The following is a 144,179-nucleotide window of genomic DNA, read 5'->3' as shown; positions in this document are numbered from 1 at the left end:
TAGTCAGAGTGTTTTTGCCCAGTTGTGTTTATAGTTGTATATCAAAAATGGTTTTGATATACTTAGTTCACTATAAACAATGCTCTGATACCAATCTGTCACACCCCCAAACCTGAACGGCAGAAACGTTCGGGGGCGGAGGACGTCATGTTCAGTATCATAACAATTGAATAGTAAAGAAAGTACACACGACCATCATATACATAATTGAAAAGTTTACATGATTGTAGTATTACATGTTTGCAAAAGTCAATTACAATATGATATCCAAAAGATTAAACTAACGCCTGAGCGTAAGTCTTCAAAAGCAGTTGCTAACCTGGTTTAGCGATTTCCTGAGAATACAAGTTATTTCAAAGAAAAAGTGTCAACATTTAAGTTGGTGAGTTCATAAGTAGTGTTTTGATAAAATGTATGCCATTCGAAAGTTCGTGTATGTTTTCCAGAAAAACCGATATTTTCAAATGAAAAGAGTTATGATTCGTTGTGTTGAAAATGAATGTATTAGATCCAGAAAATCCCATATTTTCCCTAATAGATGAGTTATGATTCGTTGTGTTGAAAATGAATGTATTAGATCCAGAAAATCCCATATTTTCCCTAATAGATGAGTTATGATTCGTTGTGTTGAAAATGAATGTATTAGATCCATAAAATCCCATATTTTCCCTAATAGATGAGATGCAGTCTTAAATGACCAAGACTGTAACCTGTAAGCAAATATGCCATGCTTAGAAATGAAGATGTATAGTTTTATTATTAAGTAAAACTAGTTGTGGAAGTGTTTATCCTGAATTCTGAACATGCTGATAATACCCTATAATATAGTTATTACCCCCCGAGCATGATTGAGTTATGTATTACTACGTGCATGAGTCATTGTTTCCGCTTGTTGTGAGTTCCTCATAACCATACTAGACGCAGTGCCTAATGTTGACATTTGTCACCCCGGGGACTGTAGCTAACAGTCAGGGTGCGGAGTCGTCAGCCCCGTATAGATCTATACACACTTGTCACGCTCTCCCTCCAAGAGACTCTGGTTATAGGTGGGGACTTTCGTTTGGTACAAACAAAGCCATATGACATCACATGATTGCTAACAACAAGTTCACGAGTAATATGATGAAAAATCGTTTGTATCAAATGATTTCCTTTTCTACCGTGTTACAAAGGCGTAATGATGAGTTGAGTTTTCTTGTAAAAGCATCATGTTCTAGTTGAAAATGGTTACCCTTGATATGATGTAGTATGCAAACATATAAATAAAACATATTATATCCCAAGAGGGTAAAGTTGTGTTGTGAGGTGTTTTGCATGATAACAACTTCATATGATAGTTAAAATAACAGTACGAAAAGTATAGCAAAAGATTGGTGTTTCACACGATTTTAACCGTGTGTTTACTTGTATTCCCCCCCCCCCCCCTTAAAGGTGTTTCAAAAGCATTTAAAGTGTGTTTGTAGGGGTATGAACTCACTTGATAAGTGGTGAATCGAGCAGCGTTTCGTTTCTAAGAAGGATCGTTCTTGACGTAACCGCGAGTTTTCTGGTGAAGAAACGAGCTTCACGCGGGCAGCACTTTGACTGGGAAGAAGTTAGTTTCTCGGGAGATTCGAAGCGTCGGGACTCACGTAGTGTGCGAGAGGTGTTACTGGGGCTTCGGGGTGGTTTAGAAGGGCTTAATAGTGTGTAGAAGTAGGAGAGAGGATGGGGTTGAGCAACCAAACTCGAAAGGCTTAGATTTCTATATATAGTCACAATTTTGACTTTCACCTCGTGAGTTTTTCATAACTCATGTCGTGAGTTTGGTCCCGCTTTGCTCATGGCATGCGTCACTTGTTAACTTGCTCCGGAAGGGTCAGTCTGGCAGCTCACCTCGTGAGTTTTTTTGTTCACCTCGTGAGTCACCTGACAGCATGGGGTTTCGTGACCCGAACTTCAGAAATTCATATCTCCTGCATACCAGCTCCGTTTTTGACGTTCTTTATATACACGCGTAGGTGAGATTATGCTATACAACTCTCGTTTAGACTCCGTTGGCTAATTTTGAGTTTATTTTTAATATATTATTAATATATTATTTTTAGTAGGCCGGGACAGGAAAACTCTGTTAGAAATCCATAACTTCTTCGTCCGGTGTCCGTTTTCGTCAGACTTTTTACCGTTGTAATACCATTGATGAGATCTTCGATTCTCGCTTAGGTCATGTTGGCAGAAAGTTGCTCGATCTCGATTTCGAGTTTTTAGCTGTCTACTACTATATCCGAAACTTCGAAAAATCTTAACTTCCTCATATGAAGTCAGATTTGGGCGTTCTTTTTATGTATGTTCACGGTTTTGGGATATCTACGACTTTCATTTAGACACCTAAGGTTGAAAAGTATTTTATTGAAATTTCTTATTTTATGCTTAACAGTGTTTTACCGGTATTGTCGCGTATCTTCGATCAGTCATAACTTCTTCGTTATAACTCGGATTTTAGTGTTCTTTATATTTTTGGAAACCTAGTTACGATATCTACCACTTAGTATACTCAATTATGGTTACTGAACAAATTTATTTTTGACCTAATTTTGCTGGTGTTACAGATAAGATTTTGAAGTTTAACGGATATGGTAATTTGAATTTCAACGGTTAAATTTCTAGTCGTTGGAATAGGTCACATCAACCTTTTACCTCTCTGTGATCCCTGTATAAATGGAACACCCAACCTTTTTGTTCTACCTTACTTTTTTAGCTCTCAGTTCTGACATTTATCGAATACCATTCGAATGTACTTTTCTTGTTTCCTTTTCTTTTCTTCCCTATTCAGTTTCGACCATGGGCAAGAAAACAATTCGATCTCGTGCAAACATCATTGTTATACCCGATGATGCTTTCATGGATCAGAAGATCTTGTCTTATGAGGAAACTTGTAACTTCACCGATGATGATATTGAGATGTTGAAGTCGTCTGGAACTTTTCCCGTTGGCACCGTCTTTAGGGCTTTTGATGCTAGGATTCAGCCTGATTTCATATCTTCTACTTGGGTTTGTTTTCCCGAGTATCCTTTCAACCTAGGGCTCTCTTACCCCTTCTCCGGAATCATTTCTGAATTCTTTGAGATCGCAAAAATCTCATATATTCAAGTTATGCCAACAATTTGGAGGATCCTCTATTAGATTGATCATCTGAATCACTCCAGGGATCTTTCTGTTGGTCTTGTTAGGGTTGAATTGTCTAGTGAGGTGTCAAAGTCTAATTTGGTATGTATAGTGTCGAAGTCGAAGTCAATCACTTCGGTATGTATGTATTATGTAAGGCAATGTTAGATGTCGAAGATTAATGTCTAGTCCTTATGTATTTTTTGTGTGTCTGTATCACCCTATAAATAGCGTTAGTATAGGAGTCGAGAGTAGCTTTTTAGCAGTTCATTCTTTTCTCTCTCGTATACTTGTATACTCATCCAGACGAAATCAACGAGCCAAACAAAACTTATTTATGATTGTGTTCTATACTGTTTTTGTTATTGATTTTGTTCTTAATACTCGATTCAAACACACTACGTTTGGTATTAGAGCAGGATACATTCAGTCATTACAGGTTTTCTCATCTTTTTCAAAAGTTTTTGAATCGCTCTTTCTGATTCAAAAGATTTTTTCACTTTTGATTAAGAAAACTTGTTCTAATTGATTGATTTGTTTCGATTCTGCAATCGGTTTGATAGATTGAGTGTTTTCTGATCATTTTCTAATAGATTCATCTGTTAGATCTCTTTTTCTAAATCTCATCGTCACTTTTATTCGTACAACAATGGCGAATTTCATTGTGAACACAATGTCTAGTTTTTCTCATTTGCTTGGATCTTCAACTGGGATTCCAATGCTCACTCCAGAGTATTACGAGCAGTGGGCGGATCACATGGAAGACGATCTCAATGCGATCGATGAAGATCTATGGCGTTGTGTTACGAGTGTAAATTACCGTCCAGGAAGGCTAGAACAAGTAGGAACAACTGGCTCTTCTACTAATGTTGCCTTGCAAGCTGATAAACAAAAAGCTAATGATAAAAAGTGTCTTTGTGAACTTCGCGGTGCTCTTCCACTGGTTGTTTACAACTTTGTTCGAGGATGCAAGTCTGCAAAAGAGACTTGGGATACTTTGAAAGAAAAGTATCACGGAAGTGAGAAAACGAAGAAGAGCTCTCTGAAGCAATGTATACTTAAACTAGGAGAATTCAAGCAGAAGGAAAGTGAAACCATCAAACTCTACTATGATCGCTTGAATGAATTGATATTCAAGTGCAATCGATATGGTGTTACATGCACAACTCTCGAATACAACCTTACATTTCTGATGGGATTGCATAAGGAATTGAGGAACATCAGCCTTATGATAAAAACTCTGCAAAGCTTCGATGGTTATTCATTGGGAGACTTGTATAATGTGCTCAAAGCTCATGAGAGCGAAATCAATGAAATTGCTGAGGAAGGGAAGATAAGTCTAGGAGGTCCTCTGGCCTTGATGTGGAAGGTTTCAGCAAAAGACTTTGAGATTGAAGTTGCTGAAGAAGTTGGTTCTGAAGATGAAAGATTTCTAATGAATTCATAGGATGAGGCTGTGGCATTTTATTAAAACAATAAAGCGAAAAAGTTCTTTAAGAAGCCTTTTAATCCGAAATACAAAAGCAACAATGAATTCAAGGGTAACACTTCAACTGGCAAAGGAACAAGAGTGGAGTCGAAGGAAGAGAAGAAAGAAAGCAAGAGTGTTGTTGAGAAGAGTGAGAAAAAGCTTAAGGGATATGCAGGGTTCGATTATAACTACTATAATGGTGCAAATCATCTTGCAATAGACTACATGCTGAGGAAAAAAGTGGAGAAGAAGGAAAGAGTTAAAGACGAGGCATACTTTGTCGAAAGGCTGGAAGAGGTAAGAGCGAAGACCAAAGGTTTGTTGTTGGTCGAGAATGGAGGTGATGGAGAGGATGTAACCTACCAGATATGGTCATTTGGTTCAGACGATGAAGATATGAGAAACCCCACCCATGGTGAGATGTTTTCACAATTTGAAGAAGAGCAAAAAGTTATTGGGAGGTGTTTTGTGTCAAGATGAGATGATAAGTCACTGATGACATCGAAGGTACGTTCTCTTCTTGAATCTTTTAATATCCCTTCAAGTTCTTGTCTTACAATTTTAACTGATTTTGATGATACTCTCTCATATGTTAATGATATGCTAATTTATGTTAGTAGCGAAGCTGAGCGTTCGAAAACATTATTGTTTGATGCTCAAAATCGTATGGAGTCTAAGAAGAGTAGAATTAATAGTCTAGAGCTGTAGTTGTGAAATACCACTCTAGATAGGTATTTAGTTAGAGATGATAATATTTTGTTAATGAAACATCGAAACATTTACTGTGATAGCGCTAACAGATTGTATGCCAAATTAACTGACCTTCATCACCCTTCAAACATATGCAAAGAGAAACATAGGAAGTTATTACCTCTCTTAGAGTACAAAAGAGAGAAAATTGATGCTACTTCCTATGATTGCGAAAAGAAAATATCAAAATTCGATAAAGTACCTAATGATTCATATGCTTATGGAATTGTTAAAATTGATGAATGCTTGAATGCTGATGATTTAGTGCATATTGTTAATGAAACTCTTACTAAAACTGAACAAATCAAAAATTTGAACATGACTGAGAATTCAACATTGGACTCTCAACAATATTTTGCTGATATCGAAGATGATTCTAACAATATCAGTGAAATTGAGGAAGAGGAAACTGTTGATTGTTCTCAATTATCTGTCATTAATGTCACTTCGATGGCCAAGGGAAAAGAATTTTGTCATGATTCTATGGAGAAGGTTAACACTGACCAACCCTCTACATCGAAAGTTTATGATTATGATCACGTGGTTGTCGAAGATTGTAATAGTGATAGTGATGAGGACGAAGGTTCGATTCAAACAACTATTCACAGAGTTGTTGTCAAATAGGTTTATGAAGAAATAGAGCAGTCCGAAAAGGTGCTGAAAGACAAGGGTTAGCACTATCTGGAATCAAACTCATTCGTCTATCCGTCTTTCAAATGTACCGATGCAGTTGTGTTCCCAAATTAGGTGTTTACTACAAGAAATGGTGACAAGGTGAATCCTGAGATAAACAAAATTGTTGAAGAATATAACAAAGGTGTGACAAAAGAAGGTTTCTTCTCGAACCAAAGCACGGTTGAAAATATTTTAGACAAAAACTCAACTACTTTTCAAAGACAAAAATCGAAACGAGTTTGGGAAATAAAATCTGAAAAATCAAATGATGATGTTCAAACAAATGAAACTGTTTTGAAAAATCAGAAGACAAAGCCACAAATCTTCATTGAAAGTGTTCAAAAAGTTGCAAAAGAGGAAGGTGTTCGATGTCAAAAGCATGAAACAAAATCTATTGGAAAAATGTCAAGACTTATCAAAAACAAAAAGTTTTTAAGCAAAAACCATCTGAACAAGTTAAGACCTTTTCTCAAAATAAGACATGTGTTCAAAACAAGTCAACTCAAAAGCAAAAGGATTTTCCAACAGGTAAATCTAATGTTCAAAAACAAGTTCGAACTCCAATTGTTCAAAATCAAAGAAATGAATTTTTTGCTCAAAACCAATGTTCAATGAATTTTGTTCCATATTCTCAAAAAGAAAGTTTTTCTCAAAACAAATTGCAAAGAAATTTTTTTCGAAGTAATGAACAAAGAAATTTAAATCAAGCTTAAAGTCAAAGAAGTTTTCCTCAAAGACAAAAGGTTTTTAATCGAACATCGGTTGGTTATAATAAGCAATATCAAAATTGTTTTCATAATTCTCCAAATCCATCTTTTTCAAAACAAAATTTTGAAAAATTGGAAGTAAAATGGAAGAAACATGAACCGTTTAAGCCAACAAAACCTCACTTTCAAAATCCTGAATTAAAGCAGAAAGTCAAAGCTTCTTTTGTGAAAGGGAGAAATGATGTAAAGAATATCAACCATTGGCTCGATGGTAAAGGGAAGCAATATCAATCAGGATAGTACTCAGAAGAGCAAATTAAGTTAAGTATAAAGAAAAAAGGTATTTTTCGGACCGTAAAATTGGGGATGTCACAATGGTTGTCAAAAAATTGTGCCTTTGGTTTAAAAAAGTTTAGACTTCACTAGTAGTCTAATTATGAATCTTTTGGTGATTTTTGTGACATCCCCATTTTTACGGCCAGAAAAAACCGATTTGTTTATGCTTTATTTTGAAAATCAGAGTATCTTTTAAAGAAATATGTTGCGGAATTTGTTCCCAGAAAAACATGATAAATACGTTATCAAAGCATTTTCGAAGAAATGTATTTTATTCATTTTTAAAACTTTGGGATGACATCGTCAATATAGAAACATAAGCATAAACAGAACTAACATTCATTATCACTAGTGATTTACATCTCCTTAATCTCTCAGTGTAATGTAGCTTCATATTGACACATGTAATACAAATAAACTGGGTGGGTCAAGTTGGGAAACCTGGTGAGTACATAGGGTTTTCAACCCACAATAATATAGTTACTATGTTTAAACATTAAACAATCAACCCAATTACCCATCCCCATTATCTTCTTTATTCTTAAGTATCTTCCCTATGAATCATCTATTCCTTGTTATTTATTCCTAAGGATTGTCCTAAGGAATAGGCACAAAGTCCATCGTCGCCAGGGTTTATATAATAGGCACTAATTCCATAGTCATCAGGGCTTATCTCGTTTATTGACAGTATTATTTTTGAGAGTCCACTTGTAATACATGTCAATGGGTTTTTTTTAGAGTACACCGGGTGAACATATCGTTCACAACACCTACAAGTTGCGAGCCTGCTAGTGTTCCACTGGACCGTCTAGAATAGTTTGTGGTTGTCATCCACACTCTGCTAGATGACGGGGGTCAACGCTTGTGTAAAGGCTTTACTCATTTTTCACCTCTCACCCTCATCTCATGATCTATATCACCTTTCATCTCATCATCCAACTCATCTTTCATCTACCCATCTTTACCCATTGTGATTTATAGGTATAAAATATGTATACAGTTTAAATCATTTAAAACATGTATAAAATCGTTCATCCAGCATAGATATCAAGAACACAGATAATATGTACACATAGCACGTAATTTATATTAAATACTTCATATCTATGTGTAAGATGAAAGTAATTATGCACTCACCTGTTAAGGTGGTGATTCCGAACTCAGACAGCGCTTCACTTCTATTAGTTTATTTTCCTTCGACGAAACCTAGTATCATTACCACTAGATTTTAGTCTAATATTCATTGCGACTAATTATTAGTCTAGATTCATCATTAACTCAGATTCTACTTCATGATCTATCAAGTAAGGAACAACCAGGTAGAATCATATTGGAGGTAGGGTCCTTTTGGTATACGAAGTATACTGTTTGGAAATCCCACTTTAAACACCTCACTAAATCACAGCCTAGACATCATCCCCGTAAGTAGATCAATCAGTATAACGACTTTGAATCATTGATAAATCTTATTTATAGGTTCATAATAACGATATTATATTTAAACATAATCTATATTTAAAGTAGTGTAGGCGTATCTCACTTGCAACGGGTTTTGTTAAAAACCAAGCTCTGCGGGGGCAGAACTTCTGAGCCGAAAGCTCTTCTTCTCGGAGCCTTCTGGCACTTCGGGACTCGCCTCTAGCACTTAGAAGTTGCTAGGTAAGGGAAGGGAGAGGTTGGCATTGTTGAGAGAGAAAGAAGGGCTGTGATGTGAAGAAATAGGGTGATTTACGCCTCTATTTATAGGCTGTCAGCGCCGAGTACGCTGAGTGTAATGGGTTTTTAAGGGTTATGCCAAGCGTACTCAAAATTACGTTGGGCGTAATGTACCACGTGTCGCGATCTCATGCAAAGTCGTGGGGAAGAAGGTGTGGCTCAGATTGTTCCACGTGTCACTCGCTGGTTACTCTAAAAACTAATTATCTTCTAAAATCTGTAACTTTTGCATACGAGCTCCGTTTTTGACGTTCTTTGTATCCACGCGTAGGTGGGGCCGTACTCTACAACTTTAGTTTAGACTCCGTTGGCTAATTTTGACTTTATTTTTAAAGTTATATTTTTAACAGGTCGAGACAGGAAAAGTCCGTTAAAAATTCATAACTTCTTCATCCGACGTCCGTTTTCGTCTGTCTTTTTACCGTTGAGCTACTATTAACGAGACCTTCGATTCTCGTTTAGGTTATGTCGGCTAAAAATCGGTCGATCTAATATTCGAACTCCGGGCTACATACTGTTATGTTGAAACTTAGAAAAATCATAACTTCCTCATACGAAGTCAGATTTGGCCGTTCTTTTTATGCATGCTCTCGGTTTAACCTACGCTACGACTTTCGTTTAGATCTCTAACGCTAAAAATCAATTTATCGTAAACTCACTTTTTACGTCACACAGCGTCGTGCCGGTTTTGTCGCGAAACTTCGATAAGTCATAACTTCTTCGTTATAACTCGGATTTCGGCGTTCTTTATATCTCCGCAATCCTTGTCACGACCACTACAACTTTCTTCATAGATATCGGGTTTATCTAACATTTTATTTTTGACGCTTATTTTTATTATATCTTTACAAACAAGTATATAATCACATAATATTCAGCTAATTCATCTTTATTACTTCAAAATATGTTACAATGGTTGACCTTGACTATTACATCATCATACTAATGTTTAGCCCAGAAACACGGGCGTTACAATTTTGGTCCTTGTGGCTAGCATTTCTTTTGGTTTTGGTCCACATACAACCTGAATAGACTAATATCCCCATCAACTATTTTTAAAAATTTCTTTTATTATTCTTTTAATTAAATAAATGAAAACAAATTCCCAACCATCCCGTCTAAAGTCATCACCCCACCCCACTTCACCCCTCTCTATTGTTCTCTATCTATCTATCTATATATCTATATAGCTCTCTTTCCTAGCACCACCATCTATTTCATGCTGATCAGTACCCCACCTAACCACAAATTTAACCACCACCACCACATATGTTGTCGGAACCCCAACTTCACTGATGTTGACTTTGTCGAAACAACCTTTTTCGACGGAGGATATTTTTCTAACAATTATATCTGCCAGATTTCCATCTTTTATACCTTCAAGAAGGTGAGTACCCCAGATCTCCTTCTCCTTCTCCGTGTCTACTGACCTCTGCCCTTCTCCTTCTTTGCATCCATCCATACCACCATCTCCACCCTTCTCCTTCTCCATCGATGTAACATCCCGATGTTAAGGTACTTCTAATTTTGGACTCTATAATTTTAGTATGTTGCATTTTTGGTCCCTAAGTTAAGAAAGAGTAAAAAAATGCCCAAAGTGGCATTTTGTTAAAAGTTAGGAAGGGATGAATACGTCGTGCGAATGTGTGTGTACGCTAAGCGTACTAAGGTGTGTCTTTGTACGATAGGCATACGCTTCGTATGCAGGGCGTACGTGGAATGCATGAAAACACTACTTTTAGGGCTTTGGCTCATATTTATGCAACCGTATGGACTCATATCCTCTTCTTACCCAGCCTCCATCTGTGATATCGACCCACAAGCAACCCTAGACCAAGAAAGAGCAAATTTTAAGCCTTTAAGTGAGTTTTGGAGTGGCTTTGAAGAAAGAAGAAGGTGGTGAGAAGATCTTGGAGTTGAGTGCACCTTGGATCTGGGATTTCTACTTAGTTTGCAACATCTTGAAGGTATAAAGCTTGCATCTTTACCACTCCATCTTGTAGATCTAGGTTTTTGCTCTTTAAAGTCACTTTTTGGTCCTAAAATGATGATTCATGAATATAGCATGTTCTTGACCCATTAAGCTGTCCTTTCAGACTCTTGGAAGGGTCTTGAGTCATAAAAATGGATTCCAAGTGGTTGGTGTTGCTCCATGAATCATTTAGAAGGTCTTAATGGATTAAGAAGTTGATTTAAGCATTTAATGGACATGCAAAGCCATAAAGTTGGAAACTTGATGACTCTTGAGGGTATTTTAGCCATGGATCTGAAAAATGGACGTGAGTACTTAAGCCATTAAGCAATTATTGAGATTTTGAGCTTATGAGAGTACGCCTCGCATACCTAGAGTACGCCCAATGTACCTTCGGAGTACGCCCCGCGTACTCACTCTGTGGTGACTCGGCTGAGTTCACTCGGATGGGTTACGTGGTTGACTCAGTTGGTTTGACCAGTTTGACTTTGACCTTGACCAAGTTTGACCTTCAGGGTATTTTGAGTATTTTGGGATTTTGATTGAGATTGGTCATTTGGTTGGAATAGGTGTCGATTAGAGCTGAGATTCGGAGTCAAGACCTCATCAGCTTTTGTCCAGTTTGTGAGGTGAGTTTTCCTCACTGTACTTGCAGGTTGAAGGCACCAAGGCCAGCCCATTGGATTAGATATCATGTTATGTGATAGTATGTTATCGTGTTGTAGTGATATGTTAGATCGGTATCCTAGTATATATAGGATGATGTTATGCTTAGTGATCTGTAAGATCTGTCTAATTGTTTGTTGACTGGTTATATGTATGTGTATCTGTTATGTATATGTCGACATGTTGTGTGTGGTTTGGTTGAGGCGGACCAGTGTAGACTGAAGGCCAAGAGACTCAGGGCGTCCCAGATAGACTGCAGGCCTGAGAGGCGTACCAGTCAAGCCGAAGGCCCAGAGAACGGTCCACATAGGCTGAAGGCCCGGTGAGTCGTTCCAGCCACGCTGGTGATAAAAAATTTCGATTTTTTTAAAAAAATACAAACTTTTTAATTTTTTTTAGAAATCTGCAACTTTTTCTAAAAACAATAAATTTGTAAAAAACAATAAATTTTAAAAAAAAAAACTGGAATATTTATAAAAAAAATCTATAATTTTTTAACCAAAAAATTAACGTTTTAAATGCATAGATGCATATTTTTTCAAGTACATATATACAAATTTCTTATACTATAATGTTCGTAAGTAAATCATAAAAAACTCATTTTTATTACTAATTTATAAAGACAATAGTAAGTATTTTATTCGATACAAAATAAAATATAAAAACAAAAACACAAAATATGCTACAAAGATTCAAAGTTTTATCATTTCTTTATGTCGAGATTTCCATATTTTCTTCAATTTATCACTTTTCACCTCTTCAATATTTTCCACAAATTCTTCCAAATACACAAATTCTTCCAAATTCACATGGGATTATATAATTTGATATTCACATGTAATTGTATTTTTTTAATATTCAAATGTGAAATTCACAAAAAAAATTAAAAAGATAACAAAATGCATGTATGCATATGGACGTAATTTATATGTGACTAACTTGTGATTTACATGTGAATCACATGTAATTCACATGTGATTCATATGTGATTTACAAGTGAAATAAATGTTATTCATATGTGAATTACATTCACTTGTGATTTACATGTGAATCACATATGATTCATATGTGAATTATATGTGATTTACGTGTGAATCACAATTAATTCACATTTAATTCACCTGTGATTTACATGTAAATCACATGTGTTTCATATGTGATTTACAAGTGAATTAAATGTGATTCATATGTGAATTACATGTGAATCACATGTAATTCATGATTCACTTGTGATTTACATGTGAATCACTACACATTTACAATCTTGCTTACATTAGTAAAATATTATGTCAATTAACACAAATCACATATCATTTATAATTGATTATTGCCATTGGCCAATTAGTTATTACACACTTATAGTTCCGGATGAATCTTGTAGTGGTTGACCATCCACCATGAGTATAGACACCTTATTGTATTAAGACCCTTTGATTTCTTTCTTACTAAATAGATTCACCTCCACAAAATCAAATGAATATCAGCATAAAAGGTCAATAATAAGGCCTGCACAAATTCAACTTTTACCAACAAAACATATTGACTTTTATGGATGTTGTGCACATATTCACCAAAACCACTAAAATTTTATCCCATCCATGCCCTATACAAATTGCTAAAGCACAATGATACACATCATAAGCTATATCTTATAAAAATGATAAAACAACTAGATTTTTCATGACATTAAATAAAGAACACCTACAAACTAAACCTAAATCCATATCACAAAATCCACTGCTAGAAATAAGAATTCAATAAAAAAACATTTCATAAAAATTTGGAATGAGAGGATTTGAGATGAAGATCAAGTCATAAAACATAGTTGAATTCCCGTAGTTAAAAACAAATATGTTAATTTATACTTAAGTTTTTTTTCTTGAATAGTAAACCATTAAACATTATATTATCACATTACAACAATATTACAAATTAAAAGACAACAGATTAAGAGCATTGCACTAATTTAAGCACCCACAAGTTAGGGCATTTACTTATTCTCTTATACTGATAGTAAACAATTAAATATTTACTTATATCATGGTATCACATTTGATTAGTAAAAGGGAGAATAATATATTTAATTGTAAAGGAAAATTGAACAAGATTCCAAAGTCACGAGTATCAAATATCAATAACTCTGTTGACTTTCATAGATAATTCGATTCAACGAGGCCGGAAAATGTTCATCTATACTTATGTGATTAAAAAAGCAATCGAAAACTCAACCTACTTATATTTAAAATACACAAACATAATCGAGATCAATTATTGATTGACTTACCATTAGACACAAAATTGCAGTTGTCAATTTGTCGCTTTCCGATAGAATCTGATATTGCCTTAACGCCATCAATTAATCTTACCGGAGAAGTTGAGGCGAATTGATTGATGAAGGTAAAACGAACGGAGAGATAATCCTACAATTTCGGTTACAAAATGGCGACGTTAGGTTAAATCGATTCCAGATTTTCGAAATTCAATTTCAGAACAAAACTTGATGAATCTCCAATGACGCCGATTTCATATACACAATGAAGTAGACGTGAACAAGAAGAAGATGTCTTTGGCGGCGAGGAATTTATATAGAAGGCGGAGATGTAATCGGTTGCGGACTGTAAGGTGAGTCGATGGTGTAGGTTTTTGGGGGAGTCCCTATATATTTCTATGTATTTACAAAAATGCTACAAGTGATCAAGGTCATCCGTTTTTTTGATCTAACGTTCCACCATTTAAATCCAATAGAAATGCCTGAAAAACTATTTTGAGATATCTTATTTTTTTTTACTTTATAAACATTAAAATTATATATATATATATATATATATATATATATATATATATATATATATATATATGTGATTTTAATGTTTATAAAAAAAAATTAGATATTTTTCAAAGGTAGTTATTTTCAAGAGGTTCTTAACTTCTTATTATTAAGTGTTGTATATATACTTAAAGCTTATATAGAAAGATTTTAAATACTACTTTTTAAGAACATTTTTTATCTTATATGCGATTGAACTTTCAATCTTATAAGAAGATACATCATTTCAATTGTCGTTAGATCAAATTCAAAAGAACCTTTAGTCTAGTCTAGTGGGGTCTACTTGGTGTTTCAGGGTGGCACGGATAATATTTCAAATTTTACCGTCAAGTGCAAAATTTAGTTAAAATTTTTCAAAACATGTCACAGATCTATCACTAATTCGTTGGAAATCCATCAGAAATTCCTAATAAGTTTAAATTTAATATAAATATATGGGTATAACCAATGACAGATTTTGTGAAGGGAACTGGCGTCGAAAAATGAGTTTTTTTTAGTTCAACCTTTAAAAATATTATGTAACGACTGAAATTTTTTTCTACGTCCGTTGTTGCTTGAGTGTATATATACATATCTAGCTACCTATGGCATATTTATCTTAATTTGAAAACATATAATACATACCAGGTGTAAGATCCATGTATTACATGAGTTAATTAAAAAAATTAAATATAAATGTCTAAATATTTAAAAACTTTGGATTTATAAAAAAATAAAAAAATAATAATGAACTATTAAAATTGATTTTATTTTATCTTTCAAACTTAAATAAATAAAGAAAATAAACTAATGAGCTTTAATTTGAGAATTTTGAAATAAGAAGGTAAGTCCATTAATAAAATTGATATTTATTTATTACTATATTTATTTATTGTAATTATTATATTAAAATATTATGTGAAATTTATTAAAATAAAAAACTCATAAAATGACATGTGGAGAAGAAATTAATTCAAAATAACCGCAAAATGACATGTGGCAAATTGAATGAGAGTGTGACATGTGGCAAAAAAATCTTCATTTATTAGAGTAGATACAAGAAATATATACTTATACACACCGCTCACTAAAAGAAAATATAATATTGGAGCACATATTTGACACAATTTGAGATTAAGATAAGACTTTTTGACTTCCACTACCACTGTGGTGGCGATTATCGTCTTTATACTTATTTTATATATATACACACACTAACACACTTGTGAGTTGTGACACTTATTTGACAAATTGACCTCTTACCCTATACCATTTATAAATGATCGCGTGTCGAAACAAATATAAGAAAAAAAAAAATAAGCAATATTCATGGGGCGTTGAGGGGGAGTAGACACTTGTACAGAGTCCAATTTTTTTATTATATATTATATATATATTTATTTAAAAATAAAAAACTTATAATAATGACAGGGGCCATTTATCTCTAACTCGTCATTGGCATTTGAGGATATTTACCCTGACAATATTTCATGTGGTATTTAACAACATAAAAATACTAAACATAAGAAATGAAAATAACGCAATACTTCATTGAAGCTAGGGGTATTAATCGGGTAAATTTTTCGGGTTTCGGGTAATTCGGGTTTGGGTAATTCGGGTAGTGGGTCGAGTTTGGGTAATTCGAGTATTACCCATTTTTTTTTTATTTAAATTTTAAATGGAACCTAAAAATAAATTTAATCAAATAAATATATCGTGTTGAAACTTTGAACATTGATGTTTTTTAGTCGATAATACTTGAAATATCAAGGCTTAACAATTTTAATCTAATCTAATAAGATGTTAAAAAAACAAGTACTTAAAAATCTTAGTTTAAATGTTGAATCTCATAATAGAATAAAAAAAGAGTTTAATATATCGACTAGATTTATTACTCATAGTTTTAGATGGAAGATTTGTAAATTAAAACACTAGAAATAAGCCAAAATCCAAAGATAAAGAAAAGTATACATGAATGCATTTTGATGAAATAATAACAACCAAAGTCAACCATTTAAATTACTTGATAACATCATAACAATGTATATCCATGTATTTTGCATTTACCAAAAAACTCACGTCTTAAATCTGAAAAACATAGAAAACCATTACATATTATGAAAATAATAACATGTCAAGTTCAAAAGACATTCAAAAGTATACTTGTTCTTCTTGCACCTTCACTACATCATCATGCTCAAATCTATATAAAAAAATCAAATAATGTTAGTATTAAAAGGAAAAGATATTAAATTTACAATCATTAAGATAATAAACAATAAACAATTACCTTTGTCAATTTGTTTATTTTCTTCCCAATTTTTTTCATAATCGATTGTGTCACTTATGCTACCCCGAATCCAATCTTGTGTACAACTTAAACTTTCAACAATCTTAGGAGTCAAAGAACTCCTAAACGGATCCAAAACCCTTCCACTAGTGCTAAAAACGGATTCTGAAGCCACCGTTGATACTAGAATGGCAAACACATCTCTTGCCATCAATGATAGAATTGGGAATCTTGGACTATTCACTTTCCACCAATCTAGAATATTAAACATTTCCGAGTCGTCTTCAACACTTTCTTGCAAATACTTTTCTAACTCCCCAATTGATTCAACTATGTTCGTCTTCATCTTTTCTCTTAGTTTATTTCTCAATGGGGGGTTAGGTGCCATAAAATCCGGGTTTTGGTGTTTCCCTAATATCGATGATGAAGTGTTAGACTCGGCAGTACTTGAAGTGGAACTTGGAGAATGAATTCTAATATAATCATTATATAATTCATACATAGAATCCATGATGACCCGGCGAGGCGGCGACCAGCTGATGACCGGCGAGGAGGCGGCGACGATTAGCTGAAGCTGATTGACTGGTGACGAACGATGACGAGTGGACTGCGAACGAGGGTTTTCTTTTGACGAAGAGAAAATAGAACGAGGCGACTTGGATTTGGGACTAAGACTAATTGGGACGGATAAAGGGATTTCATCTGATAAACTCATAAAGGGATTTCATCATATGTTTTGGGCCCGTTATTATTAAAGAAATTTCGGGTAATCGGGTATACCCGAATCCCAACAACCTTACCCTTTACCCGACCTGAAAAAAAATCGGGTTACCCAAATACCCGAAAAAATTATCCTGATACCCGAATTCGGGTAACGGGTATTTTCGACAGGACTAATTGAAGCTATGTTCAGCGTACTAGCTGAAAAGTTAGTTAATGATTGAAAAATTAGCTGATAAAAAATTATGTTATGTAAAACTAAATGATAAGTTAGCTGGAAGTTGAAAAATGACATAAAATACATTATAAAAAGACAAATCCGCAAAAATGGTCCCTGTGATTTGTCAAAAATTGTCACTTTGGTCCCAAACTTTTATTTTATTGCAAGTTTGATTCAATATGTTTTAAAAAAATTTATAATGATGATTTTGCCCTAATTTTTTTCTTTTATCTATTTCTTTTATTAAATTTGAATTTTTCTTATTAATTTTGAATTTTTATAATGATGATTTTGCCCTTATTTTTTTCTTTTCTCTCTCTCTCTCTCTCTCTCTCTATATATATATATATATATATATATATATATATATATATATATATATATATATATATATATATATATATATATATATATATACTAGGTTATAACCCGTGGAAACCACGGTGTGTATGTTTAAAATTATTATATAGACAAAAAAAAGTAATTAGGAAAATGTATCTACTATTTCTTGGTATACATTAAAATTCAAGATATTTAATAGATTTTTGAAAATATAGATATTGTATATTTCGAAAATGTTATTAAGATAATATTTTTATTTTCAAAATTGAATTGAAGTTGAATTGTTACAAAAACAAAAGAAATCATAGAAAAATATCACGTGTCAAAGATGCAAGCTAGAAAAACAACATGTGACACTTTTTGGTTTTGTTATTAGGATAGACTATGTTAAAACGTGTCAAAGATGTAAGCTAGAAAAACGACATGTGATACTTTTTGGTTTTGTTTATTAGGATAGACTATGTTAAAACTTGTGTGATACACGGATTGACAACTTAACATAGAAAAATAATACATAATAAATTACTTGCTATAATTTGATGATAGTTTCAAAGTACGATGTTACACTAAGAAGAAATAAAAGTATAATGCTATAATAAACAAAATATAAATATGTTGCTATTCCTTGTCAATTGTCAGTTCTCTAGACTGCACTTGCCACCTCCCAGTTTAAAAATTATTGGGTAATTTGCTTCTCATTATGATTGAAGTTCAAGAACCATCAAGATAAAGTAAATTTATGGAGAAGGGTAAAATCGTAAATACAAAATAACATCAAGGTCCCATAAAATGCTTAAAGTTTACCTGTCTGCAATTATATAAAGTACATCCAAACTGCAGTTGCATCTTTTGATTAGTAAAATCCTCCAAAATAGCTATGGTTGCAACATGAATGACAACCCTGTGGGATTGGATAAGAATGGCGGCTAGCATAAGGCCAGGGGTACTATGGTAAATTCATACCATGATCCATCCCTTTGGGTCTTGGATTAGTGTGATAGGGGTATGAATCTGTCCATGGGTATGCAGGATACATTCTCATGGGATTTGTTGAGTGAGTATGACCGGTAGATTGAACAATTACAAGAGTAAATAAATAACACCTGAAACCAACAACCAAAGAAAACCACATATCTAATTAGAACTCGAAGAAATCATTAAACACATGAGACTATATAAATGATAATCCATAAAAAATGACCAAAATCAAGTAGTTAATCGAAAAGTACAAGTTTATGTCGCGATATACAAAAATTATGCAGATGAAATCATGAAAATTATAATAAATAAGAAGATATTCCAGAAATAATACCACTAAATAACAATCACAATCTATCTCCATAACATATTAATATTTAATGTGAGATTAGTGTAATAAATTAAAACAAACAGAACAATATAAAACGATCACGACCTCCAATTTCCGAAACAAAATCAAAAAATGAGGTTAAAAACAACAATATATCCCACTAAATCGACTAAAATTCAATTTCCAGAAAGAATATATGCTCAACGAAATCAGAGTAATAGACTATAACAAACATTTCTACAATAGTACGAAATTGGGAATGGAGATCAAAAACAACGTGTATACGGTAAAATAATGATATCACAATTCGATTTGCAGCTACAAAAACCACTACAATGAAATCAAGAAGAAAAGGACAAGTAGACTTACAGCAGATCCAAACGGAACTCCACCAATCAATTCCACAAAACCTAATGACTCCGATTATCAGTTCAATCTTGATCCACCAACCCAATGATTGTTTGAAATATAATACTCTTTGCAAATAAAACCTATTTTAGGAACCGATAATGATTAATATATGCATATGCATTTATTTTGAATCTGATTTTCAGGGATTTACGGTTTATTTGAATTGGAAGATAAAAGAAAATTGAAAATCGTTACATATAATTTTGGTAAGATAATAATTGATATAATCGAAACTGATCAGCATCAATTTCGGCTATTGAATTTAATGGATATAGAATCTTCAATCTTCAATATTGGAATATGGAATTTTCAATTTTCAATATGGATTGACCAAATGTGTATATGGGCGGGAAAATTTTGTGTTAATTGATTCACATATGCCATGTGGCATATTGTTAGCCTAAAAGTTGGACAAGTGGATTCTAGGAGAGGTTTTTATTAGGGGTAGATATATATATATATATATATATATATATATATATATATATATATATATATATATATATATATATATATATAACATCACCCCTAATAACCCTTATCCCACCCTATTATACAAAAACTATATCTCTCTCTTTCTCTCTGCATTCTATCGAAGACAGCAACCATCGTCGTCGGCCGGCCACGGTCTACCGGCCCACCATCGTCGCCCAAAGACCATCATTGTCGCCGTCACCAGACAATCGTTGTCACTGCTGTCTTTCTATTGTCACCGTCACCCTTATCGTCCTTCTTCTTTACAACGTCACCGTCACCGGACCACCAGAGCTGAAAACAACTCATCGAATTTGAAACCCGTTTGAACCCTACTCGTCCCAACCGTCACCCACTTCTTTCTTTGATGAATCCGTAAATAAGAAAACAATCATAACATCATTGGAAACCCCAACCCTTGCGATGTTGAAGACAAAGGACAGTAGTGATGGAGTTGCTGGAGATCTCACAAACGACTTCCAAATCTGCGATGACGAAGATGATGACGTTGTCCACCACCAGATACACCCCCCCTGTCTTCTTATTTGCATAGATCTATAAATACTACCACCATCATCGACTGATTATGGTTTTCTGACAGGGACGGGTGAAGTCAACGAAGGTTTGGTCGGCGACGTTAAAACTGGAGGAAATGAAAGAAACGAAGGCAGTGGCGAGCTAGGGTTTACTGAGGAAGCTATCGTCGAGCTTACAGATATGGACGAGATCAGAGCAAGGGTTTGCACACGTTTACATATCCGTTGTTCCGCTCTCTTTTTCCTTTTCTAGCGATGTCGGCGTCGGATAATGCAAGGGTTCCCGTTTAGAGGTGTGATGTGTATTTTAATGCACTAGTTTTTCATTTATAATTCCTATTCTATCACATCTAAACCACACCTTATAGACAGTGAACCTAATCGAGTATAATATAGTTTTGATAAACAAGGGTGTCAAACTCAAGGGGAACAGTAATGAATTAACATTAGAATATTTGATTATAGGTTATACTACGTAAAAGAAAGCAGTAAAATTGGGGTTTTTATTATTAAATCTCAAACAAATCAAAAACTAAACTAACTAGATAAACTGACTGAAAATGAATCACTTCAGGTACTATGGTTTAGATAAGATTTTATCTCAAAATATTGGTTAATTGCTAAGTGCAATGGACAATTATTCATTATTCACCAATTCCTAAATTGATTCATGTATTTGGTCCATGCAAAAATACTAATGACTCTAAGGACTTTTAATTTCATAGCCATGTCATTAATTATCCTTAAATTCATTATTCAGTTTGTATCATGCAATATTCGATTTTTATTAATCGTAAAGGTATTTAGAATTAAATCATGCTAAGATTAGTCATCTAAAACATGAAGACACATTAAATTTCATAACTTTATTAACCTAACCCTAGGTTTTGATCCAACACCAGTCACAATTATTTTATGGTAATAAAATAACTACGATTCAAGAATATATAACTAGATTGTTCTTTTAATCACAGACTCGGCAATAGGTGATGAAGTACGAGATTTAACACATATGGATCTTCAATCAAACTTGACACAATAATTTAAATAAGAACAAACAATCCAAATAGCAATTTGATCCAAAATCTCATGATTCATCTAATCTTAAACGTAAAGCAAAAGGTATTAACACCTGAATTCAGAAAGTAAAAATGGAAGGAACACAATTTGAATAATAATAGAGATCAGAAAATCAAAGCAAAAGATTCCCATCATGAATCTGTTGTCGAATCCTTCATATCTTTGCTCCATATCAGCTTAACGGCCCTCCGACCGCCTTATAGACTCTCAAAATCGCAGCTCTAGGTTTATCTTCGCAGAAAGAACTAGGTTTTAAGATATCCCATTTGGGTTAATTTTCGGATTTGTTTATAGGTTTTAGCATCGCCACGACGTGGTGAAGGTTTCACCACATCGTGGTGTCAGTTTTCCTTGTTGCAAACGAACACATATACCGTGACATACTTTTTTGCAAATTTTTTATCAACCATGCCGTGGTAATGCCTTTGTCACAACGTGGGAAGTGGAATTCGTATTTGGCACGAACACAAAAGTCGTCCGAAAATATAACAATTTTATTCAAATATATTAAGATAATGGCCTAAAATATATATTTAAATAATATCATATCAAAATACCCATATTATTCTTTTGCTTGTCCCCAAGAAAACTAGATTTATATCATAATTTTCATTTCAATACGACCACATCAAAACCTTGCTCACCAACATCACACAGAATAATCCAACTTAAATTCGCCAATTATGTTTCGCATCAATGCATATATTTGTGTCAAAAATTTCCTAAATACTCCCCAAGTCCTAAATATTCACAATCCTCATAAACGTTCCCCACTCATTTTGAACAACATTCCTTTTTGAATCCCTTCAATCTATACTATTTTATTATCCACTTTCGCTTCAAAAGTTATTGTGAAGCTCCAAGTGACACGACTTAAAAAGAAAATAACATATATAAATATCATAAACATATAACTATATACTAACTCTCTTTTTTGGAATTTTTTCTCTTTTACACTTTTTTTTTTCTTTTTCACAAATTTTTACATTTTTTTTCTTTTTCTCAAAATTTCAACTTCCACAAATAAACAAGCACATAATTCTAACTTTATTTCTACTAATAATATTCTTTCTTGGATTATCCAAAATTGTATTTCGTGATACCCCAAACAATATAATCTAAATCATTGATTTTAAAAAGTATTTTTATATACACGATGCTTGATTTATACAAGTATTTTAATTATTCTTCAAAACCCAAAATATAACATCTTTGTGCTTCCTCCACTTGGTTGAATCCCATTGCACTAGAAGAAGACACTTTCTTTTTTCATTTTATCCACACCTGTCAAGTGGGATATATCTTTTAGTTTAAACTTGTTATCGTCGTTTAAGTCTAACCTGACACGAGTATCCAAGAAATTTGTGAACCTAGTCTCAGATGTTTTCTTTAATTTTTTATGCAATGTATTCAACGTTTATCTTCTCTATCTCTTTCCATTTCAAACTATCGATTATGACTTTCCAAAACTCGACATATTTGAACGACTTTCTGTTATTTTCTAGGCGATGTACTTCTAGCGCCGCCACAATAGTGTCTTCCTTCGCTTGTCTGCTTTTGCATTAATTTGTTAAATTGTTGAACAACACTTTGAACTTTGTAACTATCTTGCTTAAATCTATAACACCCCCTCTGGCACGTATCACAATATTGTCCACTTTGGGCTCCCGGCACGAAAACTTACCAGGGGTTCACCCATCCGTAAATTTCTCTCGCCCGGGCACACTTAATGTAACTTACCTCACAGACAAAAATAAGCAAACTGAATAGCATGCCGCACCGAGATCAACTCTACCATTCACCTTAAAGAATTCAGTGACATAATCTCAGCTTACATATCAAAATACCTAAAATACCCCTAAGTCAAACCCTAGTCAAAATCCAGGTCAAATTCAACCGAGTCAACCGATTTGACTCAGTGAGTACGATGGGCATACGTACAATGAACGCAGGGCATAATACTTGGCTGACCAAAATCGGGGAGCTGACCACGTATGTGCAGCGTACCCCTTGGTACGCCCAACGTACGCGGATGCTCACAACTTAATCCATTAAGTTCTTAATCCTTAAGCACTTATGTCTAAAATCTAGATCTAGACCCTAAAAGGTGATCTTAACATAAAGTTTCCAACTTTATGGTTTTGCATGGATATTAAGACCTTAATAACAAATTCCCCAGCTTCTTGACCCATTAAGACAACCTAGACCATGCATGGGAAGAAACCAATGTCCAAGATCACATTTTATGAAATAATACACCCTAAAACTTCTAAAAGAAAAACTCAAATGTCTTGGAGTATTCCATACTCACAAAGATCAATATTGGGACAAAAAGGTGCCAACTTTAAGCTAAAACTAGATCCAAAAGAAATACTCATCAAGGTTGGATGTGACATCCCCATTTTCAAGGCCAGAGAAGACCAATTTGTTTATGCTTTATTTTGAAAATCAGAGTAACCTTTTAAAGAAAAGTTTTGCGGAATTTGTTCCCAGAAAAACATGATAAATACGTTATCAAGCATTTCCGAAGAAATGTATTTTATTCATTTTTAAAACATTGGGATGTCATCGTCAATACAGAAAAATAAGCATAAACAGAACTTACATTCATTATCACTAGTGATTTACATCTCCTTAATCTCTCAGTGTAATGTAACTTCATATCGACACCTGTGATACAAATAAACTAAGTGGTTCAGGTTGGGAAACCTGGTGAGTACATAGGGTTTTCAACCCACAATAATATAATTATTATGTTTAATCATCAAATAATTAATCCAATTACCCATCCCCATTATCTTCTTTACTCTTAAGGATATACCCTAAGAATCAGCTATTCCTCATTCATTCTTTCCTAAGGATTATCCTAAGGAATCGACACAAAGTCCATCATCGCCACAGTTTATCCAACAGGCACTAAGTCCATAGTCACCAGGGTTTAGGCACTAAGTCTGCATAGTCGCCAGGGTTTGTACAATAGGCACTAAGTCCATAGTCGTCAGGGTTTAGGCACCAAGTCTGCATAGTCGCCAGGGTTTAGGCACTAAGTCTGCATAGTCACCAAGGTTTAGGCACTAAGTCTGCATAGTCGCCAGGGTTTATCTCGTTTATTGACAGTACTATTTTCGAGAGTCCACTCGCAATACATGTCAATGGGTTTTTAGAGTACACCAGGTGAACACATCGTTCACAAAATCTACAGGTTGCGAGCCTGCTAGTGTTCCACTGGACTGTCTAGAAGTCTGTGGTTGTCATCCATACTCTGCTAGATGACGGGGACAACGCTTGGGTAAAAGGTTTCTCTCATTGTTCACCTCTCACCCTTATCTCATGGTCTATATCACCTCTCATCTCATCATCCAACTCATATTTCATCTACCCATGTTTTACCCAACATATTTTGTAGATATAAAATACATATACAGTTTAAATCATTCAAAACATGTATAAAATCGTTCATCCAGCATAGACGGCAAGTATTCAGATAATATGCACACATAGCATGTAATTTATATAAAATACTTCATATCTATGTGTAAGATGAAAGTAACTATGCACTCACTTGTTAAAGTGATGATTCCAAACTCGGACAACGCTTCGCTTCTTAACAATATAATTTCCTTCGACGAAACCTAGTATTATTACCACTAGATTTTAGTCTAATATTTACCGTGACTAATCATTAGTCTAGATTTGTCATTAACTCAGAGTCTACTTCATGATCTATCAAGTAAGGAACAACCAGGTAGGATCATATCGGAGGTAGGGTCCGTTTGGTATACGAAGTATACTGTTTGGAAACTTTAAACACCTCACTAAATCACAGCCTAGACATCATTCCCGTAAGTAGATCAATCAGTATAACGACTTTGAATCACTGATAAATCTTATTTATAGGTTCATAATAATGATATTATATTTAAATATAAGTTATATTTAAAGTACGGTAGGCGTATCTCACTTACAGCGGGTTTTTATTAAAAATCGGGCTTTGCTGGAGCAGCGTTTCCGAGCCGAAAAGCTCTTTTTCTTGGAGCCGTCGGGCGCTCCGGGGCTTCCGCCTCGTGCTAGGGAGATTTCCTAGGCTTTAGGGGGTTAGAGAGAGAGTTTAGAGAGAGAAAGTGAAGTTGGAAGGTGTGAGAAGAATGCTTCACCCGAAACCTCTATTTATAGGCTGGCTGGCAGCCCAACTCGTCGAGTAGGAGGACCTACTCGTCGAGTCCATTGCCAGGTGTCACCATCTGGTGGCTAGCCTTGGGGAGGAAGCAACGGCCAGGATTTCGCCACGTCACACGATTTCGCACAACTCATTCCCGACTTAGAAAAATCATAACTCTCGCATACGATCTCCATTTTTTACGTTCTTTATATCCACGCGTAGGTAAAGACAAGATATACAACTTTCCTTTTGACTATGTCGGCTAATTCTCGACCGATTTTAATTTCAACAGTAAGAGAAAATTATACTGTTAAATGACCGCGTAAAATTCATAACTTCTACTTACGAACTCCGTTTTCGTCTGTATTTTTATTGTTGAGCTCCTAATAATGAGATATTCAATTCTCATTTAGGTCGCGTTGGCCAAAAACCGCTCGATCTAAAATTCGAATTTCGGGTTGTGCACTGCTATGCCAAATCTTAGAAAAATCATAACTTCCTCATAAAAAGTCAGATTTGGGCGTTCTTTTTTTGTATGTTCTCGGTTTAACGTATACTACAACTTTCATTTAGATCTCTAAGGCTAAAAAGTAGTTTATAAAAAAATCATTTTTTACGATTCCCGGTGCCGTGCCGGTTTTTCCGTAAAACTTCGACAGGTCATAACTTCTCCGTTATAACTCGGATTTCGGTGTTCTTTATATGTACGGAACCCTTGTGACATATACTATAACTTGGTTAAGATTATTTATTCTAAATAATCTTCAATTAAAAAGTCATTTTTGACGCTTATCGTCTCTAAATTGACTAGCTCGAATCTACGGGCGTTACATTGGAGCTTTATACCTCCAAAAGATGCGGAAAGGGAAGTAAATGTTATATCCAAGGCCTTGAGTGAAGCACGACTACCTCAAGGTTCTTCTTTCTTCTCCAAAAGCTCCAAAATGACACCAAAAGGCTCTTCAAGCTTCACATGGCACTCATACACTTTAGGGTTTCGAAATGAGGAATGGGGGCTGAAGATAAGAGGATGCATGAGGCCATAAAGATGCTTAAATAGGGTTCAAACCCTAAAATCTAGGGTTTGCACCCTGGCTACATACGCCTAGGGTACGCACACAAGGCTAAAATTACGGAAATGCCATTGGGGACCCATATTGCAAACAATCATAATCCAAGGGACAAAAAAGGAATAACTTGAAAAATTAGATGTTACACTTAACTTCAGAGTTCTTATTGAATCTACAGCCCTCACGGCTTTAAAACGCATTGTGATAAGGAAAGTATCCACACTCCTTATAAGGAATGCTTAGTTCTCCTTCCCAACCGATGTGAGATCAGGTGCAAGTAGTATCCCATCTTAACCCCCATTATAGGGTTCGATGTCCCTGTCGAACACATATACTCGTGCTCTAGCTCTAATACCATTTGTAACATATTGTTCGCTTTGGGATCCCAGCAAGAAAACTTCCCAGAGGGTTACCAATCTCTGAATTGCTCTCGCTCGGGCACGCTTAACTGTAGATTTCGTATGGGATATGCTGACCTCGTGGCTTTAAAACGTGTTGTGATAAGAAAGGTATCTACGCTCCTTATAAGGTGGGTAGCTACTTGTACCTGATCTCACATCTGTTGGGAAGGAGAACCAAGCATTCCTTATATGGATCGTGGATGCATCCCTTATCACAACGTGTTTTAAAGTCGTGATGGCTGAAGTTCCCATAAGAACTTTGCGGTTAAGCATGCCCAGACGAGAGCAATTTAAGGATTGGTGACCCCCTGGGAAGTTTTTGTGTCGGGATCTTAAAGCGGACAATATTGTGATACGTGCCAGATGAGGATGTTACAAATGGTATTAGAGCATCAGTTTAAGCGAACTAAGAATTTTAGGATTTCTAGACTTAAACTTAGAATTCTAAGCAAAGATTGTGAGATGAGTGTCTATTTTATTTTAGGCAGAATATCTGAATTGACACAGGCACTAGAATACTTTAGGGTAGGGGCATTAATTGTTATTATGTGCTAAATTATTTATATGGTAACATGCTTTAGGATAGATGCCTAAATTGCTATAGTCATGAGCACTAGCATACTGTAGGGAGATGCCTTAATTACTAAAATGCTTTATCAACTGCTAAATAAGTAATTATATATGGTAAGTAAAATATTACTATATTAAATACTCAAACCTATGGGTATAGAACGTCATGACGATCACAAGGAGCGTTAGATTCATCAATAACGAAGGACGTATAGCACCTCAGAAAACCAGAGCAGGAGCTGCTCAAAACTCAATTAATGAAGCATGAGCGATGATGCAAGATATGCTCAATTAGCAACTAATTGAGTTTAAGAATCTACTAACTCAGGAGCTAGCGAATGCTAGAGGCGGAGCTCCAGTGGTCAATGAACTGATAGTCGTTGAACGAGTCAACAATGGACCGGTTATTTCTCATTCAACGACAGTCTAGGAAGGACACGATAACTCTGAAAGTCATCAAGGACCACTCCCTCCTCTAGAAGACTCAGAGATCCGAAGGAATGACGAACCTAAAGGTTACTGCAAGTATAAGGACTTCACTACTTGCAAATTGTCATCATTTAAAGGGAAAGAGGATCCAATTAGACTGATGGACTAGATCTCTGAAATGGAACTAACTTTCATCACATGCGGTTACACTAGAAAACTGCAAACCACCTACGTTGTGAGACAATTCAAAGGTGCAGCGATCCATTGGTGGAATATGTTGGGAAATACATTAAGTCCTAACAAGCTGTTGCAAATCACATGGGAAGAGTTCCTGACCCACTTTAAGTGCAAATTCTACTCTGCTGAAGACATGTTGAAGTTGGATAATCAACTCCTAACATTGAAAAAGGGAAGCATGACATTTGACGAGTACACCAGTGCTTTTACTGACAAAATGGAGTTCTCACTAGATCTATGGAAGACGTGATCAAGAGAAGAACCGCCAAGAAGACTTTAGTTGACGAGAAGAGGAAAAAATAAGGACTCCCAAACTCCTATAAGAAGAGTAAATTCTCAAAGTATGACCCTGATAACAAGATATATGGGGGTAACATTGAAGCAAAAGGGTGTGATAAGTGCAGGAAGAAGCACTTTGGAAAATGAAACCTGGAAGTGACCTTCTATAAGTGCGTAAGGGTTGGTCACTATTCCAAAGATTGTACGTTCAAAGGCAAAATATGTTACGAATGTGGAGATATGGGGCATATTTCGAAGGCTTGCTCAAATAAAAATGAAACAGCAAGTCCGAATGCGCCACCAAAAAGAAATGCAAGAGCATTCCATATTATCCTTGATCGAGCAGATGACGCTACAGAAGAACAAGAATATGGAGCTGCTTGTCCGAAGTACAAGATATGAAGAAGATGTCTTATATAGATAGTAATAGGATGTGTAACCTAATATAAGAGGCATAAAGTATAATAGACTTTGAATATGATTGTAATCATTTTAAGAAGTTATAAAAATCCCTAATTATGTTTTACTATCCAACGTGTTAAGTTGCTATGTGATTTTTATTGGATGGTGACTTGGGGACTGTGAGACAATTTTTAGGATGAGTATGATTAGATGTGAAAGATAGTAGAGGCCTATACTACCAGAAGCACATGACTTTCACTTGTGGTGGTTGTCGAGGCCAACAAAATTAATAACCCTAAATCTTTTACACTAAAATAGTGTATAGTGGTAAAAAGGTCGAAACCGCGGAGATTGGTTAAATTTTATAACTCTATGAAAATCTCTTTGTAAAAATACTTGTAAAATGACAATAAAAGTAAAAATGGGGGTTTCGGTCTTTTGAAATATTTTAAATAAAATTAGAATTAAACTAAGATTTAAATTGACAATTCAACAAAAACAAGAGTATGATGTAAAATCAATAAGAGAAAGATGGTTGACTAAAGGTTTCCTCACTTGAATATTTGATGAACATATCATTAGAATCCAATCGTGAAATATTTGTTTTAAATCTTTAATTTGACTATAGTTGTGACAACCCCATTTTCACGGTCATTTTAAAAATTTTATTTATGCTTATTTGAAAATCAGAGTATTCATTTTAAAGAATAATATTGCGGAATTTGTTCCCATAAAACATGATAAATATATTATGAAAGCATTTCTGAAGAAATGTATTTTGTTTATATTAAAACTGTGAGATGTCATTGTATATACAGAAACATAAGCATAAACAGACCTTACATTCATTTACACTAGTGATCTACATCTCTTTTAATCTCTCAGTGTAATGTAGCTTCGTATCGACACCTGTGATACAAACAAGATGAGTGGGTCAGGTTGGGAAACCTGCTGAGTACATAGGGTTTTCAACCCACAATAATATAATTATTATGTTTAATCATCAAACAATTAACCCAATTCCCCATCCCCATTATCTTCTTTAATCTTAAGGATCTAACCTAAGAATCATCTATCATCCACTCATTCATTCCTAAGGATTCTCCTAAGGAATAGGCACGAAGTTCATCGTTGTCAATGGCACAGCTGTCAATGTTATCTATTAGGCACAACTGCCAATATTATCATTTAGGTGCAGCTGCCAGGATATTTAGAGTACATCTGGTGAACACGTAAATCAAAAACACCTACGGGTTATAGCGCAGCTACCAATATTCATATATATCATCTTTCATCCCTCATTATTTATCTACCCATGTTCTACCCAACATATTCGTAGATATAAAATACATATACAGTTTAAATCATTTAAAACATGTATAAAACGTTCATCCAGCATAGATATCACGTAAAGAGATAATATGCACACACAAAGCACGTAATTTATATAAAATACTTCATATATATGTGTAAGATGAAAGTAACTATGCACTCACATTAGTAGCGTGATTTAATAGAATCTAACTAGAAACGGCCAGCGGTTCGTGATCGTCGGGCTCGGGACGCGGAACGTCTTTAGCAAGCGAGAGAGAGGAAAGAAGGTTTGGTGTAAGGAGAGAAAGAGTCTCACTTGCTATTTATAGGATGTTTTTGGCCCATTCACGTCGTGTACTTGATGTTCAGGTTGTGGCGTATGGCTGAATCACTTTGTAGGCTTGCCATATGCGTTCTAGGGTTGACAGTTCCACGTCGTGGCCTTTATGTCCACGTCGTGGGATCTTAACACATAACTCTCGTAGACTTAGCACATATTTTTATAGCCTCGATTAGTGTTCTTGACTAATTTCACATCGTGGACTTAATGTTCATGTCGTGGACTTGAGGCGGCTAGGGTTTCTGCCACATGTCAAGCCCTCAGACAACTACATCTTCGAAGGTCATAACTTTTGCATACGAGCTCCGTTTTTGACGTTCTTTATATCCACGCGTAGGTGGAGACGTACTCTACAACTTTAGTTTATGTCACTAAGGCCAAAAATGTCACACCCCCAAACCAGAACGGCGGAAACATTCAGGGGCGGATGACATCATGTACAGTATCATAACAATGGAGTAATAGTAAAGAAAGCAACACAACCATCATAGATATAATTTAAAAGTTTACATTGTTTCATGAGTTACATGTTTCCAAATAAATTACAATATGATGACAAAATGAGTTTTTAACTGACGCATTAGTGTCCCGTCCTCCAAAGCTGATGGTTACATATTTTAGTGATTTCCTGAGAATATAAGTATTTTGAAAAAGTGTCAACAATTAAGTTGGTGAGTTCATAAGAGTTTGTATGAATGTAAACCTTTACGTGTAAAGTAATCGTGTTTGTTTCCATAAAATCCAATATTTTCCATAAAATGAGTTGTAAGCCGTTTGTTCGAAAAATGATAGTATTTGTTCCAGAAAATCCAATATTTTCTATAAAAATGAATTGTAGTATTAAATGTTCCAAGACCGAAATGTATAAGTTTTCTGTACTTAAAGTTTGTAATAATGTAGTTTTAATTTACATAAAACCATTTAAATGTACGTTAGCCCCGTAAACCAAAATGTATTGTTAATACCCCATGTGAGTTATTATAACCATGCTAGCAAGTAGTTGGCATGTGACGACGTTCTTCAGGCGTCGGAATGTTATGACATTTGTCACCCCATACCTGCCAGTCTAACTGTAGCTAACAGTTTAGGTGCGGGATTGCCAGTCCCGTATAGATCTATACACAAGTATCACACTCTCCCTACAAGAGATTCTGGTTTATAATACAAGACTTAAGTTATGTACTTAAAAGTACTGTGAAGCCAAATGTCTCACAAAATTTGTATTAATAGGTTTATGTATGAAAATCCATTTTTCTTGTGAATGTATGTATTACCCTTTCATAGTGTAAAAATAGCGTGAATATTTCACAAACTATACCTATCATAGTTTGTAAATGTAAGTTTCGTTGAAATGAAAACCTTTGTGTATTAACGACTTTGAATGTAAAAGTTTGTAATTTTGGTAGTAACATTATTTATCTATTTAACATTTTCACGTAAAATGTTTGTATATAAAATGTAAGAAAAACATAAGTAACAGTTTGTATTTTAACATAAGTTTCCTTGTGTTTCACTTTGTATTCCCCCCCCCCCCCTAAAATGTAGAAAATACGTGGAAAATGTAGGGGTATGAACTCACCTCGACTGTGATCGCGGTTTGATAACGAGGTAAAAACGGTGATCTTCGAGTTAGAATACGGGAAGCTAGTCGTATCCTAATAGTTTCAAACACATAATAATGTGTGAATATATAAACTATCACGAGAGTGTTTATAAAAAAAAGACACTACATATTGAGGGAACTTACCAAATCTTCTTTGAATTAGCTTGGAAAATGATTTGGAATGGAGTCTTGAACTTGAGAGAATTTTTGGAGAGAATATGGGAGGAAATTTGTTTACTGTGAAATGGGTTTGGAAAGGATCTCTAAATCGTGTATATATATGAAGGAATGGATAAGGTCATGTGAGATTTTGCATTGGTTTGTGTAATTAATCATCTTGAGAAATTAAATCAGCCAATCAAATCAAGAGTTATCCAATTATCTATTGAGATTTCGGCCAAAGTAATACCAAAATCAAATGAGATTTCGGTCCACACCCACCAAAATCACGTTGTGATTTCGTTCTTAGCACAAACCGAAATCACGTGTGATTTCGGTCTTGGATCAAACCGAAATCACATGTGATTTCGTCCTAGTGCCAACCAAAATCCCATGTTCTTTGTGGTTTGATTCTTTTGACCTTTGACCCATTTAATTCATTGTTGACTTGTTGACTTGGGAAAGTTTGTTACGTCATGGTTTTTTACATATATATATATATATATATATATATATATATATATATATATATATATATATATATATATATATATATATATATATATATATATATATAAACTTATATAAACATGCCCTCTTGGCTTTCAAAGTTTTATTACCACATGGTTTTCAAGGTATATATTTACTTATACAAATGATGCCTTTTGGCTATAGATGATCCATTGCAACAAGTTTAAGATGTGGTTTCACTTATACATGGTTAAAGTTTAGACCTTTTTTGTTCTAGAAATCTTCCAGTCGTCACAAAAAAGTATTTTATCATAAACTCACTTTTTACGATTCCCGATGTCATGCCGGTTTTGTCGCGAAACTTCGACAGGTCATAACTTCTTCGTTATAACTCGGATTTCAGCATTCTTTATATGTACGGAAACCTTGTGACATATAATACAACTTAGTTAATATTATTTATTCTAAATAATCCTCTATAAAAAAGTCATTTTTGACGCTTATCGTCTCTAAATTGACTAGCCCGAATTTGCGGGCGTTAAAATAGTAATCCAAGAAGCTTGAGATTACCTAGACTTTTCTTAGTTGTTAAAATAGTTAGAAAAGCTCATAACAATTTCCTTAGTCAATGTCACAATTTCCATTAAGCATGTAGTTAGTGAAAGTCAACTAGCATTAAGAACCAAAAAGTCACCAAATCTAAGCGGAGTCAAATGCTTTCACTTCCATGTTGGAGAAAATGTTTTTATGAATGTGTGAAGTAAAACCAACACAAGAACCACTTGTTGCTTGCTAATTTGAGGATCCTTTACTTAATCAAGAAATTAGCCAACTAATCACTACACTTACATTTAAACTCATGAATAAAAACATACTCATAAAGATTCAAGAACAAGTTCATGGAGTCTTCAACATTCAAATGATTTCACCAAAGTCAACCAAGTTTAGTCTAGCCTAACATGGCTAAACACAAGAAAATAAAGTAAAGGTATATTGTACCAAACATTTAGCAAGAATCAAGAGTAAAAAGATGATGTTCTTGAGGAGTTATTGGCCTTCCTTTTGCTCCAAAATCTCTAGAGAGGTGATGAATTTTTTTGTTGTGCAAAAGTGTGAAAAAGATGCACATCAACCTTCCTCAAATAGCCTTCCAAATGAAATTCCGAAAATACCCCTGCACTATCGTGCGTTGCCGCGCAGCCTTGCGCTGGTGGTATCTGATTGTGGGCCTCTTTTTTTTTTAGGCCTCCACAGCTTAGTCCACTGGCCCAGTTCGAGTCCGATCAACTTCTAGCCCATTTTTCTTCAAGTTCTCTTCATTTTAAGCCCAATTTTAGCTTCTCCAAATGATCCATAGCTCACGTAATTGCCCGATCAATAATCTATGCACGCTCGAATATTCCTCCGTTTCTTGCAAATTTAAAGTTCCTTTCCTCCAAGTCTTCTAATAATCAACAAGCCCACTCCATGCATTATATCCACTAGCTATCAAGCCCAAAATCCTTGTTGTCCTCCAAGTCCAATTGCTTCCCAAAGATCCCAATCCGCTAGTCTCCTTAAAATTTGCAATTATGTTCACGAAACTAGAAAGTATCCGAAATAGTCATAAAATAACAAAAAGGAAAATATGCATGGAAATTAACTAAATTATGAATGAAATATACTAAAATAAACTATAAAAAAGAAGTAAATAAAATGAAGCTATCAACTTGGATCAGGAAAAGACACAAGGTTATCAAGGCGCTAATAGTTAAATTTGTTTTGTTCATTTCCGTCGTTACCATCGTTTCGATAATAACTAAGAAGATGAATGTTATTCCGACCCTAGTGGTCATAGCAAATCGAGTATGACTTGAGAATAAGTCTGCAAAGTAATTTAATTAGTTTAGAGAACCATGATCGATGTAGTGTCCGACTTTAGTTAAAATATTGAAGGAAAAGATAATTATAGCACTATCACGGCCGTCGTTAAGGCTAAGCAGCCAGTAGCTAGAAACGCTACCTACAACAATATGGTTGTACCACATTAGAACATGAAGGAAGTTTTCTTCCATGCTAGAGTCTGACTCAAAGGGATCTGAGTCTAGCCATTGTATCATGTGATGTAAGGTCATTAGATCATGACCATTCGATCTGTTACGGTAGTTGAAGTAAAGACCTTACTATAGATCGAGTCCGTTTGATAAGGATCGGGAGTCTCCGATGAAGATAGAATAGTAATTGAAGGTTATGACCGAAGGTCCAACAAAAAGTAAGGATGAGTGCAAGTTTGAGCACTGCCAGCAGTCAAGAAGTCCAAAAGTTAGAAGCTCATTTGAAAAGACATAAGAGTTACGGTTACTACCTATGATAGAAAGGTGATGTATGGGATCATTATACAAGCCTTGTTTTATTGATGATTCTGTGATGTAGTCATCCTAAGGGGAGATAATTGTAAAGCCCGCAGATCCGGGCTAGACAATTAAAGCAATAAAATGATATTTTTATAGAAGATTATTTAGGATAAATAGTATTAACCAAATTTATAGTATATGTGACAAGGATTTCGTACATATAAAGAACTCTGCAATCCGACTTCGTATGAAGAAGTTATGCTTCTTCGGAGTTTCACTATTACACCGACACGGCTATGCATATCGTAAAAAGTAAATTTTTTATAGATTTCTTATTATCCTAAATGGTCTAAACAAAAGTCGTAGTAATCGTAAAACCGAACTCGTGCATATAAAGAACGCCTAAATATGACTTTGGGAAAGGAGGTTATGATTTTTCGAAGTTTCAGCATAGCAGTATGCGACTCAGAAACCGAAATTGAATTTGGTCAATTGTTAGGAAAAACAATCTAAACGAGATTTGAAGGTCTTGTCAATACCTATACGTTGATATAAAGACAGTAGAGAACGGATATCGTACGAGAAAGTTATGATTTTTACATAGACTTTAACAGTCTAAGCCTATTAAAAATATCGCTTTAAATATAAAGTGAGAATTAGTCGACGGAGTCTAAATGAAAGTTTTAGTACTCGTCGATAGCTACGCATGGATATAAAAGAATGTTGAAAATGAAGCTTGTATGAAGAAGATATGAATTTTCAAAGAAAATTAGATTTTCGCGCGCAGACAAAGGGAGCGGCATGCACAGACATGTAAATGCGACCCACCGGATTTTTTCCACGTGTCGCCACGCAAAGCAGGCCATGTTGTCTTCTTCCCAAAAAGGGCACGGCACACCCAGAAAAAAGGCACAGCGCGCCTCCCCTTCCATCCTATATATTTGTGCGTTTTCAGCTTATTTCTCCACCTATTTCCATCCAATCTCTCTGGAATTCTTTCCAACCCGTTAGCCCTTTACTCCCTAGTTTCCCGACTACTTTAGTGAGCCCCTACGGCATTAAAGATCCGGAGAATTTGAAGCTTTCGGGTCAGAGTTCTGTCCGCGCAATTTCCCAATTTTTCGTTAAAATCTTTGTAAGTTAAGCTTCGCTCATCTTAATTCAAGTGTAACTTATATTTATAGTCGTAGTCGTTATTATGAACCTATAAATAAGATTTATGAGTGATTCCAATTCATTATACTGATTGATTTACTTATGTGAATGATGTCTAGGCTGGATTTAGTGAGGTGTTTAAAGTGAGATTTTCAAACAGTAAACTCTTTATACCAAAAGGACCCTACCTCTGATATGATCCTACCTAGTTGTTCCTTACTTGATAGATCTTCATGTAGATATTTAGTGAAGAATCTGGACTATCATTAGTCGCCAGGAACATTAGACTAAGACTCGGTATAAATCATATTTAGGTCACGTCAAAAGGAAAAGCTAAGGTGTTAAGCGAAGCTCTACCGAAATCACAATTCCTCCACTCCTAACAAGTGAGTGCATAGTTCCTTTCATCTTGCACATAGATATGAAGTATTTGTTGGATTAGGTGTCTAAGCCCATAAATATAATTGGTATATACTTGAATTGATAGTAGCACAGTCCTTTTGGGTTTGCCTTCATACTAGCAACTAGACAGGATGACCTATTGGGAAAGAGGAAGAATTTATTATTTGATTAAAAAATTGAAATGAATGATTTATTAATGTATTATGGAAATAATATATTAATTGGAAATCATATTATTTAGTTAATAGTTAATCATAAATTAATTAGAATTAATTTTGGGATTAATTGAATTAATTAAAAGTGCAGGGGCTGTTTGGCAATTTATTGATAGTTGAGGAAAGAAGCTCTAGAACCTCCCAAAAGTGGCTTGGACGAAATCTTCTAGGAAGGCCCTAGAATTTTCATCCAAGGGCTATTGGATGGAAGGTTTAAGGTTTGCTTGGTCCTTAAGCAAAGCAGTTAGGCTTTCCAACTTCTAAGCCTAACTTTGGCTCTAAGTCGCCTCACTATATAAGGAGCCTAACCCTTGGTATTTTCGGCCACATGAAACCCTAGAGAGTAATAGCCGAAAATTGAAGCTTCCTCCCCCCCCCCTCTCATATCTCATCTTCTTGCTAATTGTGTTTGTGATTCAATAGAGGTATTATACGTGTGATACTTGCTCTCAAGCTTCAACATCTTCAGGGTTTTGGATTGTTATTACTACATAACAATCAAAGGTATGTATCATAACCCTTATTATATGATTTTTGATTATTTATCATAGATCTAGGGTTTATCAATTGTTGTTCATATTGTATATTCAATTAGAGAACACATAGATCTTATTAGGGTTGCATGAACACATAGGATTGTATGTTTTTCTTTAAACCCATCAGTGCTATCAGATATTAGGTTTAGTTTTCTATTGAATTGATATTAATATGAACTTGAACATGTAAAAGATAAATAGAATTGTCATTCTGTTCATTCAACACGTCGTGGAGTTCTTCCAACACGGCGTGTTGGCCTGCGAAATCGACCCAACACGGCGTGGTGATTGATCACCACGGCGTGTTGAGCTGTCAGATCCTAAAAATTCAATTTTTCCAAATATCTCATGGATTGATTAGGATAATTATCATAATATTGTTTTAATTGGAATAAACTGAATATTTTAAAGAATGTAATTGGATATCCTTTTCTAGAATTCATGATTGGTTTTATTTTAAATTTAATTAATTGAATACTAATTTTGAAATTTTAAAATATGACCTTAGTATTTTTGAAATGTTTAAAAATACACCCTTATATTATATGTAACATTAAAAGGTTTATATATATATATATATATATATATATATATATATGGGAAATCTCCAGAAAAGTCCTAAAATTTTACCTTAATTTACGAAAAAGCCTCAAACTAAAATTTGTTTACGAAAAAGCATGCATTACCGGTAAAAAAATGGCGATTTGACCATATTTTCCCGGTTTACCGGTTTCTTTACTTGAATGTTTCATTAAAGTCTCATTATTTTATACTAATTTACGAATAAGTCTCAAACTAAAATTTAGTGATGATTTGGCCCTTTTCTCCATGTAACATACATTTTACCGGTTACATTGCTGACCTGGACGCCAAATCATTAAATGAGCTGACGAGATGGATATGTTAGGTTATATAATGCTATGTTTACCATAAAACTTGATATCTTGATATATTGTATATTTTTTTGGAATATAAAATGCATCCGGCGAAGACTGCAATAATTACATAAACTAGCAACAACTTCGTCTTTTTTTACGTTTATAAGAAATTTTAAATTGTCTTTATAATCTTATGTAACCCAATATATCCATCACATAAGACATCAGCTCATTTCCTGCCATTTTTTCCTGGAAACACACATTTTATTGGTTTCATTGCTGACCTAGATACATAGTCATAAATGAGCCGACGAGATTGATATCAAATTTTACAGTAAATATAGTATTATATAACCCATTGTATCCATCTTATCAACTAATTTAATGACTACGTGTCTAAATCGGCAATGAAACCGATAAAATGTATGTTTGTTGGAGAAAATGGTTAAATCATCACTAAATTTTAGTTTGGGACTTATTTGTAGGTTAGGGTAAAATAATTGGACTTTAATGAAACAGGTAAGTAATGAAACCGGTAAACAGGGAAAAAGGGGTCAAATCGCCAATTCATGCTTTTTCGTAAACAAATTTTAGTTTGGGACTTTTTTGTAAATTATGGTAAAATTTTAGGACTTTTCTGGAGATTTCCCTATATATATATATATATATATATATATATATATATATATATATATAAGCCAAGTCAGTCGAACCACTAGTACGCCTTGTTCACGAAGCCGATTTATAATGGGAGTTTAAGGAAGCGGCCTGTAAAATGATCGACATCGGGTATCCACTCTTACCCACCGCTCCCTTGATTGGTGGATGGTCGTTAGCTGAACGGGTTTGATAGGATATTTAATTCTCATTAATAAATATAATGAAATTAATAAAGTAACTAAATGTTTTTCATAAATTCTCAATCTTAGTTACTTTAGGAAAAATGTGAAATTGATGCTATTCCATGAAATTGCACATTGCACTTTATATAAGTCATTAGTGGAGCGTACGTGGTTAACCGACACACTAATATGGACTAATAAAGGGTGGCAATGGGTGTCTCGTAAATTATTATTGATTGATGGAGTGTGTGTGGCTAACCAACACATTGATTAGATGATAAATGACATCGAGAGCACCAAGCTAATTTGCATGGTTATTCACATCTTGGTTGTGATCCTCGGTATCCCAGTCACAAATGGAAGAGCATAATCGAGATTAAACATGCCCATGAATAGTTCAATGAATCTCAAAATATCTAGGAATTTCATTTAAAACCTAATTCGTTTAAAATTTCGTTTTCGTGGTGAAATTGGTAAATCGTCATTTGCCTACCTTTATTTATTTCACGAATAGATTACGGCATCTCTTTTCTATCTTGTGAAATATCTAGTTGGATCTTAGCCTTAATATTTCATTTGGGTGTTATATTGAGGAATCTTCTTATCTAACTAAAACTTGTCCTTCTTCTTTTTCAGATGTCAACTCCCAATGATGCTTCTGGTTCCTCCTCCAACAACAACTCCTCCAACAACTTCTCACTCTTGAACATCTGCTCGAGGGTTACCTTTGATGGCACCAATTATAATGATTGGATGCGAAACATCAAGATGACTCTACGTAGTGTTGCAAAACTCAGCCTACTCGGCCGAGTACTCGGAATCGGCCCTCCACCGAGGCGAGTTATGTGAACTAGGGATGTCAAAAACCCACGCGGGGCCCCGTTCCCGTGGGTCCCCGATACCGTACAGGACTAATTTTTAAAAAAATTTGGGAGCGGGGGCGATATTAACTCCCGTTTATTTTCGGGACCGGGGCCGGGAGTGAGTATTTCTGTCCCGTACTCCCGCGGGGGCCCCGTTTATATTTATATAAAATATATATATATATATATATATATATATATATATATATATATATATATATATATATATATATATATATATATAATTTAAAATACAAATGGGAAATTAGGGCTTTAGCTTTCCGTATTCCGTCTCGTTCACTCTCATTCTCGGTCAGCCCCTTCACAAATCACAAATCACAATTGACAATACGATTATACACGATAATACGAATGACGCCTAGGTTACGACTTTAGCTTCCTCCTTCCTTCGCGTAGGAGTCCTTCCTTCCCATTATACACGATTATACACGGTAGGACCTGTAGACTGTAGTGTACTCCGACTGCGACAGGCGAGTAGGCAGGCGACCGGCGACAAGCGAGGTTTATTAAGGTTTATTCAGTGTTTCCGACTTCAGCTTCCTCCTTCCTTCCCGTCACCGCCGCCGACCCCTTATGCATTCCACGGTAATGTCTTTCCTTCTCCATTTGCGTTTCTGTCTTTCCTTCTCCGATTCAATTGACGGTCGATTCTACCACTTGACTGATTTCGATTTCTCAATTAAGGTTTATTCAGTGTTGTTGATTTTGATTTCTTAAACATTAGTGTGGATTAAGGTTGCTTGCTGCTATCAATTTCTCAATTAAGGTTTATTTTGTCTTTCCTTCTCCGATTCAATTCACAGTATTAATTTAATTTTGCTTGCTGCTATCAATTTCACAGTCTTTATTTCAGTGAGCACTGAACAGATTTCGGTCTTGACAGTTCACACTTCACAGTCTTAATTTGTTGCTTGCTGCTATCAATTTCACAAACTAGAAGTCTAGAAGTATAATAGAAGTTTAGAACTGTAATAGAATCTAGAAGTCAATTGTGTTTATCAAGGGCTTACATGTTTGTTTATATACAGGTATTTTTATCACTTCTTGGAACTGTAATAGAAGTTTTGGATCAATTCATGATTTTTAATTTTATAATTTTCATCACTTCAATCATACATGTATTTTTTAGCTAGATAAGTCATATACACGATTTCTCACCGATTGTTTGTGTGAACCATTTTCAGATTTTTGTAATCATGTCTTCAGCAGAACCAAATAAACCCAATGATTCAAACACGGTTAATGATACCGCCAATTCTGCAGTTAACTGTAACGAGAAACAAATTAAATTCACATCTCCAATGTGGCGTCATTTCACCTATGAAGAAGTTAATGGAACCAAAAAGGTTGCTTGTAAGTATTGTAGAAAGTAAATTACTTATACAACCAAAAATGGAACCAAGTGGATGCATTCTCACCATAATTCATGCAAAATACGAATTGGGCAAAAGAAAATTGATGATTTTCAGAGTCAGTTAACCGGAAAAAATCTAAGACGGATGAAAGTGGGAGATCAATTTTAGCAACACATCGGTTTAATTATGACGATTCGCGAACCGATCTTGCTAAAATGATCACAAAACATGATTACCCACTTAGAATTGTTGAACACGAAGGCTTTAGAGATTTTTGTCAGGGGATCCAACCACTTTTTAGGCCTATTTGTAGAAACACAGCTAAATCTGATGTCATGAAGTTGTACGGTGAGGAAAAGGCAAGGATGATGCATTTTTTGGAGAGTATTCAAGGTAGGATTGCAATAACTACCGACATGTGGACTGCCAACTACCAAAAAAAAGGATACATGACAGTGACAGCCCATTCATTGATGATTCTTGGCAATTACAAAGTCGTCTTTTGAGGTAATACTTAATTTATATTAATTTCTTTAATCTATCAGTATGCATTCTTTAATTAAATTGAATTTATTTTGTTAACAGGTAGGTTTATATATGTGCCATGTCCCCATACTGCTGAGAAACTAACTAATGTATTGATGAATAGTTTGTTGGACTGGAACATAGATAAAAAATTATCAACTTTAACTGTTGATAATTGTTCAACAAATAATTGCATGATAGATTTGATGGTAGAAAAACTACCTTTTGATAGCTTGATTTTGGGTAGAAGCTTGTTTCATATGCGATGTGATGCGCATATTTTGAATTTAATTGTGAGGAGTGGGTTGGATGTTTTTGCACATGTGATTGAGAAAGTGCGTAACAGTTGTAGTTTTTGGACAGCTACACCAAAAAGACTTGATACATTTCAAAAAAATGCAAAGTGTGAGAATGTTTCTTGTGAAAAAAACCTATTTGTTGATTGTAAAACACGATGGAATTCTACGTATTTAATGCTTTCCACGGCTTTGAAATACAAGAAGGTGTTTTATCGGTTACAACAACGTGAGCCCCAATATAAGAATGCACCTGATGAGAAAGAGTGGGCTTTGGCAAGTGAGCTTTGTGATAGACTAAAAATCTTTTATAATGTCACAGAATTATTTTCGGGAACAAAATATCCAACAACCAACATTTTTTTCCCCAAAATATGTGAAATAAAGATTGGTCTAAAGAAATGGGATACATCTAGTTTCATTGAAATAAGCGAAATGTCCGAAAATATGATTACAAAGTTTGATGAGTATTGGAAAGAAAGTCACGGGGTGTTGGCTATGGAGACAATATTGGATCCAAGGTTTAAGATGAAGCTCCTAGAGTATTTTTTTCCTGTTATCTATGAAGTAGATAATGCAAAAGATGAAATTCAGAAAGTGCGTCAAATTTGTGAAGATATATATATATATATATATATATATATATATATATATATATATATATATATATATATATATATATATATATCTGCGATATGAGTCAAGTATTATGAGTCAAGCAAGTAATTATGATATTACTAGTAAGCCCACTTCTAGTCGAGATGCAGCTCTTGCAAGTGACATGGACTCATTAGATGCTTTCTTTTCATGGAATTCTTCTACTAGTGAAGTTTTTGTAAAAAATGAATTAGAAAGGTACTTAGAGGAAGGCACTTTACCCCGGATTCATGAGTTTGATGTGTTAGGTTGGTGGAAGTTAAATGGGGTTAAGTATCCTACATTGTGTTTGATTGCAAAAGACATATTAGTCATTCCTATCTCCACTGTTGCTTCAGAGTCTTCTTTTTCTACAAGTGGTAGAATCGTTGGTCCACATAGGAGTAGACTTCTTCTGTCAACAATTGAAGCTATCATATGCACTCAAAATTGGCTATGGACGGGTAAAAAAGGTATGTATGAATTTGCTTGAACCATTGTTTTTTAATTCATTTTAATATATTATGCTTATTACCTTTATTTATTTTTTTCTTTGTTAGGTTGTGTTATTGATGGTGATGATGTACATTCAGATGAAGACGACGAGGGACTCGAGGTAAGATTGTTCAATTTGTCGTTTTGTATTGAATAAACTAATATAATAATTTATTTTATTATTATTTTTGTTATTTATTTAGGGAGGATATTCGAATGTCAGTGAATGAAGAGTTGAAGGAAATTAATGGATACTGAAGATGTAGTGAATTGGTGTTTTATATTTGTAATTTTGGATTTGTCGTATTTTGCCTTTGTAATTTTGGATTTGTCTTCGTAAGATTTTTGGATTTGTCTTTGTAAGATTGTAAGATTGTTGGAATTATTGGATTTTTAATTTTTTAGTTTCTAAAAGATTAGGTTTTAAGCTTTTAAATTTATTAAAAATAGTATTTTTGCCAAAAACAAAGCAGTTTTTTAGCAAAAAAAAATCCAATTTTAAGTCGGGGGAACGGGGGCGGGACCGGGGGCGATGGAGGTAACCGGGGGCTGTGTGAACGGGGGAACCGGGGGCAACAACTGATTTTGGGGGAGGGGGCAGGGGCACCTATTTCCGCTCCCGTTTTCCCCCGTTGACATCCCTAATGTGAACTCGGATTAAGTCAAAATCGGTCAACCTCGATCAAAATCTCTCTAACTCGGGCCTACTCGGTATTACTCGTTCTTACTCGGGTCTACTCGGTCAACAAAGTCAAACTCGGTCAACTATGTAAAAGGTCAAAATTGTCATAAAAAGAGAAAAAAAAAATCAAGAATTTCAAGATTAATATGTATAATACACTTAATGATTTATTATTTAACACACACATGTGATTATTACTACATATATATCTTAAATTTTCAGTAATTATTCACGAAGTGAGACAATTGTGTGTATTTCAGTTTTTATGTATTCACATGTATCTAATTTTGTTATATATTTCAATCAAATAATGATTTTAACTTATGATTTTGACATATATAATTTTTCTAAAAATATTTCTACATGAATTACCGAATTTGAGTACTCCCCGAGTACTCGCTACTCGACAGTCGGCCGAGCAAGTACCGAGTAGCGAGTTCTACAACCTTGGCTCTACGTTTCGAGCACAAAGAGTATGTACTCAAAAAGGAACTTCTCGATATTGATGAAACAAAAGCTACTCCTGAAGAACAAGCTGAGTATAAGAGACACTACAATGATGCTACCAAAGTAGCATGCATCATGGTGGCTACTATGACTCCTGAGCTGCAAAGGTTCTGTGAGGATTACTGGCCATACGAGATGAACAAGGACTTGGTGGAAAAGTACCACCAACGAGATCGTCAAGAAAAGTATGAAGTAATAAAGTCCCTCATCACCAACAAAATGCCAAAATGAAAGACGGAGAGTCTGTCAGTAGCCACTTGCAACGAATGCAAAGATATGTAGAACGACTGGTGAAGCTAAATGTGAACTTTGAAGAGGAATTAGCTATTGATATAGTCTTGAACTCATTGCCTATTTGTTATGATCAATTCGTCATGACTTAGCATTTGAACAACCAAGAGACCACATTGGCTCAACTTTAGAACCTGCTACAAACTGTTGAGAGTGGAATGAAGGGAAAAGGTGTTGTCTCCACTCCTACTGCTACTACTCCTGTTTTAGCCATAGGGCAAGGAAAGGGAAAGAATAGGAAAGGTCCTCCTAAACAGAATTGGAAGGGAAAGTCTCAAGCTGGATCCGCAAGCAATGGATCCAAAGGAAAGGCCAGTTCTGAAGCTCCCCCCCGCCTCTGATCCTAAGGAGGTTACTTGCTTTTATTGCCATGAAAAAGTACATTAGAAACTAAGCTGGCCTAAGTACTTGCAATAGATAAAGGATGGCAAAGTGAAGCCAATATCGGCAGGTATTTACACTATCTTATCTAAAAACTCATCATATTCTCATTCTTGGGTCTGATACAGGATGTGGTTTTCACATTTGTTCTGATTTGCAGGGGCTAAGAAGAAGTGGGGATGTGGAGCATGGGAGAATAAACCTGATCATGGGCAATAGAAGATCGTCACCTATTACCAAGATTGGTGTTTATAACTTAGTGCTTAGTAATGGGTTATGTTTATATTTGAACAATTGTTGCTATTCGTCAGAAATGACGAGAAACATCATTTCATTTCATGTTTTATATAAACAAGGTTTTAGATATTCTTTTGACAATGAGAATGGATCTATTTATGCTTATAAAAATGATGTATTTTATTCTGAAACTTTACCTTGTGATGGTGTGTATGAAACTGTGATGGTTGTAGACAATTTAGGTAATAGTGTTATTCAAATTGATTCGCCTAATGGTATAGACAAAGCATGCTTGTGGCATTGACTTCTTAGACATGTCAACAAGAAACGCATTGCCCAACTTCAAAAGGATGGAGTGTTGGAATCATTTGACTTAAGGTCAGATGATACATACGAATCTTGTTTACTTGGAAAGATGACTAAATCACCTTTCACTGGTTCTTGTGAAAGAGGTGAAGGATTGTTGGATCTCATACACATAGATGTGTATGGGCCCTTCAGATCTACTACAAGGAATGAAAATCGATTCTATATGAATTTTACTGATGATTATAGCAGATATGGATATATCTACTTAATCAAGCATAAGTCAGAAACCTTTGAAAAGTTCAAAGAGTTCAAACAAGAAGTCGAGAATCAATTGGGAAAGAAGATCAAGATGCTCAGATTTAATAGAGGTGGTGAGTATCTTAGTATCGAATTCCACGAATACCTCAAGGAATTTGGAATAGTTTCACAACTAACACCTCCTAGGACACTACAAATTAATGGTGTGGCTGAGAGGAGTAATCGAACCTTGGACATGGTTCGTTCCATGATGAGTTGAGCTTCACTTCCAATCTCTTTCTGGGGGTATGCCTTAGAGACTGCCGCCCATATTCTTAATCTTGTCCCAACAAAGAAGGTTGCCAAAACACCTGACAAGATGTGGACAGGGAAGGTTCCCTCGTTGGCACATAAGGTTTAGGGTTGTGAAAATATGGTCTTCATAGCATGAAGGGGAGTCTTTCGCGATAGAGAGCTCATATCCAAAGAGGATTGTGGGAGTATAATTGATCTTGAAGAAATTCAAGAGTCAAACGATGAAGGAACCTCTAAACCTGTTATTGCTCAACCTGAGGAATAAAGTCCAATTGAACCAATTGACGAGTTATTACCACTTAGACGTTCCAGTGGAATTAGAATGCCACCTGATTTTTATCGTTTCTATATTACTACAGATGGTGATACGTTTATCAGTGATAATACACTGGTAAATTTGGATGAACCTTCTAGCTACAAGGAAGCTATGGCGAGCCCTGAGTCTGCTAAATGGAAAGAAGCAATGGACAGCGAGATCAAGTCCATGTATGACAATCAAGTTTGGAATTAGGTGGAAAATGTACCAGGTCGTAAGACAGTTGAGTGTAAATGGATCTTCAAGAAGAATATCGACATGGATGGAAAGGTGCACACTTTCAAGGCTCGACTGCTTGGAAGGGCTTTACTCAAACCCCAGGGGTTGACTACGATGAGACCTTCTCTCCAGTAGCTAAGATTAAATCTATTAGGGTAATGTTAGCTATAGCTAAGATGGTGATACGTTTATCAGTGATAATACACTGGTAAATTTGGATGAACCTTCTAGCTACAAGGAAGCTATGGCGAGCTCTGAGTCTGCTAAATGGAAAGAAGCAATGGACAGCGAGATCAAGTCCATGTATGACAATCAAGTTTGGAATTAGGTGGAAAATGTACCAGGTCGTAAGACAGTTGGGTGTAAATGGATCTTCAAGAAGAATATCGACATGGATGGAAAGGTGCACACTTTCAAGGCTCTACTGGTTGGAAGGGCTTTACTCAAACCCCAGGGGTTGACTACGATGAGACCTTCTCTCCAGTAGCTAAGATTAAATCTATTAGGGTAATGTTAGCTATAGCTGCGTTTGATGACAATGAAATTTGGTAGATGGATGTCAAAACCGCTTTCCTTAGTGGGAAGTTGGCTGAGGATGTTTACATGAATCAGTCAGAGGGTTTTGTGGATGCTAAGTACCCCAATAGAGTGTGTAAGCTTGAAAAATCAATCTATGAATTGAAACAAGCTTCTCGCAGATGGAATATTTGATTTGACGATAAAGTTAAAGAATTTGGCTTCTCTATAAGTAAGGATCAATCTTGTGTATATGTCAAAGCTAGTGAGAGTATAGTAACCTTCCTCGTGTTGTATGTTGATGACATACTCCTTATAGGAAACGACATTCCAACTTTGCAAGAAGTTAAGTCTTGGCTTAGAAAGTGTTTTGCTATGAAGGATCTGGGAGAGGCTGCCTATATCCTATGGATAAGGATTTTGAGAAATAGGAGTAAAAGACTAATTGGACTTAGTCAAAGTACATATTTGGATAAAGTGTTAAAACGTTTTAGCATAGAGAATTCCAAGAAAGGAGAGTTACCTATCCAGAGCAATACCAAACTGAGTAAAATTCAGAGTCCAAGTACTGATGTTGATATAGCATAAATGAATCGAGTTCCATATGCTTCCGCCATTGGACCGATCATGTATGCTATGACATGTACTCTCCCTGACGTGGCTTTTGCCTTGAGCATGGTTAGTCGATATCAGGGAAATCCGGGTAAACCTCATTGGATAGCAGTCAAGAATATTCTTAAGTATATGCGAAGAACTAAGGACTGGGTCCTTGTGCTTGGTGGCAGTGATGACTTAAGAGTAACTGGGTATAGTGACACCAGTTTTCAGACAGACAGAGACAACTTCTGTTCTCAATCTGGCTGGGTGTTTACCCTTAATGGAGGAGAGATAACTTGGAAAAGTTCCAAACAGGAGACCGTGGCTGATTCAACCTGTGAATCAGAGTATATAGCTGCAAGCAAAGCATCAAAGGAGGCTATATGGTTGAAGAACCTCATCGAAGACCTTGGAGTTGTGCCAGCCATAAAGGAGCCAATGGAGATTTTTTGTGATAATGAAGGAGCGGTTGCCTTAACAAAGGAACCAAGAGATCATGGTAGATCAAGACATATCGACAGAAAATACCACTTTATCAGACATAGAGTAAAAAAAGGACACCTCGTCATGAAGAGGGTATCATAAGAAGAGAATCATGCAGATGCCCTCACAAAGGGTCTAAGTAGGGTTAAGCGCGTTCAGCATGCAAGGAGCATTGGTCTGAAGGATAATATTAGTTTTAGTAGTTAGATAGATATTTAGAAACTTGTAACAAAGTAAATTTAATTGACTTTTGATGATTAAATAATAGTGAATTATTTATGAGTATTGTTTACTATCTTTTGTCAATTTTTTATTATTGTGTTTCATTTTGCATGTTTTACTTCCCGAATAATTAGATTATTCAAACATCCACAGTCGATCATACTTTTGGAAGTAAGTAATGAATCAAGACTGTCATGAATTGGATTGTAGATTGTCTAAAGAGTTTTAGATATAGCAATGGTTTTGCTACAACATTCATGAGTACTTTTGAAATGGGGATTTAAGTATTGGATTAACCCACGCTCATAGAATTACTTCATGGAATTTATCACGAGTAATTCTGAGACGATAATATCTTATAATCTTGAAAGGAGATATATGAGTTGTTGTTTACGAGTTGGTTGTGCATTGATAATACGTAAACGCATCAGTAACTTGATGTTAAAAAATGTCTTGTTGTGCATGATTTGAAAAGTAAATAGTACAAGCATATAAGACAAAGTTTATCTGTTCCTTTTTCCCTAACGGGAAAAGCAAATTCTTGGGCGCCTCGATGATTTGGTGTTGAGTTATAGTGTCGAGCCCGTCCAGGACTAAATTGATGTGTTCGATTAGTAATTCTTTGTCATTACAAATCAGAAATCGGGAAACAAAGTATTGGACAATAAGATTGATTCAGTTCCATGTCGTTTTTCCACATGATATATTGCAGAACGGAGGATTATATGATCATTTATCTTAGGACTCATATCTGACTAGGTCAGAGTTCGTCAGCGGCTTTGAGAGCTACAATTTGCTAATAAAAATTTGAAGTTATACTGGCAACTAAATTTATTAGACTTATCCAAGTGGGAGACTGTTGGATTAGGTGTCTAAACTCATAACTATAATTGGTATATACTTGAATTGATAGTAGCACATTCCTTTTGGGTTGCCTTCATACGAACAACTAAATAGGATGACCTATTGGGAAAGAGGAAGAATTTATTATTTGATTAATAAATTGAAATGAATGATTTATTAAGTATTATGGAAATAATATATTAATTAGAAATCATATTATTTAGTTAATAGTTAATCAAAAATTAATTGGAATTAATTTTGGGATTAATTGAATTAATTAAAAGTGCAGGGGCTGTTTGGCAATTTATTGATAATTGAGAAAAGAAGCTCTATAACCTCCCTAAAGAGGCTTGGACAAAATCTTCTAGGAAGGCCCTAGAATTTTCGTCCAAGGGCTATTGGATGGAAGGTTTAGGGTATGCTTGGTCCTTAAGCAAAGCAATTAGGGTTTCTTACTTCTAACCCTAACTTTGGCTCTAAGTCACCTCACTATATAAGGAGCCTAACCTTTGGTATTTTTGGCCACATGAAACCCTAGAGAGTAATAGCCGAAAATTAAAGCTTCCTCCTCCCCTCTCATATCTCATCTTCTTGCTAAGTGTGTTTATGATTCATTAGAGGTATTACACTTGTGATACTTGCTCTCAAGCTTCAACATCTTCAAGGTTTTGGATTGTTATTACTACATAACAATCAAAGGTATGTATCATAACCATTATTATGTGATTTTCGATTATTTATCATAGATCTAGGGTTTATCAATTGTTGTTCATATTGTATGTTCAATTAGAGAAGACATAGATCTTATTAGGGTTGCATGCACACATAGGATTGTATGTTTTGCTTTAAACCCATCAGTATTTAGATAATTGAATGATATATTTGATTATGTGCAAAGATGTTATATGTTAGATAAAATGTTATAAAGATAAATTTATATGATTTATATCGTATATGTATTTTATGAATATAATACATTGGGTACTGAAAGGTAATGTAAGGTTAAAGTGATAATATGTAATAGTACGATGAAAGATGAAAATCATGATAGGATATCGCGACTTTAATAGTACTATTGTACTAATTATGTAAGAACTAGTACTATTATATTAACGATGTAGGAACTAATACTATTGTACTGACGATGTAGGACTAGTACTATTGTACTAACGATGTAGTCATCTAAATAGAATATAGCTGGCACCCACGAAAATTAAAATGATGGTCCTTAAGATAGGTCTCTATAGATAAAGAATATATTGGAGATGGGTAATTGGGTTAATTGTTTGATATGAAATGGATAATTAAACAAATTAACTACATTATTGTGGGTTGCAAACCCTATATACTCACCAGTTTCTCAACCTAGCCCACTCAGTTTCTTTGTATCATAAGTAGCAGTACAAAGATAATGATGTATGGATCCGATGAGAGATTCGAGGAAATATAGGTCATAGATGTTGTAATGCCAGTAATGATTGCGTTTATGCTTATGTTTCTTGTATCAGTTATGACATCCCAAGTTTTTAATAATCAATGAAAAACATTTATTCGGAAATACTTTTTATGGGACTAATTCTGCAATTATAAATAAACTCTATTTTAAAATAATCATAAATAAGAAAAGCCTTTTTCTGACCATGAAAATGGGTATGTCACAAAATCTCGATAAATGGTCGTCAGTTGGTATTTTTTATAGTAGTCATCACGACCCATTTCAATGTGAAAACATTTTGTATTGCATTTCTATAAATGCTCACTCGCTTGTGCATTTCTGGTCTTCAGGTCCTTTGATATGTTAACCCACGACCGAGCCAACACGGATTCTTCACTCGAAGTCCACAATTGAGGGGCTTCCTTTCCTTTTACTTTGAGTTGAGAGGTTTGGAGATGGGTTGGAGTTGAGTTTCAGGGATGTCTTCGGGTGGTGATTTCATATACGTAATGAGCTCGACTTCTGGTTTGGAGGGTGTTGGGTTTCCAGAGCATATTCGGGAAGAGATGAGAAGTTGTTGAATAGGTTTGGGTGAGTGTTGGAATATAATAAAATTGTTGCATATTTTGAAATTAAATTTAGGTGTCAATAATCAAGGGCTTCTATTTTTGGTCGGTGAAATGGTATTGATGGATCGAAAGCAAAAACATTTCTAGTAGGTATTCTTGAACTAGTATCACAACATTTCTTTCAACCGGAGCTTGGGGTGATGTTATCAGAAGAATTGTTTGAATCTATTTTGTAAAAAATTGAATAAAGGATAGAAGGATAATAAAAGATTGTGTGAAATTAAAGGTTAAAAGGTTAGTATTTATAGAGTGGTAAGAAATTATATATATATATATATATATATATATATATATATATATATATATATATATATATATATATATATATATATATTGTGAGACGGTGACGCAATCCTAATCATTCATTTTGGAGATCAAAAAAATATTTTTAAAATGCAAAATAAATGAAAATTTTCAAAAAAAAAATTAATATTATTTTCGTCATTTTTTTATCCAAAAAAAATTAAATAAATAAATAAAATAAATTACCGTTTTTTTCAAAATATACATGAAATATTCTAATAGAATATTATAGTGTAATTATTCAAATCGAATTTTAGAATGTTAGAACATTCTACTAGAATATTAATCTATAAATATTCAAAACAAAAATCTAATAGAATATTAGAATATTCTAATAAATCTAAAAATTCAAATAGAATATTAGAATATTTTAACATATCTACCAATTTTAGTAGAATATAAGAATATTCTAACATTTTAAAAATTCAATTTGATTATTTACAGTGTAATATTCTATTAGAATATTTCACTCATATTTCAAAAAAATTATGATTTTTTTATTTTTTTATTTTTTATTTTTTTTTATTTTTTTGGATAAATTAAATAACGAAAATAATACTTTTTTAAAAAAAAAATTTGGATTTTCTTTTTATTTTGCATTTTATAATTTTTTTTATAATTTTTTTGATCTCCAAGATGAGTGGCTATGATCGCGTCCTCATATCTCACAAAATTAGAATGGTCTCAAATTAACATTGTCTTTTATGTAATTTTATATATTTCTAAAGCTTTCGACTATTTTTGCCAAAAACACATAACAAATAAAATTACACCTTCCAACTATGAGCTACTACTCTTCTACCTTCTAATAACTACTTTTGTGATGCACGCTGATATTTAGAATCATCCATGTGAATAAGTTAAACAATAATAATAAGTAATAAGTAATGATTACAAAGTACAAACAATAAACAGGAAAAGAAGTAAATGTAAGTTTTTAGATATATGAAAATATTGTATTATTATGAGAGGAAAGGGTTAAAATTAGTTGCTGATTGGACAAATACACCTACATGTGGTGTGTATTTAGGTGTGTTAGTGTTATTCAGCAAAGTACAGCAGCATTATCTGGCTACAAATACTCCCTCCCAACCCGATCTCAAGTCTCAACCCACCAATCCATTGCCTCCTGCATCATCGTCTCTCTCTCTACTCTAGATTCGAACCACTCTCTCTCTCTCTCTCTCTCTCTCTCTCTCTCTCTCTCTACAACAATGAGCAGCGATCTGAAGTCCAAATTCCTGCAAGTTTATGAGGTTCTGAAATCGGAGCTAATTCATGATCCTTCATTTGAGTTCGACGACGATTCTCGTCAGTGGGTCGAACGGGTACGATTAATTGTTAATTTCATATATTTACAGTTCTTCACCACCTCATCTCTGAATGTCCAATTGTTCGATTTATTTCTGCATGTATTATTTTTGTATGCATTAATGCCTTGACTGTGGACGTTCGTTTGTCCTGTCGCTGACTTGGATATCTGTTTTTAAAATATTTTATAAATTTCGAGAAGATTTGCGCGAGATTAGGATTTAATTTTCTGCTAATCACTATTGAAATTCTTTTGCTACATTAATTAGGAGATGATTACACTGAGTGCATAGTTTAAACGTTTCATGTTCTAACTTCTAAATCTATATCTATCTATTCGGCTCAAATATATTAATATATATAAACTTTTGAGTTTTTGATGAAAATTTGATTATTCAAATACAGAAATTAGATAGAATTCATGTATCTCTGTTTTCTTTTACAAAACCTAATAGCTGATCAACTATGGGGCCTAAACATTAGTTTTCTTTCTTTGAAACTATCGTAATGTTTTTTGTTGGCTATATATTATGATATACTATACATGCTCATTGTTTAACTTTAAGCCGTGGTATTAAATAGTATATACCTTCATGTGTCGTATTTATTTGGAGGGACATGTTACTATGTAAGCTCTTGTGTTTGTCATTTCTGTAGCTATGTATTTGAGCTCCACCTTTTAATGTTTGAATTCTATTATGTGATCTTCATAGCAAGAAACTAATAGACATATCCTACAACTTTAACAATTGTTTTTCTTACTTTCTGCAGATGCTTGACTACAATGTACCTGGAGGTAAAAACTGTAAAATCAGTTTTTCCATAATTTTTATTCAATAAATTTAACCTTTTGCAAATTGATTGTCTATCTTACAACAAAATATGGTTTATGCAGGAAAGTTAAATAGAGGCCTTTCTGTTGTGGACAGCTACAAGCTTCTAAAAGGAGAAGAACTAACAGAAGATGAAGTTTTTCTTGCATGTGCCCTTGGTTGGTGCATTGAATGGGTAATTACATATAAATACCAAAAACTATTTGTGCCTATGCATATGAATTTTCTTTTCCAAATAACTATTAAGGGGCTGTATGTTTTTTTTTTTCCAACTAAGTTACATATGGGTAAAGTGATTGAATGGGTAATGATAATAGTCTGTTTGGATAAACGCTTACATTCTATTTTTTCCACAATTTTCATCAATTGAAACGTGAGAGTGGTTGGTAGGAAAAAAGAAGTGAAGATAGGTAAAGGGGTCATGTCTTCATACATTAAGTCATGTTTTTTTTATTTAACCCATTAAATTGTCCTGTCCAGACTAAGTCAAAAAGAAAGAGTCATGTATACTTGTTCAGAGTAAGTGCTTAATGCATTAATTAGCTCATTAAGTCAAAAAGAAAGAATCAACGTATTCGTGTGTGTTACATGATAGCATTCGTTGTATCTTGTGATTGCAGCTTCAAGCATATTTTCTTGTACTTGATGACATCATGGATGAATCCCATACACGCAGAGGTCAACCCTGTTGGTTTAGATTACCCAAAGTCGGTATGATTGCTGTAAATGATGGAGTTGTTCTTCGTAACCATATTTCCAGAATCTTAAAGAAACATTTCAGATCAAAAACTTATTATGTGGATCTACTCGATCTGTTCAATGAGGTTTGTTTATGTTACATAGTCATTTTATTAACAACTTAATTTGATTTTTAGTTCCCGTGTTTTGAAATTTGAACAGGTGGAATTCCAAACAGCATCTGGACAGATGATTGATTTGATTACTACACTTGTTGGAGAGAAAGATCTGTCAAAATATTCTTTATCTATGTAAGTGACAATCTTATGTCTCTCTTCATAAACTCCACTTGATCTATGTAAGTCACAATTTTCATGTGGTGTTGCAGTCACCGCCGGATTGTTCAGTACAAAACAGCCTATTACTCGTTTTATATTCCTGTCAGTAGACTTTTGTGCTTATTTTGCTTTCTTTATATTTCTATTTTTCCAAAAAAAAAAAAAATTGATTTATTGTGTGGTTGAAGGTTGCATGTGCACTCCTTATGTTTGGAGAGAATCTAGATGATCATGTTCAAGTGAAAGATGTCCTTGTTGAAATGGGTACCTATTTTCAAGTGCAGGTAATTAGCTTGAAAGATTAGTCTCTCTGATTGTACGTAACATTTTTTTATTGGGAATTTTTAAGGTCATTTTTCTGACAACAGTTATACACAAATGTTGAAATGAATATAATTTTTGATTGTTAAATAAAAATGTTGTAGGATGATTACTTGGACTGTTTTGGTGCTCCTGAGGTGATTGGAAAGGTTAGTCCACCAGAAATATATCATCATTTATTTATTTTGGTCTTGATTAAAGAAGCACAAGTACTCATGCTCTCGATTGTAACAAACAGATTGGAACAGACATCCAAGACTTCAAGTGTTCATGGTTGGTTGTGAAAGCATTGGAACTTTCTGACGAGGAGCAGAAGAAACTTCTCAACGTAAGCATCAACCACCACTTCTCTTAATTTTTACGTAGTTTTTGATATAAAAAGTGATTCATTCCAACTCATGAAACCATCTGTAACAAAGAAAAAAAAATTTCTTTTATGCATATATTTTTCTAACCTATATTGATTTTCAATGGTACCGTTCTTTACAAATTTAACTCGCATTTTCTGTATTAAAATAACTCTATCAAATGAACTTTTGAACAATTATAAGCAAAATAAATCTATTCATATTAATTTCGAATTAATTATATACTACTAAAAAACATTTTAATCATTTATCATAGACAATAACAATTAAATTTAATGTACAATATAAATTAATACATAATAATTTAATTTATAATTTAACATTAGAATTACAGATAAATATAAAAATATGATAGAAGCCGTAGGTGGTATGCAACCATAAATGAAAAGAAATACTATAGTAATATACAACGGAGAAACAATAATTCATTCAAACCTTGTTTAAGCCAAACTGAAATTACTTCTTCATAATGAGCTAAATTAAAAGAATGAAGTTAACAAAGTTTGTGTAAAAAATTGCATTTGTTTATTCAGGAGAACTACGGGAGGAAGGATCCGGGCAGCGTGGCAAGAGTAAAGGAACTATACAATTCTCTCAACCTTCAGGTTTCATTTTTTCTCCGTTCGCTATTTAATTCTTTACTTTTCCTAAATACAATTCTTACCCCTTCGACTACTTCTTTTTTATGGCATATAAATTTTAGGGCGTGTTTGAAGATTACGAGAATAAGACTTACGAAAAATTGGTGAAATCAATCGAAACTCACCCAAGCAAACCCGTACAGGCCGTGTTGAAATCTTTCTTGGCAAAAATATACAAGAGACAAAAATAGGAATAACTGATTCCGTTCCAATGTAATGTAATGTTGTTTGTACTTTCTACTTTCTAGTACCTTTCGCTTTGTATACTTGCATTCTGATTTCTGCACAATAAACTGGTAATCCAAAATTGGAGTTGTTTAGGGGGTGTTTGGCTTATCTTTTTTATAGGCAAAAGTTTTTTTTGGAAAAGTCACAAAAAGTTAGGTTTTCCTGACTTTTCCAAAAAGTCAGTTTTTCTTATATCAAAAATCCAAAAGTAGGTTTTAAAATCCTTTTACCAAACATCTTTTACATTTTATCTTTTTCAAAAAGGACTTTTGCCTCTCAAAAAGATAAGCCAAACACCCCCTTACTTTACGAATAATTACGCAATTACACTTTACAAAGTAATATAGATTAAAAAAGGAATCGAGCTTTCCATGAGCATTGCTGAGGAGACTAGTTTTGGTCGTCGAGGTCCAAAGATGATTAAATGAAGCGTCACGGGTGTCGAGGGAACTGCTTCTTTGGTAACGACAGCGGAAAGATCCGACGTGGGTGATCGGAGAGCAAATGCAGTTAGGTTTTGCGTCGGAAGGTGCTCTCGGTGTCGCCAAATGTGCGATTTCTGCATAGCAAATAGTTGTTGCGCCGCCGCCGTGCACAGTGGTCGGGATTTGTTGCTTTTTGGTTTGTTCCATGTTTATGTGGGACTGGGGCCTTTGTTGTTTTCCCTCCATGTTTTTTTTCTCTTCCTCTCCTCTTCCTCTTCCTCCTCCTATATAAGTTTGCAATTTCAATCCAAAGTCGTTGATAGCTGATAATACAATATTTATAGAGCCTAACAAACTAAAACATACTAAGACCATCTCCAACCCATCTCCATTTTTCCCCCATAAATGGAGTAAATAGTGTTTCATCTCCAACCCTACTCCATTTTTTACCCCATTTTTTACCCCAAAAAGTATATTCCTAGAATATTCCATTTTTATAACTTATATATATTGTCAAATACATCCCTCTACTAATTAAACTTTATATTTATGATTAATTAATATAAATTAGTATATAACATGATATTATAAATATTAAATATTGCATTTAAACTATAATTAGTAGATAAAATAAACTAGAAATGTATAAAATAAAAATGAGAGGGACTAAAATTGGCAACCAAACTTCACCTCCATTTTTGGAGATATGAATAGTATTCCCCCATATATGGGGGAATACTATTCATATCTCCAAAAATGGAGGTGAAAATGGGATAGGGTTGGAGAAGAATGGGGGAATAAATGGGGGAAGAAATGGAGTTTGGGGGTGGGTTGGAGATGCCCTAAACTATTTACAATCTCCCTATCTAATAAACAAAACCAACACTCCACGTGTCAATTCAAAACAGCAGAATTATTCCAAAGTTAAATACCGATTATACCATTACTTTGTTTCAACTACAAATCAAAATATATAGAACGCTCTGTTTTCTTTCCATTTACTCGGTGATAACAGCTGTACATATTAACTCAAAAATTCATTACATACCCGATTCATAGCATGTTATTATGGTATCCAATTTCTTATATAAGGTATGATATCAATTGCATTCAATTTGATCGTATTCTGCTCAATATATAATTCAAACATATGATATCAATCGTTTCTTTAGAGCATCGTGTTTCCAAGGTTTACAATCATCACAGTCGAAAATCGTCCACTCAATCACAGACTTCAATCCTTTCGGTAACTTTATAAAAAACCTACTTTCAGATTGTTTGTTTATCTTTTGTTTCTTCTTGTGTTTTTTTTAATGTTTGTGTTGTTTTTTTCACATCAGTTTCTGTTTCTCAATGTGTATGCGTGTGTTAATCATAATCGAAAATTGTTTCTGCTTCTTAATGTGTATGCGTGTGTGTGACTGCTTAACTGTTGCTATTTCTCTTTATGAACTAAATTGTTTTTTTAAGCCCCTGTTTCCCAGTCATGGACAGAACATGGCGACCTTTATTTGCTCCCTTGATGTTGCTATTTCTGTTTAATATTAACCATCATCATCTTAACATTAACGAAGTATTACTTTTAACATGAAACTTTTAGTAAGTTTTTTTGTTTAAACACAAAACTGAGAAATCAAACGTAAAAAATGTTGATTGGAGTAAAGTTATTGAGTGATTGGATATATATCGACCTGTTGACGAACACCGAGTGGATAGATATCGCCATATGTGACATCCCATTCGAAGAATCTGTATGGATCTCGAGCGCCGTGCCACTCTGTAAAACGACCTGATACACCAAAAATATGATGGCCGACACCTAAGTTCCTCACTTGCCATTTGAACAACTAACCTAAAAAACCTATGCCACATAAAGCAAAATAAGTCTTAATCGGTTCATAAATTTGATACTATTAATTTAAAAACAAAAACCAGTACATAGATATTAAATCAAAATTACTTATAGAAGCATATATATTCAAGTTTTTTCATAATACCCGAAAAAGGAAATCTAATCCAAGCATATATATTCAAGTTTTTTCCATAATTGACAATTTTGCCCTTTAATTGCAAATTTTCTGTACATGGACATAATGGTAATTTTCGGTACAGGGATATAATGGTAATTTTCTTTACAGGGATATAATGGTAATTGAAAATTTTGCCCTTTAATCGCAAATTTTATGTACAGGGACATAATGGTAGTTTGTGTTTGTATGTGTGTTTCTGTATTATTTTCTTTGTTTGGTAAGTCCATGGAATTTTTCTCTCTTCAATATTTGTTTCTCTTTTTGTGACTTTTAAATCCAATTGGTGCATTTTTGGGAAGTCTTCCACCCGTATAATATGTTAACCTCATTCACGACCACAATAAACTTTGTATTACACAAAGGGTAAAAAATTATGAAGCAAAAAAATGATTATTTAGTTTTATAACAATTTATTTCTGCATTTTTAACCCTTAATAGCAGCATACTTTCATTTTATGCAAAAAATAGCAACATACTTTCAAGTTATTAGGATATATTTGTTGTTTCTGCATATTTTGTTATAAATTCCTTTTTAACAATAAAACTTTACAAATAATCCACAAAATAAAAAGGCAACCTTCTATAATTAAATTGTTTTAATTTTTTTCTACATTTTTATCCCTTAATAGTAGCATACTTTCATTCCATGCAGAATATAACATTGTACTTTATAAGATTTGTGTTTTTAACAACTTTTTCATAAGAACATATACTATTTCCATATGTGTTTTTTTGTGTGTATTTGTTGTAACACAATAGAAAATTAGCATCACGATTAATTTATATTATTCATTGTGTTTCTCTTTAACATCTATTCAAATTTATATACTTTTTTACAAATATATATTAATATTAATTTTAAATAATCAATAGAAAAAGTGTTAAACAAACTTAACTCTTATTAATAATATAATTTTTTTTATAAATTTTTTACCCGTGGTTCCCACGGGTTGTAACCTAGTATAATATATATATATATATATATATATATATATATATATATATATATATATATATATATATATATATATATATATATATATATAAGGAGGGGTTCAATAGAGAACCAATATGGGTGAAGGAACCAATGAACCTATTAAGATGGTTGGATCAAAAAATTAACAGTCATTGGATTTGAGTTGTAAAAGTATGAGAAACAATAGTGTGCAGTTGATTATAACCAAACACGGAACTTAAGGGGGCATTTTCGTCAACCTAAAACTTATTGACTCAACGACGTTAGTTCATCTGTATCACATATCAGTGAAATCGATTTTACCCTCTCATTGAAAGCGATCTTTTACTTCACCGACGAACATCGATTTCAAAATCTTGCCGAAAAGTTCGTAAAAATGAATCTAGAAGGTATATTTGACTGCTATTCATTTCCGATTATCTCATGTAATGCATTTTAAACGTTAAATTTTCTGATTGATAAATTTCAAAACCAAAAATCGAAACTATCTGTTACATTATGTATTCGATGAATCTGCGAATACGATTTTATTAACAAAATCGTTTTAGGCTGATTTGAAACCCTCGGATGATGAACTTTTAAGAACTTGTATATATAATGAAAACCTAATGATTTAAATTTTTTCAAATCGATACAGAAATCATGAATATCTATATTACAAACCGTAGTTTCCTAAAACTTTGTGAATCTAACTCGAATATGAGTTTATTAACTAAATCGAAACCCTAACTTCATGAACTTTTGTGAATTTGTATAATTACCAAAAACTTAATGATTTAAATTTCTTCAAATCGATACAGAAATCATGAATATCTAAATTACAAACCGTAATTTCCTAAAACTTTGTGAATCTAAGTGGTTTCTGAGTTTATTCATTAAACTGAAAAACTAATTTCACATTTTGAATTCACGGTGTTCTTTGTGATTTACATTTGATTATTTCAAACAAATTCAATGTTTCTGAGTATTACATTATTTGACAATTGACAAAGTGAATCATGATTACATATCATTGATTCAAATTGTGAATTCACATGGTGCTTTATCATTTACATTTGATTTTTTCATCTTGTGCAAATTCACATTATGCATCTGTGTTTAATTGATATTGTATCTCATATTGTGCTTCTCATTGTAAATTTATAAAGTGTTGCATTGGTAATGTTTTGATTCATACTGAATTCACAATGTGAATAAATGTTATGTTAAATTCATCTGTAATCCTGATTCACATTGTGAATTATATGAATAAATCATAACTTCCATACCATGAAACTGATGTTTGAATTAATTTGTTAATCAAAAACAGGAAATGAAGAAAAGATCAACGAAAAAAAGGATAATAAGAAAAGAATGAAATTGACAAGAAATCTAAAAGATGTTCTACCTTCAACTACAAGTGAAAAAATTGAAGATATTCAAGATAAATAAAGGTTAGAACATTCACATTCAGATTAAAATAACTAATTATCTAATCATATACTACACACTTATTAAAAAAAACTAATTCACAATGTGAATCTTTGATGTAACTCATATCCTCACAGATTCACAATGTGAATCTCTTAAAAAAATTGCAAGTTGATTACCACTTTCGCTTGTTTTCACTATGCACACAATACGTGAAAATATTCACCATGTGTATGTGTACATCACTTGGTGAACCTCAAACTATTTTGGTATGAAATGTAGAGATTCAGATTGAGAATCTTCGATGTACACTCATATTCTCAAAGATTTACAATGTGAATCTCTTAAAGAATTTTCTCCCGGTGTCGTGCCGGTTTTGCCGTAAAACTTCGACGGGCCATAACTTCTTCGTTATAACTCGGATTTAGGCGTTCTTTATATGTACGGAACCCTTGTAACATATACTACAACTTGGTTAAGATTAATCCGTCTAAATAATCTTCCATCAAAAACTCATTTTTGATGTTCATCGTCTCTAAATTGACTAGTCCGGATCTGCGGGCGTTACAATTATCTCCCCCTTAGGATGATTACGTCCCAGAATCATCAATGAAACAGGGCTGTATAATGACTCCGTACGTTATCTCTTTATCCTAGGTAATAATCGTAACTTCTATGTTCCTTCGAATCAGTATCTAATTCTTGGACTTTTCGACTGCAGGCGGTGCTCGATCTTGCACTTGCTCCCTATCTCACGTTAGACTCCAAATTATGACCTTCAAGTCACAATCTCGATCCTCACTGGATACGAACTTAAGATAAGTTTTTTTTTACTACAATGGAACGATGTGTCATATTCTAATGACCTATCATCGTATGTTGCAACGCTTAGACTCAGGTCTCTTAGAGTCTTCCAGAATAGACTATACTTTCGTTCATGTTCTAATCTCATCTTAAAAGGTAGCATTTCTAGCTACAAGCAACTTTTCGTAATACCTCTACTGATCGCTTTTTATTTCAATCTTCTGTCTTAAGTCAGATACTACATCGAACTTGATTCTCTGAACCACATAACATACTCAGCGTAGTCGGACTCAATTTGATATGACCACTAGGGTCGGAATAACAATCATCTTCTTAGTCATTACCGAAACGATGGTAACGACATACTTGAATAAAACGAAATCAATTACTAGCTCCTTGGTAACCTTGTGACTTTCCCTGATCCAAGCGTGATGTAACGCCCGTAGATCCGGGCTAGTCAATTTAGAGACGATAAGCATAAAAAAATGACTTTTTGATGGAAGATTAATTAGAAGGATTAATCTTAACCAAGTTGTAGTATATGTCTCGAGGTTTCCGAAAATATAAAGAACGCCGAAATCCGAGTTATAACGAAGAAGTTATGACCTGTCGAAGTTTCGCGACAAACCGGCACGGGGCCGAATGTCGTAAAAAGTGAGTTTTTGATAAACCACTTTTTGGCCTTAGTGATCTAAACGAAACTTGTAGTGTTCGCTAAACCGAGAGTAGGTATAAAAAGAACGCCCAAATCTGACTTCGTATGAGGAAGTTATGATTTTTCGAAGTTTCAGCTTAGCAGTAGACAGCGAAAAACTCGAATTTTAGATCGAGTGATTTTTAGCCGACACGAACTAAACGAGAATCGAAGGTCTCGTCATTAGTAGCATAACGGTAAAAAGTCTGACGAAAACGAACGTCGGATGAAGAAGTTATGAATTTTTAACGGATTTCCTGTCCTAGTCTGTTAAAAATAATAATATAAAAATTAAAGTCAAAATTAGCCGACGAAGTCTAAACGAAAGTTGTAGAGCGTAATTTTACCTACGCGTGCATATAAAGAACGTCAAAAACGGAGCTCGTATGCGAAAGTTATGGATTTTAGAAGTTTTGGCGCGAAAACCGAGAAATTTCGCATAGGTGGCTTCGGCCACGTCACATTCGCTTAGATTGTGCCACGTGTCCGAAATTGGTGAGTCATGCGAGCCACGTGTCCGAGCTGCTGATTCATCCGATCTCGTGGGCTGATCCGAAGGGGTCCACTAGGAGTCTGACGCGTGTCCTATTCCTCGTGTCCGAGCCTTCGCGAGAGTGCCACGAACCCTCTACTTCGGACCCTAGGCCGCGGTCCAATCAGGAGGCGACACCGAGGCTTCGCATGCGCAGATCACGTGCGAGCACATGCGCACCCTCGCCCAGCTGCTGCCGCGTGGCCTTCGCTCCTGATGCCACCTGCCTTCGCATGCTGACTCCTCCCCTTCTAACCGACTTCGGACCCTATAAATAGAAGGGGTATGCGAGCCTTCCCGGTTACTTTTGGAGTTTTGCCATTTTAAGCCCCTTTCTTCATATTTTCTTCATCTTAACATCCCCCAAAGCCTCGGTATCGATTATAACCCCCGGAATACGCCACGAAGAGCCCGAGAAGCCCGAAAAAATTATCTTTTCGGTTTCGAAGCTCGACCCTCGCAGAGCCCGGTTTCTGAATAAAACTCCCGGTTTTATTAGAAACGAACGTTTTAGGAAACGAATTGCTGCCCGATTTTCATCAAAACAAGTGAGTGTGTAGTTACTTTCACCTTACACATATATATGAAGTATTTTCTTTAAAATACGTGCTATGTGTAAATATATTAATTGTTTATTTGAGGTGACTGTTGAATTGATGTTTTATACAAGTTTTAAACTGTATATATATTTTTATCTACAAATATGTTGGGTAGAACATGGGTAGATAGTTGGTGTGTGATAAAATAAAGTGATGAGAGGTTTCGACGTGATTTGAGATTCAGTCATCTAGCGGAGTTTGGATGACGACCACGGACTTTCTAGACAGTCCAGTGGGAAACATTAGCAGGTCCGCAACCTGTAGGTGTTAATGAACTTGGGTGTTCATTCAATGTACTCCATCCCCCTCATGGTTGCCTTTAGGACATGTATGCTTGAGGAAACCCCTTAGCAGTAGTGTCCATCCCGATGATATTCTTTAGGCTAGGTCCCTTGTGAAAAGTGTTTAGGGACGTAAAGTGAGGATAACGGGAACGGGTAATCAGGGTTATTGTTGATTGGTGAACTTAATAAGTTTATTATTATTGTGGTTTGAAAACCCTATATGCTCACCAGGCTCCCAAGCCTGACCCACTCAGTTTTTTTATGATTACAGGTAGTGGACCCCGAGCATAGTCGGAGGATGACGTGAGATTTTGGATTATAGGCCAGTAGTTGTAAATAACTGTAGTAAGGCTTATAATGTCTTGTTTATGCTTTTGATCTGTATCGGAACATGACATCCCGAGGTTTTGATATATATGGAAAATATATACCTTCTAAATGAAGGGTTTTGATAAACTTTTATCATATGTTGTTTGGGGACCAATTCCGCAACATCTTTTGAAAAGATTTCTCTGATTTTATTTTAAAAAGCATAAATTAAATCGGTCTTTTCTGGCCGAGAAATTAGGGGATGTCACACGTGAGTCCTGTGCTTCCGGTAGTATAGGCCTCTACTACCATTCACACCTACTCATACTCATCCCAAGTATTGTCTCGCAGCTTTCCAAGTTACTATCACAAAAACAATTTTAACACGTATAAATGTGTCCAATCAATCATAAAATTTTCCCTAGACTCTACTAGGACTTCTTCCATGCGTATCTTCAATCATCAATTCTACTTCAACTCGGTTGGTGATGGAAATGTCAGACGATGGGATAACTTCATGGATTGTACCAAAAATCTTTCTTTATGCAAATCTAAAGTTTACTTCTCCCGTACTAGACGTATTATTTATTAGATGCATTCTAAAGGCAAGATATCACTCTTATGATATCTTCCGATAAGTATCATTCAGTATCGTAAGCCTTCTCATTTCCTCCATTTACTCAATTCACTACAAGTCTTCACCATGATGTTCTGTACACCAAAGCAATCGTTTGGTGTATTAAGACGAGAATAAAGATAGAGGAAGGTTTAGACGCGTATTCCTCCTTATTACCTCGAAAAATTATATGCCCGTTCTAATATCGTAATTAAACGTTTAGAAATCTGAACACATAAAATTTCCAGATCCGGTAGGCAACAGACCATAGATCCGATCATATAATGCATATCATAAACCATTTAGCACATAAAAGCATGTTAGGAAATTTCCTAAATAAGCTAGTGCTTGTGTCTATTCAGGTGTATTACCTAAAATTTATTAGACACGCTCCTCACCATCATTTCCTAGCATTATAAGTTTAAGTCTAGAAATAAATTCTTATTCCTAGTTCGCTTAAACTAATGCTCTGATACCAACTGTGACATCCTCATTTTCACGGCCAGAAAAGACCGGTTTTCTTTATGCTTTATAAAAATCAGAGTACCTCTTTTAATAAAAATGTTGTGGAATTTGTTCCCAGTAAAACATGATAAATACGTTATCAAAGCATTTCCGAAGAGAAGTATTTTTATTCATTTTAAAACATTTGGGATGTCATCGTCAATACAGAAACATAAGCATAAACAGAACTTACATTCATTACCACTAGTGATTTATATCTCCTTAATCTCTCAGTGTAATGTGACTTCATATCAACACATGTGATATAAATAAACTGAGTGGGTCAAGTTGGGAAACCTGGTGAGTACATAGGGTTTTCAACCCACAATAATATAATTATTATGTTTAAACATCAAACAATCAACCCAATTACCCATCCCCATTATCTTCTTAAGGATTTACCCTAAGAATCAGCTACTCCTCGTTCATTCATTCCTAAGGATCATCCTAAGGAAACGGCACGAAATCCATCGTTGCCAATGACACAGTTGTCAAGCACAGCTGCTAATTGTGACATTCTCTATGAGGCGCTTCTGCCGGTATTGTCCTTTAAACGCTACTGTCATGGTTATAATGTTCTCTATTAGGCGCAACTGCCGATACTATCCTTAGAGCGCAGCTGCTGGGATGTTTACCGTAGATCAACAACATCTACAGGTTGTGGCGCAGCTGCCAATGCTCATCTATAGGGTACTAGGTCCATTGCTGCCAATGTTCACCTATAGGGCACTATGTCCATACTGCCAATGTTCCTCTATATCAGCTTTCATCCCTCATCATTCATCTACCCATGTTTTACCCAACATATTTTGTAGATATAAAATACATATACAGTTTAAATCATTTAAAACATGTATAAAATCGTTCATCCAACATAGATAACAAGTATACAGATAATATGCACACATAGCACGTAATTTATATAAAATACTTCATAACTATGTGTAAGATGAAAGTAACTATGCACTCACTTGATAAGGTGGTGACTCGGTACTCGGACAGCGCTTCGTTTACTTTAAAATAATTTCCTTCGACGAAACCTAGTATTATTACCACTAGATTTTAGTCTAATATTTACCGTGAATAATCATTAGTCTTATTATTATTATTATTATTATTATTATTATTATTATTATTATTATTATTATTATTATATAAGCGTTTAAACAATATTTTCCAACCACTATGTACAGACAGGGGTCAGACATAAAACACTGGAGGGCAGGACCATTTTGGCGTATAGCACTTCTGAAATCCAACAACCCTATGCGGCCCTTTAAACCAGATTCCCCGTACCGCGAGTAGTTAAAAAGATATTATAACGACACTTAGATAAGTCATAATAATAGCCCAAATATTTATTATAAGTTCATAATAACAATACTAATTTTAAATATAAGCTATATTAAAATAGGGTAAGCATAACTTACTTACAATGGGGTTTTAGCTAGGAGTCGGGCTCTGCAGGGGCAGAACTTCGTCGCTGAATCTTTCTAGGAAAGATTCGTGCAGCGCTTCAGTGCTCACCTTACTATACTAAAACTACAGAAAGAGAAGTCGAATCACGAGGGACCGAAATGCCCGGGAGATAAGAAGAGAAAGACTCTTGAATCAAGAGAATGGTGCAAGAAATATGAGAGCCCAAGCCTCTTATTTATAGTAATTGAATTTACAAAAACTACCCTCCATAATTACTTAATGATCTTATAGTTATATAAACGACTAAACACCCCTTCATAATACTATTTTAAATAGATTTAACGATATTTGTACTAAACTAATATCGAAAGTAATCAACACTAGTCTTATAATAACCGCATTGTCGATACCTTTCTAATGATATATACATTTGTATATATATATATATATATATATATATATATATATATATATATATATATATATATATGTGTGTGTGTGTGTGTACGTATATATGATTTATACTTTATTTTAATACGTAAATATGCTATTATAATTTGTAACTCGTTCATACGAACTCCATTTTTGACGTTCTTTATATCCACGCGTTGGTATTTACGAGTACTACAACTTTCATTTAAACTCCGTCGGCTAATTCTCGACCGATCTTAAATTTAACAGTAAGAGGAGATTATACTGTTAAATGTCCGCGTAAAATTCATAACTTATACATACGGACTCCGTTTTCGTCTGTCTTTTTACCGTTGAGTTCCTATTAATGAGATCTTCAACTCTCATTTAGGTCGCGTAGGCCAAAAACCGCTCGAACTAAATTTCGAGTTTCGGGTCGTGCACTGCTATGCCAAATCTTAGAAAATTCATAATTTCCTCATACGAAGTCAGATTTGGGCGTTTTTTTTGTATGTTCTCGGTTTAACGTATACTACAAATTTTGTTTAGATCACTAAGGCTAAAAAGTCTTCTACCATAAATTCACTATTTACGTCTCCCGGTGTCGTGTCGGTTTTGCCGTAAAACTTCGACGGGCCATAACTTCTTCGTTATAACTCGGATTTCGGCGTTCTTTATATGTATGGAACCCTTGTAACACATACTACAACCTGGTTAAGATTAATCCTTTTTGGCCGCATTGCATCAATATGGATCAAATTCTAAATAATCGTCCATCAAAAACTCATTTTTGATGCTCATCGTTTCTAAATTGACTAGCCCGGATCTGTGCGCGTTACATATTGTTAGTTATTTTATAGTATATATGTTATAGTATGAGATGCTTACGAAAATTATTGACTAATAGGAAAAAGAAAAACAAAAACAAATGAAGTAGAGATAAAAATTAAGATTCTCAAGATAAAGACTCTAGAAGTAGTCAAAGAAAAAAAAGGCAAAAGTGTCAATAAATCCAAATGACAAAGTATCTTTGAGAACAAGAATGAGCCCAAAGAAGTTTTATGATATCGTTAAATCTTTAAACAAAGAACAGAAAAAAGTTGTTAGAGAAATGGGATTGGGATCTTTGCTGAGAATTGCAACCAATGGAATTTCTGGGAAATTGGCACGTTTTATTGTGAATTCATTCAATCCATCAGATATGAAAATGCATCTACCTAATGCAAAGATAGACATAACGCCAGCTCTTGTTCATGATTTGCTTGGAATTCCTCTAGGTGGAAAAGATATATATAACACTGATCAATGTGAAGGAAAAGAATTAATGGATTGGAAGCAACAGTACAATTTCAAGGCTATGAGACCATCGGATGTTGAAGAGAGAATTGATGAATCATCAGATTCAGGGATTATTTTCAAAACAAACTTTCTATTACTATTTGTTAATACCATCTGTGAAGAGAATAAGCCTGGAACTTGTAAAACAACAGTATTGCCACATTTGTTAGGCAAAACACCTATGAGAGAAATTGATTGGTGTGGTTTTATAACCAATTGCTTGAAAATGTCAAAGACGACGTGGGATGAAACCGATAGAGGAAACTACTATTGTGGGTCACTTCTTGTATTATTGGTAAGGAAAATTCTTATAATTAACACTTTTATTTATATTATTATAAGAAAACTAATTAATCATAATTTTGTTTACATAAACAGCTAGCTTATTTGGAGTTTATGAGAAATGATAAGAATGAAAAAAGACAAATACATGCACTACATTTTTGGGATTATGACATGATGGTGAAAAGGGAAAAAGTTGAGTTAAAGAGTGGTGACTTTGGAACTTTCGAATGGAATGATGATGTTATAGAGAATGATGAAGAATCCGACACCGATGAAAATGAAGATATGAAACTCGATGTAAGTTAATAATCTATATAATTAAAAAAAATTGTGAAGTTGTATTACAGATATATGTTATAAAATTGTAGTTAAGATGAAATTCATAAAGCGATTCACATTGTGAATATAAAAGAGTATTTTAGTACTTTTGTCCAAAAAGAAAAAAAAAGTTGGTTTATAGTAGTAGTTCATGATACCTCTAATTCCCATGTTCCAGCTTGCATTATGCCAACAAGTCCCACCCCCAACTCTAGCTGAGAAGTTGAGTCACCCTTCTTTTTTATAAAGTTATTGTAATATAATTTCTAAAGTTATTGTAACAAAAAATAGGTGTCAAGTTTGTAAAAAGCTAATAAATATAAGGGTTGCTATCAAACCATTTTTATCCATTTGGTGTAAAGTAATTATAAAGAAAAGGGTATTGAAACAGCAAGGCGTTGACGCCTACAAAATTCCAAATAATTTGCTATATGAGATGCATAATTAGATATAGTGTATGATTAAGTAAAAAATAAAAACAATAATAATAATAAACCTATAATAGTAAATAGTAAATACCTTTCTACAGCTTCATTGCCTTGTGAAGCTGCAAGTTTTGCAAGTTGATAAACTACAGTGAAGTTTCTTTGAGCCATTGCCTCTTTCTCAAAAATAGCATCAGATAGAACAACAGCTGATGCTCCCTCACCAATATATTCACCAACTAAATCTATATAATAAAAAAAATGTTATGTTATGTCATGTCATGTCATATCATGTCATGTCATGTGTAACAAACACAGTATATATAATTATAACCCACCAGTTGTTATTCCTTGAGATGCAATTAAAGGAATATGAGGAAAAGGCTTCTTCAAAGTTGCTATGTATCCAAAACCACCAAGTGCAGAAACAGGGTAGACCTTTAAAGATATACAATCATTATATATTTTGCTTTTTTTTTATTAATTTCAAATGAGTAGATAACATAAAAATGTAATAGAAAGAAACATGAATGTAAAAGCACCTAACCTTCACCATTTTGGCACCAGCATTATATGATGAAAGTATCTGTAAAATAATTTTACGGATAATAATAATATATAACTCTACAAATGCCTTAGTTTTTATTAACAAGAAGCCAAAAAAATTGATTGTATACTTACTTCTGTTGGGGTCATTACACCAGGTATATATAGCAAATCATCATTGTCTTCATCCAGAATACCCTGCAAACAATTTACATTATTAACAGAATATTTAACAATCATAAACAATGTTATATTGTTGTAATAATTTCTGACATGCCTTTACAATTGCAGGACTCATGATGAATTTTGCACCAACTTTTTTTGCATTTTCAGCATCCTCAATATTTAAAACAGTGCCAATCTGGAACATGTTAGAGCATTAAGAATTTAAGATATGTTAAGAATTCATCCTTGACAAAATAGTTCACTAAAAATGATCATACAATTGATGAATATGAAACACTTACCCCTAGAGTTGTGGTTGGAAAATCTTGCACCAGTTGATTTAAAACCTATCAAATAAAAAAATGTGGAAAATTATAAGCTTTCAAGATCAACAACCAGAAATGTATGAAATGCATGTAAATCATACAAGTGGATTTATGTTAAACAACCTCAAAAACACCTGGGGTAGAAACCACAATCTCTAGCTGCAAATCAACAAACATTGCTTCTATGTTAAAACATTAGAATTACATCCAATAAGGCCTTGTTTACTCGTAAATTAAACTAATAATTGTAATTTGTCATTGCATACTTATTCTAGCTTAATCTTGTGAGTTAAAGGAATTGAAGAGTGAAAAGTACAAATGTTACATTAATTCAGTTTTCTTTACTTTCGTTTTGGCTACTTCATCTTATATGCAAGTTATCACAATTGACAGGGGCAATACTCAAGAACACTGTGAGCTACAAGGTGAAATCACCCCAGCAAGTTCAATTGGATGCTAATTACAAAATATGTTTTCATATGTTTTTTGTTTCAGAACTAATAACCTAATAATTCAAGTAAATTATTAATAAGAATATGAAATGCCTCATAAGGGAGCTTTAAATCTGGAACAATGAATTGAGAAGTTAGTTTGTATATGAATCTTAGGTTCAAGTACGAATGTTATCAGTTCGTTTGGGAGCCGAGCTCGGGTGGAACTTTGCAAGAAGAAAACATACACCAATTTCAAATTTTCAGCCCTTAATTCTACTAACAATACGACAGCAGCATACTTACAACTGATATTCCACCTGTAATTGCAGCTTTTGCAGCTTCCAATGCCACATCCGCGCTAAACACCATCAACATACGCATGAATAGATAGAATTACATGATAATTGGAATTATTCATATAGCGAGGAAACAACAATCACCTGAAATCGAAAATTCATTTCACGGGAATTGATTAGAGAGTGTTGGATGATGAGGATGATACCTTTTGGCGCGAAGACAAGCAATGACGCCAGAATTTACTATGTTGCTTAAGGTTGTTGCACTGGTGGAGGTGGATGGCCGAGTATGGAAACAACGGATCGGAAGGAACCGAGTGGTGGGCGTAGGCGGTGGTAGAAAGGTTAAAGAAGAAAGCGAGGAGAATTGGGCAAGTGACATAGTAGTATCCTGGTTCCCTAATAACAGCAGTGGTGTAACTATAACTACTTATGAACGATTGAAGGTGAATTAAGGGGTGTTTGGGATTGCGTGATTTGAACCCATATCATCTTTAGACTTATGGAGTTCCCAAATCAAATTGGAACTTATTTTTTATAAGGAATGGTCCCATATCGGAGTTGGAAGATAAGTGGTAAGTTGGGGAGTAGTTATAAAACGAGATTAAATGGAAGATTAAAGACATGATCCTTCAAAGCAAGTTTTAATGGGAGGTGATGAGTGGTCATTACTCACATTTAAGTACGCGAGATGGGGTGTCTGCCTAAAGCTTTACGACAATTAGGCACCTCAAATCTTATAACCATCTGATCCCTATATTATTATTTTGAGTTTATATAATTTTTAGCCAAAGCTAAATAGTAGAAGCTGGCTTATGAATTTCTTTGTTTATAAGTTGGGCGGGTTTTGTTTATAAAATTACAAAAATATTTTTAAAAGTTTTTGTTTATAAAACTACAATATTTTTTGTGAAAATGTTTTTTGAAGACTTATAGAAAAAAATTCAAAAAGGTTTTGTTCATTCATACCTCCTCTATATGGATGTTTAGCACGATAGTCCAAAAAATAGAACCAAAGAAAATACATCATCTACATTAATAGTCTCATAAAGTTAGTCGAATTAAATAAAAACATATTAATATAAAATTCTTAAAAACTAAAATTGTAAAAAGAAGTTGTCCAATTTGAAAAAATAATAATAAATAACAAAAAAATAAGTTATAAATTTTTTTTGAAAAATTTTGTAAACAATTTTTTAGATGGATAAAGAAGATATGACATTTTTTAGAAAACTGTAATCAAATCTATAAAAATAATATTATAGAAAACTGTAAAAATAATTAAATATAAAACAATTAGGTTGTAGAAAAAATTGGTAAAAAGTTTGTAATAAAAAAGATAGATAAAATGATATATAAGAAAATTCAACCAAATTTATAAAAGAAAGAAAGTATAGACCAAATTTGTATAAAAAAATAAAATAAAAATAAAATTGAGAGGAATTGTAAATAAGGATACCTTTTAAGGACCAAAAATGTAATATTATTTAGTATTGGACACGTGTCTATTAAGAAGAAAACCATAGGTTTTCTTTTATATATATATATATATATATATATATATATATATATATATATATATATAGGGCTTAATGAATATATGGCTGTTATGTACCTAAGCTTATATATAGAATCCTCCAAACTATGTAGTTTTGATCAGTTATATCCAAACTAATCATGATATCTCGCTTACTATTCTTCTTTAATCATGTGACTTGCTAAACCAATCGAATTTATATTCTTTTTCTTCATTGTTTCTAAGAACTTAAAGCATTAAAAATCATGAGCATTTAATCAACCTTATTAAATTTTAAATAAAAACTAATACAATAAAAGATAAAAGAAGAACATGCAATAACTCAATCAAGGTTTTTCACAAATAATTGGATATAGTTTTTCAATTGAAGGACAAAATGTTTGAGTTATATTCGTTAAAAATATATTTGTTTTTTACTTTCCCAATAAACTTCAATGATTATTTTTGCAATAAAAAGATTTATAATTGATCTTTTTCATTTCATAATTTAACTCAATTCAATGGTATTATATGAAAGCAAAATTAAGCAAAAATGAAATTGGATTTGTTTTGCTTAAAACTATGTCGTTTAAAAGGTTCTATACCTAAGCTTAGGTACATAACAACATATTCACTTTTCCTATATATATATATATATATATATATATATATATATATATATATATATATATATAATTTGAATTTACCAAAGGATATGCACTACAACATATTTAATTATTTACGATGATGATCATAAAATCCAATAATTTTGATTATTTATGACAAATCTTCAAAGATATATGCATTGATGTTCATCATAAATAATTCTTATAATTATTTATGATGTTCATCATAACATTATATATGATGTTCATCATAAATAATCAATCAATTGATTGATTATTTATGCCAATATTTGCATGAATAGGGTTTTAGATGAAATAAGAGCGTTGATGAGAAATAAGTCTTAGAATTACCTGCCTTTATTTGGTATCAAAGTTTTGCTAATAAGAGAGAGGGCAGTGTAGACATGAAGGAATTGAAGAAAAATAAAAAATAAAAAGAGGAATGGAAAAAAGAAAGAGAGCAGATAGTGAGATTGAGATTGAGGTGATGATCGAAAACCAATAGTATTTACTAAATTTGGGATGCTGTTTTTGTGACCATTAATTAGTTATCCATCTCCCCACCACCTATCTACATTTTAGTCCGCCCATTTTCTATATACAACAAATGAAATATATCATGGTGATAACTTAACTTATTAGCCGTTTTCTTTCTTATATATATGCAATAAATAAATTGAATATTTGGAACACCGAAGATTTACCTACCTTTTTAAAGTTGCAGCATTCTCATTTTTTTTATTGATAGTAAAAAACTATATGTTACCACTTATATATTGCTTCACTGTACAATAAATTGAGGTTCAAAATTGACTTCTTTGGTTCTATTTGGAACCCATCTATTGCCTAATATCACGAGTATTATAGTATTTTTTTTTAATTTTAAATCCACCCATTATTAAATGGTCGGTAATTAACACCGAGTTATGATAACAAATAATGATAAACACCTTTTTTTTCAACTTTTGAAGTGAGACTCAGAAAAAAATGAGTTAACTAAGATGACACAAAAATTAAATTAAACTGTTTTTCCTCTCAATGACAAAGCCATAAGACATGAAAATAAACATTATTTAAAATTCTGTATATTTTTCCAAGTTTAAATAAACAAACAAGAAAAAAGGTTATTACCCATTTCTTTTTCTGTTGTAATAATATTAGTATGAGATCATCCATCACATAAATTATAAAAGTAAGTAAAAGGAAAGGGAAATAGAAAACGCAATGTCAACCAAACCAACCACCTAGCTGCTTTTCCAGGGCAAGAAGGGGCAAAAAGAGAAAACCCCTCCAGCAGTCAAACTTGGAAAAAAAAAATACAAAATTTACAAATCGGCTTTCCAAGTAAATAGAAAGACAAAGTAAGTGCAGTGCATAATAATAGTATTGTTAGCTGCTGCGTGAAAAATGAAAAATGAAAAATGAAAAATTAAGTTTAGGAATTAGGGTTGAGGTTTGGTCCATGAAGTCTCTGATGTTTTTGAGTTCCCATAATAAACTTGCTTCGATGCTTCATCCCAATATGCCTGCCATATGCACAATCAACAGTCAAAACCACACAGTATAATAATAACTTGTTCTTCTTCAGTTTTTTTATTTTAATTTCATAAACAGTTATATTAATATACTAAATATCATCATCACAACCAAACCTTTACTAACATATGATTAGAAACTGTTTGACCAACATGACTTTATATATATATATATATATATATAGAATATTATATATTATTAAGAATAGGAAGATTTAGCACCTGCCAAGGGGATGGAAGTTGTTTTGTAAGTTGAAGAAGATCAGGTTTTTGGTTTGTATCAACAGTGCCCGTGCCCTTGGCTTCCTTATCTTCAGCTTCCATCGACTTTTTAGCTCTCTTCCTTCTAACTCTCTCTCGCCTAAAAAAAAAAAAAAAATTATAACAAAATAGAAAAGAAATAGAATTGTCAAATGAAAACAGGTTATTAGCTTACCAGTCACCACCAAGAGGCTGAAAGTTAGCATTGTCTTTGGCTTCTCCAGTTGCAATCTGCTGTGCACGCCATTGCTGAAACACATTCAACAAATTCAGCAAATCAAATAAATTTATTTTCACCACATTAAAACTATTTAAAAAAACAATCAGCAAACCTCAATCCCTCGTTGCTTTTTCTTCTCTAAAGCTTCTAAAGCATTTTCAGGTTCCTCCTCTTCGTGTAATTCCTCTTTAACAGCTTTCCACTGCAATCATATAAATAATTATATAATATTATGCAAAAAAAATTAATGTCATTAAATAGTATTCAAATTTCACGTTTGTCTAACCTAGGGACATCTTTTTTTTAAAAACCGTTTTACCACTCAAGTTCCACTTATATGAAAAAGTAAAAAGGCAACTACTTTTCCCTTTTTTAGGGTGTTAGAACAACTTCAACAAATAGTAACCAACTTTCAGTTTTCTTCCACCAGGCAGCCTCAAATTTTTTATACGACTTTAACCAGTAATCAATAAAACTAAAAATTCTTTAAATAAGGATAATGTAATAAATATAATTATGCTTTTTTAATGAAAACAACAAGGTTTTCTGCAAAGTCTTTGCTACTACTTAAAATTATTAAATATAATATCTGTTTGTAATTGTATGATACAATTAATAAAGAATGACATTTCTAGATCTTATATATTAGAAAAATAGAAAAAAGGAAGTTTTATATGTAATTGATACGAAATTTTATTTTACTAGATTTATAAAACTCGTAAGATATATTTAACATTTGATTGCTACTAAATCTTATATGTTTTTTTATAAAACACATAAAAAATCAAAAAATAAAAATGATGTAAGTAAGCGTGTGGTAGAATGAGGTAGCAGATAAAGCATGAGTTTCTTGTTAAAAAAAAAAAAAAAAAAAAAAAAAAAAAAAAGTTTTGAGGTAGCTACCTTTACCTTTAGGTAAGAAGAAACCAAAAACTTGGTTACTATTTAGTGACATTAAAATATAGTTTACCTTATCCACCAAACCTGAAACTTTCTTATTGGATCTTAAACCAGGGACTGCAGCAACCGTTCGTTTTTTATTTCGCACAACTGTAAAGTTGAAAACAAAATCATCATCTACTTAATAAACAAGACAGAAACCAGAAAAAGTTAATATTGTTAGATGAATCATTTCATCTATATAATTCTACATTTACCTACCTTTAGGTTGAACCTTAGGAACTGATGGTTCTGTTGGAGCAGATACAGCAGAAGTTGCTGGATCACTGCCAATCACTGGCTGAATTGGTACAGACCCTTCTTGTATGGTGTAATATGCCACATGTTCTCCAGGGTCAGTGCCACCTCCACCTGGATATGGGGGGTTAGCCACTGGTGCATAATAAAGGGTTGTGAGGGGTGCTCCATTCGCATCTACATAATAATCATGATTTGCCACAACTTGTTGACCATAGTATTCAAAAGTGGGACCGGGACCCCCATATGCAAAATGTGCATATTGTTCCCCTTCTCCTCCGTATGAGTAAGCTTGTGGTGTAGGGAATGTGGCTTCGGGTTGTTCATCTGGCGGTGGTGGAGGTAACGGTTCATCATCCGGTGGTGGAGGCGGGACCCATTCGTCATTCGGTGGTGGTGGAATCTCAGATTCTTCTTCAGATTGGGGCCTGTTTTGGACGACTGGTTCATCTTCAACCTCCATTTCAACATCCATGTCGTCATCTGTATCTGCTTGAGGAATTGCATTTTCATTTTCATTTTCATTTTCTTCTTCTTTTTCACTTGCAGTTGCTTCATTCATGTTCTCTTCTACCTTCTTTTCTGCCTCATTTGGTGATTGAGAATGTTCTAGAATCTCATTGTTGATGGCGGATTCTAGTTTTCTCAAATGATTTTCAGAATGAAGCCAAAAAGGAAGCAATGATGATCCGTAAGGTACTAATGACTTAATGTCTGCAAGCCTTACATCAAGTTCAATCATCAACTTTGATATCTCTTCCCTTTCCCCTTCCAAGGATTTTAATCTCTCCGATAAACTTTCACCAAGTTGCAAAAGACGTAAAGAATCAGTATGGTGGGCTTCCCCGTTATTCAAACCATCTATTGCATTGACATAATTACCCTCGGCCACATCATTTGACATGGTCATGATATCTGTATGGTTTTCATTCTGCACTTGTAATTCTGGCCTACAACTGTCATTGTCAGTGGCCTCAAAAACCAAAGATTTTGTGGGCCCATCATTTGGTTGTGTATCATCAGAAGTTACATTCATCTCTTCAACTTCTGTAACAGATTGAGGATCATAGGCTGGTTCATTCCCTTGAACCAGGTCAACAGGGACTTCCCAAGAAGTTTGACCAGTCGCAATGTTCCAGTAATAATATGAATTACTCTCCTCATGCAACACCATTTTCCATCCTGAATCCGTATTTTCTGTTTGTGTGTCGGATGTCCATGACACAGTTGTCTGCTCCACTTCATCCATGTCTTTGTGTGATGGCAAAACCATATCATCTTCAACAACACCATTTTCTTCCACATCCAATGAAGAAGAGTGCTCTTTGTTCTCTTGATCAGGTTTTTCAGAAGTAATATTTTCATCTTTATCTACTTCTGTACCCTCATGACTGTCTGCCTTTACCTGCCATAAGATAAGCATGATTGGTACTTAAATATATTTACCACAACCAATTGAAAACTAGACATTCCAAAACACACCTGTTCATCAAGCTCGGCTGGTGAATTCTCTCTAGTATCATGGCTGATTTCTTTACCAGATTCTTCCTCCAATTCCTCATCGCTATATTGTCCAAGCAACAAAAGAGGATTTTCTGGCTTTTGACCTGAAAAAAAAAAAGATGCTAATATGTCAAACATCAGAACAACAAAAATATGTGGGAGTGTGACTGTGGTTAGTTACAACTAATCTTCTAATAGATACTTCATATTGGCCTAAACTAAGAACAAAAACAAGTGTGAAAAAGATGTGATTAATTTTGGCGAATGAACTTTGTAATTGCCACCTGCAACATTGAAAATGAGTTAGTAATTTAGAATAAAAACAAAAAGGTAAGAAACATACGAACCACAAGTCTTGTTGAAATGTCGTAGTAACATGTGAGGAATTTCAATCAAAGAAACACTGTGGCAAAGTTGAACAGGCTCAGATGACCAATTGAGTTCCCAATACCACAGCCACCTAACATTCTGAAAGGAATATCTTGGGAGAGCAAACATGGCTTGCTTAAAGTAAACATCAACCAATACAATGACGCCCTCTACAAAGATCAGTCCGTGGAGAAAAATTGATGGAACCCACCTGAAGAAGATGGTGAATTGGGTGAACCAGCATGATTTTTTGAATTGCCGCCACCTTCAACGTCTTCTTTGTTGGACGAATCACCAAAATCTCCTATAAAAATCAGTAAAGACAATGAAAATTAAAGCCAACTTTGATATAAACAGGCCCTGGCATTAAATCATCAATCTTTTAAGCTTAAATTTTCATGATCTTTGATGAATCTAAATTTGAATTTCCAAACAAGATTGGGGCGGGAGCTAAAACCGTCGGAATATATTCGAATAAATCGCTAACTCGGTCTCAAAGATTAGCTCCAATTGCATAACAATAAGAAATTAACTAATCGTCTTCGCAATCTCAACAACTAAATTGTACGCTACGTCATTTAACTATATAGATAATCAACTACAGAAATCGAAATATTCAAACAGGTAGAAGGAGCATACGACACGATTACCAGAGGGTTCCGCTATAAGATCGAGTTTTACTCTTCTATTAACTGCAGTCTTCGCCGCCAGTCTACGCTCCTTTCTCTTTCCCATGAAGAATTAAAAAGTTCCACTGGCAAACTTTCTGAATATGATGAAATCTCGTTGTCCAATTTTAACCTAGGGCTAGTTTGTTCGCAGAGGAGATCGTGTACTTTATCAAGTGCATAAGACGATACTCTCTGTTTTCTTTGCGTTGGCTTATATTTATAGTCCATACACTATAAAGATTTCTCTTTTGGCTTTTATTGGAGTTTCTATGGGCTATCGAAGCCCCAAGGCCCAAAGAGATATTGGTCTTAACGTCATTTGGCCCATAAAATAGTGTACACCACTACACCGGCTTATATTATTGCTATTTTATTGTTAAAAAGTTTATTAAGGCCTTGTTTGGTTTTAAGAGGTTAAGAGGGTGTTTGGGATTGTTTTAAAAACAATTTTTCAAAAGGTCAAAAATATTGAAAAGCTGTTTGGAAAGTAAAAAAGATCTTTTGAAAACAATTTTTCGCTAAAGGAAAAATAAGGTAATTCAAAAAGTCACAAAATCTGACTTTTGGAACTTTTGTCTTTTCAAAAGCAACTTTTGCATTTTTTACATCCAAACACATTTTAATCATTTACTTTTGGAAAAAAAAAATTTACAAAAAGTTCTTTTCTAAAAAGACTTTAAGGCTAGAAAAGATATCTCAAACACCCCCTGAATATATACAATCTACCGATTATATTTACCGATATCTTAAAAGAAGAGGGGACCTAAATGGCAAGAAGAATATTGTTTTTAAAGTCTGCACTATTAAAATAACCGAAATTTAAATAAACTTGTTTCTTAAATTTAAATAATTTTAATTTTTACAACTTAAATATAATTCATACAGCAAGACTAATAAATTTTTTTGAAAACAATCATTGCATATTTTGCATAACTTAACGTCGTATTAATTTGAGTAATTGCTTATATCTATTTAGATTTATTTGATTATTTATATATTTTTGTATATTTCATATACAATAATTTTTCTCGATACATAATAAATTATGTTTTAAAATATTCTATTTTATAATTTTATAAAGTGTAATTATTATGTATAGAGAAAAAATTTTGTGTACCAACATGTCCATTTGTCTAAAAGCCCACATTAATCATTGTCCTAAAAAAAACACAAAAAAATATTGGAAACAAATGTCAATGTTACACTTTATGACACCATAACCAAAGTTGAAACTTAGAACAACCAGAAAATTGTATTTTATTTTTTATTTTCTAATACGATATATAACTTGCCAATAATATTAGTACAAAAAATAACTTCACAGAGAAAGGTCTTTTAACTACATAAGCAAAAACCTCATCACATTTATTATCCATGACAAAGAAAAAGAAACAACTTAAGCATTTGTCACCAAAAAGTTGTCTTCTTTCTTACAAAACAACATATCACGAATTGATACAGTTTTAGGAAATAGTCAAAAGAAAAAGAAATAAAACAAAGTTTATTGAAAGAAAACATACGCATGTGTTGCTATGTGACACGTAAAAGAAATAAAACAAAGTATGATTGATTAGTAAATAATTCTCTATTGTTGATTGTCTACTTTGCTAACTTTTTTTTTTGAAACGGCAAATATACTAAACTACACCTAAATTATTTCATCTATGTCCATTGTTGTACTTGAACCCTCAACCACACGGAGGGAGGACAACACCGGACACCGCTAAGCTAGAAGCCCTTTGGTCTAACTTCTTCATTAATTTGCTAACTTCTTCATTGATTGCATTAAGGACTGATGTTTGTTTGTAAACGTTCCAATGTTAATGTGAATAACAAATTTACCTTCAATTTGCTATAGAGAACTCCATGTTTTATATCAAGGAGGGAGTGTGTATCGGTCACACTCCCGGCTGGCGGCGGAAAAGTCGGACGGTGCGAACGTGGGGAAGATTGGGTCGAGGCATACAAATTATCTTCCTTCTTAACACAACTATCATCATCTTCCTTTACACGACTATCCTCGTTCTCACTCATCTCCCTGAGAATACATGTGATTTTGAAAACGTCAACATAATGTTGATGAGTGCACAGGTTTTCAGAGTTTCAGCTTTTATTTGGTTGTATTAGCTTAAGAATCTTTTTTCTTTCGGAAAAATTTTTCCTAAAGTATTTTATCAACCCTAACTTACTACCTTTTAGGATATCTAACCATCCTATCTTATATTTTACTATAATGTATTTTATTTATCCTAATTTACTATCTTTGTAGGATATCTAACGATCATAACGTATTTTATCTACCATTATAAGGTGTCCCTAATAGTAGTAATACCCTAAGGTGATCTAATGTATTAACATGAGCCCCCATAATCGACGTCGTTTGACTAAAATTTGTGCCCCGCCATGACGCTTCATCTGTAACGCCTGGTTTCCTGGTATGCATTTAACTCATTTGTTTATTTATTTTGCAAGAGGAACTCGACGAGTTTGTGGCCCTAACTCGTCGAGTAGAGGGCTAATTATGCGCGGGGTTTGAGCTATCTACTCGACGAGTCAAGAGCCCTTGACTCGACGAGTAGATTAGCCAGAGTGAAACCCTAATTTCGGGGTTTTGCACCCTATTTAAGCTCTTTAACCCCCACCCATTGGCCTCATTTCTAGCCTCCAAGCCCTAAACCCTAATCCACAAAGCCCTAGAGCATTTTGTGAGTGTGTAAGCCATTCTTGAGTGATTTTGTGTGTTCTTGAAGCTAGAAGAAGAAGAAGGAGCTAGAAGGTTCAAGGAGAAGATAGTAGATCCAGGGATTTCCTTCCATCCTCATCACTTTCTGGTAATCAAGTCTCTAACTTGATCATTCATTCATTAGATCTACTTACTTCCATTCTTATGAGGGTTTTAGTTCAAGAACCTTGATCTTTGGGATTTGGACGTCCCAATTGACTTACATTTCAGATATGGGATCTAGAAGGGGTTCCATGGCATAAAGGTGCAAACTTTATGACCATGGAAGCCCCATGCAAGCTTAAAAGCGTTATTATGGTCTTTTTAGCCCTAAAAGGCCATACATGGAAGGAAGCTTGGAACTTTACGTGTCCAACTGATGTCTAAGGCCTAGATCTATTATAGTGTGCTTTGGTTTAGAATATTATGGCTTGTGGTCCAAGATCTAAGTTCTAGAGAGTTAGGGTTTGAGCCAAACCCATTAAGAAAGACTAAAAACGGGTAAAGTTGGAAACTTTACCCTTAAGAGTGTATTCCCAGTGTGTAGGTGAAGTATGGAGTTTAGATCTTAAGGGTAGGAGCTTAATCCTTTGAGATGGCTCAATCAGACAGAGGAACTCGGGGAGTCCATAGAGGGACTCGACGAGTTGAGTTAGTTTGTCCCTTTTTAGCTTAAGGTAGAACTCGAGTACTCGACGAGTCGGTGAAAGGACTCGACGAGTTAAATCGGTAGATCGTGACTGTGAGTAGCCTGGGAACTCGACGAGTCAAGGGAGAGACTCGACGAGTTAGATCGTGATTTCAGGTTCTAGGACTCGATGAGTTGATGGAGCAACTCGACGAGTTGGGTCAACCAGAAGGTTGACTTTGACCAGGGGTAAAATGGTCATTTTACCCTAAGAAGGATTATCAGATTTTGATTAAGTGTTATTATGAAATTGATAGTCGGGGAGTCGTCGGAGCAGCAGTCAGAGATTCCTCACACGAGATTTCACAGCTAGCATACGAGGTGAGTTTCCTTCAGTAGGAACTGGTCTACGGCACCAAGGTCGGCCCGTATATGTGATACGTTAGTAGTTGAGTGTGGGCGGGGCCCGAATCTCATAGTAGCCGAGTGTGGACGAGGCCCGAATTTCGTAGTATTATTTGAGTATAGATATGTGACTGCTTGATAGGAATAGATATACTTGTTGTATGTGTGATACTTGTATGCATGTTAGACAGCGGAGTGTGGGCGGGGCCCGAATCTCCTAGACAGTGGAGCGTGGGCGGGGCCCGAATCTCCTAGACAGCGGAGTGTGGGCGGGGCCCGAATTGTTGGGTTTTAGTATACTACAACATCCTATGGTGCACATACAACCCTAAATACCTTAGATCTATGTTTTCTCTATTATACATGCAAATATGAAGTTTCCAAGATATTACCCTATACTAGCATACAAATATCATATACTTGGGTAATAAAAGAGATAGAATACATACCTTTTTATGTAACTTGTCTTCATGAAGCTTGAGTGCCTAGTGCCCCAAGTGTGACACCTCAAATGGTTCACACAACACCATGAACACTTGGAATAACCTTGAGAATAAGGATACTTTGGTTCTCTCTAGTGAAATCGGCCTTGCCCTTTAGTGTACACACACTAGTGCCAATTTCACCAACCAAGGACATCTTTATATAGTGTGGAGATTAGGGTTAAACCCTAATACCCATGACCTTTCATTTCATATGATCCATGGGTTAAACACTTCATGGACTATCCATGAAAGCTTAGCCCAACCTAAATGAACTTGGCCCATCACACACATATATCTTAGAGTCCATATTTAATTAGTTCCTTTTGATCACTTAATTAATTATAAATTAATTCTTGATCAATACTAATTAAATAATATGATTATATATTAATATATTAGAACTTATAATATATTAATATAAATCACTAGTATCCTTTTTCCTCATCTTGTCTATCCAATTGTCCCGATGCCATGCAACCCAAATGGACCATGTCGGGTCGGGTCAAGTCTTACTAATTATAGTTATGGACTTAGACATTAATCCAACAGTCTCCCACTTAGATAAGTCTAAAACTATTATTGAGTATGACTTCAAACCCCGACTAGCAATCGTAGCTCTCAAAAGCTTTTGTCGAACTCTGACCTTGCCGATGAACTCTGACCTTTGTCAATGACTTGTCCATTAGATAAGGGATCATATATTCCTCCATTCTAGATATCATATGGACTGAGACATAGATTATAAATCATTCTATATGTCCATTTGTTGTTTCCCGATTTCCGATTCATGACGACTGACTGATTGAACAGATCAAATCAGTCCTGGCTTGGCCAAGCACTCACATGTGTCATCATTAAATCATCGAGGGGCCCACAGATATCGCTTTTATCCCGAAGGTAAAAGGAATGGATAAACTTCGACTCATAAGGCTTGTTCTACTACTTGTTGAATCATACACAAAAGCACGTTTTATAACATCGAGTTACCAATGCGGTTTCATGCAATCAATGTACAACCAACTCATAGTAACAACTCATATCTGTAGGTTTGAAGAATATAAGATATTATCGTCTCATGATCACTCGTGATAAAATCCATGAAGTGATTCAAATGAGCGCGGGTTGAATCCAATACTCATAACTTATGAGCACTCATGAGTGTTGTAGCACCACTTTGTCCAACATCTTAGACCTTTACAAGACAACCCATGACAGTCTTGATTCATATCTACTTCCAACATATGACCGACTGTGGATGGTTTTGAATAACTTAGTCATTCCGGAAGAATAACCTAGTTATTATGGAAATCAAAACATGCAAAGTGAAACACAAGAACAAATGAATCTAATATGGTATCAAAACCTATGAATATAAATAAAACACTTTCTATTTATCACCATACTGATTACTCATTATTCATTGTTTCGGTTTTATCAACTTTATACTTGAATTAAAACACTAGGTGTCCCATGCTCCAAGCATGTACACTATGTTTTCTAAACAATAGCTTTGCCATACACCAAGTATGCACTCTATGTTTGTCTATGATCCTTACTTTTGTGAAATAAACCAATTGACCAAACTTTCAATGATTCTAATTTCACACTCCCAAATCGAAATTTGTTAGATTTTAAACTTAAATGCACTACCCTCTTGCAATGAATGTGTACAAAGTCACAAAGGCTTGTCAACAACCATTACAGGGTATTCCAATGAAGACCTACTCCATGGACACAAAGCCTTATGTTCAAAGTATGCATTGCTTTGAACATGCTTCTTGCACTAAGTTTTTTCTAATCTTACACATATTGCTTCCATCTATGGAGACAACTCTATATTCCCATTTTGACTACCACTTCTGAACAAGAATTGCCTCTTTTCAGACTATGTCAATATGGTCCTTCCAATATTAACAGTATACTTCCAACTGTCCTTGAGCAACCAATCTTTGGTAAACCTTAGATTGTCCTCGACAATTGCTTAATCACTTTAGTCATATCCAATTCTAGACATTGTTCCCCTTAATGCCCCAAGGCATTTGGAAAATTCAGAAAGGATAAATATTATAGCACATGTAATCGATCTTGTACCCAAAGTAAATGAGACACGATTCATGATGTTTCACATAAAGACATGGTTCTAGACCAGTCTTTTGCCATAATAATTTTTTGTTTGCCATATTCTCAAATTTTGACTATGAAAAGGGATGTCGTAATCATAATCAAATTTTGAGAACGCAATTATAGAATTTTCTTAATTTGAACCAATCCAACATGAAATTCATATATATTCTTGACTAAAGGTGATTAAAATCTCAATATAAGCCTTTAGAACTGAAATGAAGTATATCCTCTCCCTTAATTATAGCAAAACAACTTTTTCAACCCCTGCAACTTCACGAATTGAAACTTTTGTTTTCTATAATTAACATTGCTAACTTGCAACACTAACAATAATTATCATGCTCCCACTAACATGATGATTATTAGCATAACACTTATGCTCCCACTAGCTTTGACACATATTCAGAAATCAGCTGGACTTCTAGAAGTCAATACTTTGCTGACTTTTTTACCAAAGTTCAGATTTCTAAGACGAGATTGCCTTGATAAGACTTTATCAAAATCATACACCTTTCCTTAGATAGCATGCATGTGTGTCTAAACAATTTCAGAACTATGAAAAGGGATGCCGTAATCATAGTCTCAATTGTTTAGACCTTTTGTCATCTGCTTCAAATCTACTTGGTGGAAGTGTTTCCTCACCATCATTTTCATGAATCGGATAGAAACCTTATGACCCTTAGATTTTATGGTGTATGTGTTCTTATCCATGTGAATCGTCAAAACCATAGTCACAAGACAAGGATAATGACAAATCCAAACACATATGGACTGAACTCAATCTTAATTTCTTACCACCTGGCAGCTCAAGGGTCTGCCATTGCTTCCAAGTTGTTATGCAACCAATTGAGAACTCTAAGAACTCATATGCAAAGACAACTTTAACTGGAATGGGCACAGAAATAGAAATATGTCAACACAATAGGTTATAAACCTCAAGTCGTGTGCTAGTGAAGAACCTCAAGTTTTATTCTTGATTAGTTCTTAAGACTTTCAAGACCTTTAAGACTCCCACTGTCCTCTTGACATATAAGACTCTCTTGTCAAATATTCAAGGAATAGTGCGGATTCTTTATCAAGACAAACACTTCACACAATTGGCCTAAGTTGGTCTTTGTTTTATTCAAAACATCACAACTTACCAATTTCAAATGTACAAGAGTAGGACACTTTTACTCTTACATTTGACAAGTGTTAATAATCCTTCTTTAAGATGTGTCACTCAAATTACAATCTTGGAGCATGACTCTAAGAATTGTTTTGGAACGAGGTATGACTCATCTTCTTGATTTAACCATTTCAACAATTCATGACTCCTCTTCTTAGCCATAAAAATGCACTAAGATGTCCTTAGAAGACCAATTGTGATATGGTTCTTTAATCATTAAGATGATCACAAAACTTGATACTAAAGTACTCTCCCATCTTTTCAGATTTGAGAAACTTTTATCTTTCTGCCTAAGTTGATTATTCCCATTCGTTCTGTCATACATTGAGACTTTTCCAATGTTTTAGAATTATACTTAAACTTGTAAGTATAACCATATTTACTAAACTTTAGTAAATCATGACGAATAATCTTATCGATCTTTGTGGTGGACATGACCAGTGCACAAGAATGTGTACTCGATCCCTTTAGTCCTTCACTTGATTCACACATCCATGTGAACAAGTCTTAATTTTCCAATGCTTGAAAGTTCTCATTCATCATACTATTCAACTTGCATGATTCCAAGTTTCTATCCAACTGAAGCCTTGGGAATGAGAATCTTTCTTTATTTGGTAAATTATGACACTACCACAAACGAAAGAATCAAGTCCATTTTTTTTCAAATATTGCTATCAATGGAATCATATAAACAACCATTTTTCACAAATGCCACTTGTAAGGATATTTAAAATAAATAAAACAAAATTTTCTTTTATTTAAAACTTGCGGAGAAACTTATCCTTACAATGCAAATGCATATGAAAAACTTGTTGTTATCTATTCCTAAGCAATATATCACAACTCTTAAGAAGTAGCTCAAAAATTCTAATCACCAAACCATGCGATCGAAATCTATCTTCGCGATCAGAATCAGCATATACTTCCTTTAAGTTTCTTCACATTTCTTTGATTCTTAAAACATCAACATGTGACCCAGTCACATCATGCAACAAGAATCTCAGAATAGAAACTTAACAAAGTTAGATAGTGGACTTTACCTAAAGTAGAGTCAAACTTCTTGACTTGATCAACCTTATGATCTTTCAGGTAAATAGGCAGCTTCGCAATCAATGCCCCTTCCTTTGGCAAGAGAAACATATGGACTCTTTGGGAATGGTGTACTGTACTATCATAGACTTGCCTTTCTCTTTACCATTTGGTCAACCGAGTTAACTATGACCAATCCCTTTCCATTGGGAAGCGAAAGCTTTTCTGGATATCCAATGTTACCATTTTCAAAGTCCATGGAAGTTTGGAAAGTTGATCTTCTAATCAAATTTGCTTTACTAGTCCTCCAAATCATTGCTGATTCAGTAGCACCAAGCAAATAGATATGATCATTATGGTACATGTCATAGTCTGTTTCATAGTAGTCCCAAAGGAACTCACTATGTGACTTAGAAAGTGATTGAACATCCAACTTTCTCAAGACTTTGACACCCAACTCTCCCGGCTTGTCAATATGTGACTTCATCTCCAAGATGTGATCACACCTAGACCTTGCCTTGCCAATAGGGTTTGAGTGACCTTGAACTTGTGGGTTAGGGAGAATAATTAGAGGAGGTGGAGGAAGTAAAGTTCCAAGAGATTTGGGAAGATCATAGATGTCTGAGCTAGACATCTTTTGGGAGATATTCAAGATAGTTGATTCAAAGTCCTTAATATAACACCCAATATGAAATATTAAGGCTAGGATCCAACGACCTATTTATAACTGGAAGAGGGATGCCGTAATCCGAGTTATAAAATAGTTGAAGGTAGGTAAATGACGATTTACGAATTTCCACCATGAAAAACGAAATATAATTAAGTTTTAATTGGATTTGAAACTCCTAGATCTTTTGAGATTCATTGAACTTTTCAATGGCATGTTTCAATCTCGAGTGTGCCCTTCAGGTTTTGTGACTGGGATGCCGAGGATCACAAAACAAGGTGTGAAGTAACCATGCAAATTTACTTGGTACCCTTTAATATTTACCCCTCAATCGATGTGCCGGTTAACCACACGAGCTCCACCGATACTATGATAAATATTAAGTTACCCTTTGCCTACCTTGTTAAATCCAGGTTAGTGTGCCGGTTAACCACACACGCTCCACTAACGGTTTAAACAAAGTGCAAAGTGTAATTTCATGGATTAGCACCTTATTCACATTTTGCTAAATAACTAAGATTGTAAATTTATAAGTGTTTAGTTACTTAGTATTTATCATTATACTTTTAATGAAGGGAGAATTATAGTCCTTGTCCTACCCGTTCGGCTAACGACCCTCCACCAGTCAAGGAAGCGGTGGGTGAGAGTGGACACCCATTAAGGTGTCATTTTATAGGCAACAACCTTATACCCCCCTTATAGACCGACTTCGTGAATGAGGCCTACTAATGGTAAGACGACTTGCTCTTATACATATATATAAATATTATTAACTTATAATATTATAAAGTATAAGGGTTGAATTTTATCTTTTAAAATTCTAAGGGCTTAACTTGGAATTAAAGTATTCATTAGAGAAAACTTTTCAAATTCCAAAACTTGAGGGCAAGTTTTGAAACTATTCAAAACTCTTGGATTTTCATAACTTATGAGTTTTAAGTAAAGCTTTAAAACTTTTAATGAAGAGACTCTTGGACATCCATAACTTGAGAACAAGTTATGGAGCCATAAAAACTATTTATAAGAAAAGACTCTTCATTTTTTTTTTGTAACCTAAGGCATATTTATGAGTTTTTAAGATTCATAAATGTGACTTTTCATATAACTTGAGGACAAGTTACAAAAAAACATATTTTATGAACAACTTTTAGATTAATTAGGATTGAAAACAACTAAAACACAAATTTTTTTCCATTAATCTAAACTAACTCATAAATCAAGGAAACATAGAACTTTTGGTAATCCATAACTTATGGAGTTAAATGCTTGTTTTATGATGAAACTTTTCATGTTCCATAACTTAAGAATAAGTTATGGAATTCTTTAAAACATTAACACTTGTAACTCCATAAAAAACTTTGAATCAATTTTTTTTAAAACCTTTTCATATTCATAACTTATGGAGGTTTCAAAACACATAAGATCACAACTTTAAAAAAAACTTTTTGAGCTCCAAAATTTTATGATAAAATTTGTAACTCCTTAAAACATTTAGATCAAACTTTTAAAACTAATAAAATAATCATATCATTTTATCTTTTACTAAATTTGACCTAATTCAACTCATATAGCAAATGATTCAAATTTTACAAATAATTAGTTTTTCACAAAACAAGTAATTATCTTAAAATTTGACAAACTTCATGTTTTTTTTTCTTTTTTTCTTTTTTTTTTCCAACTTTGAAAATCAAAGTTGGGTTTTAGTATACTACAACATCCTATGGTGCACATATAACCCTAAATACCTTGGATCTATGTTTTCTCTATTATACATGCAAATATGAAGTTTCCAAGATATTACCCTATACTAGCATACAAATATCATATACTTGGGTAATAAAATAGATAGAAGACATACCTTTTTGATGTAACTTGTCTTCATGAAGCTTGAGTGCCTAGTGCCCCAAGTGTGACACCTCAAATGGTTCACACAACACCATGAACACTTGGAATAACCTTGAGAATAAGGATACTTTGGTTCTCTCTAGTGAAATCGGCCTTGCCCTTTAGTGTACACACACTAGTGCCAATTTCACCAACCAAGGACATCTTTATATTGTGTGGAGATTAGGGTTAAACCCTAATACCCATGACCTTTCATTTCATATGATCCATGGGTTAAACACTTCATGGACTATCCATGAAAGCTTAGCCCAACCTAAATGAACTTGGCTCATCACACACATATATCTTAGAGTCCATATTTAATTAGTTCCTTTTGATCACTTGATTAATTATAAATTAATTCTTGATCAATACTAATTAAATAATATGATTATATATTAATATATTAGAACTTATAATATATTAATATAAATCACTAGTATCATTTTTCCTCATCTTGTCTATCCAATTGTCCCGATGCCATGCAACCCAAATGGATCATGTCGGGTCGGGTCAAGTCTTACTAATTATAGTTATGGACTTAGACACTAATCCAACACGAATCTCCTAGATAGCGGAGTGTGGGCGGGGCCCGAATCACCATGAGAGTGGGCGGGGCCCGTATCTCCTAGTTGCATGTTATGTGTATGGTATGTGGTAGTTTGGGGAGAATCACTAAGCTTTGTGCTTACAGTTTTCAGTTTTGGTTTCAGGTACTTCCGGTAGCAAAGGGAAGAGCTCGGGATGATTGCAGTGCACACACCATTTGTTTCAGCCTGGGATGTCTTAGACTATGATATTTTGACATATGATTTTGATGCAATATTTTATGGTGATGATTTGAGATACATTACTTATGTTTTTATTAGATGATGGATGGTATTTATGGTTTTATGAATAATTAAAAACGAAATTTTCGGAAAGTATTTTTGGGATGTTTCAAGTTGGTATCAGAGCCTTGGTTTGAGGGATTCAGATACGCTCACGGGTGTGTCTGAACTCAAACTAAGGAATCGGTATGAAATTTTTTCTAAAGAAAATCATTTATAAAAGAGATTTGAAAAGAGAAAAGAATTTTGAAAAGAGAAAAGGGTATGGTGCATGCAATCAGCCGAGCTCAAGTAAGTAGTCCCACATTACCCATACAAGTTTATGTTATGATATGTTTATGAGAACTGCATACTAGATTAGGACTAAGGATCTAGGAAGGATGCCTTATGTGCCTATCATATGTGTATCAACTTTATGAGAATTGCAAGCTTGATTAGGACTAAGGATCTAGGAATGATGCCTTATGTGCCTGTTATATGTATCCCAACTTTATGAACCACATGCTAGTACACATTACTCTGAATGAGATATGTTTGATTATGCTTACTCGATGCTTGAATGCTGCTTGCTTTGTGCTTTTAGGAGTTCTAGTTATATTTTACTAACTAGTAAATGAATATGTTAAGTTACATATTGCGAGGACTAAATAATTTCAGAAGGTTGGGTCTAGCTCTATTGCGCAGCTCTTGTTTGAGTCCAACCGTTGTAGGGTAGGGCCCCTCATTCGAAGAATTATCTAGTCTTAGTGATATGTAATAGTATTCACGAGCTAGTTAGGAGGAGATAACAGGGACTTCTTATGCATCTGATGGAGGAGAGTGGGTTGGTGATTAGCCTAGGGCAAGCCTAGGATGAGTTTAGCATGAGATCAGCAGTAGTAGTAGTAGAAGGGACTTGGTGGAGTCGAGGCGGTTCTTGAGGAAAGTATAGATAGATGGGGAAGGTAGTATGGGCCCGTACTACTGAAAGCATAGGATTCGTACTCGAATTAAGGAAGGTCGAGATAAATCCATGAAACTTGTAGAATGTGAGATCCCTCGAGTTATGATAAGTATATTGATGTTTGTCATGGTGTATTTTCAGTATGGTGACGCTACGCACTAGACAAGTTGGCACTTCAGGCACTGGTGAGGGATCAGGCTAGGGCTCTGGAGCCGGGCAGCTTGACGAGCAGACGAGGGAGTTCATCTCGTCTGAGATCACACGTACCATTCTAGACCAGACTTATGTAATCTTTAGTTCGGTCAATGAGGGTATTTTGGAGCTTCTGGATGAGAAGCGGAGCGTATTCCGCACCGAGGTGGCGGCCATGATCGGGGCGCGCACACTGACTTTCAGGGAGTTCAGGTCTTGTGGAGCTCCCGATTACCATAGGGCTCGAGACCCTATTTGCGAGTACTAGATGGTTTGGGCCATTCATTGGACTTGGCTACTTTGGGCCTTAGTGGGCCATCTGGAATTGAACATTTGGACTAGAGAAGCATTAGTGGGCCTTTGGTTGAGGCCCATGTGAAGGGATTGGGCCCAATTGGAAATTGGGCCTTGTAAGAGTGTTTACCTTTTTGGGCCAAGGTTGAGTAGAGTTCATCTTTGGACAAGAGTATGTGAGGGGTAGAATGGTATTTTACCCCAGTGAGGACTTATGGTTAAGTTATGAGAATCCCGAACTTAATTAGTTTATATGATGACTAGCAGCTAGGGGAGCCGAAGGATCAGCAGTTCGGGGATTTGCCAGCTAGCAGCCAGGGGATTATCCGTGAGATTCAGCTTTGCGAGGTGAGTCTCCTCATGTAGGGACGGGTCGAAGGCACCAATTTCGGCCTGTATGTATGATTGTATGTTTTCCGGACCAAGGTCTGATGCCGGGCGGTGCCCGAGGAATGTTTATATGTGTGCTTCCGGACTACGGTTCGATGTTGGGTGGTACCCGATGATTATGTGCATGTTGATTATACTTGTTGTCTGTGTGATACTTGTATGTGCCTGGTAGGGAGGTGAGTGTGGGCGGGGTCCCATATCTCATCACTAGCTGAGTATGGACGGGGCTCCATATCTCATCATTAGCAGAGCAGGGGCGAGGCCTAAGATAGGCGAGGCCTTAGGACTGGAGCATATAGTATTGTGTATGATTCTTTATGTGCTAGTATGATTATATGATATAGTTTATATGTGTATAGCGGGCGAGGCCCAGAGACAGGCGGGCCCTGGAAGAAACATATCTGTATACCGAGTGGGGCTTGATGCTAGGCGGGGCCCGAGGAATGGGCGGGGGCTAGTATATGTGTTATATGTATGGTATGTGGTAGTATGGGGAACTCACTAAGTTTCGTGCTTATGATTTTCAGTTTTGGTTTCAGGTACTTCTAGTTGCAGAAAGAAGAGCTCGGGATGACTGCATTGCACCCACCATGATGTTTAGCCTGGGATGTTTACTCTGATGTACAGATTTGGAACTCTGATAATAATGTTTGAAATACTTGACTCATGTTTTGATGGAATGGTTTGATAACTATGGTTTTATTTAATGGTTTAAAACGAAATTTTTGGTCATGATTTTTGGGATGTGACAAAAGGTAAAAGACCCGTTTACCCTTCATACCCTAGGCCCAACAAGCCATGACCCAAAATGGCCCAAACTAACCCAAGGCCCAAAGTGTCCCAAATGGACTTCAGGTGAGTACGTCGTGCGTACCACCTTTATGCCCAATGTACAAGACTACGATCGAGAGGGAATTTGGGTGAAGCATGTTACGCCTCACATACTTAGAAGGTACGCTCGACGTACGCCTCAGAAGCCCAAAATCGATTTTAAGAACTTAATGCTTTAAGACCAAATGTACAACTCATATATCTTGTTATTAGGAATGACTTAAATGATAAAGTCATCAACTTGATGCCTTTGCATGGCTCAGAGAAGTCCAAAGCCAAAATCTAACCTTCTAACTCCATATTAAGAACATCAACTCATGCATGGTTGAGTTAAATCCATCAAGATGCTATTTTTATGCATTAGGGACCTCAAAAACATCAAGATCTACTATCCTAAACTTCTGGAGTAACTTATACTCACATGAATCAACCCAAGGGATCAAAATATGCTAAAAACCCTAACTAATTAGATATAAGAGATGAACCAACAATTTGAGACTTTATAACTCCAGAATGATGATCAAGATGAGCAAGGTCTGGATCTACAAGCTTCAAACCACCCAATGCTTCTCCAAAGAATTCTTCTTTCTTCAAAATGAAACAAAAACACACCAACTCACTCAAATAGGTTCAATACTCTCTCAAAAGGGGCTATAGTTTCGAGGGGACTGTTTTGGGACATTGGAGGTTGGTGATGGGAAAGGCCTTGAGGTTATAAGGTGTTTAAATAGGGTCCAAACCCCAAAATTTAGGGGTTGTCCCTGACTCGAGTACGCCTAGCGTACTCTAGGTACACCCAACGTACTAGGGAGAAAACCCTGTGTCCAAGTCTCGACGAGGTACACCCCACATACACTTAATTACGACCAACGTAATGACTATTTATGCAAAAATAATTAAAAACTAAGAACTTAAAGAATTTACCAGGGAACCGGACGTTACAAATTTTAAACGAAGTTTAACAGTCTAAGTCTGTTAAAAATATAGATTTACAAATAAATTGAGAATTAGCCAACAGAGTCTAAACGAAAGTTGTAGATATCGTTAATAGCTACGTGTGGATATAAAGAACGTAAAAAATGGAGCTCGTATGACGAATTTATGAATTTTTGAAAATTTTCTAAATCGCACGCGCAGGTGCACACATAAATAAGGCGTGCGACGCGCGTCTAACACTCCACCGTGAAAGTAACACGTGGCACCCTCCAACACCACCCAAGTGCGTTGCATGCCTGGTAGGTGTGAACGGCGTGCATCCTCGAAAAATTGCCTATAAATAGTTTATGAAGCCCCATTTCGTTCCTCACACCCTCCAAACATTTCCTCTCGAATTTCCATTCATTGAACCGAAATTTTCTTAGTGTGTAGGGTTATCTGACTAAGCCTTGAAGTCCCGGAGATCCCGGAAAATAGAATCTTTCGGTTTCGAAGTTCTGCCTGCGAAATTCCCATTTTTTGCTAAAATCTCTGTAAGTTAAGTTGTACTTATCTCAATTCAAGTGTAACTTGAGTTTATAGTCATAGTCGTTATTATGAACCTATAAATAAGATTTATCAACAATTCCAGTTATAATACTGATTAATCTACTTATGGGAGAGGTGTCTAGAATGGTCACGTTGACTTGGTTATTGGGTTTCAGAAAAACTATATGCCGAAATGGTCCTACCTCCCAACTGTCCGGCCTGACCGATCCTTATTTGATAGAACTCTCGGTATTCGTTAGGATTAGTGAAAGATCTAGCTTTCATTACCAGATTGTCATAATGATTAATAAGTAATAATATTAAAGGTTAATACTTGTTAGTCGCGTTACCCGTCAGTGGGATCGCTAGAAAGCTGTTAATCTTCCGTGAAATCGTCCAGGTGAGTTAGCTCACTATACCATATGTTATAATATATATTCATGTATGTTAAGACATAGAAGTTAGTAGAGTAGACCCGATAGTAAAGCTTCTATGTGCATGTATCAGTGGAGCTAAGATGTAGTCTCTATGTATGGTTTTGTATGTCGGGCAGGGTCCGTCACACAGTTTGGGCGAGGCCTGTTATGTATGTTGGGCGGGGCTCATTAGGTAGTTTGGGTGGGGCCCGTTTGTATGGATGTATATGTATTGTGGTATATGGTATATTGAGGAACTCACTAAGCCTCGCGCTTACCTAGTTGAATAAAAATGTTTTTCAGGTCCTTTAGTGATTCGTAGGAATGACAAGGTTCGACTGTACACATGCGCATTCGCAATATGTTTCGACACAATGTAATCATACTATGATATATTGAATAAATAAAAATGAAAAATTTAGGTTGAAAAATCTTATTTCCAAAACAAATTGAATATTTTTAGAGTGCACACAATTCGAAGGCCGACTTACACCATCGTCAGACGTAAAAAGAAAAAATTTGGATGAACAAACGGTTGAACGACAGTCAAACTAGGAATCAATCATAGACCAATTCAACTACAACACTGATTTTTAGAACATTGAATGTGTGAAGATGAATGTCGGCGATAATAAAGTTTGTAAGGGTATTTTCAGGCGATAATAAAGTTTGTAAGGGTATTTTAACATTGAAGATGCGAGTGTAAGTTGCAATGTTTTAAACAAAATGAACTGGTGTCTTTTTTTTTTGGAATTGTATTTACGAAAAAAAAAAAAATTTAATGATACACAGATGAAAATAATTAAACATATATGAAAATTAGTTAATATTAAATCGTATACGAAAATATAAGTTGAATGTATTTATTGAACAACTAGATCGCAATAATAATTTTTATTGATAAATTATATAAAAAGTAATGTAATATGTATATAAAAATAATATCTATAAAGTTATTTTTTAATATCTTTGACTCTTTGTAATTATCTCAAGAAATTAACGGTAGTAAAAACTAGAAAGACGAAAAAGGTTCGATTCGAGTCTATCTGTTTGGTGGTCACGTGATCTACCTCACTGGTCTCCGCCGGGGCTACGGATATGTACCCTATCACCATCACAGGTTATCACCCCCATCAACCATCTTCGTGTCATCTCTCCCATCATTGCATTTAAGGGTAAAATGCTTTCTGGTTTTTTCTATTAATTTATTTTCTTCCATTTTTTATCCTCTGATTTGGGCCTGTGTGAAATCAAATCTGTTCGAATCATTCATAAATCAATCAATAGGGTTCAAGATTTCATCTCGTCTCCATTGGAGCAAAATCAAGACAATCAATCTTCCCTAAGGTTAGTTTATGTTATCCTTCTGTATTTTAATTCTTGATTCCTGCTTCCCTTGTTCGAAATCGAGATTATGTTTGACAGTTGCAAGATCTGCAATTGTTCTAGTGGGATCGAATTGCTGATTCGTTTGAATTTATGTGTTGAATTATGATCGAATTGTTGAATTGGATCACGCGGCGATGTTCCTGGTATATTCCAATTGGTGTCATTTACAGATCTGAGATGTATATCAACTTTGATTGCTTCGTGTTGTACTTCTATGTTGAATAAGTATACAGATTTAAATTGATGTGTTGAATAAGTATATAGATTTGAATCGTCATATATGGATTTCGATGATTGTAATTTTTTTTCCTGTTTACTTTTAACAGAGACAGAGTGGTTGCCCCGAATAAAAAAAAATCAAATATTTATTTTAGCAAGCAACACGAAATGGTCGAAAGGTTATTCCTATCTGTTCATCTATCGCTCTTCTGTCTGCTTGTTTGTATATATGCAGGTCAAACCTCTGACTTTTCTTTTGGTCTTGTTTCCAGTAACGATCATGGAGCATTTTGATGTGCGACAAGTACCATGTCTCAGTGCTTAGAGGGGGTCAAGCATTTATTTGCTTCCCTGCTCCATTGCTGTGATCTTGAAGCATACAGACAATTAACAGCCCTTGAAGATCCTGAAATTCTAGCCAGAGAGACAGTGTGTATGCCCTTTTGATCCATATTTCACTGTTAAGATTGCAGAATTGTTGTTTTTGGCATGAAAACAGTCGCATATTATACTAACAAAAGTTGTGTATGGTGTAATGCAGTTAGTGTAAGCGAAATAGAAGCACTTTATGAGTTATTTAAGAAGATTAGCAGTGCTGTGATTGATGACGGATTAATCAATAAGGTTTGTACAAACATTGTTTACAGTTTCTATGCTGTTTTTATTTCTTAATATAACCAAACTTTGATATGTATCACAGGAAGAGTTCCAATTGGCATTATTTAAGACAAATAAGAAGGAAAGCCTGTTTGCTGATCGGGTACGTTTATTTAGTAGTATTTACAAGTAAATAAAGTATTTTGATTTTTGGACAATGTTATGGAAGGCTCTTGTTGATACTTTGACTTTTCAGGTGTTTGACTTATTTGACACAAAGCATAATGGAATCCTTGGTTTTGAAGAGTTTGCTCGTGCACTATCAGTATTTCACCCAAATGCCCCCATTGATGATAAGATCGAGTGTGAGTTTTCCAATAATAGAAATATGATTCATAAGTGTGTATCTTTATATGTGATATGATTTATATGTTGTTCTCCATTTGCAGTTTCCTTTCAACTTTATGATCTCAAGCAGCAAGGTTTCATAGAGAGGCAGGAGGTGAAGCAAATGGTGGTGGCTACTCTTGCTGAATCCGGCATGAATCTTTCCGATGATGTCATTGAGAGTATCATTGACAAGGTACTTCAACTAATTTTATATTTTAAGCATACAAGGATAAAGGATAAATGCATTTTTGGGATATTATTACTTTATCCATGAAGGATAGGCGAACAAGTAGTTCAAACTCGCATATATTTTACCTAATTGTTGTTTTTTTCCGTATAATGTCCTATATGGGTAAAATGGCTTAATCTGTCTGGATAAATCGTTGTATAACATAAAAACTATTCCTTTTCTAGATTGAATAAACAGTCTGAATGAGACTAAATGACCATTTTATCCTTTCATTCCACAATATTCATCAATTTTAACGTGGGATGAGTTGGGAGGAAAAGTGTTAGTGTCTTAATAAATTAATCCCGGTTTATGGCTTAACACATTAAGTCATGATTCTATAGAGGTTAAGTAAAAAACAGAAACAACCATGTATAGTAATAGTTGTCCAGATTAAGTGATTTAAGTCAAAAAAGAAAAGAAAAGAAAGAGCAGGTAAGTGAAGTGAATGTATCTTTCTTTGTTTTAGACTTTTGAGGAAGCCGATACAAAACATGATGGGAAGATAGACAAGGAAGAATGGAGAAGCCTTGTGCTACGACATCCATCCCTCTTGAAGAATATGACCCTTCAATACCTCAAGTAAGTTTTTGCATCTTTTCTTTTTGTTTTTGTTTATGATGGATGGAATTTGAGTTTAGGGTTTTGATTTTGATTTTGATAGGGACATCACAACAACATTCCCGAGCTTTGTTTTTCACTCAAGAGTTGAGGATACCTGATGAAGGAAGCCATGCCAGACTGCCAGTACCTGAATTTCTTCAGCTTCATGTTCATGTTTATGCTTATGCTTATGCTTATGTTTTATGTTTTATGTTTATGTTTCCAATTTGTTTTGATAAGTTTTGCTCTGGTTGAATTAAGCAAACATGATTATCTGTTTGTGGACATGAATTATTATTATGATTTCAAAAGTTTGCCTTATTTGTTGAATATTGGAATTGATTGATTGGTATTAAAAAAGCCATTGCCACATTTGTTGTGTTTTCTATTTGGATTTTGACTCTACTTATATTTGTGTAACTTCTAGGGTTGATTAACAGCCATGATATAGATAAGGGAGAGAAGGAAAATGGTTCTTTTTCCGTTTTTAGGTCCCCAAAGATTGTTGATATTTGGACAATAGCTTCATAGCATACGCATATTGGCCGACGTTTTCAATTGTTGAATTATGTTTTGGAGATCCAGAGGTTGCTCATTTACAATTTCTTATTTGTTAGCTTATTCAAGTTAACTGGTTTTCCCCGTCATATTTGTTAAATTACCGTTGTGGCTGTTTTTCCCAACATATATATATATATATATATATATATATATATATATATATATATATATATATATATATATATATATATATATATAGGGCTTAGGGAATATGTGGCTGTTATGTATCTAATATTAGGTATAGAACCATCAAAAACTACGTTGATTTAACAAAATGCAATCAAATCTATCTACCATCTTTCTTATATCCTCTATTAGACTAGATGATAGGCTTTGTACATATTTTTATTAAGTTTTAAATATTTAATTTTGCACCACAAACCATGTATAAGAATACATTATCAACTACCGATAAGTCTTTATATTCAAATTTAATATAGAAAACTATAGTGAAAGATTGAAATTGTTCATTAAAAACCCAATAAACTTCTTCCCATAACACATCAAAAAAGAATCATGCAAGTATACATATGGTAGGTGTCAAAGAAAGTTATGAAGCCTACTGGAGGTCTAATATAAACAACACATTCGAAATAGATAGATGTTGGGGATAAATTATGAAATCAATAATTTATATGATCTTAAAAGCAATAGGAAGAAGCTAACAATGAAAAAAATGTGATTTTTAATCAAAATGAAGTCAAATTTGATGGTTCTATACCTAATATTACATATATGACAGCCACATATTCACTTTTCCCATATATATATATATATATATATATATATATATATATATATATATATATATATATATGAAAGACTATTGTTTGTTTGTGGGTATAGTCGGCAATGATGTTTTGAACCATATTAGTATAGAGATTCAATCAATGACTGCAATTATATAGATTTAGATTTAGAGTCAACAAGAATAGGATTTCTGGGAGTATTCCATCTAGATAGAAAACTTAAAGATGAAATAACTCAGCTTGAACCATCTACACATCATCAATTTTTACTCTTAAGGAGGATGCTCGGATTGTAACTTGTTTAAAATAAAGTTAATAACGCCCCAATTAAAGCCACGGTATTGAAGCCAATTGATGATTCTTGATTTTTGTTTTTCAGTCGGTAGGTCTTTAGCACGAAGCCATTGCTTTGAAACTTGGGCAAACAGATGATCCATTGATGGCTTTGATAACCCAAATCTTGAAACAGATTCCCCATCTTCTAACACCACTTTTATTGCTTTCTGTGCATCCACATCATTAACTCCCTTTTTGGCCAATGCCTGAAACAGAATGAATTTCCAGCTTCTTTTTCTTTCATTATATTAAGATGTAGAAAAAATCATCAGAAAGAACGGCTTACCTGCTTGATCCTATGTGGACCCCAACTTGATGAAGACCATCTTGATCGAGAAAATGATTCAGCATACAAGAAATCATTGATAAATCCTCTGTAACAAACTTGAAAAATCAACAACTTCTAAAGGATCATCTCTAAAGAGAATCCATGGTATTTGATTATGCACCTGTTTTGGAAGTCAGAAATCACAGCATTCACAACTTCATGGGAGAATTTCTTTCCTATCAGTTTCTTCTTCAGTTCAAGTGCTGTATATGCTCTGGATACAAAATACTAAAAAATGTTGGGATCTCCATTACAAATGACACAAGAAGCATTATCAGAGTTTAATTTCATATGCAAGGATTTTAACCTTGCACCAAGCAATCTAATTGCCGTCTTCTCAGCTTCTTCTTTAGTTTTACTTGTGAGATTTTTGATTTCGTATTCTCCATTAAGAGAATCATGTTCATCTAAATCCTCATCGGGACCTTCCATGACATCAAATTCATCAGCTTCTTCCATAACCTTTAAATCCGCAGATCTCCATTTGTAATCAGGTTCTCCCACCTCTAATCTCCCATTTGAATTACAAGTTTTCTTTTCTTTTGATATAACATGGCCTGCATACACATAGACCAAATCTACTTCAGTCATCATTTTTCTCGGCGTTTCTTGTAGAAAATAATCCAGAATTAGAAACATATTTGCCAAGATAAAGGACTTAAAGTTCTTAAACCCTAGAAATAGAGAGATGTACCTTCCTTAAAATCGTTATCCAGTGATTTCTCGTGCACAGAAAATCCTATACTGGATCTTTCTCCAGCATTTGAAAACTCAACATACAATGAATCGGGGTTTGTGAATCGACGCACTTCGAAATTCTTGGATTCCTTTGAAGCCGGAATATAATCATTAACTTTATTGTATTTTAAAGATTTCTTAGGAGTGTACCTAACTGGGAAATTCATGGAACTTTCATCCGAATTCGAACAGCATCGGACTATAATCATCGTCGCCCTACTGAACCAAAAAATCAACTTATTCATCAACAGATTAACCAACAAAACATCGAATTTTCTACACAAATTATACGAATTATCAGCAAATAGACGACTAATTAACAATAATTCACCATGGCTTCACGAAAACTCTGGACTGAAGCTCAAACGCAGCGCCATAAATGCATTTTCCCGCGAATATCGCCATTTCTTTGAAATCTCTTCGAATTTGAAGGAACGAAGTATAAAAGCCCTAAACAGTCGGTAATTTTAGAAATGGCCCAAACTTGTTTGACGTTCTCATTTCCCCTTGTCAGTTACTTTTTAGACAAAAATAGCCCTTTTAGTTTCGGGATTTGACAATACAGACCCCAACCCTCCCGTTCATCCAATTTTAGAGCTACATTCTTCACAGGCTAAACGTGCAACTTTTTATTACATTATTAATAAACTATCATATAATATGTCGATATAAACTTGATAGTTGATACTAATCTAACGAAATAAATGGCGACTACTTTTAAATTATCTACATTTTTGTCTCAATCAATTTTCCAAACATGAAGAAAATGACAAAATTCATCAGTACAATCATCATCTTCCTTTGTTTTTTCATTACTACATGAAAGACTGGTGGGTCGAAGCCCATTCGTGTTCTGTCTAAAAATAAATATACCACCCGACCCTGAATTTGACCTCATGTACAACCAATCATGCACATCCCATAATACTTGTACTGGCATACCATCCACCAAAAAATCCTCGTACCCACGAAATCTCCAATGCAAATTGTCAATTCGGATCGAAGCAACATCTACACCAATCCACATTTCAGGTTCTTCATTATTCTCACATGATATAGCCGTTTCAATGACAATGTGGTGCTCATTTCCTTCTTTTCCCAACACCGTTTTTGAAGTAAAAAGATTCTTACCAAAAATGTTCTCTTCTTTGAGAACTAATAATGGTTTTTCCACACATGTCGTTGACTTGCTTCTCCTACAGGCTTCTTCTTCTTGATCTCCAAGTAACAAAATCATGTCTTCATCATATACTAATGCCACGTGATAATCCGAGCAAGGCTCTGGGATAGTCGAGAAATTGGCATCTCTTAGGTTCCAATAAACGTCTACACGTTCTTCATCAACTTTGAAGGATTTCAAACCTTTTTTGCCCCAAAATTGCCATGTGTTCACATCAATCCTACATACGTAAGGATCTTCCTCTTTTGAGAGGCTTTCTATGGTGAGTTGGAGGGAAACGGTGATGAGATTCTTTGACCATGTTGTCGTGACATTACGTGACATGCCAGCAATCTTGGTTTTGTATACGGAACTAACAAAGTTCCATGAAGGGTCGTTGGTTATGACCTCCTCTACAAGTTTTTGGAGGGATTGATCTATAGAACTTGCAATATTATTGGACATCGATCTTGAAACTCTTTGGGTTTCTATCCACAAAAAGTTATGCATCACATATATGAACCCTTGTGTTGCATGTAGATCAGACGATAAAATGTATAAAGCTTGAAAATTCAAAGAATGATAACACAAAATAATGGAATCGGTATGGAAGACATGTTAGATGATAAGAACGTTTTTAGGATAAAGTTAATAGTGGAATAAGATAATTCTTTCAATGGTCGTTCTTTTGGTTGTTTCAACAACAATTTTAGAATATTTCTAAATACAGAAGTTTCCCGGATTTCCAACATATCTTCTAAGAAACAAGAGTAAAAATAGAAACATTGTATGATTTCTATCAGTCATTCTAGGAAACTTGTGGAAGGATCTTTACTTAGATACACAATCTTATAATTACTACCATTTAAATTAGAGAAATCAAATTGCATCCTATTTTTTTTCTTTCTATCATCTTTCTACATTAGGTTATAGCCCATAACAACTACGGTTACAAAAATAAACAAATTTTTATAGTAAAACTCATAATTATTAATCAATTATTTTCAATAAATTATTAATTAAGAGATTTATGTTTTTTTATTTATGTAAAATTATAATAGTTGATTTAAATAAATATGTGAAATTATTTTTCAGGATATATGTGATAGTTTTTGTGAATTAAAGAAAAAAATAATGATACTATAATCATTAATCATAAATTTACAAACCATTACTTTTATACAATATTGGATGGTTTCAAAACATATCAATTTTTTGGTTCACGGTTAATGATAAAATCATCATGTTGTATAATGAAATATTAAATTTAGTAGATTGAAAAAAAACAAAAACAAAACAAACATACATGATAATACACGAAGATGATTAAAAAAATATTAAATAGTAAATAAACATTAAACGGGAAATTTAAGTTGGAAAACGGAAATGTGGCAGGTGTCCTTGAAATCCCTTTCATATAGCTACTAGCCATCTTTATTAAGGCTATGTTTGGTGTACTAGCTGAAAAGCTAGCTGTTAAATAAAAAGCTAGTTGATAGCTGAAAAGCTAGCTGATAGCTGAAAAGCTAGCTGATAAAAAATAACGTTTGGTAAAACTAGCTGAAAAGCTAGCTGAAATATATAAAATTACATAAAAGGACATGTAAGAGTATGTGTTTCTATAATTAATTAAGGGGCGTATTTGGAAATTTTTAAAAAAGTTCCTAAAAAACTAATCTAAGTAGCTTTTCAAAAAGCTAATTTATAAGCTAGCTTATAAGCTACTTTTTGGCTTATCAAACACAACAATATAAAAAAGCTCGAAAAATAAGCTAGCTGTGGCACGCCAAATACAGCCTAAATGTATAGTGTAACACTCATAAAAATTTGCACCAATTTAAAACATTTTAATTCATTCAAAAGCCATTAAGTTATTACAACTTGTTTTCAAAAGAGTTTAAACATCAGAGTATCCCCAGAACCAGATCACAAAATCATGAAGTATGAGGAGCGGTACGATCACGCCTTCGCCTTGCCACGATCTCCTGGAGTACTTGAAACAATACACTGAAACTGTAAGCCCGAAAGCTTAGTGAGTTACCCCCAAAATACCAACCACATAACCATACACATATCAAATCATATCATAATACATAATAACCATGCATATCGAGTCTACAGCGTGACTGGTCCGCCCGCACCGGGCCTTCAGTCGACCTGGTCCACTCTCCGAGTCTAACCATGTATATCGAGTCTACAGTGTGATTGGTCCGCCCGCACCAGGCCTTCAATCCACCTGGTCCACTCTCTGAGTCTACAGTATGACTGGTCCGCCCGCACCGGGCCTTCAGCCGGCCTGGTCCACTCTCCGAGCCTCGGCACGTCTGGAACGCCCTCTTGGGCCTTCAGCCTATCCGGACCGCTCGCTGGGCCTTCGGTCTTTCCGGTCCGCCCTGGGTATGTTGGCCTACAGCACAAAGCAGGACCGGCCTCAACCCAACCCCAGTCAAACAACCACGTGCACATAAACAGTTAACCACATAACAATCCTCAGTCAAACAAACTGTTGAGTCTAATTGTGTTGCGTCTTGGGCTTTTTGTTTGTATCCGGATTGGGCCTGTCCATCCATGTTTATCTGATAGGGTTATACTATAGATATGCATGCATGTATGCATTAGACCGTGTTGATAATTACGATTCATTGTTTTGTAACCCTAAACACCTCTACAGTTGAAGTTCTTAATCGAGCTCTTCTGAGGTGTTGAAGTATTAATCATACGACATATTCAAAGCCATTCTTGTGTTCTTGATTACATTCTTAACTGTTTGGTTGCATAGAATCTAACGATCCTAATAGAACTTTGTTCTAACAATTGGTATCAGGGCAGGAGACTGTGTGATCAATACACATTCCTTCTGTATTCAGAATTCTTTAGGGTTTCCGCTTTTATCATATAAATAGAAGCCGTCTTCTTCGTATCGACGACAACTCTGTTTCAGATAAAACCCTAATATCAAGTTTACAGGTTTGATTCTAGCAGCTCACCATGTCTCACGGAGATTCGCAAACAAATCCCATCAACATCTCAAACAACATTGGATCAACAACCAGGATACCCATTCTCTACACTCAAGACTATGAAGTATGGGCGCATCACTTTGAAGACTACGTGGTTGGATCTGAAGATAATGGCTATCTCATCTGGGAAGCTATCACACTTGGGCCGTTTGTTCATTCAGGAACGAACACGACAGTTAAGTCCCAAAAGGAATATAACAAGCTGGTGGCGGATGTAGAGAAGATGCCACAGGATGAGAAAGACAAGTTGCTGTGTAACGTAAAGGCCATGAGAATGATCAGATTCGCCTTGCAATCTGACACTTTTCGATTGGTTGGATCATGCACGACGGCCAAAGAAATCTGGGATAGGTTGAAAGAACTTTATTTAACTGATGAAGATCTGGAACACTCCATTCAAACCTTGCTGCTGTCAGAATTTGGAGTTTTCGAACAGAAACCAGAAGAAAAACTCATACAAACCTTCAATCGGTTCAATCATCTCCTAAGTAAGATGATCTAGCATGGAATAGAAAGAAAGTTGATCGAGCAGAAGGTGACCTTCATGAACGGTCTGAGACCAGAATGGATGGGTGTGGTTTCAACCGTGAAAGCGCATGAACAGTTTAAATCTTACTCACTGGCGAAACTTGTGGGAATACTTAAGTCCCATGAAAGTGTAGTAACCAAAGAAGCGAAAGTAGTTTCGGGTGTGGGATCGCTGGCCCTTGTCTCAAAAGCAAAAAGCATTGCAGAAGAAGAAGAAGAGTCTGATATGTCTGAGTGTGACCTTACAAGCGAGGAGTATGCTATGATGGTCACCAATCCAAAGAAGTTTGCAAGAAGAAAATTTCCTGTCAACAAGAACCAAAACTGGCAGGGAAGTTACAGTTCTGAGAAGGTGAAGGACGAAGCAAAAGTCTCTTCTCAAAAGGATGAAGACAAGAAGGAGAGCAAACTTGCAGGAGACTCTGGGTTCAACTGCAACTACTGTCACGGCAAGAACCACTTTGCCAAAGACTGCATGCTAAGGAAAACGGTTGAGAAAAGAGATGGTGAAGATGATGAGACGTACTACATGCGCAAGTTGGAAGAGATCAAGAAAAAGAAGGCAACTAACAGCTCTATGAATGCCCTGATTGTGCAGGAGAATGCAGGTGAAGATGAGTTCGGTGGCGTCGAAGTTTGGTCAACCGATTCTGAAGATGAAGAGGTGAGAAAGCCCACTCATGGAAAGGCTTATGTGGCAAAGGAAGTAGGTTCGGCTGGAAAGTGTTTAATTGTCACAGCTGGTTCATCAACCGAAAGTGCAAATGAGGAACCGAACCTGACTGAGGACAAGTGTTTTGCGGCCAAGCCTGTAAGTGAGAAGATCAACGACTGCGATCGGTTGATCAAAAAGGTACAATCCATCCTTGAATCACTTAAAGTTCCAATAACAGATTACGAAGAAGAATTAAATGAATTAAAAATTAAAATTTCTAACTTAAGTGGTAGTCTCATGCAAACTCGCTTAGCGAATTCTAACCTAACTGACCAACTCAGCAAGGTGTCTTCAAAAAGTGAGGAGAGAAGGATGTGGATTGAGCTGAAGGAGGCGGAGTTAATTAGGGCTAGGGATGAAAGTATTTATTTACAAAGAGACAATTTAAAGTTTTTAAAACAAAGGAATGTTTTTTGTTTAATTGCTAAGCGTTTATACTTTAATATTGCTTAATTGCATTTAAGTTGTGAGATAGGAAAGAAGATTCATAAGATGATGTTACCCTTCCTTAAATTTAAGGAGGATGAGGTCATAGCAGAATGTGAATCAGTAGTGTCCTCAGAAGAAACGTCAATTCTTTACAAAATCGGACTGGACAAAATAGAAACCTTCATTGACTCTAAGGAACATAAATGTATGCTCAAAGATCTTTTAGATGAAAATGATAGGTTAAAAATAAAGTCCGAAACTATTAAATCATTTGACTCGTCTAACGCAAAATTGATTTCAGAAAATAAAATGAACTTAGAAAATACGTCTGAATTTGATGAGGAAAGTGAGATGAGCGAAATCTCAGTCGAAGACGAAGTTGATTGCTCTGAGTTCATGAAGAGAGAAACCGAGAATGAGAAACCCCTCATTTCAGAAAATTCGGTTGAATTCGCTCGCTTGTTGAAAGAAAAGCCACAGAAACTCAAGGAAAAAGCTATGGTCTATCAAAAGGTTCAAACTGTGCCGAATCAGGTGTATGCAGTTACAGGGGTCACTGCTAAACAAACGGCAGAATTAAAGATCTTGGTTGACAAAGACAATGCTGAAGGATGTGACGATTATTTCTGGTCTGCCCCTATTGACAACGCAGACGAAACCGTAGGCTTATCTGAGCAAACTTCATGGAGGGTTAAAGGAAGATATGTTGTTGAACCCATCAACAAACCCTCAAGTTTTGACAAACCAAGCACAAGTGGAACTAAAGAAATCCCTGAAGAACTGATGACAGAACCAACTGTTCCAGCAAATACAACCGAAAGTCAAAAGGAGAAGCCAAAGGCCAGCTTCAATATCCACAAATCACAGAAGGAGTTAGCTGAACAGAAACGCTTAAGAAATCAAAGATACGCAAAAAATCTGAATGAGCGAAAACATCACTGGGAATACCAAAATCCCAACTACGTACCTCCTAAGAAAGAATCAACGGATAGAGGAAAGGAAAAACTGAAAGGAAAAGAAAACTTCAGCCCAAATTCCTACTATTCCAAATCTCAGAACCGAAAGACAAGTTTCGGTCCCCACATGGACTCACAGAACCGACAGACAAGTTTTGGTCCAACCGCCAAGGCTAACAACCAAAAGCATACTTTCGGTCCCAGCAACAGCACTCAGAACCGAAAGTCGAGTCTCGGTCCTAAGTCTAGTTTCGGTCCTTCTCACTCCCAAAGAAAATTAACTTCAATGAAGGATATCAAAGGCAAGGGAAAGCTTGATTCTGAGTTCAATAATAAGAAAAAGTCAGCTAACCCTAGGATTCAAAAGAATATTCCTAAACCATCTAACAACACACAAACTTATACACCAAAACCGAAACAAGATAAAACTAAAATCAAGGTGTACACCATTAAAAGAAAAGATCAAACCACTCTCGTAAAAAGAACATATTTGGTTGATATTTCTACTGTAATTCCTTTTTCTGTGAAAAACTCACCAGGACCCAAGAAACTTTGGGTTCCTAAATCTGCTTAAATTTGCAGGTAATCAGTGACGAGCAGTTCGATGATGAATGGTATATAGACAGTGGCTGCTCGCGTCACATGACAGGGAGGAAGGAAGAGCTGAGGGAGTTTCGGTCCCTAAAAGATGGTGGGTGTGTAAAGTATGGAAATAACTCCTATGGAACAATCAAGGGATATGGTATGATTACCAATGAAGATTTCTCGATTCGAAAAGTGGCGTATGTGGAAGGATTGCAGCATAACCTCATCAGCGTGTCACAATTAGTTGTGGGAACAGGTCTGAAAGTATCATTTGATGATGAGGGGTCTGAGATAATAGAAAAGCAAATGAAAAAGGTTCTGCTAAAGTCTGAACGCAAAGGAGAAATGTATCCTTTAAATCTCAACCCAATACGAGGAAAACCATCAATATGTCTGCTGTCAAAGGCGAACACTGATGAAAGCTGGTTGTGGCATCGACGACTATCGCACCTGAACTTCAAAGACATTAATAAGTTGATGCTTGGTGATCACGTTCGAGGCCTCCCTCTTCTCAAGTTTGACAAGGATCATCTGTGTGCAGCGTGTGAGATGGGCAAACAAAGCAGAAAGAGCCACCCTACACGAATTAATACAAAGATTGTTGAAGCTCTTGAACTATTGCACATTGACTTATGTGGACCTTCGGCTATCGAGAGCATCGGTGGTAGTAAGTACACACTTGTGATTGTAGATGATTTTTCACGCTTCACCTGGGTTTTCTTTCTTAAACAGAAATCAGATGCAACTCCCAAGTTGAAGACATTTATCAAACAAGTGGAAGTGCAGCTGAGAAAGATGGTGAGGAATATCAGAAGTGACAACGGTCTGGAATTCAAGAATAACGATTTTGAGGACTTTCTGGCTGACAAGGGGATAACTCACAATTTTTCAGCTCCTTATACACCGCAACAGAATGAGATTGTTGAAAGACGAAACCGTTCTTTGTGTGAAGCAGCCAGAACCATGCTCAGTTTCGCTTATCTTCCGTTATACTTCTGGGCTGATGCAGTTGCAGCCGCGTGCTACACTCAGAACCGATATTTGCTCAACAAGAGATTCTCGATCACTCCATACGAGATAATAAACAATCGGAAGCCGAACGTCAAATTTTTCCATGTGTTCGGTTCAAGGTGCTTGATCTTTAATTCAAAGGAGAACCGAAACAAGTTTGACGTCAAAGCAGATGAAGGAATTTTTCTAGGATATTCACTCTCTTCTAAAGCTTACAGAGTGTTGAACAAACGCTCCAAACGAATTGAAGAAACATATTACGTCACCTTTGACGATAATTATATGAAGAAAGTGCAAAGGAGTGCAAATGACTTAAGTGAAATATTCCTGAATCTGGACAGGTCTCGGTTCCAATATCCAACCTGTTTGAAGAGTACATTCGGTTATTTGATGAACCAGAGAAAGCGGCACACTCAGAGGCAAAAGCAGCAGATAACAAAATTGATAATCTCAAGAAGGTCATAGATGAAGCTGCCAAAGGAATGGAAAGTGAACCTCCTAAAACTATAGGTGTTCAATCCTCAACTGACTCTCCCATCAACGGCTCAATATTCAAGGGGGAGAGTTCTTCAGTACCAAAGACAACCGAAATGTCTTTCGAGGGGGAGAGTCCTATTCTATCCCCAATTCCTAAAGGTCCAAGCGAGGGTGAACATATTGCTCCAAACCCACTCCATAGTTGTCCAATCAAGGGGGAGAATCCTACTCCCACAGAGGATGTAAATTCTGATGATGCCACAGGTTACACTTCGCCAGTCGAGGGGGAGAAAGAGAATGCAACTGACGAAGGCGAGGGTGATCAATCAGAACTTGAAGAGGAAGTGAATGCTGAATTGGATCCAACATATGACCCAAATTATCCTCCGTTAGTCAAATGGACCAAGGACCATCCCAAAGCTCAAATTATTGGAGAATCATCTGAAAAGTACTCACTCGCTCACAGTTGAAAGCGAAACAAACTGCATTATTCTCTAAAGTTGAATTCTGTATGTTTAATTCATTCATATCCAAGGTCGAGCCGAAAACAGTTAATGTTGCACTTGATCATTCTGACTGGGTTCAAGCAATGCAAAATGAGCTCCATGAGTTTGAACGCAACCGTGTTTGGAGGCTGATTCCTACCCCAAAGGATGCTTGAGTGGTGGGCTTAAAATGGGTCTTCAGAAATAAATTAGATAAAGAAGGGAATGTCATTCGCAACAAGGCTCGGTTGGTGGTGAAAGGTTATTGCCAAGAGGAAGGGATAGATTATGAGGAAACCTTCGCTCCAGTAGCTAGGTTGGAACCAGTGAGAATCTTCCTGGCATATGCTGCTCATAAAAACTTCGAAGTTTTCCAAATGGATATCAAATGCGCTTTCTTGAATGGGGAACTAGAAGAAACAGGGTATGTTGAGCAACCTCCCGGGTTTGTGAATGAGAAATTCCCTGATCATTGCTAGGTGCTGGATAAAGCGGTATATGGTTTGAAGCAAGCACCGAGAGCATGGTATGAAACTTTAACTCGCTTTCTGAAAATGTCGAAATTTAAGCAAGGTTCGGTCGACCCAACCTTCTTCCGAAAGAAAGAAGGCGAACATCTAATGATAGTTCAAATTTATGTCGATGACATCATCTTCGGCTCCACGAATCCTAGTTTAACAGCTGAATTCAGGAAGTTGATGGAGACTAAATTTGAAATGAGCGCAATGTGTCCGATTAATTTTTTCCTTGGTTTGAATATTAGACAGGGACCAGAAGGTATATTTATCAACCAGGAGGCGTACACAAAGACCTTGCTAACAAAATTTGGCATGACAGGAGACTCGAAAGTGAAGGTTCCTATGGCATTTGGCACCAAGTTAACACCTTCTCTGGAAAAACCTGCTGTTGATATAACACTTTATCGACAAATGATAGGGTCCCTTATGTATCTAACAGCTAGTAGACCGGACATTATGTTTTCTTTTTGTTATTGTGCCAGGTTTCAAGCTAATCCAAGAGAACCTCACATGGTGGCGGTGAAAAATATTTTCCGTTACCTGAAGCGAACCTCATCTCTTGGTCTCTGGTATCCTGCTAGATCTGGTTTCTTCATTCAAGCCTTTTCTGATGCTGATCTTGGAGGATGTGGTCTGGACCGAAAGAGCACTACAGGTGGATGCCAATTTCTTGATGGAAAACTGGTTAGCTGGCAGTCCAAGAAGCAAACCTGCGTGTCACTTTCAACAGCCGAAGCTGAGTATATTGCTGCAGCATCTTGTACTTCTCAAGTCATTTGGATTCAAAGTCAACTAAGAGATTACGGGCTAAGTATGAAGAAGATTCCTCTCTATTGTGACTTAGAAAGTGCAATAAGGATATGTCACAATCCAGTACAACACTCAAAAACTAAGCACATCGCACTTAGATATCATTTCATCAAGGATTACGTAGAAGACGGGAACGTGGAAGTGCATTTTGTTCGATCCTCTGATCAATTGGCCGACATATTCACTAAAGCCTTACCTGAAGCGAGTTTCAATAAAATTCTGCAAGGCTTGGGAATGATGGAAGCAGATTCGGTACCGAATCCTTAATTCAACACCTAAAAAAATTAGACAAGCGAAATGGAGCGAACGTTCGGTCTATTTCGGCTCCATAATTTTCGGGAACCGAAATGAACCGACCGCTCGGTCTATTTCGGCTCTAGAATTTTAAGGAACCGAAATGAACCGACCGCTCGGTCTATTTCGGCTTCATAATTTTCGAGAACCGAAATGAACCGACCGCTCGGTCTATTTCGGCTCTGGAATTGTAATGAACCGAAATGAACCGACCGCTCGGTCTATTTCGCTTCATTCCTTTAAGATAAGGTTTCGGGTGTAAATTTTGTTCAAAGTGTGTTTTATGCAACATTATTTTCTTTTTCTGTTTTTATTATTTTTCAAAAATCTTCAAAAATCCAAAAATATTTTCTTTTTCTGTTTTTATTATTTTTCAGAAATCTTCAAAAATCCAAAAATATTTTCTTTTTCTGTTTTTATTATTTTTCAGAAAAACTCAACCCTTAAATTTTTTTTTCTTGTTTGTTTGTTTTGGTTTTGTGGTGTGTTTATTTGCTTGTTCTTTTACATAGGTCCCAAGTATACCAGTATAACAGATTTTGGAGCTAAGGAAGGTATAATCATTTAAATAAGAACTAGTTAAGGGTCCCTAGAAGCATGCTGCTGCATGTTGACCAATGCCTCTACGAGTTTAAGCTGGGCCTTAATGATTCGATCTCTACCTATCGTTTCTTCCCAATCAGGCTCTTAAAATCAACTCAGTCTAGAGCTACCTTACTCTTCTCATATGAGTTAAGAGTTTTTCTGCTTTGTCACGTCTATATAGCAGAAGGTACTTTCGGTTCTTTAGCCACCCTCCTTACTTTCTCCATCAACTTTCGGTTCATCACTGTAACCCTTGAGACTCTCAGTATTTACCACTGAGGTTTATGGTTGCACAAAATCTGTGTTCATGATCTTAGATACGAATACCACGTACTGAGTGAAACCCACAATCCAACACCAACAGCGAATTGACGGTGAATTTTAATATTCAAGATCTTACTGGTTACCTAATGAAATCTCATTTTTATTTTTGAGTGATCTTTTATGAATTTGTCTAACACCAAGGCTTTTTCTTCCCATAAAGATCCAGTTTCTTTTTGTTTTTGAGATTTCTACATCTTCTTTAGTCACTATAAAATATATCCTACCTACTTGTTCAACAGACCACATCGGTCTCACAAGTACTTCTTCCAATGTTCGGTCTTATGTTAAGAGTCGACGTTCGGTTGAAGATAAGCCACCTTAAGCCTATGACTTAAAAAGAAGCCTTTCAATGTTTCTCTACAAACATTTGATCGTTATTTCACGGGAACCTACACAAGCACTTCAAGTCTCTCTTGACTTTGAAGGAAGCGATTCTTGCCCGGAATCCCCTGATTTATGTCTTCTAATAGACATCACTCACATCCAATACACATTTGCTTTATTTCTTTATCTTTTGTCACTCTATTGCATGAAAATTTTAATTTTCCAACATTCTGGTTGCTGTTGGTTCGATTTGTGTTTATTTTTTTTTGGCGAAACAGGGGCAATTCTACATCGTGGAGCGAAACTGAATTTCAAACGACGATTGAGGATAAGGATTTGGGCGCGTCAATTTAAACGGTCGAGCTACCCACGCGTGCTGACGTATACCTGGGAGTAACCACCCTGTCACATCGCGCTTTTTCAGGCGACGTTTTAGTGACCGCGTCATTATCATGATGATTTTTCTCTCTCCTGGCAACGGTATATAAAGGGTTTCTACGTTTGTTTGTCTTTTACCAGCACCAAATTATCTCACTTACAAAGGAAGTTCAAACTGTTCATCTTCTTCCTACGATCAACAATGGCGACTTCTTCATCAATTCACGATCAGACTGCTTCGTCTACATTGCTTTCGATCAAGCCTAATCAGAACTTGATTATTGAACTCAATCCGTTTCTATACGACGCTTATATGCTACACGTGGTTGAATGTTTGAAGTATTCACCATTGGTTATAGCCCTAACCCAGGTGGAAGCTGTTCCGATGTCCCTTTTATCGCAGGTTTACTCTACTGTTTCTTAAGACAAGAACAAGGAACACATGTACTTCCAAATCCACTCTCATAAAGTTTCTATGTCAAAAGGGAGATTTTGTTCCCTTTTGCACCTGGCTGTGGATTCATCTGTAATTTCCCCTAACTTCATCACCACAAATCAACTTTTCTCAATGCTATATGAGATGGGTTACACCGACGTGCTTACCACGATAGCAAAGGTTAAGAAGTCGTGCCTACCGTCTCCATGGAATGGAATGCTTACTCTTCTTATCAAGAGTTTGGCAGAGCGAAGTGCTGGATCTGATGGCACCAGCAAGGGTTTTCTAACCCTTCTCTACGGTCTTTACAATGGTCTCAATCTTGATTACGGGAGTATTATCTGGTCTCAAGTGGTTCAAAGCCTCAACACGTCCACGAGGCATTCTGAAATTTCATGTGCACGATTCTGGACCCTTATTACACGACGGGCGATTAATCAGTTGGAAATTCCGATAATGAAGGATGCCATGGTTGCGTCTATTGCTACCTTTCACACCAAGAAGATTATAATTTCTGATCGAAAGAAGTTCCCTCACATTGGCTCTATCCCAGAGACAATGTACAGGTGTGTTACAACCGCGAGCAATCTCTTCGCTGAATATCGAAAGATTCCTCCTAAGGAACCGAGAGTCCTTTCTGCTGAACATCAGGCTGCCCTAGATGCTCTGGACAAGCCTAGTAACCGAGGGAAAAGGACTACTACTAAGAAAGAGCCAACAGAGGAGGATAAGTCTATGCCTATCAAGACCAAGAAGCGAAAGTCTGATAAAGGAGATTCTTCTAAACCGAAGAAGATTAAAAAGATGGCAAAAAGGTCCAAGAGTCCTACTCCTCCTGGCTCAGACAATGACAATGAAGGTGAAGAAGAGGAAATTCGTCATGCATCACCGAGAGGTAACACTCCTCCCAGATCTCCTACTCCAACCGAATCTCCTCATAACAAACTCCCAACCCCACCTCCATCACCGAAACAGACAGTTCCAGTTTCGGTTCCTCCTATTCCCCCATCTACCACATCTCAAACAACTACTTTACCACCAGTTTCGTTTATTCCTATTTCTACAACTCCAATCCCAACTCCTATTATTTCCCAATCCACTACCACCACTATTCCTGACCTGACAGTAGTAGTCAACGTATCTGATACGGGGGCGACTACTGAAACAGAACCCCCTGTTACTTCTACACCCCTTTCACCCTCACCTTCAACCGAATCCGGTGCCACTCTCGGTGGTGCTAATGATGAGTATGATTCTACATACTTCAGTCCCTATAGACTTCCTACTGATGAGGATGATGATGCTCCAGTCACAAGACAACACCTACAGAGCATTCATGAGAAGCTTGATAAGTTGGTTGAAGACAGCAAGTCCTATAGTGGTGTTGTGCTTAAAGCATTTTTGGATACAGCTCTAGAGCAATACACCGATTCAATTGACAAATCCACCAAAGCTGTTAATGCGTCTACCTCCTCTTGCCAAAAGGCCACCTCTGATGTTACTGAAATTGTACATAGTACTCAGATTTTTCTTGAGTCACTTAAAGCGCATGCTGATACAAATGCAGCAACAGTAAATGCTTCTGTTGATTCTTTGTCCAAGTCTCTTCAGGAAGAACAAACTAAGTTTGAGGCTGTGCGTTCCTCTATCCGAGCCGAGAACTCTTCACTTATCAGTTCAGTGAATTCTAGACTTGAATCTCTTCACGCTGATCTGGCCAAAGAAAGTGCTTTAAAAGAAGAACTGGCTCGACAAACATCCGTAGTTGAAGTACAGAAAGTGCAGCTCGCCCAAGCAGAAAAAGAAAATTCTTTATTGAAGACCGAAAGAGCTGTTTTCCGTAGCTGTGCAGGGGATGTAAAGGATATGCTTACCAACATACTTGGTGCTCATGATCCTATCCTCACTTTGACCATTCGGAATCATCTTACAACAAAACTTCTTCCCGCCCTTGCATTGTTACACGAGATGAAGGGTGTTTCGGAGAGATTTATTGCTCCAAAACAAGGGGGAGAGGGTGCTCATCAACCGAAGGTTAAGACTGAAACCGAAACTGCTCAACCGAAGGTCAAAGTTACAACCGAACTGAAGGATAATGTAGCTTCAAGTTCTGGTCCACAAGAAAAACAAAAGGAGATTGATGATGATAGCAATGATGAATCTGATGAAACTATTGCTGAGGCTCTCAAGCGAAAGAAGAGAGATAAAAAGCTTGATGAAACCTTGAAGGTTGCAAGGGAAGCAGAGGAGAGGGAAAGGAGAAACAAGGAAGAAGAAGAAGCCTTGAATTGCAAGAAGGCCTTGTTTCCCTTATGGACTAAAGAGGCACTTATCAATCAAGCGATAGAGTTTCCAAGTATTTATTGGTTGGAACCTGTTGCTTCGTTTGACTGTGATAACTCTAAGGACTCGCAGTTCGATATGCCAATCACACGAAAAGCGTTCACGTTTCACTGTTTTGATTCGACTGCTGAGGTTCCTTTTCCTCATCCAAAGGTTGACCGAGAGCTTATTGATTTCTATATGAAGTATGGACAACCTCAGTACTTGACATGGAGCGCACAGAAAATAATCACTGTCAAGGTACTGAAACCTACATCTGCTGGGAGATTTGTAAATGTCAATTTCAAAATTACACGAGGTTCTGCAAACTCGGTGTCGATTATATCTATAGCAGATCTTCCGAATCTAAACCCTCATGATTGGATTTTATTGTTCAATATTCTGCTTACAAATCCGAGAGAATATGAACCTATTTTGGAGCACTTGAAGAGGATGTTGGCTTCTTACATCCATGAGGTAGCAGCTATGGATCAAGAGATAGCGAAAGTAATGAACAAGAAACCGACCATCAAGCCAACATCAAAACCAGGAGATGTGAATAAGATGAAGATGGGCCAAATAGATTCAAAACATCTCACTGTGATGTTTACAAAAGGCGAAGCTCACAAATTTTTGTTTGCTCTTGTTGATAAGCATTTATTTTCAACTGACTGCTTGGAGCACATCATCAACATTATACATGGGTGCAAGCACCACTCAGAGGCTGACAAGAAGAATTTTACTGACATGCTTCGGTGGTACATAAGTTTCGTCATCATTTGCTGGCTATCATTCCGAAGGTGTTCAAAACAATAAAGAAGACTTTTGCAGCTCAACCGAAGTGAGCTTTCGGTCCCATTGATGCAAAGGGGGAGATTGTTGAGTCTAATTGTGTTGTGTCTTGGGCTTTTTGTTTGTATCCGGATTGGGCCTGTCCATCCGTGTTTATCTGATAGGGTTATACTATAAATATGCATGCATGTATGCATTAGACCGTGTTGATAATTACGATTCATTGTTTTGTAACCCTAAACACCTCTACAGTTGAAGTTCTTAATCGAGATCTTCTAAGGTGTTGAAGTATTAATCATACGACATATTCAAAGCCATTCTTGTGTTCTTGATTAAATTCTTAACTTTTTGGTTGCATAGAATCTAACGATCCTAATAGAACTTTGTTCTAACACAAACGTATCTATCAGATCATGCAGCATAACAACATCCTAACCAGGATACCGACCTAACTGGTCACTAACATAACATTGCCCCACATACCAGGACACCGACCTTAACCAGGTCACTAACATAACACCATCCTAAAACCAGGATGCAGATCTAACAACTCAAAACATATCAAACAAATACCCGGATTCCCATCCGATAAAGGGCCGACCTTGGTGCCGTAGACCCTGTTGATATAGTGAGGATAACTCACCTCGCAACTGCCGAACCGAACCACGAAAGCACTGGCCCGAAGCACTGCTCCAAACTCCAACACCTGATGCCATCAATAGATCACGACATAAATATCCAAAGTACCATAACACCCCTGACGGTCAAACAGGTCAAAGACCAAGTCCTTGCCAAAGTCAACCTTCCTGATTGACTCTACTCGCCGAGTCAACCGTCCACTCGTCGAGTTCTTATACTCAGAAAACTCTCATAACACGACTCAACTCGCCGAGTCGCCCCAAGACTCGTCGAGTTCAACGATCTCTGAATTCCATCCTGTCCAACTCACTGAGTCGCCAACCGACTCACTGATCCAAAGCTTAACCAAAAGAGGTTGGGGTTATGCGACCTGACTCGCCGAGTCCAAGAACAGACTCGCCGAGTCCAAGGCAATCTTCAACACACTCTCTGAGTTGTTCTTCCACTCGTCGAGTCCAAGCTCATCATCATATGACTCGCCGAGTGCACCCATGCGACTCGCCGAGTCACTACGCGACTCAATGCCTGAAACCCTAGCCCAACTCGTCGAGTCATCTCCCAGACTCGCCGAGTTGATACGGGTATTCCCATACTCGAAAGATACAGAGCTACTCCTTTTCTCCAAACAATAGATCTGGGTCCCTAGAGTGCCTTAGCAACATAAAGTTGCTACCTTTACGTGCTTCATGTCCCATAATTCCAAAAACCAAGCTAGAAAGGAACTTAACTCATGGGGAATGGCTTTTGCATAGCAATTAGAAGGGCTTTCTGCATATTTGATCCAAATAGAACTCAGATCTGGAGTTTCAGCTCCAGATCTAACCCATGCACCAAGATCTCATCATATCATCTCCAAACAAACCCTAAAACTCTATGAAAGATGGATCTAGAAAGGAGAAGGCCAAGGATAACGATTCATTACCTCCAAAACGACCTCCCACTGAAGAATAAGCCGAATCTCCACAAGTCTCCTTGATCCAAGCTCCTTGATCTTCAAGATCTCTTCACAAAATCACTTATCTAAGCTCCAAATTGCTTCCAAGGACTCTCACTCACGACTTTAGGGTTTCTGGATCTCACAGGGTAGCAAGGGGGCTGAGGGGAGGACTTAATGTTCTTTATATAGGGTGCAAACCCTAAGATTAGGGTTTTCCTCTTTCAGCACTGACTCGTCGAGTCCAGCCTCCGACTCGGCGAGTCAGGCCACTTATCACGTGCTCTTCACACGCCCCGACTCGACGAGTCATAGCTCCAACTCGCCGAGTCCATCCTTCTAATTACACTTTACATCCCTGAACTCTTGCTTCTGAACTTGGGGTGTTACAATTCTCCCCCACTTAAATTAGGCTTCGTCCTCGAAGCCTACTGCAGTATACGCTTCAGAACAAACCCCTTGCGCTGGAGACTCTGATTTCTCAATTAACTCAGGTTCTTGCAAACCCTACTACTGCATCTCTCTTATAACGACTTCTTCTCGTGTGGCATCCTCGCCACTATTCCAAGCCGACCATCGGCCTTTCAACTTAATAACACCACATATCACCCACGTTGATGGGTTTTCAGCATTCTAACACTCCTATGGTGTACATGCAACCCTAGAAACCTTGGATCTATGTTTGACTAAGATACATGCAAATAATTATTTTTCCAAGGTTCTTATCCTAACTAGCATGGCATGGGGTACTTGAATCAAATAAAACTAGTAGAATTACTTACCTTGTAGTAGTAGTTGATTGCTTGGAGTTTGAGAGCCTAGCACCAATAATGTGGATTACAAATCACCACAAACTTGGAAACTTGAGAGAATAGTCACAAACTTCTTGAAATCGGCCCTCTTAGTTTACACACATCAACTTGTGCAATTTCAAGAACCAAAGCCTCCTTTATATAGTGTGGTGGATTAGGGTTACATCCATGTAAACCCTAATACCCATGTCTTTTCATTTCTATGAGATCCATGGGTTAAAGTTCCATGGAGTATCCATGGACTTTCCATGCAAGCCTAGCCCATTCCAAATAAGCATTAGCCCACACTATATAAATACAAGAGCCCATATTTAATTAGTCATACTTTTGATCTCTAAATTAATTCTAAATTAATTATAGATCAACACTAATTAAATAATATGATTTTATATTAATATATTAGAACTTATAATATATTAATAAATCATAACTTATACTATTCTCAAAAGATTATCCGTAAATTGTTCGGGTGAAGTGCAACCCAAATGGACCATGCCGGGTCGGGTCAAGTACATACCAAATATAGTTATGGACTTAGACACTATCTCCAACAGTCTCCCACTTGGATAAGTCTAATAACTATAGTTGCAAGTATGACTTCAGGAACCGATCAGCAATCGTAGCTCTTAAAACTCTGTTGAACTATGAAGCGCCATTTTAGATAAGTGATCGTATAATCCTCTGTTCTAGATATCAGCCGGACAGATACATGGAACATGGTCTTGCTTATCGTCGAGCATTTGTTTCCCGATTTCTGATTTGTTTGACATAGAACTTAACTGAACACATCAATTTAGTTGTGACCGGGCCCGGTACATAGGTCAAAACAAAATCATCGAGGGGCCCAGATATCGCTTCTAATCCTAGAAGGAACAAATAAACTTCGACTCATATGTTTGCTCTACTACTTGTTGAACTACACATAAAGGCACGGTTTATAACATCGAGTTACCAATGCGTTTTCGTGCAATCAATGCATAACCAACTCATAGGCAACAAATCATATCTCTAGGTTTGAAGACTTATATGATATTACCGTCTCACGATCACTCGAGATAAATTCCATGAAGTGATACAAGTGAGCGTGGGTTGAATCCAATACTCAGAACTTATGAGCACTCATGAGTGCTGTAGCCCCGCTTTGTCTAATATCTTAGACCTCTACAAGCCAACCCATGACAGTCTTGATTCATATCTACTTCCAACATATGACCGACTGTGGAGAGTTTGAATAATATGATATAAACCATAACATAATTATTCTGGAAGTCAAAACATGCAAAAAGAAATAATAGTAAACGATTGACAAGAGATAACAACACTTTACTCATAAATAACAGCTTTTATTTATCATCAAATGTCAATTACATTTTACAAATTTCAAGATTATCTAACTACTAAAACTAATATCATCCTTCAGCCCTATGCTCCGAGCATGCTGGAGATGCTTAGCCCGAGTCAGTCCCTTCGTGAGGGGATCTGCTGGGTTCTCATCCGATGATACCCTCTTTGCCACGAGGATTCCTTCTTCTATTCAATGTCTGATGAAGTGATATTTTCTGTCAATGTGTCTGGATCTCCCATGATCCCTTGGTTCCTTGGCTAAGGCAACCGCACTATTGCTGTCACAGAAAATCTCCATTGGCTCCTTTATAGCTGGTACAACTCCAAGGTCTTCGATGAAGTTCTTTAGCCATATAGCCTCCTTTGCTGCCTCGCTTGCTGCTATATACTCTGATTCACAAGTGGAATTAGCCACTGTCTCCTGCTTGGAACTTTTCCAAGTAATTGCCCCTCCGTTTAGAGTAAAGACCCAGCCCGACTGAGAGCAGAAATTATCCCTGTCAGTCTGAAAGCTAGCATCACTGTACCCTACAACTCTCAAGTCCTCACTGCCACCGAGGGTAAGGACCCAGTCCTTAGTCCTCCGTAGGTACTTGAGGATATTCTTTACCGCAGTCCAGTGTGCCTTGCTAGGGTTCCCCTGATACCTGCTAACCATGCTCAAAGCAAAGGCTACATCAGGTCGAGTACACGTCATAGCATACATGATCGATCCTACAGCTGAAGCATAAGGTATTCGACTCATTTCTGCTATCTCAGCCTCAGTACTAGGGCTTTGTGTCTTACTCAATCTGGCGTTACTCTGGATGGGTAACTCTCCTTTCTTGGAGTTATGCATGTTGAACCTTTTCAACACTTTGTCCACATAGGTGCTTTGACTAAGTCCAATTAGTCTTTTACTCCTGTTTCTCAAAATCCTTATCCTTAGGATATAGGCAGCTTCTCCAAGGTCCTTCATAGCGAAACACTTCCCAAGCCAGGACTTTACTTCCTGCAGGGTTGGGATGTCATTTCCTATGAGTAGTATGTCATCCACATACAGTACCAAAAAAAGCTGACTATACTCCCACTAGCCTTGATATAGACACAAGATTCATCTTCACTCCTTGAAAAGCCAAATTCTTTGATTTTCTCATCAAAGCAAAGATTCCATCTGCGAGGTGCCTGTTTTAATCCATAAACGGATTTCTCGAGCTTACACACTCTACTGGGGTACTCTGTACTGACAAAACCCTCTGGCTGAACCATGTAAACATCTTCAGCCAACTTTCCATTAAGGAAAGCGGTTTTGACATCCATTTGCCATATTTTATAATCATGAAATGCAGCAATGGCTAACAGAACCCTAATAGACTTAATCTTGGCTACTGGTGAAAAGGTCTCATCATAATCAACTCCCGGAGTTTGAGAATAACCCTTTGCAACCAGTCGTGCCTTATAAGTGTGTACATTACCATCCATGTCGGTCTTCTTCTTGAAGATCCATTTGCACCCAACTATCTTACGATCAGGTACATTGTCAACCAAGTTCCAAACTTGATTGTCATACATGGATTGTATCTCGCTATCCATAGCCTCTTTCCATTTAGCAGCCTCAGGGCCTGCCATGGCTTCCGTGTAGCTGTTAGGCTCATCCAGATTTATCAGTGTGTTATCACTGATAAGTGTCTCACCTTCTGCAGTAATATGAAAACCATAATAATGCTCAGGTGCATTCCTAACTCTGGTGGAACGCCTCAGAGGTATAGATTCTTCAGTCGGCTCAACAGGAGTTTTCTCCTCAGGTTGAGGGCTAGGGTTTGAGGTTCCTTCACCACTTGACTCTTGAATTTCCTCAAGGTCAATTTGCCTCCCACTGTCTCCTTGACTCATGAATTCTCTCTCTCGAAAGAATCCTCTTCTTGCTACAAAGACCACATTATCACTGGGTCTGTAGAAGATGTAACCAAAGGATTTATGTGGGTAGCCGATGAAAATACACCTTTCGCTTCGGGGTTCGAGCTTATCGTGAGTCTCGCGTCTCACGAAAGCCTCGCAACCCCAAATCTTGATGTGGTCTAGATTGGGAAATTTTCCAGTCCACACCTCGTGAGGTGTTTTGGCAACCTTCTTTGTAGGGACTAGATTAAGGATATGGGCGGCAGTCTCTAAGGCATACCCCCAAAATGAGATTGGTAGCGAGACTCATCATGGAACGAACCATGTCCAACAAGGCCCGATTGCGCCTCTCAGCTACACCATTCAAATGTGGTGTCCTAGGAGGTGTCAATTGTGAGACAATCCCACATTCCTTAAGATAGTCAAGGAATTCAGTACTAAGATACTCACCACCACGATCGAATCGAAGCATCTTAATGTTCCTGCCCAACTGATTCTCCACTTCTTGCTTAAACTCTTTGAATTTCTCAAAGGTTTCTGACTTATGCTTGATTAGGTAGACATATCCATATCTACTAAAATCATCAGTAAAAGTCACATAGAACCGATTAGCATCTCTTGTGGCGGTTATGAAGGGTCCACACACATCCGTGTGTATGAGGTCCAACAAACCTTCACCCCTAGCACAAGTGCCAGTAAAAGGTGACTTTGTCATTTTACCAAGCAAACAAGATTCACAACTATCATCTGACTTTAGGTCAAATGACTCCAAGACTCCATCCTTTTGGAGTTGGCCTATGCGTTTCTTGCTTACATGTCCAAGACGACAATGCCATAAGGATGCTTTATCTAAGCTAGTGGAAGAGTTAATACGCAATACATTATTTCCTAGATTATCTACAACAGATACAGTTTCATACACGCCATCACAAGGTAATGCTTTAAAATAAAGAACATTATTAAAGAAAGCATCAATACTACCATTATTATTATCAAAATAAAAGGTAAAACCTTGTTTATACAATGCATGAAAGAAAATAACATTTCTTGCCATTTCTGGCGAATAATAACATTTATTCAAATCTAATGTAAACCCACTATTTAGCACTAAGGAATAAACTCTTATCTTGGTGACAGGTGAAGCTTTCCTGTTTCCCATGATCAAGTTTATCATTCCCTGCTCCACATTCTCACTTCTTTTTAGTCCCTGCAAATCACAACATATGTGAATATCACAACCTGTATCAAGGACCCAAGACTTAGAATGAGGTGAGTTATTAGACAATATAGTGTATATACCTGCATGGTTGGGTTTTACTTTCCCATCCTTCAAATCTTGCTGGTACTTTGGGCAGTTTCGCTTCCAGTGCGACTTTTCATGGCAATAGAAGCATTCAGCCTCATTAGGGTTAGCAGAAGGAGTGACAAAACCTTTCTTGGTTTTGCTTGAGAGGAGCCTTCAAGGGTCTTACCCTTGGTACCCTTAGAAGGGTTCTTTCTCTTCTTCCCTTTGCCATGCCCGATTGCCAAGACATTGGCCGCAGTTGGAGTAGGAGTAGGAGTAGTAACATCGACTTACCCTTTAGACCACTTTCGGCGGTCTTCAAGAGTCCTTGAAGTTTCCTGAGGGTGACTTCTTCCTTGTTCATGTGATATGTCATGCGGAATTGATCATAACACGATGGCAAGGAGTGCAAAATGATGTCTATTGCTAACTCCTCAGGGAAGTTCACATTCAGCTTCAGTAAACGGTCCACATACCTTTGCATTTTCTGCATGTGGCCCATGATGGGTTCACCATGCTTCATTCGGGTTGTTATCATGGAGGAGATTATTTCATATCGCTCTTGACGAGCACTTTGATGGTAGCAGTCCATCAAGTCCTGGTGCATCTCAAAAGGATAATAGTCCTCATAGGACTTTTGGAGCTCGGCTGTCATGGTGGCCATCATGATGCATGCCACTTTTGTAGCATCTCTTTCATGTACCTCATATTCAGCAAGCTCTTCAGGAGTAGCAGTTGGCTCGGGTACCTTCAGCTCCTTGTCGAGAACATATTCTTTGTTCTCATACCGAGTGACCATCCTGATGTTTCTGATCCAATCTGTAAAGTTGGACCCATCAAAGATGACTCTCCCACAAAGATTCATGAGAGAGAAGGAGCTAGTAGGGTTTGAGCCAGAAGCATTGTTATTGGAAGACATCTGAAAAGAAGAGGGAATAGATTAGATTAGATATAGAGATAGTCCTTAACAAAACACCCAAATGTAATATTAAGGCTAGGACCCAACACAATATTTTATAACTTAGAAGAGGGATGCCGTAATCTAAGCTATAAGATATTTGAAGGTAGGTGAATGACGATTCACCAATTTCCACCATGAAAAACGAAATATTTAATTAGGTTTTAATTGGTTTAGAAACTCCTAGATTCTTTGAGATTCATTGAACTTTCTTCAATGGCATGTTTCAATCTCGAGTATGCCCTTCAAGTTTTGTGACTGGGATGCCGAGGATCACAAAACAAGGTGTGAAGTAACCATGCAAATTACTTGGTACCCTTAATGTATTACCCCTCAATCGATGTGCCGGTTAACCACACACGCTCCATCGATACTATGATAAACATTAAGTCACCCTTTACCTACCTTGTTAAGTTCAAGTTAGTGTGCCGGTTAACCACACACGCTCCACTAACGACTTAAACAAAGTGTAAAGTGTAATTTCATGGATTAGCACCTTATTCACATTTTCCTAAAATAACTAAGATTGGGAATTCAATAAAGTTTAGTTACTTTAGTATTATCATTATACTTTTAATGAGAATTTATAAGTCCTTGTCCTACCCGTTCGGCTAACGACCCTCCACCGATCAAGGAGGCGGTGGGTGAGAGTGGACACCCATTAAGTTGCCATTTTATAGGCAACAACCTTATACCCCCCTTATAGACCGGCTTCGTGAATGAGGCGTACTAGCGGTAAGACGACTTGATCTTATACATATATAAATATTATTAAACTTATAATATTATAAAGTATAAGGGTTGAATTTTAACTTTTAAAATTCTAGGGGTTGGAACTAAAGTTTTTAATATGACTTTACATGTTCCAAAACTTGAGGGCAAGTTTTGTAAACTTTCAAAACTTTTCATTTCTCATAACTTATGAGTTAATGGTTATTAAAAATGAAGACTCTTCATTTTTTGTAACCTATGTGTTCTTTTAATGGTTATTTATAAATGTGACTTTTGGTTATCCATAACTTAAGAACTAGTTATGGACTACATTAAAACACATAAAGATCAAGAATTAATCTAATCAATTATTAGCACATAATTTTTATGATCTTCTAAACTCATATGTTTATGAATGTTCATATCAAAAATTTCAAGAATCGTAAGTACATATACAAAACTTGAAATTTTGATACGAGCTTTTGAACAAAACTTCGATTTTCAAGCGTTTTTTTTTTTTTTGCATCAAGTATCAAATAAACAAACCAGGCTCTGATACCACTGATGGGTTTTCAGCATTCTAACACTCCTATGGTGTACATGCAACCCTAGAAACCTTGGATCTATGTTTGACTAAGATACATGCAAATAATTATTTTTCCAAGGTTCTTATCCTAACTAGCATGGCATGGGGTACTTGAATCAAATAAAACTAGTAGAATTACTTACCTTGTAGTAGTAGTTGATTGCTTGGAGTTTGAGAGCCTAGCACCAATAATGTGGATGCCTCAAATGGAAGTCACAAATCTCCACAAACTTGGAAACTTGAGAGAATAGTCACAAACTTCTTGAAATCGGCCCTCTTAGTTTACACACATCAACTTGTGCAATTTCAAGAACCAAAGCCTCCTTTATATAGTGTGGTGGATTAGGGTTACATCCATGTAAACCCTAATACCCATGTCTTTTCATTTCCATGAGATCCATGGGTTAAAGCTCCATGGAGTATCTATGGACTTTCCATGCAAGCCTAGCCCATTCCAAATAAGCATTAGCCCACACTATATAAATACAAGAGCCCATATTTAATTAATCATACTTTTGATCTCTAAATTAATTCTAAACTAATTATAGATCAACACTAATTAAATAATATGATTTTATATTAATATATTAGAACTTATAATATATTAATAAATCATAACTTATACTATTCTCAAAAGATTATCCGTAAATTGTTCGGGTGAAGTGCAACCCAAATGGACCATGCCGGGTCGGGTCAAGTACATACCAAATATAGTTATGGACTTAGACACTATCTCCAACACACGTATCACCCGATGATACTATCCCTTCATATCAGGGACGCACCTCCGGCGCTCTGCTAACACTAGATACCACAATCACCCACTGAGCTCTGCTGAGACACTAACCCATCTTCCTTCGCCCAAAATTGACGATAACCCGAATATCTTGCAACCTGGAACGAATCCTGTTTCCCCTATGAATCTGTCCCTTACGTGCTGACAGGATACTACATCCTTCCGCTCCCAAAATCAACTAACTATAACGCGTAACCACTCGTACCTGGCCCAATCAGCCTCGGGCTGGAATACCAGGCACGCCTATAACGGGTCCAGACATCCCTGGGATGGTATACCCTCGCATACATAACTCATGACTACAACCATACTTGGATCCCAAGGATCTACCCTTGCATCACTTCCGAACTCCTCTGATTCGACATTAGCTTTAATCATTTCACAACATCACGGACACCCAACCCGGAAGTGCTTCCATACAACTGGTACAATCTCAGTGCTCACTATCAACAACTGAAATACTTCCGATCATCCATTTACACTATTGCTTTCCCTTCAGATGACCAACACTCCTTCCCGGAGCCACATACTTTTCCCTTCCATTCCTCAAGGAAGTCTACTCACGACCTTCACCCTATCAGCAAGTGCCATGGTGCAAAGACTCCACTTTACACCACCCATGCGGAGCAACTGCTACTCCCTAACTCTCATATACTCCGAATCTGATCACACAGCTAACGAAGCCCATACTCAGCCTTTAGCTAACTCCCTCATCATGATCAATACATGGGGCCAGACCTTATCGATTTCTATTTCACGGCAATATACTCACTCATTCTCCGCATACCGGTATACTAACACATACCGAGTCTTCAGCATGAATGGACCGCCTTACCAGGCCTTCAGCCTATCTGGACCACTCTCAGAACCTTCAGCATGTCTGGACCGCCCTTCTGGGCCTTCAGCCTGTCTGGACCGTTCCCCGAGCCTTCGGCCTGACTGGTACGCCCACCGGCCTTCAGTCTATCCGGACCGCTCAAAAACGGTCGCACATCACCTTGAACCATTCTCTCCGGGAATCTCTCCCCTGCAGTCTGTTCTAGCCCTCTTGGGGTTCCGAACTCCAGATCCGTTCTATGAATTTTTACCCCGGCCTAATCCCAGGCCTCACATCGATCAACTACCTTACATGAAACCATGGTCTGTTCCCTGCCCCATGCGTCTATCACCTGTTCTAACCATACCACACTCTCGGCTAATGACACTCGCTGAATCCAACAGCTAACCATCCTTGGATGCTTGCTGTTTCACCTGAGAATTTTCCTATTCTCCCCACTTAGTGCACCAACTACTAATTACCAATGGCAAAACCGGCATGACTCGACCGACCCCATCTGGTATCGACCCCTTCTCCATGAGCTGATTCCCTCTGGAGTGAGCAACCTCCACAGAACAACTGTCCCGTCATCGTACATCCCGAACTCAAAGGAAATTCGAATCTCAACTGAACACTTCTCACATCGCAGTTGCTATTCCTAGCAACGAGATCTTATATCTTATCTTCCGACCATGAATCCTCCTGAACGCTAACCAACTACAATTCCTACTACTAAGATACTCAATCGTACTACGAATCATGCGGAAAAAGGCAGACAGATTTACAATACCACACAAATAACAAGATAACAAGATGGAAACATACCCGCAACTGCATCTGGCTCTGCCCTAACCTCCTCTGCTATAAGCTGGAAAGCGCATCCCTAAGTCCTCGGAGGCTCCGCTCCACCCTGACCCCCGCCAGTAATCCTCAAAGTGGCCGGTGCTGGAGCCTGCACCGGTCTTGCAACAAGCTGTGGACAGTTGGCCCTCAAGTTCCCAACCTGATGGCAATGATAACAAATCCTCATATCCTGAACCGGGGCCGACTGACGGCAATCCCTCGCATAATGCCCCTCTCTCCCGCACTTGCGGCACGTACCACCGGACCTACAAATCCGGTATGACCCTTCCCACACTTCTCACAAGTGCGGTTGCTCTGCTCTCAAATCCTAGAGTCAACGGTCTTGGATCGTTTCGGCGCCGGCTGCGACTGCACCGGGGCCTGTCTCTGCTCTCGCAACTGTAACTCAATCTCCAACTCACGCCGCCTGGCGCCCTCCTGCAACTCTAACAAGGTGTCACATCTTTGCGTGGACACAAAATGTCTGATATCCCTCTTGAGCATAATCAGATATCGGGACATCTGAGCCTGCTCCGAAGCAAACTCTGGGCAAAACATCGCCCTCTCAGTGAACATCCTGGTGATCTCCGTCACCGACTCTGAATCCTGCTTTAGCTCCAAGAACTCCTGAGCCAACCTCTCTCTCTCAACCCGCGGAACATAACGAGTACTGAACATTTCCCAGAACTGATCCCACGTAACCGCAGCCCGCTGCGCATCAGAATAAGATCACGTAGTCAACCTCCACCAGTCCTTCGCTCCGAGCCTCAAAAGGTTCAGAGCACACCTCACCCTCTGATCCGCAGGGCATGAACACGTGAAGAAACAACCCTCCACGTCTGACAACCATCTCATAGAAATGATAGGATCCTGAACTCCATCAAAGGTAGGGGGCTTCGTATTATCGAAGTCCCGATACTGAAAACCTCGACCGGTTCCTCCCCCTGCTGCAGCTACAGCCGCTGTAGCTGCCGCAGCAGCCACCTCCGCAAGAGATGCATAGCGCTCATCAAAGTACTCAACCATGGCGGTCTTGATCGACCCAAACATCTCCGGTAACTCAGCCCGAAACATAGCAGCAACCTCATCATGCAGGATCTCACGAATCCTGGCATCCAGCTCATCCGTACTCATCTGACCAATGACCTAGGGTGGTACTGCTCCATCCTGACCACCCTCTCCTGATCCCGATCCCGAACCGGATCCTGCCCCGAAACGTCTCGTAATCGCCATACTGCAATACACCAATAAGACCCTTAGACACATCACATACCCGCCCGGGGAACTAACTCATAACCGACACCCCAGAGAGTTGTGACTTCCTTGATACGCGTATGGGTCCTGTGCTTTCAGTAGTACGGGCCCATACTACCTTCCACACCTACCCATATTTGTCTCAAGTATCGTCACAACACCCTAACCATATATACACGCACGACGAGCGCTCAATCCTCACTCCTAGAGGAAAGCTGAATATCTCATATAAGGAAACCCTAGGCTAGTAGGCATCATATAATCGGGCAACTCTATCATGCAATTCCTGAAGATCCCTACCCTAGTACTAGCATGCTGTTCTAACATATCACATAATCAAATAACTTGTATGGTATTTTAGGGTCTACTTACTGGCTCTGGCTGATCGTACCCTCTGCATCCTCCTTTACTTATTTTGAAAACCTTTTGAAAACCATTTTCAAAATCCCTCCTTGATTTGAGACTGGATTCACACGAATGTTCCTCCAATTCACTCAAACCAAGGCTCTGATACCAACTTGTAACACTCATAAAAATTTGCACCAATTTAAAACATTTTAATTCATTCAAAAGCCATTAATTTATTACAACTTGTTTTCAAAAGAGTTTAAACATCAGAGTATCCCCAGAACCAGATCACAAAATCATGAAGTATGAGGAGCGGTACGATCACGCCTTCGCCTTGCCACGATCTCCTGGAGTACCTGAAACAATACACTGAAACTGTAAGCCCGAAAGCTTAGTGAGTTACCCCCAAAATACCAACCACATAACCATACACATATCAAATCATATCATAATACAGAACAACCATGCATATCGAGTCTACAACATGACTCGTCCGCCCGCACCGGGCCTTCAGTCGACCTGGTCCACTCTCCGAGTCTAACCATGTATATCGAGTCTACAGTGTGATTGGTCCGCCCACACCAAGCCTTCAATCCACCTGGTCCACTCTCTGAGTATACAGTATGATTGGTCTGCCCGCACCGGGCCTTCAGCCGGCCCGGTCCACTCTCCGAGCCTCGGCACGTCTGGACCGCCCTCTTGGGCCTTCAGCCTATCCGGACCGCTCGCTGGGCCTTCGGTCTTTCCGGTCCGCCCTGGGTATGTTGGCCTACAGCACAAAGCAGGACCCGCCTCAACCCAACCCCAGGCAAACAACCACGTGCAGATAAACAGTTAACCACATAACAATCCTCAGTCAAACAAACGTATCTATCAGATCATGCAGCATAACAACATCCTAACCAGGATACCGACCTAACCGGTCACTAACATAACATTGCCCTACATACCAGGACACCGACCTTAACCAGGTCACTAACATAACACCATCCTAAAACCAGGATGCAGATCTAACAACTCAAAACATATCAAACAAATACCCGGATTCCCATCCGATAAAGGGTCGGCCTTGGTGCCGTAGACCCTGTTGATATAGTGAGGATAACTCACCTCGCAACTGCCGAACCGAACCACGAAAGCACTGGCCCGAAGCACTGCTCCAAACTCCAACACCTGATGCCATCAATGGATCACGACATAAATATCTAAAGTACCATAACACCCCTGACGGTCAAACAGGTCAAAGACCAAGTCCTTGCCAAAGTCAACCTTCCTGATTGACTCTACTCGCCGATTCAACCGTCCACTCGTCGAGTTCTTATACTCAGAAAACTCTCATAACATGACTCAATTCACCGAGTCGCCCCAAGACTCGTCGAGTTCAACGATCTCTGAATTCCATCCTGTCCAACTCACTGACTCGCCAACCGACTCACTGATCCGAAGCTTAACCAAAAGAGGTTGGGGTTATGCGACCTGACTCGCCGAGTCCAAGAACAGACTCGCCGAGTCCAAGGCAATCTTCAACAGACTCTCCGAGTTGTTCTTCCACTCGTCGAGTCCAAGCTCATCATCATATGACTCGCCGAGTGCACCCATGCGACTCGCCGAGTCACTACGCGACTCAATGCCTGAAACCCTAGCCCAACTCGTCGAGTCATCTCCCAAACTCGCCGAGTTGATACGGGTATTCCCATACTCGAAAGATACAGAGCTACTCCTTTGCTCCAAACAATAGATCTGGGTCCCTAGAGTGCCTTAGCAACATAAAGTTGCTACCTTTACGTGCTTCATGTCCCATAATTCCAAAAACCAAGCTAGAAAGGAACTTAACTCATGGGGAATGGCTTTTGCATAGCAATTAGAAGGGCTTTCTGCATATTTGATCCAAATAGAACTCAGATCTGGAGTTTCAGCTCCAGATCTAACCCATGCACCAAGATCTCATCATATCATCTCCAAACAAACCCTAAAACTCTATGAAAGATGGAGCTAGAAAGGAGAAGGCCAAGGATAACGATTCATTACCTCCAAAACGACCTCCCACTGAAGAATAAGCCGAATCTCCACAAGTCTCCTTGATCCAAGCTCCTTGATCTTCAAGATCTCTTCACAAAATCACTTATCTAAGCTCCAAATTGCTTCCAAGGACTCTCACTCACGACTTTAGGGTTTTTGGATCTCACAGGATAGCAAGGGGGCTGAGGGGAGGATATAATGTTCTTTATATAGGGTGCAAACCCTAAGATTAGGGTTTTCCTCTTTCAGCACTGACTCGTCGAGTCCAGCCTCCGACTCGGCGAGTCAGGCCACTTATCACGTGCTCTTCACACGCCCCGACTCGACGAGTCTTAACTCCAACTCGCCGAGTCCATCCTTCTAATTACACTTTACATCCCTGAACTCTTGCTTCTGAACTTGGGGTGTTACATATAGACTTTATATGTCATTTTTTACATATATTTCATATGATTCTTTGATCCGTCGAGTTTTTCCCCCAAAATCACCAACCTATAATCCTTCTTGTCCCTAACAATGCTTTTTGAACAAATAAACATATACCAATAACAAAAGCAAGTTGTTATAACGCACAAAAAAAATGTTAATGAAAAACTACATTCACATATGCGCATGCCTATTTATTTCGCCCCAAGAATTCTAAAAAAAATAGAAGAATATCTACAACGACAACTCCATACTTACAAAAAAAATAAAAATAAAAGCTGAGTATCTTTTAGGATGAGTAAAATAGTCGCACCACATTTAAATATGATGGTAAATGGGACTGTTCATGACACCTACAGAAAGAAAACATGTCATTTACTAAAATAAAGATGAAATGCAAAGAGAGGCCACTTATGTAATGGCGATACTAATGAACATAATGACATAAATGAGGATACATGCTTGCGTAAAGGCCACTTTACATTTTTGGCAATGGAAAGGTGATTGAAGGGTGTCATCTATACATGTAGCAAAAATTCTTACGGATAGCAGGTCATTGGATGTTACTACCAAAGCTGAAAAATGCTCTTCTGGAATAGTAGAGGCATCAGAAAAAGTACATTGTTAGGGATGATTCTAGATTGTTTAATGTACAAATTTATTCCAATTTTGTATTGAACTCGATTTTGATTAAAATGTGAAAAATCTATAAATAACTATGTATTAAATTCAAAAATAGCAACTAACTTTGGGTTAAACTCAAATTTTTACAATTTCTCTAGATTTTTCAAGTTTGTTAACTCGAAATAGGATCTATTTTTGGATTAAACCCGAAAATAGAATGCTTTTTTACAACATTGGATTTAAGCAAAAAAAAAGCAACAAACTATGGATTAAAGTCTTACTAATTACTATTTATCTTTTTGAACTCAGTTATGCAGTTGATACATAACACATTCAAGATTTATTTTGAAAACTCATGCCTTTAAACATCATTTTATAAGAATTCCACTATGAAACATATCTCGTGATCAGAAATCGTAGGCATCATTCACAAAATTCACTATCACCGTCAATCGTAACTCGTAAAGTTTCATTTTTTTTAAATAGAGACTGAATATTTATATACTAACCCGAGTAGTATATGTCACCTCCAGGTTTGCATTGCATATATACCTTGAGCATCCAAGGAAATCTTTTCTAACAAAGTTTTCAATATCCATGATACTTCTAATTCCCTTGTTAACCTATAAAGTTCAAAATAAATCATATAAAGAAACAATCAATATCTTGTAATTTTGACATATATATACAAAAGCATAAAAAAATCTTACAATTTTCATGTGTAAAGGAGGTTCTAGAGGACAAAATGATTATGGCCAGAAGGATTGCCATCCTTGTGAATTAACTTCATTGTTGGTAAACTTGAGAGTTCCTAAAAAGTTAGGAAAATGGATAAAATTAAAAAATAGAAAGATATATAAATCAACTATATTGATTGTACCTTCTTGAACCTCTTCTCATACAACACGTTTCGCCACCATCTCCATCAATCCGAAGATGAAAACCAAAGGCTGTAGATTATGCTCATATAAATAATATTTATATTTAAACCATATAAAGTCAATCGGCTGAATAAGAGAGGATTACCGAATAAAATGAGATGGAGGAAAGGAATTACCTAGCTACAAAATCAGAAATCGATCATTTATCTGATAGTTGTCAATGGACTAATCAAATGCAATTTCCCTCATTGTGGCTCCCTTCATTATCTGCAATATTATGGCATCGTCACATAAAAATTAAATCAATACGGAGGAAGGAAAGAGTCAGTAGTTGAAAACATAAATCAAATAGGAGTCCAATTGAATATCAAGTCCAAAATATGCCCATCTTCAGTTTTCTTACACTTTTCCTATCTTCAATCTTCTTGAGATCATGCATCATCAGTTTCATACAATCAATCGATTTCCATTGATTCTCAATGTAGTCATGTAGACCTTATCGAGAATCAATCGACGGGGCATTGGTTTGTGGTGAAATATGCCAAGCAGTTAATCGTCAAAGTAGATGGTGCCGAGATTTCAGAAATTTGGATTTAAAAGCTTAATTAATTTGAATCCCTAATCTCCTCAATTGGGAATTTAAACAGAATCCCGTAATATCCTCAATAAAGATACATATATTAATTAAGAATTTTGAAATCCAATTAAAAATTTAGTAGATTTTATGGGATTTGAGAAATGGATTGGAAAAGATTGAGCAGGAAACAAAGGGAGAGAAGCTCCAGAAAAAACGACATGTGGCAAAAGCTCTAGAAAAACGACACATGACATAAACAACTACTTTTTATTAGTATAGGTAGATATTTAAGATTGTGACACTTGTCATGAATTAAATTAATAAACTTTTATTACACTTATCATCATCTAAAATAGTAAGGAATAAGTATGAAGAATAAGTAAGAGGATATTTAATTTCTTTATAAATTATATTCTAAATATACGGTTGTTAATCAGTCAAACAAACTGAGTAAAAGGAATTTTGGCTAGATACAAGCTCATTGAATTTTGCAAACTTTTCTCACTGTTCAAGCTTCCAACCTCATGTCTCATGTATAAATTTAGTGTTCAAGCTTCCAACCTCATGTGTCACACCCCCAAACCAAGGATGGCGGAAACGTCCGGGGGTGGAGGACTTCATGTATAGTATCACAACAACGAATATAATAGTGCTCAAAGTAAATACAACCATCATAAATATAATTGAAAAGGTTACACCATAGAATAAGTTTACATGTTTCAAAATCAATTACATTATGATGACAAAATGAACTGTTTGACGATTTATCGTCCCATCCTCAAAATGTTGTTGGTTTTCCTGTTTCACTGATTTCCTGAGAATACAAGTAGTTTTGAAAAAGTGTCAACAATTAAGTTGGTGAGTTCATAAGAGTTTTGTTTGAGAAAGAAACCGTTTTCCTTGTAAAAGCGACAGAGTATGTTTCCAGAAAATCCAATATTTTCTTTATTAAGTGTGAAATGAATGCTTCTATGTTATACGATAATGTACCCTAGAAGGACCCATAGATTCCTTCTATAATCGCCCAGCATATATAAGTTATATAAAATTTAAATTAAATAAACCGTTGAATATAATTGGTTTGCCCTAGGTCCAAAACCAAACAAGGAACATGAGATAAGGCGGGCCTACCAATTATAAGTCGATTGTGACTAGATTCTTAGATAGCTCTAGCATATACACTTAGAAATTATAGCTGAAGTCTAACAATTCTAGACGAAATGTAATTTTAATAGAAATATGTTTCCAAAGAAAATCCAATATTTTCCTTATAAAAGTGATGTGTTGTCTTTAATTCCAAGACCGAAAGTGTACAGTACTATCCATACTTATTGATATAAAAAGTGATTTTAAATCGACATAAAATCCTTTTTGATTTGAGAAAAATCCCCGTAAACTTTATGTGTTGTTAACTCCCTATGTGAGTCGCTATAACCATACTATGACTAATGAACCTATCACGACGTTTCTCAGGCGTCGAAAAAGATAATGACACTTGTCACCTCAGACCTGCCGGTCTAGCTGTTGCATGCAGCTCAGGTGTGGTTTGTCAAACCCAATATAGATCTATACACAATTATCACGTTCTCCCTACAAGAGACTCTGGTTATAACTACCAGGAATTTTAACCCGTACTCTAGGAGTACTAAGAGGAATGTCTCACAATTTACGTTAACAAGTTTACGTGTGGTGTGTGTGAGTGTAAAACCTTTTTCTGTGGTAATAAAACCTTCCGAACTATGCTTATTGTGTTAATGGAATCATAAACTATACCTATTATAGTTTATCATGTAATATATGAAAAACTCATTTGTTTTGAGAGTAATACCTTTTTCATGTAGTAAAAATCCATAAACTATGCTTATTGTAGTTTATTATATGTGTTCGAAATGAATGAAGAAACCTTATCATGAATGACTAAATTTCAGTTTATGATGATAAACTAACAAGAAAATACATTCAATATTTAGAACTTATGGTTATACACTTTGCTCAACATACTACAAAGTGTTATGAAAGTTGTAAGCTGTTAACTAGTTTTTAACCTTTCTACACTGTTTTAGAAAAATCATAGAAAAATCATACGAAGTCGAAAACTAAATACGTAAATTCTGAGAGTTCCCAAAATGTGTCTAGTTTATTCATAATTTTTATTATGATTTTTAGAAGTCTTTAACTTGTGTTAAAATGTTCATATTCACAGACTGGTCCGAATTCGTTTCTGAAATGATAGGCAGTTTTGTAAAAATCACCATAAATCGTAGAAAAATCGTATGGAGGTGTGCAAGTAGTCCTTTTAAAGGTATGAACCTGAAATATTTTCATATTAAACAGTTTTGAAAGATATTAAGTTTAAGATATTCAAAACAGTCCGTGAATAAGACTCAACTTTTCTGATGAAGGCTGTTGTTTGAGTTTAGTTAAGTTTTTGGTGTTTTAAGTTGTATTCCCCCCCTAAAACTTGAAGAAAACATGAAAATGTAGGGGTATGAACTCACCTTGAGTGGTTTCAGTAGATGGATGATGGAGAAAAGAAGTGTTCAACTCAAGAACACTTGGGAGATGCTTGAAGATTCGAAGATCTAACAACAAATATGACGATATTTGTGTAAGCAATCTATGATTTGGATGAAGGATAGTAGAATATCTAAGTGTTGGAGGAAGATACTTACCAAATGTGGAGGAAAAACCCAAGACCAGCCTTTAAATCTCGAATTTTTAGAGAGAGAAAGTGGAAGAGAGGTGTTTGTTCTTCTTGGGAAAGAGTGAATAAAGTGGGAGGAGAGATAAGGATATCTCCAGCTTTTGTTCAAAATTATGGCTGAAAAAGAGTGGGAAAAGGACAATGATTGACTAGGTATTGGTGAATAGCGACTAGGGGTTGTACGATGAAGGTATGGGGAGGTTGCTTGTGTCCTTGTCCAAAGGATAAGTCAACACTCCACCTAAATATCTCACCAAATAGATTTTATTCTTAGGCAAGGATTTTCCCCAAAATATAGTTAAAATATGAATATTTAGAGTTTATTATGTTAAAATACGAGTTTGGGTGAAAATCCCGCGTTAAAATCTCGAAAAACGGGCTTAAAACGAAGTTTGGGTCAAAAACCGGGAAGAAAATGCTAATTTCCGAAGTTTGGCCGAAGGTTGGGTCTTGAGAGGGTTAGAACCGAAGGTAAGGTTCGGTTGGTGTATTGGAACCGAGAGTAGAGGGAACTGAAAGTGGAGTAGGAGCCGAAAGTCAAGATCTCGGACCGAAGGTCAAGTTCTCGGACCGAAGGTGAAGTTCGGTTCCTTAGCATGTTCAGTTCAGGAGGTGGTTTCGGTTCTCAGGAGGTTTCGGTTCCTTAAGGGAGGTTCGGCTCCTTGAGAGGGTTCGGCTCCTTAAGAGGGTTCGGTTCCTTAAGAGGGTTCGGTTCCTTAGGAGGGTTCGGCTCCTTAAGAGGTTTCAGCTCCTTAAGGCTGTTTTTCGCGTAGACTTCCGTTTTCGAGCGGTTTTCGACTAAATCGAGGGTTGGGATGCCCCGAGTGATTATAAGAAGTTGAGAGAGATTTCGAGAGAGATTTGGGAGAGATTTGACATACTTGGAGAGATTTGACATACTTGGAGAGATTTGGGAGAGATTTCACATACTTGGAGAGATTTCACATACTTGGAGAGATTTCTCGTACAGAGAGAGATTTGGGAGAGATTTCACACACTTGGAGAGATTTCACACACTTGGAGAGATTTCTCATTCAGAGAGAGATTTGGGAGAGATTTCACATTCTTGGAGAGATTTCTCATATAGAGAGATTTGGGAGAGATTTCACACACTTGTAGAGATTTCTCATTTAGAGAGAGATTTGGGAGAGATTTCACATACTTGGAGAGATTTGGGAGAGATTTCACACACTTGGAGAGATTTGGGAGAGATTTCACACACTTGGAGAGATTTCTCCTACTTAGAGAGTTTTGGGAGAGTTAGAGTGAAAGAGATTGGGAGAGACTTCTTTTGTGACCTTTTTGAGTGTTTGGCTTCGCAACACAAGGTTCTTACACTCTGTTAAGCCTTGTTATGAATGTTATACGCTCTCGAGGGGTATGGAATAATGTTTTATCGAGTAGATTCATCACTTACCCTGATTAGGGTTTAGAATTTCCGAACATGTGAAAACTCTTAGTGATACTTTATATTAAGATTGCGAGTAGTACAATAAGAATCATAATGGAAACCCTAATATACAAGGGTTAGATGAGTTGACCGGTTTGACTTGTTGACTTTAGTTGACTTTGACTTGGCCAAAAATTGACGGTTGTCACATCATGTCCCGTGTATAAATTTAGGATCAATCATCCTAGTATATGAGCTCATCGAAGTTGAATGACTTGAAAACAATAAACAAACTTACAAATGATTCAAGGTAAAATTAATGTTATATAACTTGGTTGTGAAATTGAAAGAGCGGTATAATTTAGGAAATTAAGTAATAACTATATTTTAGAATGTTTTTTTAATAATAACCATATATTTTTTTTAAAAGTAACCATTTTATTCGAAATGAGCATCCCGGAGCAGACCAAAATGGGTCAAGCCCACTACTCTAGTTCAATGTTATATACATAAGGCCCACACCTAAAAACCAGAATAAACATTCTGAATGCTGATATTTCGAACCTATTATTACCAAAATTTCCAAGATTTTTAAGCCTTTTCTATCATAGATTCAACAAACCAGGTTAGTGTTTGTAACATCCCGGTTCCCAGGTATAATATTTTTTTTAACATTTTTATGATTTTCATGAGCAACTCGACGAGTTGGAGGCCCCAACTCGTCGAGTAGAGAAGAGATTTGGCCGCGTGGGTTTTATGACCAACTCGACGAGTTGGCGCTGTGAGAGGAAACCCTAATTCTTCGGGGTTGGGTCCTATTTCAAGGACCTTAAGCCCTAATTTCCGCCTCACCAGCCACCTTACTCCCCTGTGTGAAACCCTAATCGCCTATATTGAGGTAAGAGAGAGAGAGAGAGAGCTAATCTTTGGGCATTTTAGAGCACTTTTTGAAGAGAAGAGTGGAGAATCCAAGCAAGGAACGATAAGAGACTATTGGATCTGGTGTTATTTCATCTAAAGCTTCTATTGAAGGTAAAAAGTCTCCACATTGCTCATTAGTTTGATTAGATCTCATTTTGTGGAGTTTTAGGGCTTATTTCATCTTTCCTTGAGGCCTTGAGTGTGTTGAGCTTACCAAGAGGTTTAGACTTCAGATCTAGACCTTGTGAGGTCCCAAGAGTCCAAAGTTCCCAGCTTTATCCAGTTATAGAGGATCTTGTGTGCTTATGACCCTAAATAGAACTTGTTTTGGGATTTCAAGCCCTAAGTGCCATGCATGGACGTAAAGCTTGGAGCTTTACATGACATCTCAACCTTGGGAGGCTAGATCTAGAGTTTGGGGTTGTAAATCTGCCTTAAAACATCCGAATGAGAATAGAGTCTGAAAGAACTCGACGAGTCGGTTAGGGTTTTCCCCGACGAGTCTGGACACATGTGACTCGGCGAGTTGATGAGACAACTCGACGAGCTAAGGGGGACTTTCACGACACTTCTGGAAACAAGGGGACTCGGCGAGTCACATAGGTGCACTCGATGAGTCGGGTCAACATGGACTGTTGACTCAAATGTTGACTTCTGTTGACTTTAGGGTTTGGTCAACACAGAGAATAAGGAGACCATGGAGGGGTAAAATGGTCTTTATCCATTCCAAGAGATTAAAATAGAGAAAATAGCTTGGTTTACTTAGAGTTGCGATTTAAGTGTTAATTAGAGATAATTATCGTATGTGTTAGGCGGAGGCTAGATCGGTGTTTCGTGTACGAGATTCATTTGCTTGCTTACGAGGTGAGTCTTCTCACTATACTTACCTTGAGTGGTAATTTGTGTGACTGGAGGGTCTTGTATGCTATTATTGAGTATTGTGATATCCTACATTATGTCTTTGTGATTTATGCTGTGTATTATTCTGAGCTTTACTGAGTTGGGACCGGAGGGTCCACCCGAGTTGTAGGACCCGAGGGTCCCACTGAGACACATTGACCGGAGGGTCTTATTTGAGATATAGCCATGAGAGGCTAATAAGATATGTGTGGTATTTTGGGGAACTCACTAAGCTTCGTGCTTACCATGTACTTTCGAAAACCACTCTCTACATTTACTTAAATGACTAAACACCCATTTATAATACTATTTTAAATAGATTTAATGATATTTGTACTAAACTAATGTCGAAACTACTCAACACTAGTTTTATAACGACCGCATCGTCGATACCTTTCTAATGATATATACATATGTATATATATGTATACGTATATATGATTTACACTTTATTTTAATACGTAAATGTGCTATTAAAAATAATAGCTCGTTTATACGAACTCCATTTTTGACGTTCTTTATATCCACGCGTAGCTATCGACGATATCTACAACTTTCGTTTAGACTCCGTCGGCAAATTTTAAATTTATATTTTTGTCCATATTTTTATAAAATTAAATGATTTTGCTAAAATCATAACTCTCTCGTACGGACTCTGTTTTTCGCATTCTTTTTCTCAAAATCCTTATTTTAAGGAGTACTACGATTTTCTTTTTGGTCGCATTAGCTAAAAGTCAACCATTCTCTTCGTATCTTTTTACGTCATTCATTCGCTGTGCGCGACTGACTTTTATATCTTATAAAAATCATATCTAATTCATACGGAGTCAGATTTCTACGAAATTCATATTTTCGGGATCGGGACGACGTGTACTTTCTATATATATATATATATATATATATACATATATATATATATATATATATATATATATATATATATATATATATATATATATATATATATATATATATATATATATATATATATATATATATATTGGTGCACTTATTTTTACGATTTACGGACGACTCGACTGATTTTTCCTATTTTATTATATTATAATAATCATGAAACACATAATATTCATATAATTCTTCTTTATTACGTAAAATAGGTTACAATTGTTGACCCTAACTATTACTTTGGTTAAGATTATTTATCCAAGATAATCTTTTATATAAAAAAAATTATTTTTAATGCTTATTATATCTTAATTGACAAGCCCGAATCTGCGGATGTTACAAAATGCCTAACATGTTCCAAGGTCAAAACAAAACATCAACGACCCTCAGATTGTTGCAGCAACCACAAATACCTGAGTGGAAGTGAGAACATATCGCAATGGACTTTGTGACCAAATTGCCCAAGACTACTACTGGTTACGACACTATATGGGTAGTTGTCGATAAATTAACCAAGTCTGCTTACTTTATACCAATAAAAGAGACAGATGAGATGGAAAAGCTTACCAGGACGTACCTTAGAGAGATCTTCAGATTGCATGGGGTACCCTTATATATTATCTCTGACATAGATAGCAGATTTACCTCCCGTTTCTCACATTGTTTGCAAAAATCCCTTGGTACTCGCCTGGATATGAGTACGGCCTACCATCATCAAACTGATGGCTAAAGTGAAAGGACCATCCAAACGCTGGAAGACATGCTCAGAGTATGTGTGATAGATTTCGAAAATGCATGGGATACTCACCTTCCTCTGGTTGAGTTCTCATACAATAATAACTATCACACGAGCATTAAAGCAACACCGGTCGAGGCTCTATACGGCCAAAAATGTTGATCTCCTATTTGTTGGGAAGATGTTAGCGATACCTAACTGGCAAAGAAATTCTCAGGGGATACCCTACGAACAGG

The 144,179-nt window shown here is 36.0% G+C and overlaps 6 protein-coding genes, 1 long non-coding RNA gene and 1 other non-coding gene across 22 annotated transcripts; 3 read left to right on the top strand and 5 right to left on the bottom strand.

Moving 5' to 3' along the window:
* Positions 1-18,483: 18,483 nt before the first annotated feature.
* On the bottom strand, positions 18,484-19,672 carry LOC145123275 (uncharacterized). The gene is made up of 2 exons (XR_013715087.1): positions 19,494-19,672; positions 18,484-18,918 (listed from the first exon to the last, which is right to left on the bottom strand). It is a non-coding gene; the product is annotated as an uncharacterized LOC145123275 (long non-coding RNA).
* A 33,567-nt stretch (positions 19,673-53,239) lies between these two features.
* Positions 53,240-56,943, top strand: LOC145123975 (farnesyl diphosphate synthase 2). Its single transcript, XM_079059179.1, has 11 exons — positions 53,240-53,461; positions 54,216-54,240; positions 54,340-54,452; positions 54,898-55,101; positions 55,178-55,266; positions 55,344-55,395; positions 55,482-55,577; positions 55,719-55,763; positions 55,853-55,942; positions 56,516-56,587; positions 56,686-56,943. The coding sequence occupies exons 1-11, from the start codon at positions 53,348-53,350 to the stop codon at positions 56,812-56,814; spliced, it is 1,029 nt and encodes a 342-aa protein (XP_078915305.1). The 5' UTR covers positions 53,240-53,347; the 3' UTR covers positions 56,815-56,943.
* A 117-nt stretch (positions 56,944-57,060) lies between these two features.
* Positions 57,061-74,707, bottom strand: LOC145123974 (serine-rich protein-like protein). Of its 11 annotated transcripts, none has more exons than XM_079059168.1 (13): positions 74,491-74,707; positions 72,967-73,027; positions 72,204-72,396; positions 72,019-72,059; positions 71,391-71,446; positions 71,244-71,288; positions 71,054-71,137; positions 70,912-70,974; positions 70,778-70,816; positions 70,569-70,668; positions 70,325-70,475; positions 58,968-59,137; positions 57,061-57,560 (listed from the first exon to the last, which is right to left on the bottom strand). In XM_079059168.1, the coding sequence occupies exons 2-13, from the start codon at positions 73,025-73,027 to the stop codon at positions 57,067-57,069; spliced, it is 1,497 nt and encodes a 498-aa protein (XP_078915294.1). In that variant the 5' UTR covers positions 74,491-74,707; the 3' UTR covers positions 57,061-57,066. The 11 variants fall into 11 exon arrangements, with proteins under 11 accessions (XP_078915294.1, XP_078915296.1, XP_078915295.1 ...); XM_079059170.1 differs by having other exon boundaries at positions 58,968-59,065; XM_079059169.1 differs by having other exon boundaries at positions 71,391-71,426; positions 72,005-72,059; positions 74,491-74,706.
* Positions 72,647-72,752, top strand: LOC145128150 (small nucleolar RNA Z279/snoR105/snoR108). Its single transcript, XR_013716751.1, has one exon. It is a non-coding gene; the product is annotated as a small nucleolar RNA Z279/snoR105/snoR108 (small nucleolar RNA).
* Positions 74,708-75,366: 659 nt separating the features above from the next.
* Positions 75,367-80,090, bottom strand: LOC145124395 (WW domain-containing protein). 4 transcript variants are annotated; one of them, XM_079059718.1, is made up of 9 exons: positions 79,875-80,090; positions 79,436-79,528; positions 78,835-78,959; positions 77,317-78,757; positions 77,126-77,205; positions 76,268-76,357; positions 76,111-76,184; positions 75,897-76,035; positions 75,367-75,665 (listed from the first exon to the last, which is right to left on the bottom strand). In XM_079059718.1, the coding sequence occupies exons 1-9, from the start codon at positions 79,957-79,959 to the stop codon at positions 75,582-75,584; spliced, it is 2,211 nt and encodes a 736-aa protein (XP_078915844.1). In that variant the 5' UTR covers positions 79,960-80,090; the 3' UTR covers positions 75,367-75,581. The 4 variants fall into 4 exon arrangements, with proteins under 4 accessions (XP_078915844.1, XP_078915846.1, XP_078915847.1 ...); XM_079059720.1 differs by lacking the exon at positions 79,875-80,090 and having other exon boundaries at positions 79,203-79,486; XM_079059721.1 differs by lacking the exons at positions 79,436-79,528; positions 79,875-80,090 and adding an exon at positions 79,203-79,302 and having other exon boundaries at positions 78,835-79,139.
* A 17,465-nt stretch (positions 80,091-97,555) lies between these two features.
* On the top strand, positions 97,556-100,124 carry LOC145123422 (calcineurin B-like protein 2). The gene is made up of 9 exons (XM_079058630.1): positions 97,556-97,714; positions 98,083-98,154; positions 98,248-98,408; positions 98,517-98,599; positions 98,676-98,735; positions 98,829-98,937; positions 99,022-99,155; positions 99,661-99,773; positions 99,856-100,124. The coding sequence occupies exons 3-9, from the start codon at positions 98,285-98,287 to the stop codon at positions 99,911-99,913; spliced, it is 681 nt and encodes a 226-aa protein (XP_078914756.1). The 5' UTR covers positions 97,556-97,714; positions 98,083-98,154; positions 98,248-98,284; the 3' UTR covers positions 99,914-100,124.
* A 1,113-nt stretch (positions 100,125-101,237) lies between these two features.
* Positions 101,238-102,978, bottom strand: LOC145123421 (regulatory protein RecX family protein). Of its 2 annotated transcripts, none has more exons than XM_079058629.1 (6): positions 102,838-102,978; positions 102,463-102,722; positions 102,076-102,325; positions 101,890-101,982; positions 101,727-101,814; positions 101,238-101,646 (listed from the first exon to the last, which is right to left on the bottom strand). In XM_079058629.1, the coding sequence occupies exons 1-6, from the start codon at positions 102,909-102,911 to the stop codon at positions 101,377-101,379; spliced, it is 1,035 nt and encodes a 344-aa protein (XP_078914755.1). In that variant the 5' UTR covers positions 102,912-102,978; the 3' UTR covers positions 101,238-101,376. The 2 variants fall into 2 exon arrangements, with proteins under 2 accessions (XP_078914755.1, XP_078914754.1); XM_079058628.1 differs by having other exon boundaries at positions 102,463-102,725; positions 102,838-102,975.
* Positions 102,979-103,245: 267 nt separating this feature from the next.
* LOC145127812 (uncharacterized) lies at positions 103,246-104,130 on the bottom strand. Its single transcript, XM_079062938.1, has one exon. It carries the CDS (start codon positions 104,128-104,130, stop codon positions 103,246-103,248), a length of 885 nt encoding a protein of 294 aa, XP_078919064.1.
* Positions 104,131-144,179: the final 40,049 nt, after the last annotated feature.

This window comes from Lactuca virosa, chromosome 7, assembly GCF_052849685.1.
Source record: "Lactuca virosa cultivar CGN04683 chromosome 7, Lactuca_virosa_CGN04683_v6, whole genome shotgun sequence".
Classification (NCBI taxonomy): Eukaryota; Viridiplantae; Streptophyta; class Magnoliopsida; order Asterales; family Asteraceae; genus Lactuca; species Lactuca virosa.
Note: the sequence above shows the minus strand (reverse complement) of the source record. Positions and strands in the feature narration are given on the sequence as shown.

What these genes read in the sequence shown, in the direction of transcription:
- LOC145124395 (XM_079059718.1), bottom strand. Translation starts at nt 79,959, where the DNA reads ATGGGAAAGAGAAAGGAGCGTAGACTGGCGGCGAAGACTGCAGTTAAT. An exon ending in TCCTAAGGTTCAACCTAAAG is followed by an intron (nt 77,206 to 77,316) that starts GTAGGTAAATGT and finishes TCAACTTTACAG; the next exon opens with TTGTGCGAAATAAAAAACGA. An exon ending in CAGCCTCTTGGTGGTGACTG is followed by an intron (nt 76,036 to 76,110) that starts GTAAGCTAATAA and finishes TTTTTTTTTTAG; the next exon opens with GCGAGAGAGAGTTAGAAGGA.
- LOC145123422 (XM_079058630.1), top strand. Translation starts at nt 98,285, where the DNA reads ATGTCTCAGTGCTTAGAGGGGGTCAAGCATTTATTTGCTTCCCTGCTC. An exon ending in AAAGCCTGTTTGCTGATCGG is followed by an intron (nt 98,736 to 98,828) that starts GTACGTTTATTT and finishes TTGACTTTTCAG; the next exon opens with GTGTTTGACTTATTTGACAC. An exon ending in ATGACCCTTCAATACCTCAA is followed by an intron (nt 99,774 to 99,855) that starts GTAAGTTTTTGC and finishes TGATTTTGATAG; the next exon opens with GGACATCACAACAACATTCC.
- LOC145123421 (XM_079058628.1), bottom strand. Translation starts at nt 102,911, where the DNA reads ATGGCGATATTCGCGGGAAAATGCATTTATGGCGCTGCGTTTGAGCTT. An exon ending in GGATAACGATTTTAAGGAAG is followed by an intron (nt 102,326 to 102,462) that starts GTACATCTCTCT and finishes ATGTGTATGCAG; the next exon opens with GCCATGTTATATCAAAAGAA. An exon ending in ATTTCTGACTTCCAAAACAG is followed by an intron (nt 101,815 to 101,889) that starts GTGCATAATCAA and finishes AGTTTGTTACAG; the next exon opens with AGGATTTATCAATGATTTCT.
- LOC145123974 (XM_079059168.1), bottom strand. Translation starts at nt 73,027, where the DNA reads ATGATGTATTTTCTTTGGTTCTATTTTTTGGACTATCGTGCTAAACAT. An exon ending in ATCTCAAGGAATAACAACTG is followed by an intron (nt 70,476 to 70,568) that starts GTGGGTTATAAT and finishes TTTATTATATAG; the next exon opens with ATTTAGTTGGTGAATATATT. An exon ending in CACTCGGTGTTCGTCAACAG is followed by an intron (nt 57,561 to 58,967) that starts GTCGATATATAT and finishes AAACTTATATAG; the next exon opens with GAGGAGGAAGAGGAAGAGGA.
- LOC145127812 (XM_079062938.1), bottom strand. Translation starts at nt 104,130, where the DNA reads ATGTCCAATAATATTGCAAGTTCTATAGATCAATCCCTCCAAAAACTT.
- LOC145123975 (XM_079059179.1), top strand. Translation starts at nt 53,348, where the DNA reads ATGAGCAGCGATCTGAAGTCCAAATTCCTGCAAGTTTATGAGGTTCTG. An exon ending in TTGGTTGGTGCATTGAATGG is followed by an intron (nt 54,453 to 54,897) that starts GTAATTACATAT and finishes TTGTGATTGCAG; the next exon opens with CTTCAAGCATATTTTCTTGT. An exon ending in CTCCTGAGGTGATTGGAAAG is followed by an intron (nt 55,764 to 55,852) that starts GTTAGTCCACCA and finishes TGTAACAAACAG; the next exon opens with ATTGGAACAGACATCCAAGA.